At 39.3% G+C, this 144,179-nt stretch overlaps 5 protein-coding genes, 1 long non-coding RNA gene and 1 pseudogene across 7 annotated transcripts; 1 reads left to right on the forward strand and 6 right to left on the reverse strand.

Annotated features, from left to right (window-relative positions):
- Nucleotides 1-5,599: 5,599 nt before the first annotated feature.
- On the reverse strand, nucleotides 5,600-8,902 carry LOC135733235 (uncharacterized). The gene has a single exon (XM_065251617.1). It carries the CDS (start codon nucleotides 8,849-8,851, stop codon nucleotides 6,038-6,040), a length of 2,814 nt encoding a protein of 937 aa, XP_065107689.1. The 5' UTR covers nucleotides 8,852-8,902; the 3' UTR covers nucleotides 5,600-6,037.
- Nucleotides 8,903-20,363: 11,461 nt separating this feature from the next.
- Nucleotides 20,364-21,909, forward strand: LOC135782767 (uncharacterized). The gene is made up of 3 exons (XR_010545476.2): nucleotides 20,364-20,450; nucleotides 21,089-21,141; nucleotides 21,605-21,909. It is a non-coding gene; the product is annotated as an uncharacterized lncRNA (long non-coding RNA).
- An 8,926-nt stretch (nucleotides 21,910-30,835) lies between these two features.
- On the reverse strand, nucleotides 30,836-35,057 carry LOC135733041 (uncharacterized). The gene is made up of 2 exons (XM_065251357.2): nucleotides 32,328-35,057; nucleotides 30,836-30,988 (listed from the first exon to the last, which is right to left on the reverse strand). Exons 1-2 carry the CDS (start codon nucleotides 35,042-35,044, stop codon nucleotides 30,883-30,885), a joined length of 2,823 nt encoding a protein of 940 aa, XP_065107429.1. The 5' UTR covers nucleotides 35,045-35,057; the 3' UTR covers nucleotides 30,836-30,882.
- Nucleotides 35,058-37,637: 2,580 nt separating this feature from the next.
- Nucleotides 37,638-41,238, reverse strand: LOC135782313 (uncharacterized; annotated as a pseudogene).
- Nucleotides 41,239-45,088: 3,850 nt separating this feature from the next.
- On the reverse strand, nucleotides 45,089-47,944 carry LOC135782769 (uncharacterized). Its single transcript, XM_065293276.2, has one exon. The coding sequence runs from the start codon at nucleotides 47,924-47,926 to the stop codon at nucleotides 45,089-45,091; it is 2,838 nt and encodes a 945-aa protein (XP_065149348.2). The 5' UTR covers nucleotides 47,927-47,944.
- A 457-nt stretch (nucleotides 47,945-48,401) lies between these two features.
- On the reverse strand, nucleotides 48,402-53,904 carry slc10a2 (solute carrier family 10 member 2). Its single transcript, XM_065251354.2, has 6 exons — nucleotides 53,168-53,904; nucleotides 52,159-52,277; nucleotides 51,503-51,591; nucleotides 51,236-51,411; nucleotides 50,092-50,249; nucleotides 48,402-49,346 (listed from the first exon to the last, which is right to left on the reverse strand). The coding sequence occupies exons 1-6, from the start codon at nucleotides 53,545-53,547 to the stop codon at nucleotides 49,171-49,173; spliced, it is 1,098 nt and encodes a 365-aa protein (XP_065107426.1). The 5' UTR covers nucleotides 53,548-53,904; the 3' UTR covers nucleotides 48,402-49,170.
- A 6,120-nt stretch (nucleotides 53,905-60,024) lies between these two features.
- Nucleotides 60,025-64,245, reverse strand: gtpbp8 (GTP binding protein 8). 2 transcript variants are annotated; one of them, XM_073812019.1, is made up of 6 exons: nucleotides 63,502-64,245; nucleotides 63,044-63,142; nucleotides 62,755-62,846; nucleotides 62,450-62,549; nucleotides 61,187-61,305; nucleotides 60,025-60,356 (listed from the first exon to the last, which is right to left on the reverse strand). In XM_073812019.1, exons 1-6 carry the CDS (start codon nucleotides 63,814-63,816, stop codon nucleotides 60,269-60,271), a joined length of 813 nt encoding a protein of 270 aa, XP_073668120.1. In that variant the 5' UTR covers nucleotides 63,817-64,245; the 3' UTR covers nucleotides 60,025-60,268. The 2 variants fall into 2 exon arrangements, with proteins under 2 accessions (XP_073668120.1, XP_065107688.1); XM_065251616.1 differs by having other exon boundaries at nucleotides 62,755-62,885.
- Between the last annotated feature and the right edge of the window lie 79,934 nt (nucleotides 64,246-144,179).

Consider the following 144,179-nt stretch of genomic DNA (forward strand, 5'->3'; position numbering starts at 1 on the left):
TTGGAGGATCAGGCCTCAAGGAATACAGCTCATTTCAGTAGACTACAATATAAGGATTACATGTAGACTAACGTATAAAACACAGACAAACAGAGGAACACTGCTTTTTGCCAAACAATGAAAATAGGCTCCCATACAAAGGCTGGTAAAAATTTTAAACAGTGATGTTTAAATGTACTATTTAAAAAAACATGTTTAAGTCTACATTAATGTTATGTAGTAGTTTAGGTTGCTGTTTGTAATAAAACTGTAGATAGCATAGGAATAGCCTAGCAATCTATCATGTATATGGACTGTAACCATAGCAACGTTAGCTTACCTTGTCAATGCTGGTGTGGTGAAATGGATTTTACTGGCAAGATTTCTAAAAGTCTCTTTACTTTTGAGGTTCACGCAGCACAGGAGACCGATAGAAACTTTCTGTTGCTTTTACTTAGTGCTCTCATTCGCAGAATTTTGCGTGTGCGGCGCTACCGGACCTGATTGCGACCACTTTAGTCAATGCTGATGTCACAAGGTGACGATCTTTTTTTAGGGGCGGAACCAAAGTTAGGAAAGTTTGGTTCCGCCCGGAAGGTTTCCCACTGGGCCGGAAAAGAGGAACACCGGACTTCCGGTAGCGCCGCGAGAGGGAAAGAAACAAATCGAGCGCAGCTGTGTCTAGTGAGCAGGAGCAATCAATGATTGGAGGACACGCTAAATTAAAGCACGATTGACACGAGAAGGGTGGGACGGGGAAAGCTCCTCTGCCAAAGGCAGAAAGATGCCGCACACCTTTTGAAGAGCCCGTAGGCTCTGTTGATCCGGGCTGCGCTGGAAAGCGCGCGGAGAGAGGACAGGAGCAGCAAGAGGCGAAAGAAAGGCAGGACGTGCATGGATTAAATGAACACCCCGAAGAGAGCAGTGTGCTTGTGTGCCGTGAGAAGTGCTGCTGTTGGCGTTTTTCAGTAAGTTGGCCGTAGGCCGTTTATCTCTCTCTCTCGCTGGAGCTTACATGAGTGTGTGGATACTGGAGACCTTAAAGGTTGAAGCAAGATTGAACCCATTGTATGCTGAGGCGAAAGACTGAAGAGGAAGTAAAGAAGGCGTGAGTGTAATTCTACATGGAGAACCTGGAGATGTATATTGTTGTTGTGTAACTCTTGCTAGGAAGAAAGACGCCCTGTGTGTATGATCAAAGCGAAGGCTAAGGAAACAAGAACAAAGGACAGCTGGAGCTACGAGTAATAAGTCGCCGTGAGTATCATATACTGAGTTGCTTACACATTGTGTGGATTATTGTTTTGAAGCATTTAACCCCTGAGTGAAGAAGAAAGGCCCTACCCCTAGATTAGCGTGGTAGGAGAGCCTAAAGTACATTTAGCTGGGGCCAGCCACGGCGACGTATCTGCTGACTGAGCTACAAGTACCATCATCGAACCAGCTCGACGAAGTGGAGGAAGGCGGGCATTCTGAGTGTACACTGATCGTGGTGGGTGAATCTTTGTGCTGTGGAACTTTCACTTTTGATGTGGTGCTGTGCATTGCTGTGTATTGCTGTGTGTCCTGTCTGCTAACAAAACCCCCCGCCTTCGTACGCCTCGTTGAGGTGAGAACAAACCAAGTCCAAGTAACTGTGCCTCTTAAATCCCAGCTGCCGCCTGTGGAAAGAGAAGAGAGAGAAAGTGAGTGAGCGCCACGGAAAGGAACCGTGTGGAACCCGTACTTACTGTACGCTGTGCCCAGCAGAGAGGTGAGAGCAAACCAAGTCCAAGTAACTGTGCCTCTTGAATACCAGCTGCCGCCTGTGGAAAGAGAAGAGAGAGAAAGCGAGTGAGCGCCACGGGAAGGAACCGTGTGGAACCCGTACTTATTGTACGCTGTGCCCAGCAGAGAGGTGAGAGCAAACCAAGTCCAAGTAACCGTGCCTCTTGAATCCCAGCAGAGAGCTGTTGCCTGTGGAAAGAGAAGAGAGAAGAGAGAGAAAGCGAGTGAGCGCCACGGGAAGGAACCGTGTGGAACCCGTACTTATTGTACGCTGTGCCCAGCAGAGAGGTGAGAGCAAACCAAGTCCAAGTAACTGTGCCTCTTGAATCCCAGCAGAGAGCTGTTGGCTGTGGAAAGAGAAGAGAGAAAGAGAGTGAGCGACATGAAAAGGAACTGTGTGAAATCCAGTCTGGAAGATAACGAGAGCCTGAAGAGGCCGTTATTTTAAGTTCCCCTGCCTCCCTCCCTTATTTATTTATTTTAAGTAATTTAAATAAAGTGTATTTTAAATATTATGCTTACCGTGTGTGTCTGGTCATTGGGGTGGCTTTGGGTACCTCCTCGAGGTGGAAAAAGGGGCGCGACCTTATTAACATCTGGGTCCACCCCTACCTGTGACACTTATACAGCCGCGGACTTCCCAGATTCGGCTTTTTAAGAAACGCGTCAAATACAAAATTAAAGTAAAAATGAACATGCTGCATAAAGCACCTGGAAACAGACATAGGCTGCGTCCCAAACCACCTACTTCCATACTATATAGTAGGCAAAGAGTACGAGAAGTAGTGCTTTTCGCCTACTATATAGTATGGAAGTATGCTGTTTGGGACGCAGCCATTACTATTTTACCCGCAGCTTTTTCCTGTGTGGATGCTGGTCGCGCGCATTGGTCAAAAAAAAAAAAAAAAAATAACACGTCTATTTTTTAAATGCATTGTTGTAACGCACTCGTTACTAAGACTGTAACGAGTAAAATATTACCAAAATTTTATTAGTAATGCATATTACTGCGTTACAGCAAAAACTAATATATTACTGTAATATATTATATTTTGTAATTCCGGTAGCGCCGCGAGAGGGAAAGAAACAAATCGAGCGCAGCTGTGTCTAGTGAGCAGGAGCAATCAATGATTGGAGGACACGCTAAATTAAAGCACGATTGACACGAGAAGGGTGGGACGGGGAAAGCTCCTCTGCCAAAGGCAGAAAGATGCCGCACACCTTTTGAAGAGCCCGTAGGCTCTGTTGATCCGGGCTGCGCTGGAAAGCGCGCGGAGAGAGGACAGGAGCAGCAAGAGGCGAAAGAAAGGCAGGACGTGCATGGATTAAATGAACACCCCGAAGAGAGCAGTGTGCTTGTGTGCCGTGAGAAGCGCTGCTGTTGGCGTTTTTCAGTAAGTTGGCCGTAGGCCGTTTATCTCTCTCTCTCGCTGGAGCTTACATGAGTGTGTGGATACTGGAGACCTTAAAGGTTGAAGCAAGATTGAACCCATTGTATGCTGAGGCGAAAGACTGAAGAGGAAGTAAAGAAGGCGTGAGTGTAATTCTACATGGAGAACCTGGAGATGTATATTGTTGTTGTGTAACTCTTGCTAGGAAGAAAGACGCCCTGTGTGTATGATCAAAGCGATCGCTAAGGAAACAAGAACAAAGGACAGCTGGAGCTACGAGTAATAAGTCGCCGTGAGTATCATATACTGAGTTGCTTACACATTGTGTGGATTATTGTTTTGAAGCATTTAACTCTGCATTTAAGCAGAGAGGTGAGAGCAAACCAAGTCCAAGTAACTGTGCCTCTTGAATCCCAGCAGAGAGCTGTTGCCTGTGGAAAGAGAAGAGAGAAAGAGAGTGAGCGACATGAAAAGGAACTGTGTGAAATCCAGTCTGGAAGATAACGAGAGCCTGAAGAGGCCGTTATTTTAAGTTCCCCTGCCTCCCTCCATTATTTATTTATTTTAAGTAATTTAAATAAAGTGTATTTTAAATATTATGCTTACCGTGTGTGTCTGGTCATTGGGGTGGCTTTGGGTACCTCCTCGAGGTGGAAAAAGGGGCGCGACCTTATTAACATCTGGGTCCACCCCTACCTGTGACACTTATACAGCCGCGGACTTCCCAGATTCGGCTTTTTAAGAAACGCGTCAAATACAAAATTAAAGTAAAAATGAACATGCTGCATAAAGCACCTGGAAACAGACATAGGCTGCGTCCCAAACCACCTACTTCCATACTATATAGTAGGCAAAGAGTACGAGAAGTAGTGCTTTTCGCCTACTATATAGTATGGAAGTATGCTGTTTGGGACGCAGCCATTACTATTTTACCCGCAGCTTTTTCCTGTGTGGATGCTGGTCGCGCGCATTGGTCAAAAAAAAAAAAAAAAATAACACGTCTATTTTTTAAATGCATTGTTGTAACGCACTCGTTACTAAGACTGTAACGAGTAAAATATTACCAAAATTTTATTAGTAATGCATATTACTGCGTTACAGCAAAAACTAATATATTACTGTAATATATTATATTTTGTAATTCCGGTAGCGCCGCGAGAGGGAAAGAAACAAATCGAGCGCAGCTGTGTCTAGTGAGCAGGAGCAATCAATGATTGGAGGACACGCTAAATTAAAGCACGATTGACACGAGAAGGGTGGGACGGGGAAAGCTCCTCTGCCAAAGGCAGAAAGATGCCGCACACCTTTTGAAGAGCCCGTAGGCTCTGTTGATCCGGGCTGCGCTGGAAAGCGCGCGGAGAGAGGACAGGAGCAGCAAGAGGCGAAAGAAAGGCAGGACGTGCATGGATTAAATGAACACCCCGAAGAGAGCAGTGTGCTTGTGTGCCGTGAGAAGTGCTGCTGTTGGCGTTTTTCAGTAAGTTGGCCGTAGGCCGTTTATCTCTCTCTCTCGCTGGAGCTTACATGAGTGTGTGGATACTGGAGACCTTAAAGGTTGAAGCAAGATTGAACCCATTGTATGCTGAGGCGAAAGACTTTTTGGGTTTAGAGTAGGGGTTAGTGTTAGTTAGAAAAATAGGGGTTAGTTAGAAAAATGAAAACAACTAACTGGGCCTACATGTGGGCCCGTGCCCTTTTTGAAACTGACTATCACTACGTCATTTTTTTCTCAAAATGGTGGTGATATATGACAATAACACTCTTAGAGCTTTCCAATGATATATAGTTTGTCAAAATTGTTTAGGTTTTGAATAGGGTTTTAGTTCTATATATATGTAAAAACAAATTGGGGTCACCTATGGCCCTGTGACATTTTAGAAACTGATTCTGACTACGTCATATTTTCCCAAAATCCTGATGATAAATGGAATTTACACCCTTAGAGCTTTCAAATGATATATAGTTTGTCAGGATTGGATAAGAATTCACATGCAAAACACTGATGTAAACGTAGCCGTCCCGCTGGCAGGACAGTGAGATTTAGCAGGATATAAATGTTTTGAGGCAAACTCTCTTTATAAATGAATCAAATACTCTCCCTACATAATTTATTTTATAAAACACTATTCTAGACCTTTCCAACGATATATAGTTTGTAGTGATAGATTAAAATTTACATCAACAATATTGAAGTAAACTTAGGTGTCCCGTATACAGGATGGCAACACTTAACAGGTGTAATGTTTGTTAATTTTTTAAGCCATCGCTTGTCGCTTGGAGTTGGGGTTAGATTTGGAATTTGGGTTAGGATATCATTTTATGTAACAAAAACTTACTCTAACCCCAAACCCAACAACAACAAGGTAAAAACACTGAAAAAAAGAGAAACCAATAAATAAAACGACCCGAAAAGATGAGCCGTATACCTGAACAGGAAGGACTGTCATATGCACGCAAAATTTTATTAAAAATTATTAAAGACAACTTCAAAATAAAAGTAATGACAACATCAGTACGCTCAGATGTGGGTCATAGAGGTTCAGGGCATGGAGTGAGTTGTGGACATGTCATGTGCTCTGGAGGATCAGGACATGACATAAGTTGTAGACTTGGCAAAAATCTACACCGGCTTTGGTGGCATCGCTCTTGGCTTTGCTGATGATGCACTTAGCATACAAGCTGGGAGCGTCCTCTGCCTTACTGGGGGCTCCTCGCCCACTCTGTTTCAGTGCCGGCATCCTCTGTAAACTCCTCCTTACTCCTTAAATAATTTATTAAATTATTTAAGTGTCTGACCACTTAAGAGAACTCTAGGGTGACTGACATGACGTAAAAGGGCTCTGTAGCGGCGGCCATGACATGACAGCACTCTTGGGTAGTGGCTGTGACATGATGTCTTGTTACTCAGAGCTCAATTTACACCACAGCTTTTCCCAGAATGCCTCAACCATTTTAGGGTCCATTGGCAAGTCCATATAGGTCCTAGTTTTAACCAGACGGGCCAACCTGTGATGGTGAGATAGCAGGCAAGATGGGATTTTTTCTAAGAAGACCAGGATAAGAACGTCCCTCTGTTCTACCTGGAGCCGGTAGGTTCCCAAACGCATCTCCAAAGAACACCAGGTGCTGCTGAGGTAGTTACGGCTGACAAGGCAAAGAGTTCGGCGGCTTGCATAAATGCTGTTTGTGATGTTTTCAACAATGTCTTGCCCCAACTGAAAGTCACGACTGTGCAAACAGAGACGCAAGAATGGAGGTCCACGTTGCTCTAAGTTGGGGAGAAGTTTTTCCATGACCCAGCGCTCATCCTTACTGCTGTAGGAGACAAAAACATCGTAGCTGTACTGTCGCTTGGCATCCATATGCAAAGCCTCTCTGAACCATCCACTGGCAATGTGATAGAACGGCATTATGTATTGTCCCACAGACTGATATGAAAACACTACAAAAATAAACAAATATAAAAAAGCAGAAGTTGAGGCAAAGAGCACAAATTCAATATCAAATGAACAGTTGTCCTGGGTGTAATGAATAAAGTTCAGACGGTCAACTCCATTATCAGTTAAACACTGCAGTTCCTCCATGGTGGGCATTTCCACAACAACCTCTATCTGCCTGTTGGTCTTCACCCATGAGATCAGCCAAGCATCATCACAACTGCAGTGCAATAGCAACCTCTTGAGATAGAGCAATTTTAAACTAGTGAGATGTTCAACAAAGTTTTGAAGAATTGTCACATCATTTTGTGGCATAAACATTAAACCGGTCAGTGCCTTTAGGTCCTTTGTCAGACTCCCATCCAAAAAGAAAATTATGCACTTCATCAAGATCAGTTTTTGTAATTTTGTCAAATTGTGAAACATTATTGGCACATTTGGCTGTTTTGACAAATCAATGCATTCCAGCCTTAAGGTTTTTAAATGAACAAGCTGATTTATTACTGATAAGTCACCGATGTTGTCTGAAAACTGTGATATGAATTCCAAATGAACAACTGATTTAACATATTTCCCAATAAACTCCTTTCCACAGATGATATATTCTGCATTAATTTGAAGTGTGACTACAGATGTCAAGAGTGGACTGTCACAATCCTCAACTGTCACATATTGACCTTTGATTTGGAGATCAAGACTCTGATTCAGTGTAGCATTTCCAATGATCAACTGCATTGGTCTCAAGCCTGAACTAATAAACACATTACTCAGATTATACGGGATGCGTCCAAATATATCAGAGAAATGCAGCGTGACCTGTGAACTATTTGGTGAAAATTTTAGATCTCCCAGAAGAAGTGTGTGAAGGTTAATAAGATGTCCAAATGAATTTGATTGAATTTGAATTATTGGGTTTTCTTGAAGATTTAGGACCATCAGATCATATAGACCACTGAATGTGTCTTGATAAATGTAAGATAACTTGTTGCCATATAGGTTTAAATCTTTCAGTTTGTCTAATCCAACGAAACCAAAAGCTTCTATGCTAGAAATTCTTGAAAAGTTTAAGTGCAAATGTTCAAGATTTGTGAAACACATAAACTGCTGTGAAATGATCTTTCCCATGTCATTAAAATTTAGAATCATATTAGACAGCTGTTTGACTAACTGTGGATTGGACAAACAAAGAGATTTAAAATCATTTGATCTGAGCTCATGTCTACGTAGATAAAATCTTAAGAGTTTGCTAAATATCTGAAAGATCAAATCTACATCTAAAGGTTTTACAGATTTAGAAAATTCATTTTTTAGAGTAAGGTCTACAATCCCCTTGCAGTCTTCAGAGATATTTGTAGGCAAGTTTATAGTGCGGTAATGAACTGTTAAAGTTTTAATAGAATGTGACTTTACTGCGTAACACAACTCATCAACGTTAAGCACACCCACAGAAAAACTCAAATTATTGATTTTATTTACTCCAATCAAAGAAAGATCTCTGGGGAAATCTGATCTGAAACCAAAGTCTAGTTCAGACAAATTTCCTAGAATCTCCAAAGCCCCTTTATCTATGTGCTCTACTGATCCCAAAATCAAATGTACCTCTTCAATATTGTACACAGTAGATATGTTACTGTTAGAGGAGTTGTAAATGGAGCAGTTTAGAAACTCTAGACTATTTAAATCAACTCTGAGATAAAACACCTTTAGAGAGTTAAAATTTCTCAGTCGACACAAAATCTCAGATAAATCTTTTAAACACACATTGTTTATGTCTAAATTCTCTAATTGAGGAATTGTATCAAAAACATTTGGTGCCATTACTGACAAATTATATTGTGAAAGATGCAAATTTTTAAGTGAAGGAAGGCCTATGAAATCAACAGCTGCATCACAACAGCTTTCTTTCGATGCCATATACAACTGCAGTGTCATTAAATTTAGCAATCCGGAAAAAGCTTCTGGAGAGAACATCAAACATCCTTGAATTCCAAGGTATTGCAGAGAAGAGAAGCGTGAAAATAAGCCTGAAGCCAAGACACCAATATATTTCATATCATGATCCATCTCAATGCTGAGGCTCAGTAAATTCGACGGAAGTCCACGGAGGTCCTCTTTAATATCAGTGACATGACTGCAGAAGGCAAGGTTTGTTTTTCCATTCCATGATAAGTCATCTGGAAATTCTTTCACCTCATTGATTAAGTTACATTTCCCAACAAGCCGAGGACATACACATGAAGTCTTTAGGAACAATAGGAAGAATGTGAGCAGAAGCATCTTCTATTCTTGAGTGATTTTATCCAGCTGTATCTTTGTTGTCTCGTCTCAATGTTGCTTCTCTGTCTCTGGAGGTGACAGTTAGAATATTTATATCTACAAGAAATTAACTTCCTGTATTTTTCTGAGAAGACACAACAGATGTGTTTTTTTTCAGTTGCCTTAATTGTCTTGAACATAATGTGAAATGCTCTTGCCTGCTAAATGAATATATGTAAAGGTGGTGCTGGGGTGCACTTACTGATGTTGCTGTTCTCTATGCTTTTAACACTGCTGTTCATGGTATTGCAAATTCTTTAGGTAATATCACACACCTGCTCTTATATATTTTTCCTTGTGTTAAGTCTCCCAAAAATGAAAATTCTCTCATTATTTAATCACTCTCATGTTGTTAGAAACCTGTATAAATGGATCTGTACTGATAAGGAAGAAATGTTGAGGAATGCCCGTTCACTTCCAAAGTATTCTTTTCTCCTAATATGGAAGTGAATGTGGCTCATGATTATGGAGCCAGAATGATCTAAAAAAAAAAAGAAAAAAACACGATGCACACATGCATAGCCAAATTCACACATAACACCTAATTCACGTGCATGAAATTGGCTGAGATACATCTGGTCTGCACAGGAAGACGTTTTTATTCACTTTAACTGTGTTAAGAATCTGGTGGATTCAGGTGGCAGGTTACACTCGCTGTTTACAAGAGATTTCCGCGATTAACGTGAATGATGAAAACTGTGTGTTCATCAGAACAAATACATTTATACAGGTTTGTTGCAACATGAGGATGAGTAAATGATGACAGAATTTTCCTTTCTGGGTGAACTATCCCTTTAAGGGCCATAAAGGCATGTCTAATATGACGCCTGTTATTTATTATGTTAATTGATGTAATGTCCAATAGTAGAAGAAAAAGTATATTCAATTTTAATAGATAATAAACTATTTATGGAGGGCAGTTAAATAATAATAATAATACCATTATATTCTAATCTATATACTGTGTATTTTTTATTTTCCTGTTTTCGTTGGTTTCTTTTTTCTTCTTCTTTCATGTAAGCTGCTTTGAAACAATGCAACATTGTAAAAACCACTGAATTTATATTTTTGACTTGTCTTAATAATTTATGGTAAACAAACTTGGCTTGCTGTTTTCAAAAGGAGCTCTGAACCTTAGGAGAGACTGAACCTGAGGCTGAACCCCCCTGTAACAGAACTGCACAGAGGAAGTAAAAGAGCAGTGAAGTAAGGGACGGGGAAGAGGAGTGATGCCTGGAGAATTTTTATGTAAGGGAAAAATAATATATCCATCTAAAATGGTCCTTGCGTTCTGTCTTTTCCGGCACATTACGTAATATAGGTTGTATTATCTGACTCCAAAAGATAAAATTTTGTTGTTCGTACTATTAATCAAAAAGATAATTGTGGAATTTGGATAAGGATTTGATCATTCTATTTAACTCATATTTATATTGAACTCATTCATTCGATGTCGCATCCGCCCACACTGGCTGTTAAGGGGCTGCAATTGTGAAAACATAATACACCATAGACTGTAAAAAAAGATGTACGAAGCGACGTCGCCTCCCTCCATTGTAATAAATTTGAGCTAAAAATGTCCGACCATGGTCGCCGCCTTGTTACGTAAAAACGTCATTTTGGAGCCAAGGCATGCGCAGAAGGAATCATCCGTAGAGCCAGAGGCGGAGCCGCAATATAAAGCTTCCGCCAAAACGCTGGCGCCCAATTCAACCACGCCAATCATAACGACATGCCCTGTTTCTGCATCAAATTACTAGCTTAAATTAACAAAAATGAACACTTGAACATATATCAGCATGATATCAACAACCTGAAAGGACCAAAACCATTTTCAGAAACTTTTATTGATGTGTAAATAATTTTTTTATTTAGAGCAGAGTCCCATTCGTTTGAATGGAGAGTGCGGGGTTTATGACTTGTACTGCAGCCAGCCACCAAGGTGCGATCAAAGAGCCAGAGGCTTCACTTTTCAAGACTTATGAGGCACACCTGGCATACACTGCTTAAAATTTTACCACTGTAACAGTAAAATTAACTTTGTCCAGCAGTGTTGAAATCAACTTAGAGTTCTTATGTATATTCAAGGTCAGTATATACTTCATTTAGGTCATTTTTTTACACAAACAATGTCTCCTAAACATTGTAAGCATAGAGCGCAGTGCTAAATGTTGTAACATGACCAGATTAAAGAAAGTAGTTTAATGAAGTGACTATTGAAACCTTATTTTCTAAACATCTCAAACTATTTCTAAATGTGTTGATTAGATCTGTGCAGAAGTAAATGTGTGCTTTGGCCCATGTCTCTATAAACATCTGATACACTTATCTCTGGATGAAAGAAGAACTTCCTCTTAACTATGGTTTCAGTTTATAAAGAACAACAGCTTTTTGTTGAAACTGTGAATGTACTTGTACAGATCAAACAACATGATTTCATGTGTGTTTTACATGAAGTGTGGTTGTACCACACAAACATTTACTTTTGTTTTCATACACACTCAAACGTATAATATTGACGTGTCGACAGGACTAATACATACGTTATTTAAGTATTAACAGCTTTACAGACATACAGATTTGAACGTATTCGTGCTTATAATTATTAAAATAGCAGCCATTGGCGTTTCTTAATCATATTAATGGCATGTTTTCATTTTCTGACAAGGAAACATTTTCTGACCTATTTTAATTTGATTCCCATGACACACAAAATGTGTTTTCTCCTATGCAACAACATTTACATCAAAACACAATATAAATTCACAAAAAAGATGTTAATTTTATTCATTCACTGTTATCCACATCTTACAAATTCATATGATTGCAAGGATCAGGTCCAAATTCAGCTCTTTATCCAGCGATCTTGATTCCAGTTCTCAGCAGGGACCGCATTTGTTATGAATTCAAATATAGCACCACAAGAGGCTTTACGACACATTGCTTTGTGGCAGTGATATCAAAAGCTCATTGGCAGGGTGCGATAATTGAAAAAGTCTTTTAAATCTTTTTATTTATGAAAATAAATTATGAACCACAGGCTTGTATTGATTATTCAGGGTATTAAGCTATTTCTTGTATCTGTTGAAATAAAATATGTATAGAAATGTAACCAGTCCTACTCGCACCTGCCATCAGCAAGATTCAAACCGCTCCAGTCCAGCATGAGAGTCGGATGCTCTAAGGCAGGGGTGTCCAATCCTGCTTCTGGAGGGCGGGTGTCTCAGCAGAGTTTTATTCCAACCCTTATCAAACACACCTGATCCAGCTAATCAAGGGCTGTTTCTCAATGTCAAGGATACTTCCTTGGCAGGACTACACTGTAAAAAAAATCCGTAGAAATTACAATGGTATTGCAGCTGGGTTGCCGGTAAATTACCGTATATTTAAATTTATGTTATTTACTGGCAAGAGTTTGTTCAAAGTTGAATAAATTTTAAATATTCTTTATCTTTACAGAATAAAACTATACAATAACAGCCTCATGCAAAGCATTCTGGGAACCAGAAATCATCATAAAACTTTTTCTGTTTTTTGCTTCAGATTTTGTTTCCCAGAATGTTTTGCTTGATGCTGTTTTTCTAGTTTTATTCTGTAAAGACAAAGACTTGTAAATGTTTAATGTTCATTTAACTTTGAACAAAATGTTGCCAGTAATAACATAAATTTCAATCTACGGTAAGTTACCGGCAACCCAGCTGCAAATTTCTACGGATTTTTTTTACAGTGTAGTCCTTCCAAGTCACTTCCTTCAGAGGCTAGGCGAGGCTTCTCTTAAGCATTCGGAGAACACAGTAAATGGAACAGGTTAGCAAGTGCACGTCGATGCGTCAATGAAAGTTGTGCTTTCGTTGCTGTGCGCATAGGATTGTGGGTGATTTCAGCTCGCGAAAAGCGTGAAGGATACACATATGCATCCTTTCCTGTATATGGGATATGTCTCGAACGAAGGACTCAGTCCTTGGCTGAAATTCCGAGGATCCTCGACATTGGAACAGTCCTTCGATGGACGTCGATGATGTAAAAATTCTGGCTTCCGAGGATCCTTCCTTGACATTGAGAAACAGCTATGGTCTTACTAGGCAGACTAGATACTTTGAGACAGGACCTGCCCTCCAGGACCGACTTTGGACACCCCTGATCATTTTGGATGACTCATAACTGCGGGTGACCGTTGGTGAGATGGAATAAGAATGCTATGCTGACATTGGCTACAGTACAATCACAGTTGCACAGATGTGTAGTGCTGTGACGGATCAGAACTCTTGATGTGTAAACTTTAGAGAGAGTTGCGCTACTATGCCTTATACTGTAGTACATTAACATACATTTAGAATAATGAAAAACAACGTATGTGGGGCGACTGTTTATGTGTGCAGTTTGGAATTCTCCCTCCATCTGTGTGTGCGCGTACGCTGGTTTAAGGGCACTCGATAGTGCACATACGAAGAGACGCCTTCCAAAAAGCAAGCATAGACTAAATAAAATCTTTCTGTTCTTGACAGGGCACATATAAACAAAATGATCTTCACAATATTTTTTTTTTCTTATAAAAACATTTATTTATGTCTTATGTCTTAAGTGAATGTATAGATTAGAGTCAAAAACCAGTCTGTGCTCATTTGGTCTTAAAGAGACAGTAACCTCAATTAATATACTCAAGAGTATGTCATTATTGTTAATCAAACAACCTAAGACAAAGACAAAATCACTTTTGTAGCTCTAAATTTTTTTTATATTTAATTCATAAAATAAAGACAGTGTTATCACTATTCAGGCAAAAAAAAAAAAACTGGCTGGTAAAAAGTCACTGATTTCTAAATTTCTAAAACTTCTTGCCACAGTGGCTGGTGGTCAAAAAAGTTAACTTCAGGCCCTGTCTGTATGACTAAATATTTTACTAGCATGTGATAATTAATCATTATTTCTCCAAATATGCGTACCATTGTAGTAATAGCCCTGGTGGATTCTGTATATTTTATGTATTTGAACATGTCACAAGCCAGGGGCTGGCTGCTAGTGGTTAAGCCACGCCCCTTCTAAATTCCCACCTCGAGGAGGTCCCCAAAACCAACCCAATGACCAAACAACAACGAGGAACAGGTAAGTATAAAAACAGTATTCTTTATTTGTTTAAATATTTAAAAGATTCTGGGGATTGGGGAAAGGGAAATTAAAACTAATGTCTGAATCTGTCCTCCAAGGGGCCACGAGCAAGTGAGTGACAGGGGGATAAAGTTGCGTCGGGGAACGGGCTCCCGCCTCTGGTTCCCTCTGCCCGTGGCGCGCTCCTCTTCCTTCCTGGAGGCAGAATAAAATCACAATGAATATGGGCATGTACTGTTTCCCGTCCGTGTACCTGCGTGTAGTTCGCGGCACTCCGCCGTCTTCCCACGCAGCTCCTTGGTTGTCGACTCACTCTCCTTTCCTGTTCCTCTTTCTCTCCACAGACTACCGCTGGGACCCGAAGACACAGTGGATCGTTCTCCCGAGAGTCTCCTCACCTCTCCACCGACTACAGCTGCTGGGTAAGTATGAATTTTCCTCCTCGACTCGTTACTTTGGTGCTCACACTTGTACTCTCTCTTCTCCCACAGATGACAGCTCGTCGCTGATTACAGCTTCTGGTACGTATGGTTCTCCTTCACAACGGGTCTCCTTGGAGCCCACACTGGTTCTCTCTCTCTTCCTCCACGGACAACAGCTCTTCGCTGATTACAGCTTCTGGTACGTATGGTTCTCCTTCACAACGGGTCTCCTTGGAGCTCACACTGGTTCTCTCTCTCTTCCTCCACAGACAACAGCTGGGACACAAAGGCACAGTGAATCGTTCTCAGTTAGTTCTCTCACCTCTTCGCTGATTACAGCTTCTGGTACATATGGTTCTCCTTCACAACGGGTCTCCTTGGAGCTCACACTGGTTCTCTCTCTCTTCCTCCACAGACAACAGCTGGGACACAAAGGCACAGTGAATCGTTCTCATTTAGTTCTCTCACCTCTTCGCTGATTACAGCTTCTGGTACGTATGGTTCTCCTTCACAACGGGTCTCCTTGGAGCTCACACTGGTTCTCTCTCTCTTCCTCCACAGACAACAGCTGGGACACAAAGGCACAGTGAATCGTTCTCAGTTAGTTCTCTCACCTCTTCGCTGATTACAGCTTCTGGTACGTATGGTTCTCCTTCACAACGGGTCTCCTTGGAGCTCACACTGGTTCTCTCTCTCTTCCTCCACAGACAACAGCTGGGACACAAAGGCACAGTGAATCGTTCTCAGTTAGTTCTCTCACCTCTTCGCTGATTACAGCTTCTGGTACGTATGGTTCTCCTTCACAACGGGTCTCCTTGGAGCTCACACTGGTTCTCTCTCTCTTCCTCCACAGACAACAGCTGGGACACAAAGGCACAGTGAATCGTTCTCAGTTAGTTCTCTCACCTCTTCGCTGATTACAGCTTCTGGTACGTATGGTTCTCCTTCACAACGGGTCTCCTTGGAGCTCACACTGGTTCTCTCTCTCTTCCTCCACAGACAACAGCTGGGACACAAAGGCACAGTGAATCGTTCTCAGTTAGTTCTCTCACCTCTTTGCTGATTACAGCTTCTGGTACGTATGGTTCTCCTTCACAACGGGTCTCCTTGGAGCTCACACTGGTTCCCTCTCTCTTCCTCCACAGACGACAGCTTTCTTCCCTATTGATGGACAGACTGAACAGGTTATGCTCTACTTCTCGGGGTGGCGGACTTACGATCACGGCTAGGCGTACTGCATCGACCGACAGTGGTTTCCAAGATAGCGCCGGGGACCAAACCCTCTCGGCTGACTCGTTGGTTCCCCAGAGGGGCGGGAGTGTCACGCCGTCACACCGGGTCGAGCGCTGCCCTTTCCTCGACGCCCGTTGGCAATCGAACACCGGACCGGGGCGCCCCTTTGTAGAGACCTCGGGGCAGCGGATCTCCTTCGCCTCTGTCTCTGTGATGATAAACGGCACACGGGTAAAGTAGCAATGAGACTGGTAATACTCACACCGCCTGTCGTACAGGTCTTCACCGCCACTCCTAACACAAGTCCGCCAAGCGTCTGGCTACGAAAGTACTTCAGGAACTACTCCATGGTTTTCTAAGGCTGAAACACACTCACAGCATAATCGTACACAGGTTTATTCTAGGATCCGTTTTCCTCTTCAGCGCCCCTAGCGAGTGACTGGAGGCGGGGTACGTCAGACACGACACAGCAATCTCACTGCAATATACACAGCACCACTTCAAAGTGAAATTTCTACATCCAAGACTCACCCACCACGCTCAGTGCACACAATAGACGCCCGTCTTCCTTCGCCTCGCTCTGGGCAAGAATGTGGAGATGGTAACACGGCCTAGCAGTTGTTTTCCGTCACTGTGGCTGTCTCACACAAAGATCCGGTGGCTCACCCACCACGCTAACTCAGGGGCAGGGCCACCCACTCTTGCTGGAAAGCGCTTAAAAGATATCCAGGTCAAGTATATACAAGGTACACTCAATGAATGAATTCGTTTACTCACAACTGTGGTGCTTCGGTTATCTCACGTTTCCTTAGGTTAACTCCTCCGTATGATAATTCCAGCTACACAGATAACGTTTTCTCCAGTCGTCAATACCACCGCTACACAGATGGGTACTCACGATAGCACATTCCGTCTTCTTTCACTTCATTCCTACAAGGTCAGTCTCCGTTTACTTTCCAACCCGTAAGGTCTTCAATATCTGCATCAGCCGAAATCCCACGATGCACAAAGAGAGAGAGAGCGAGTCCAGCAATCCGACTGGCGTAACCGGTGAGTTTAACTCAGCGCTGCAGCACACACCAACACTGCTCCTAACAACAACAACAGGAAAAATAAGCACGGTGCAGTGTCCCTTTAACTCCCTCACAGCTCCGTCCTCTTTCGCCTCTCTCGGCTGCCGTACTCTCTCCTCTCGCTTTAAGCGCTCTGTGGATCAACGGCGTCCTCCGGCTCCTCCGAGGACGGAGCGTGTGGTTTGGGTCTGCCCTAGGCAGTAGTGGCACTCGTGCCCGAAACAACAACTCCAATTTGGGCTTTCCTTAGACCTTTATGGGTCTTGCCACTCTTCTCCTCCAATCACGAGTTGCCTGCTTAATTTGTCCCACCTGTTTCTCATCTGCCCGTGATTTGTGTTGCCAGGGAGACCAGGAAGTGAAGGGTGCGTTTAAAAAATCTGCCCGGGCGGAACCTCTCCTCTCCATTTTTGGTTCCGCCCTAAGTCACCTTGTGACAAACACAAATAAACCGGAGAAGCGAGAATGAATGTTTTATGAGTGATGATTTCTATTCAAAATAACGAGCATTACAGATTAATTATTTTGCACTCCTGGCATAAATTAAGAAATTAATGTCACTACAAACCAGTATAATCATAAACAGTGGTCAAATATCGAAGCTGGAGTTTTAAACCTGTCTCGTGATGCTGAGTTTGTCCAGATCAAGTAAGAGTGTGATGTTTTGATGAGTAATTAATTTTGAACAACAATAATCCGGGATCACCAGTGATCCCTGGCGCTCAAGGGGTTGAATTTTTGTAGGCGGTGATGAAGTTTTGTTTTGGTAAACACAGCAAACACTTGAAGCGAAAAATATCATTACCTTGTTCAGAAAATTGAAATAGACTGGCGAGGTTGGGCCACGGGTTGGCACATTCCAGGGATGGACCTGCTGCATCTTCATCCATTGTTTCGTCCATGGTTTCGTCTCTTATCTATCTCTGACCATGGTGACTTTGGCAAAAAGCTGAAGGCGATTGCTGATAGGCTGTCCCAATCAGTGGCGCCTGCACAAATCAAATCACGTTTGAGAGAGGGAAACACGAATTGAGGGTCTCTGAGATTTTTTTTTCTTTTTTAAGAAGAAGTAACGGGCACTTACGGTTATGGATAGAAATGTAGTGGAGTAAAGAGTACAATATTTGCCCCTCAAATGTACTTGAGTAAAGTCATGAGTGCTCCCCAAAAATGATACTCGAGTAAAGTACAGATCCCTCAAAATTGTACTTAAGTACCGCACTCAAGTAAATGTACTCCATTACTGTCTGGCTACGTATTTACAGTGAGACCAGGCTGGATCAAAACAATAACTTGTATAGCACACAAAAGCTTTTTCTATTTCCTACTTCAATAAAATAACTACATTTTTTTTATATTGAAGCATTATATTGAAGTACCGGGTCGTGGACAAGTTGCCACCGGTTCGCAAGAACATCCTGAAAATAATATAGCTACGTAATTATGGGGTCAGAATTGTTTCATTATTCTGAATAAATATACAATGATCCACAAATAAATATAGAGTTTCACAAATATTTTTTAAATCCACAAATGCACAATAAGCGAACCACAAATATATTTTAGACGTTTCATAAAAAGGAAGGAAATTCACAAATAAATAAAATGGGATTTGCAAATGAAAAAAATATTTATAAATATATTTTTTATTTTATTTATATGTGAATGGCTTCCTGCGCATTTGTGGATCGCTGTCTGTGCATTTGTGAATCGCTGCACACATTTGTTGATCGCTTTCTGTGCATTTGTGGATTTGAAACATTTCTAACGTCAAGACGTGCACAAGAATCCACAAATAGGTGGACTCCGCCCACCGTCTACTCCAGCCAATCAGACAACAAGCATACTGAGCTAACCAATCGTGGCAAGATCTCCCTCCAACCAATCACAGAGTCTTTTCTAGAATCATTGTGCAAAAGACCCAGACGGAGGAGGACTTTTATTATGACAGCGAGTATCGCTTACTCAGAGCAATGGCGGAAGAGCGCTAGTTTTGTATAAGGCCCTGTCCCAATTACGCACTTCTGCCTTTGTTCCCCTCAATGCGCGCTCACGCTAACGGGTGCAAGACCGTAGGGTGTCCCGATTCTCTAATGGTGCTCTCCAGGGGTGATCATAAGTGCACTTAATGCACCCCTTTCGCAAGTGCGCATCAGACCGCACTTTGCTATGGGCTATTACCCTGAATCCTTGTAGTGTCCTGACATTTCGAACAGCTAACCAATGAGGGAGCAAAACGGTTGCTATGGTCGGACGCCGGCAAAACTCAGAGGGAAAACATTTAAAATGTTTACTTCACAAATATTAGTTTAATGAGGAATTTCCTAATTTCAAAAATAATAGTTTAATGGCTTACTTCAGTTAATGTATCACAAAACACATAAGTATTAGTGATAATATTAGCTAACATTTTACTTTATAGTACATTTATTGTGAAATTACTAACAGCTGGAAAACGCTCTGAGCGGGAGTCAAACCAGCAATCGATCCGCCATGTGAGTCGAACGCTCCGAAAGCCCGGGCAAACTTCACCACCCTCTGGGTCCATCTCTGTCATGCGGACGTGTGGGAGATAGAACCGGGCACGTAGAGTGAAGCACCCGCAGGATGGACCGATTGGTAGATTAGGGAATGATATTTACTCACTGCACCACCTTCATACAGTAGCTGGTCTCTGTTGCAACAACAAATTACATCTTCTATAGTCTTAACACATCACTCATTTATGTAGTATATAATGCGTTTATGATTACAAGGTGGTAAAAAGATGAATGGACGGATAACCTCATAAGCAGGGTAGAATAATTAATTTCAAAGCGTGTCATTTTACTCTTAAGACAAACATTTAAGATATTCTTATGTAAATATTTGAGAATATTAAGAAGCGTTTGAGAATTGGACTTAGAAACATTCTTACGAACTTCTTATAATTAATCTAAACTACTTTCCTATTTTTTTGTCTTAAGAATGTTTTCGTGAATCCAGCCCCAGATCACGACAGAAGTGACGTAGATAGTGACGTGTGCCAAACTGTCCCAATTCTGCTCTTCACCGCTTCGGGCCCTTGCGCACTTACTCTGCTACAGGGCCGTGCACAGACATTTTGAGTGGCAGTGGCCCAAACCAAAAAGGGTGCACTGGGGGGGCACAATTTATATGGTTTTAACAATATGATGTGTTATAGATTAGTATAAAATAAGAGAAGTGATTAAAATGGAAAATATACTTAATAACAAGAATTAAAGTGTGACAAAACTTCTTAATATTCTATATGATTTATGTGCTGAAGCTTTGAATCCATGTTTGCAATTTTGAAGCTTTTGCATCCTCCCTTTCAACTCTGTAATTTTTTTTTTGTGAAAAGATATTTTTTTATTTTTTTATTTTTTGTCTACAAAGCGGAGCGGGCGGGAAACACGAAGTGGATTACCAGAAACAGTGGATCTTTAGACGAGCGGTAACAGAACACTTTGACTGGGGTTGGCGAGAGGGGCACCTCAGCCGATTGGGGCAGAAGGGCAGTTGCTCTAGCCACCGGGCCACCCCCCTGTGCACGGCCCTGCTCTGCTAAGTGCACTTTCAACAAGTGTCCACTTCGAGGAAGACCTTAGGGCTTAGTGTGAATATTGGGACAGGGCCTAAGTGTCTCGCTGGACGCATGAATCGTGTTGTTGTGGGGACAATAGCACCAGATTGTTACGCGGTGTGTTCATGTGCGTCATTAGAGTGAGTACAGTTAGATTTGTATATGTTTTTATGACAAAATGTCCGTTATTAAAAGCACTAACATGTTATCAGCTAAACTGTGAATCTAAGCTGTATATACATCACTTTCTATTGCTGTTCATCAATGTGTTTATCCTGTAATAATGTCAGTTATATTGTCAGATATATTGCGTTGTGTAAACACTGCTAATGGTGTAAAATGTGTCATTTGAGACACGTCTGTTTATGTTGTGATAATGTATGAGGGGAGAAGCTGTTAATGTTATGTATGTTTATGTGCATTAGTGTTACTTTGGGAATCCTGTTGTTATCTGTTGCAGGGAAACCACATCTCCACCTGCCACATCTCTGGCTAAGCTCTCAAATATAGCCAGGCACTCATGCATCTCCATTCACATGTCATGCAACCAAGCTCATAAATACAGCTATGGCCTATCTCTCTTAAAGGAGCATACCCTCATCCTGTGCACAGCTTCATTAAAGGACTACTACCAATATTCACCATTACCTTCATCAACGCCTGCTCTGCTCTCCACTATGTTGTGCCTCTCATTTAAAGTTCTGTGCTGTGTGTGCTACCTCATAAATACTGAATGCTGGCTCTCCCCTATCTAATGTATGTTCTCTTGTGTGCCTAGTAAACGGCTCAAGTTGATTCAACGCTCTCTATTGTTTTCTGACAGACACCCTGGTACACTGCTATATTCATTCATAACCAGCCCCCTACACTTCAGAGTAGCCTTCGCTATTCAGAGTAGCCTTCGCTACCATTATAGTTATGTAGTGACATTTGCTTACAGATAGTTTGTATCTATTGTGGCACATTTTATTATGACATGACAAAACAACTCTGTTTTACTTCGTTCTCAGACTACAGAACTAATCATTTAATTACACATTATGCATTATGGTATGTTTTAAATGAACAAGAAATTCCTGTGGTGTCTACATCTTAATGGTAAGAAGGTTTAATTTGTCAAAGCTGTTAGATAGTCTTACAGTGTTGTTTTTTATTTTCCCTTTATGCTTTGAACAAGCTTATGCTCTTACTGTCATTAACAGTAAAATTCATAGACGTAAGCTGGATTTTTTCACAAGTATGCAATCAAACAATTGGTATGTTATTTGTTTTTAATTTTGTGTGAGTTTTTTAGGAGGAGGTGCAAATGAGTGGGGGTGCATTCAGCTGATGGAGATGTTTGCCTAAAAGGGATATGACAGACTCTACATAAATCATTTCATGTGATTTTTATATTTTTTTACAAGTCCTTACTTGACCAGGTGCTACAGATGATCAAAAAATGCCCTCTGGAAGGTCCTGAGTGGAATTCTATGGAGTAAAGGATGAATTTGTGTTCATATTTCAGGTTCAAGAGGAACTTGATTTTTTTGTCATACTGTGTTAATGAACAAAGCCTGAATGTCAATGCCATGTTTCTCAATCAGCAATTGCAGTAGACAGGAGTGAATGAATGAAAAGTGTAATGAACTCATTTATTTATTTATGAATCAATAAACTGAATTAATAAATAAATAACCTAATCCTTTGTGTAAGCTTAGATGCAGACATTTGTTAGAGTGTGCTGAAATAAGTAGTACAGATTTATATAGAACACACTATCTTAAGTAAATTAACTATTAAATGTAAACAAAAACACACAAACACACACACTTCTACAAATCTGTAATTTCTAAATGGGGTGTAAATTAATTTTTATTTTAAGTCAAGCCAAGCCAGATTTATTTATCTAGTGCTTTTTACAAAGTTGCATTGCTTCAAAACAGCTTTACAAGAAAGAAGAAAAACAGGGCAAATACTAAATTAATAGTAAATATAATAGGTTATATAGTATTATTCCTAACGTCTTTAACATTGTAGCTGGATTATTTCAAGAAAAGCTATATGCTATATTAACAGAATTTACAAAACGATAAACTTAGTTAATGTCAGCCAGGAAACAAACCAACACGGCAACAGAAAGAACCAAAACGCCACGTCTGGAGTAAACTACTGCTAAAAACTGACTTTAATCAATTTCATTTGACAAATATTAACCTTGACGTACCTTACCACAAAGTGTATTAAGAGCATCCCTAGTAAAGAATTATTGACAACTGTCAACAGTGCCCGTTCCCAGGGATGGGCAGTATTTCAAATACATGTATTTAAAATACGTATTTGAAATACAAAATAGTATTTTGTATTTTGTATTTTAAAGCCTTTGAAAAAAATGAAATGTAATTTGTATTTAAATACATTTAAGATGAGTATTTTTGTATTTTTAAAATACTTTGAGCCAGTCAGGGTGCTGTTTTCATGCATCAACTAGTTCAACAGAGTTCAGGTAAGCAAATATATCTGTGCAGCTTTAAGTGGGCAATAATTAAAATGTTGGAGTGGGAAAAAAGCAAGGGCGATTGCGTTATTGGGTGTGATGTGATTTGTGTTGTTATAGGCTAACTGTCGCAAAAGGAAATTCAAATTCACACTTGCACGTTGGCAGGCAGTTTAATGCACGACTGAGAGAGTGTGAAACGCTGACAAATAGGCCTACACTTTTGACTTAAAGGAAAAACAAAATTTTTCAATATTTTACTATGTTCTTACCTCAACTTAGACAAATGAATACATAACTATCTATTTTCAAAGCATGGAGGAAGTGCACTTAGTTTGACGCATTTCGACCTCATACAATATAGTTCTCATTTTTCATCCACTTAAAAATCCACACGTTTTATTTTGTGCCACCATACTTACTCGTGTAACTACTCATGTAACAGTCTTTAAATAGGGAAAACATGGAAGTGTTTGGTGGCTTCTAAATTCTTCCCTGTTTGGATCCTAAGGAATAAATGGGACTAGGCTAAATGCTAACACATTCATGACATGCTGTGCAAAGATAAAGTGCACGTATTGAAAAAAAGATAGGTATGTATTCATTCAGTTGAGGTAAGAAAATAGTAAAATACTGAAAAACGGTGGTGTTTTACTATAAAGGCCCTTTCACACGTGATGCGGCAAGTGGTGGAATCAGCACACAGTTGCTGATTTCTTTTTAGCTTTGTGCAGTTGAAGCCTCTCTACGGCGTGAACCTGCTGAACCTGCAGGCTCCTCAGTAAACCTACAAGACTTTTATGCTTGATGTGCTCTCTGTTGTATAATTCTGTGAAATGACAGAGGGCGACTCGTGAATTGTTCTCAAAACCATCAAAAAGCAGCGATGAGAGGAAGTAGTTTGCCGAATAATTTGTCAAACACTCGTCTCGTGAGAAGTTTGTAAATACGTGGATTTCTTCACATATAAACTGATTAGGTTGTGGGTCATTTTGACGACACATGAAAAAGTTTTTATGATGTTTTTATAAAACATCACTTTAATTGAATGGGTGTTTATAAGGCTGACATGACACCTTCATTACCATGACATGACACGTTTCATAAATATGAAGGAGATTTTATTGACGTTTATGACTACTGTCATTAAGTGTCATTTGTTCAATTATGTCATTTTTATTGCAAAGATGACATTGTTTAAGATGTCTTTGTTATGACAACTTGACATTAACCAAGACAACATAACTGACCACTTTTTGCCAGTGATACAAATCGAATTTGTCATTAAAATGTCATTAAGTGTTAATACTCTGTAAAATAGTTTTATAACAGAATCATGAATATTTTTCTTGACCTCAACTACAGTGGTACAAATATAATTTGTCATTAAGTGTTAATACTCTGTAAAATAGTTTTATAACAGCATCATGAATATTTTTCTTGACCTCAACTACAGTGGTACAAATATAATTTGTCATTAAGTGTTAATACTCTGTTAAATAGTTTTATAACAGCATCATGAATATTCTTCAGTTCATAATGTTTATTTGACCGAGTATTAATAATATTTGACATAGTATTAACACTTAATGACATTTAAATCACAGTTTAATGTAATGTTAACCCACAAAGCTAGGTAGTTTCTTAAGTTTGATAATTATTGTTTATGATTTAAAATTTTATGATGTATAATTATAATTATAAGTTGTGTTGTATTGGTTTATGTCAAGTTGTCATAACAAAGATATCTCAAACAATAAGGTATGTTAAATAAAATGAAAGTTTCTAAGCAGTTGCACACATCTAAATGCTTTTTGGCATTCAGAAATAGACCCAGATAGATTTCAGCATAATAGGGATACTTGCACTGAATCACCAGTTTCACATGTATTTTGTGTATTTTCAAAATACAAAATACTGTGTTTGTATTTAAATACATTTTTCGACACAGTATTTTGTATTTGTATTTAAATACATTTTTCGACACAGTATTTTGTATTTGTATTTGAAATACATTTCCATGTATTTATGCCCATCTCTGCCCGTTTCTCAATCGGAAGGCTGCAGCCTCAGGAGGTCGCATATACAGGTCCCATAAATCATCAAGTCTGGTTAATTTAAGTTAACTGAGCATAACATTCGCAAACCATAGGCATATTACAACAATTAACGACTAACTAAGAATAATAGTCAACTTTATAATAGTTAATTTTCTTAGTCTTGATGATGTATGCAGCTTACAAAAGATTGCCTGATGAAATTCAACTTTGTTCCCGCCCTAACAGTAAAAATGTGTCCCTTGAAATCACGATCTGTTTCTTTTGTACGCTCTGCTCCTTGGTACAATGATGAGCTGCGTTCAATGAAGGCTATGTGTCGCAAAATGGAGCGGAGATGGCGTATATCTGGTTTAACTGTTCATCACCAGGCTTGGAAAGACAGCTTACTCGATTATAAGACTGAAATGATGTCAGCTAGATCTGTTTACTTCTCCCAGATAATTGTCAATAATCAGAGTAACCCTAAACAACTGTTTTGTTCAATTAATAAGTTGCTTAAAAATCACAGCCATTCCACTGTGCCTGCCTCTACTCATCTATGTAATATGTTTTTGGAGTTTTTTAGCACAAAAATTGATAATATATACGTAGGCATATTGTCAACACACATTCTTCTGCTACCTCCTCCTTAAATATGTCTGCATTCTCTGGTACCTCTTTATCTAATTTTGCTGTTTATGACTCCCAATCACTATGCAATGTGGTTTCAAAACTGAAAGCCTCGACTTCCAGAGTTGACCCAATACCATCTTGTCTTTTTAAATCATGTTTTGACTCCCTCTCTCCTGTTGTTTTGACAATCATCAGTGGCTCACTGTGTACTGGTGCTGTGCCAGCAGCACTTAAAATTGCTGCTGTCACCCCAGTACCTAAAACTAACAACATGAACTTTGATAATCCTAATAATTTTCGTCCCATTTCTAATCTGCCATTCCTAGCCAAAATTTTAGAACAAACAGTGGCTTCCCAATTGCTTTCTCATCTTTCCACTAACAATCTTTTTGAGCCACTTCAGTCTGGATTCCGTAAACTCCACAGTACGGAAACAGCGTTAGTTAAGGTTACTAATGACTTGTTGATGGCTTCTGATTCTGGCTGTTTATCTATTCTGATTCTTCTTGATCTTAGTGCCGCTTTTGACACTTTAGATCATTCTATTTTAATCACACGGTTAGAGACTATATTTGGCATTTGTGATTTGGCATTGAACTGGTTTAAGTCCTACCTTTCTGATCGAAAGCAGTTTGTTGTGATGGGTGACTGTAAGTCTGAGGTTCGTATGGTGCAATCGGGTGTTCCTCAAGGATCAGTCTTGGGCCCATTGCTTTTTAATATTTACATTTTTCCACTTGGCCAGCTTTTAAAGTCACTTGGTCTTAACTATCACTTTTATGCCGATGATACTCAGATTTATATACATTCAAAACCTGATACCACTATGACTGTGTCTTTTCTTTCTCAATGTCTTATTGATATTAAGAAATGGATGTCTGACAATTTTCTGTGTCTGAATAGTGACAAGACAGAAGTGATGCTTGTTGGTTCACCTCATCAGTTGCGCAAAGCAGAGTCCATAACATTATGTGTTGATGGCTCTGCTTTGCAATTCCAAACTAAATTAAAAAATTTGGGGGTGATTTTTGATGCCAATTTAACATTTGATGCTCATGTTCGTAATACTGTTAAAACATCATTTTTCCATCTTAGAAACATTGCCAAACTGCGTCCTATGCTGACTTTCCCTGTGGCTGAAAAGTTAATCAACACTTTTGTCTTTTCACGTATTGACTACTGTAATGCCTTGCTGGCTGGAGTTCCTAAAGCTACCCTAAACAAACTACAGTTGGTACAAAATTCTGCTGCTAGAATTCTGACTGGGACCAGTACAAGGGAGCACATTACACCTACCCTAGAGGAATTGCACTGGCTCCCTGTCAGTTTTCGTATTGATTTTAAAATCCTTTTGCTTACCTATAAGGCCCTAAATAATCTGGCTCCCCAATATCTGCGTGAGCTTTTAATCCCTTACACTCCTACACGTGCGCTACGCTCTTCTGAAGCTGGTCTTTTAACTGTCAAAACAACACGCCTAAAAACTATGGGTGATCGGGCTTTTACTTGTGTGGCTCCTAAATTGTGGAATTCTTTGCCCTCAGAGATTAGGAATGCAGAATCCCTGGGTATTTTTAAATCCCACCTTAAAACGTACTTTTTTAGAGTAGCTTTTCGGTGATAACTTTGTTTGTTGTTATTTGGCTTTTACCTTTGTATGTTAAGTTTTAATACCTGTCATGTTATGTGCTCCTTTTAATTTCTTCTCTTTTTATGTGAAGCGCTTTGAGATGCTGCTTTTAAAGGCGCTATATAAAATAAAGTTATTATTATTATTATTAAAACAAAATATGATTGGTTGGAGGGAAATCTTGCCATGATTGGTCAGCACAGTGTGCTTGTTGTCTGATTGGCTGGAGTAGACGGTGGGCGGAGTCCACCTATTTGTGGATTCTTGTGCACGTCTTGACGTTAGAAATGTTTCAAATCCACAAATGCACAGAAAGCGATCCACAAATGTGTGCAGCAATTTACAAATGCACAGAAAGCGATCCACAAATGCGCAGTAAGCCATTCACATATAAATAAAATAAAAAATATATTTATAAATATTTTTTTTCATTTGCAAATCCCATTTTATTTATTTGTGAATTTCCTTCCTTTTTATGAAACGTCTAAAATATATTTGTGGTTCGCTTATTGTGCATTTGTGGATTTAAAAAATATTTGTGAAACTCTCTATATTTATTTGTGGATCATTGTATATTTTTTCACAGGTGTAAAGTACTTGAGTAAATGTACTTCGTTACTGTACTTAAGTATTTTTTGGGCTAATTTGTACTTGTACTGAGTATCAAAAATATAGGCAACTTTTACTCTCTACTCAATTACATTTTTGATTGGGTATTTGTACTCTTTACTCCACTACATTTGAAATGACACTTAAAGGTATTGCGGAGGATTTTCTATTTCCGGGTGGATCATCAACACTATTGGTCCTACTAGTTGTCAATCAGGAGTGTTGTGCAATTGCATTTTTTTTAAACGTGGAGAAGGCGGTTCTTTTCTAAAATTCGACCTTTAACGTTACTCGCTACATTGTTTATTCGTCAAATAAAAACGAGACGAAAGTGTCAGAGGGTGATGATGGATAGAATCTGTGGTCGCGAGGTTACACGCACACACACAACTGAGTGACTTAATTTGGCGCTGCGCAGAACAATCATATGAAATCAAAGTACTGCGAGAGCGAATCAAATGCATATGGAAAAGTCTGGTCTCGCGGTACTTTGATGTCAAACGCTGAATGGCTTGCGTTGAGCCACCGTAGCGGGACATCTGCGTGCTGCGTATGTCATAAACTGTAGAGAAAAGTTTGCGTCTGGTCTGAGAGAAGAGATAAAGAGCAAACATATGGATGCATATCACATTTGCTTCAGTCAAGGGACCCTTTGTTAAACATGTGATGCTACAATCAAAACAAAAGGGATGCGCGATTGCAGGAGGGTCATCCCGCAACTCAAAGGCAAGCACAAATTTGTATATACTCTGATGCTACTTTATCAGCTAACCTACATAACTTGATATAACTTACTATATAAGCCAAAATAAACCAGCGAGGTCCTGTACTGATTGCCCGAGTAACTTAAGTACATTATAAGATTGATAATAAGTGTACAATTTCACTGTCTTCACATTTAATCAAGTATGCTGTAATGTATTTACTGTAAAGAGGGATGCATGACGGAAGAAATGTAGTGCACTTAATGTGAGATAGTGGTGTTACGTACTACATGTGTTTACAATTAATCTTTCAAATGAACAACTTCACGTTTTTAATATGCATTATCATATATCTGTTTTTAAATATTTTTAAATATTAAATTTTTTTAATATTAAAATTATATCTTTTTTAGGATAGGCCTATATAAGAATATTTGGTAACACTTTACAATAAGGTTCATTAGTTAACAGTAGTTAATGTATTAACCAACTTGAACAAACCATGAGCAATACATTTGTTACATTATTTATTCATCTTTGTTAATGTTAGTTAATAAAAATGTAAGCTTTAATTGTTTGTTCATGTTAGTTCAGAGTGAATTAACTAATGTTAACAAGATTTTGATAAAGTATTAGTAATTGTTGAAATTAACATTAACAAAGATGAATAAATGCTGTATAAGTGCAGTTCATTATTAGTTCATGTTAACTAATGTAGCTAACTAATAATGTTAACTAATGAACCTTATTGTAAAGTGTTACCATATATTTATATCACAAAGTTAGGCTATATATTTTTCAGCATGGCAAATTCAAGTACACAATGACACTAGACTAAAATTAAATGGGTTTAAATTACATTTAATGTAGATTTCTAGACTAAAATCTCATGGCATTTAGTGGAATAAAATTAGACTAAAACTAAATCAATTCAGATGACAAAAATATGACTAAAACTAAATAAAATTTTAGTCAAAAGACTATGACTATGTTTAATCTGTGTTTGTTCTGCCAGGTCAAAATTTTGAAGTGTTTGATTTCTTTTCTATATTAGGAAATAAAACCTCATAAATAAACTTTCTTAGTTTTCACTGCCCAGACCTACAATGTCTCTTTGTGTTGAGGACTAGTGCATCTTTGAGCCAACATTCAGTACGAGTAAAAATACTTGAGTACTTTTAAATTGGGTTACTTTAATACTTTTATTCAAGTCGTATTTAAATTGGTGACTTCTAACTTGTAGTGGAGTAATTTTTACAGTAAGGAATTTGTACTTTTACTCAAGTATGGCTTTCAGCTAACCTCTGTTTATTCAGAATAATGAAACAATTCTGACCCCATACGTAATAGCTTAATTGAGTATTTTGACCTTTAAGAGTTCAAATAACACCAATATTTTTCACTTTTGTACAGGGTCGTGGTCTCTCTTTTTCTCTATCTCTCTTTTTATCTCTACCACCGCATCAGCGATCACATTGCTGACATTAGAGTTTGACTTTATGAATAATTTGCAAAAGTACCTCGGAAATCATGTAAATACGTGAAAACTTTCAACTCTGTGATATGGCAAATGAAAAGTAATTGCAGGCTTCTGTAAAACAACTTCAAAATTATCCAGCGATCGTTGCACCATGATCAAATTAAACTCTTCCTGCAGTAATAATATTTAATCGGGTACTAATTTTAACGTAGGTTTGAAAGGAACCTAATAGTCCCATGTCAGTCGTCATTAAACACATGGTAAAAGATTACAATGCCTCCGTGCCCAGCCGCAATTCTTTTGGCATTTCTCCTCCTCATCTGCTCATTTACTGCCTTGGAATTTTTTTAAGCTGAAACCAGTCCGTGCAGTTTCTGTTGCAGGGGATAGAACTTGAGACTCGATCCCCGGCCTTAGGTTCGCTCTCTCTGAAGCTGTTTGTAGTCGATGTACACACTTGTGAAAATAAGACACTTGCCTTTGGTGTGAGAGACCCGGGTTCGAATACACTGTGACACACAATGTGTCCCTGAGCAAGACACTTAACCTCTAGTTGCTCCAGAGGCGTGCTACCTCTGACATATATAGCAATTGTAAGTCGCTTTGGATAAAAGCGTCAACTAAATGTAAATGTGTGCTATTTTTACGCATTTCATGAAAATGGGCTTATATATGGGCTTATTTATATATTGTAATACAATTAACTTTGTAAAGATTAATATGAAATAGCCAGCTCGTAAAATATGTATGAAATATCTACAAAATGCAAGTTTAAAGAACCCATGTGGATTTTATTAACAAACAAATAACCATAAACAAAGATTTTGCTAAACTTGTCTTTGCCATAAAACTCAGCCAAAAGAAAGGCATGAAAAATGTTATACCAAAGACTTAAGCCTTAAGAGAACTCTTGAGGGTGACTGCCATGACGTAAAAGGGCTCTGTAGCGGCGGCCATGATGTGACAGCACTCTTGGGTAGTGGCTGTGACATGATGTCTTGTTACTCAGAGCTCAATTTACACCACAGCTTGTCCCAGAATGCCTCATAATTCTCAGGGTCCATTGGCCAGTCCAGATAGGTTCTAGTTTTAACCAGACGGGCCAACCTGTCAGGGGCGTCAGTTTGTGTTGAAAAGTGGTGGGGACAAAATAACAGATGAAAAAACATTACAGAAGGACGGGAATAATATTGAATAATGGTGCATCAAAAATGGGCATAGTGTAGGCTGGTCAACAACACAAAAATACTCAGCATAAACCCAACAAAGTCGACTGCACATGTAACAGTCCCTACAACACCAGCTCAACCGAACAGTGCCAAAGCACCATACTGTAGAAAACAGCAGCACGTTAAGTCAATGATTAATGAAATTCATTATATATGTAAAAGAAAACACACCATAAGCATACAATGCAACATATGTGACCCTGTACAACAAAACCAGTCGTACACTGCAAAAAATGATTTTCAAGAAAAAATGTTCTTAGTATTTTTGTCTTGTTTTCAGTAAAAATATAAAAAAATTCTTAAATTAAGATGCTTTTTCTTGATGAGCAAAATGACCTAAGAAAATAAGTCTAGTTTTTAGGGCAAAAATCTTAAATTTAAGTGATTTTGTGCATAAAACAAGCAAAAAAATCTGCTAATGGGGTAAGCAAGAAATCTTAAAATTTTTTCTTGAACATCAAATTCAAAATAAAATTGCTTACCCCATTGGCAGATTTTTTTGCTTGTTTTATGAACGAAGTCACTTAAATTTGATATTTTTGATCTAAAAACTAGATCAAGAAAAATCATATTAATTTAATAATTTTTAGATATTTTTAATGTAAACAGGACAAAAATACTAAGAATTTCTTTCTTGAAAATCTGACTTTCTTACTTAGTAGTTTTGTCTTGTTTTCAGTAGAAATATCAAAAAATTCTTAAATCAAGATGTATTTTCTTGAATAGCAAAATGATATAAGAAAATAAGTCTAGTTTTGAGACAAAAACTATACAATTTAAGTGAATTTGTGCTCAAAAACAAGAAAAAATATCTGCCAAAGGGGTGAGAAATTTTTGCTTAAATTAAGTGTTTAAGAAAAAAGAAATCTATTTTTAGATTTTTTTTGCTCACCCCATTGGCAGATATTTTTGCTTGTTTTAATTACAAAATCACTTAAATTGTATATTGTCTAAAACTAGGCTTATTTTCTTAGGTCATTTTGCTCATCAAGAAAAATCATCTTGATTTAAGAATTTTTAGAGATTTCTTCTGAAAACAAGAAAAGAATACTAAGTAAGAAAGTTATTTTTGCAATGTAAGTCGCACAGGTATTGTTTGATTTTTCATAACATTTAAACCAAATGCTTTCAAAAAGTGGTGGGGACAAAATCAGCCATTTCAAAAAGTGGTGGGGACATGTCCCCAGCGTCCCCAGTGTAAATGACACCTATGCAACCTGTGATGGTAGGATAGCAAGCGAGATGGGATTTTTTCTAAGAAGACCAAGATAAGAATGTCCCTCTGTTCTACCTGGAGCCGGTAGGTTCCCAAACGCATCTCCAAAGAACACCAGGTGCTGCGGAGGTAGTTACGACTGACAAGACAAAGAGTTCGGCGGCTTGAATAAATGCTGTCTGTGATGTTTTCCACAATGTCTTGCCCCAACTGAAAGTCACGACTGTGCAAACAGAGACGCAAGAATGGAGGGCCACGCTGCTCTAAGTTGGGAAGAAGTTTTTCCAAGACCCAGCGCTCATCCTTACTGCTGAAGGAGACAAAAACATCGTAGCGGTAATGGCGTTTGGCATCCATATGCAAAGCCTCTTTGAACCAACCGCTGGCAATGTGATAGAACGGCATTATGTATTGTCCTGCAAACTGATATGAAAACACTACAAAAATAAACAAATATAAAAAAGCAGAAGTTGAGATGAAGAGCACAAATTCAATATCAAATGAACAGTTCTCCTGGGTGTAATAAACAAAGTTCAGATGATCAACTCCATTATGAGTTAAACACTGCAGTTCCTCCATAGTGGGCATCTCCATATGAACCTGGACCTGCCTGTTGCTCTTCACCCATGAGACCAGCCAGGCGTCATCACAACTGCATTGAACTTGCAACCCCATGAGATAGAGCAACTTTAAACTAGTGAGATGTTCAACAAAGTTTTGAAGAATTGTCACATCATTTTGTGGCATAAACATTAAACCGTTCAGTGCCTTTAGGTCCTTTGTCAGACTTCCATCCAAAAAGAAAATTCTGCAGTTTATCAAGGTCAGGGTTTGTAATTTTGTCAAATTGTGAAACATTATTGGCACATTTGGCTGTTTTGACAAATCAATGTTTTCCAGCTTTAAGGTTTTTAAATGAACAAGCTGATTTATTACTGATAAGTCACCGATGTTGTCTGAAAACCATGATATGAACTCCAGATTAACAACTGATTTAACATATTTCCCAATAAACTCCTTTCCACAGATGATATATTCTGCATTTATTTGAAGTGTGACTACAGATGTCAGGAGTGGACTGTCACAATCCTCAACTGTCACATATTGACCTTTGATTTGGAGATCAAGACTCTGATTCAGTGTAGCATTTCCAATAATCAACTGCATTGGTCTCAAGCCTGAACTAATAAACACATTACTCAGATTAAACGGGATGTGTCCAAATATATCAGAGAAATTCAGCGTCACCTGTAAAATATTTGGTGAAACTTTTAGATTTCCCAGAAGAAGTGTGTGAAGGTTAATAAGATGTCCAAATGAATTTGGTTGAATTTGAATTATTGAGTTTTCTTGAAGATCTAGGACCATCAGATCATATAGACCACTGAATGTGTCTTGATAAATGTAAGATAACTTGTTGCCCAATAGGTTTAAATCTTTCAGTTTGTCTAATCCAATAAAAGCAAATTCTTCTATTCTATAAATTCTTGAAAATTGTAATTGCAAATGTTCAAGATTTATGAAACACATAAACTGCTGAGAAATAATCTTTCCTATGTCATTGAATTTTAGAATCATCCTAGACAGCTGTTTGACTAACTGTGGATTGGACAAACAAAGAGATTTAAAATCATTTGATCTGAGCTCATGTCTACTTACATCAATTCTTAAGAGGTTGCTAAAAATCTGAAAGATCAAATCTACATCTAAAGGCTTTACATTCTTAAAAAATAGATGGAGAGTAATGTCTACAATCCCCTTACAGTTTTTAGAGATATTTGTTTGCATAGCTGGCAAGTTAATATTCTCGTAATAAGCAGTTAAAGATTTAATAGAATATATCTTTGCTGCGTAACACAACTCATCAATGTTAAGTACATCCACAGTAAAACTCAACCTATCGGTTTTATTTACTCCAATCATAGAAAGATCTTTTAGGAAATCTAATGTAAAACCAAATTCTAGTTCAGACAAATTTCCTAAAACCTCCAAAGCCCCTTTATCTATGTGCTCTACTGATCCCAAAATCAAATGTACCTCTTCAATATTGTATACAGAAGATATGTTACTGTTAGAGGAGTTGTAAATGGAGCAGTTTGGAAACTGAAGACTCTTTAACCCCTGATCACTGATTTTAAACACCTTTAGAGAGTTTAAATTTTCCAGTCGACACAAAATCTCAGATACATCTTTTAAACACACATTGTTTATGTCTAATATCTCTAACTGAGGAATTGTATCAAAAACATTTGGTGCCATTAATGGCAATCTATATTGTGAAAGATGCAAATTTTTAAGTAAAGGAAGGCCAATGAAGTCCACAACTGCATCACAACAGCTTTTTTCCAATGCAAAAGACAAATGCAGTGTCATTAAATTGAATAATCCAGTAAAAGCTTTTGGAGTGATCTCGGTAAAACATCCAGCAATTTTAAGGTATTCCAGAGAAGAGAAGCGTGAAAATGAACCTGGAGCCAAGACACCAATATACTTTGTATTATAATCCATGAAAATGTAGAGGTTCAGTAAATTTGATGGAAGTCCGTGGAGGTCCTCTTTAATATCAGTGACAAGACTGCAGAAGGCAGTGTTTGTTCTGCCTCTACATGAGTTAACAGGAAGTCCTTCCACAATATTGCACACAAGACATTTCCCATCAAGCCAAGGACATACACATGAAGTCTTTAGAAACAATAGGAAGAATGTGAGCAGAAGCATCTTCTATTCTTGAGTGATTTTATCCAGCTGTATCTTCTGTTATCTCAGTGTTGCTCCGGAGGTGACAGTAAGAATATTTATATCTACATGAAGTTAACTTCCTATTATTTTCTGACAAGACACCATAGATGTGTTTTTCAGTTGCCTTATTTGTCTTACATAATGTGAAATGCTCTTGCCTGCTTAATGAATATATGTAAAGGTTGTGGTGGGGTGCACTTACTGATGTTGCTGTAATTTCTTTTAATTTTACACTTCTGTTCATGATATTGCAAAATCTTTAGTTAATGTCACACACCTGGGGCCTCATTTATAAAATGCTGCGTAGAAACCATCCTACATTTGATCTTACGATCATTTATCAAAAATGCGTATGTGTGATCCATAAACCGAACTTACGCACAAAAAATGCGTGTACCCCTTTCTTTCAGATGTGAAATTTATAAATCGCAAATAATCTTGAGCTTCTGTGAAGCTGAGCAGTTTCAGACCTCCGCCTTTAAATTATGTCTAATTAATGTCATATAGCCTACATATAAAAGAGCGCTTGTTTAATCCCAATTTTGAGCAGCAAGAAACCTGCAGCAATTGGACAAGCAAAAGTGCGTATGTCTGCTTAAACCCTGACGTGGTGCTAAGCACTTTTCTGTGTCCTTCTGAGGAGATTTGGATTACAGATGGTTAACAATCCCATTTGGTGCCCCTTCAGGTCACAATAAACTAATCTGTGATTATAAGGTGGCTTGGCAATAGACTCAAGGAGGCATTCACCCAGTCAACAATTTATTGAAGTCACCATGAGCTCACAAGATCCTCATAATGTGGTAGTAATCTATCAGTGCAACCACACTGCACACTCACTGTGTGCTCAAATGAAGGTCACAATATCATGGTACACTCACAGCGTACCATGAGCCTCACTCTTGCAGGAGCCCCAGGCCGCTCGCTTCCCATTAACTCCCACAGGAGTCATAAGCCATAATTTCACACAACACTAGTCTGTACAACTTTGCTTACTGCTGCAGCAGTTATTTCATCCTTGATTTCACTACCGCAGTAGTGAATCACCTGTGCTCCTGAAGAATACCCTGGCCACGCACTTCCCATTAACTCCCACAGGAGTCATACGCCGAAATTTCTCACAACATTTTTCTGTACAACTTTGCTCACTGCCGCATCAATGATTTCATCACGCTTGCACTACTGCAATAATGAATCACCTGTGCTCCCACAGGAGCCCCATGCTATGTCATTAACTTCCGCAGGAGTCACAGCCCCGAAATAATAGCCCAAGAACAATACGAGGAAGAAGAATGTTTGATAATATTCTACCCATTTCTTTTTTGGGGGGGGGATTAAAATCTTTAAACCTTACACAGCTTAATTACTCGCAGGGACCTGCCCAGCTTTCTGTCCCTCAAACATTCTTTTGGGGGGTTGAACTTGGGGCTCAAAACCCTGGCCTCAGGTTCACTCTCTCTGAAGGTTGGGGGCAGCAAGTCAAGTTAATTTACCAATAATCATTAAGATCTTATTGTGAAATGTAGTTCTAAACATATGTTTGGGATGAGCCTAAGCATTCAGGCCTGCCAATCATCATTATTGGCATGTGTAAGGCAGCCTTCAGGCCTCTGTGTCCAGCTGCAATTCTTCCGGCATTCCTCCTGCTTCCCATCTTCTCCACTGCTCTCTTTCTTCCACTGCGAAGTGGCGTTGCAGGGGGGTTGAACTTGGGGCTCGAGCCCTGGCCTCAGGTTCACTCTCTCTCTAGGTGTGCAGAGCTCCCTTCGAGGACAGCAAGCCAAGTTCGTTTACCATTAATCATTAAGATCTGAATGTGCAGGCAAACTTGTGAAACAGAGACAAAAGTGCAGAGAAAAGACAATACACGCTGATACCTTTACCCATGCCATTGGATACTGTTGTTGGGCTGATGGGTGGCTCCTTACATTGCTCTTTAAAGAAGCTCTGAACCTGAGCTCCGAACCTTCAGAGAGACCGGGGCTTGAGGCCCAAGTTCAACACACCTGTAACAGAACTGCACAGAGGAAGAAAAAGAGCATAAAGGAAGGAATGGGGGAAGCCCAAATAATTGCCGCTGGGTTAGGAGGTCCAGAAACTACCGCTTATACAGGTATAGATGGTTTCAGCAGCAACAACATAAACAAACAAATGGCTTTTATGGACTAAACTTAAATTCCAGTGGACTTCCACATATATTCAATAACAACAGAGTCCTTTTACAGTAATTTATTTCTGATATGAAGGAAAATAAATGAAATGTAAATTGACTTGATTCATTTATGTTATCTTATGCATATCAACTATTACACTGAGCCAACGTTACTGTGTAAAATTAATGTATACAATGTTAGCTACAGGTCCTTGAATTTTTGCCTGGCTGCTAAAACTCTCTGCACAGTTGTGAACCATGCTCATCATCTCCCCTTTGTCTTTAGCAAACCAAAACATTTTATTTTCAACTAGGTATTTGACTAGAGATGGGACTACTGTATGCTTAATGGGAAAGCAGAAATCCCCAGGTGCAAAAGCAGAAATAATAAAACATTAAACGAGTCCCATTGCATCCCTGTGCATCCCATTCCTATAGAAGATTTTGTTTAATTAAAATACTTTCAAAATTGTTTTCATCAAATGCTTCAAAATAAAAAATAGTAATTTTTAAATAGGAAAAGCTTTTGTGTGCAAGTTCTTGTTTTGATCTGTACAGTACATGCAGTTTCAAAAAAGCTGTTTTTTATAAACTGAGACCATCTAAATGAAGAAGTAGTTTTTTTATTCAGAGGGAAGTGAAACTTTATAGTATATTTTCTCTCTATAAAGTGAGATCTTTATAGAGACATGGGCCAAAGTACATCTTTATTTCTGCACAGATCTGATCAACACATTCAGAAATAGTTTGAGGTTTAGATGTTCAGAAAAGAAGATGTCAGTAGTCACTTCATTAAACTACCCGTTTAATTAATCTGGTCACACATTATAACATTTACAACAATGCGTTATCCTTACATAGTTAAGGAGAAATTTCACCTAAACAATAAATTAAGTATATACTATAGACTTCGAATATACATAAGAATACATATGTTTATATCGACACTGCTGGACAAAGTCAATTTGCAATTTTTTATATACATTGTACATTGAAGTCTAATTACTTTTATCAGAGCCCAATTTACACCAGAACCTGTCCGAGAATGCCTCATACATCCATTGGCGAGTCCGAATAGGTTCCAGTTTTTACCTGCTGGGTCAACCAGTGATGGTAAGATAGCAAACAAGATGATTTTTTCTAAGGAGACCAATAAGAATGTCCCTCTGCTGTACTTTGAGCCGGTAGGTGCCCAACCGCATCTCCAAAGAACACCAGGTGCTGCGGAAGTAGTTAAGTTGACAAGACAAAGAGTTCAGCTTGCATAGATGCTGTCTTTGATGTTTTTCACAATGTCTTGCCCCAACTGAAAGTCTCAAACATGCAAACAGAGATGCAAGAATAGAGGGCCATGCTGCTCTAAGTTGGGAATAAGTTTTTCCAGGACCCAGCGCTCACCGTTACTGCTGTAGGAAACAAAAACATTATAGCAGTACTGCCATTTGGCATCTATACGCAAAGGCTCTCTGAACCATCAGCTGGCATTGTTGTAGAACGCCATTATGTATTTCCTGCAAACTGATATGACAACACTACAAAAATAAACAAATATAAAAAAGCAGACGTTGAGGCAAAGAGCACAAATTCAATATCAGATGAACAGTTCTCCTGGGTGTAATGAACAAAGTTCAGATAGTCATCTCCATTATGAGTTAAACACTGCAGTTCCTCCATGGTGGGCTTCTCCATATGAACCTGGACCTGCCTGTTGCTCTTCACCCATGAGATCAGCCAAGCGTTATCACAACTGCATTGCACTTGCAACTCCACGAGATAGAGCAAATTTAAACTAGTGAGATGTTCAACAAAGCTTTGAAGAATTATCACATCATCCCTTGGTTTAAACACCAGAGCTGTCAGTGCTTTTAGGTCCTTTGTCAGACTTCCATCCAAAAAGAAAATTCTGCAGTTTGCCAAGATCAGTGTTTGTAATTTTGTCAAATTTTGAAACATAATTGGCAAATTTGGCTGTTTTGACAAATCAATGTTTTCCAGCTTTAAGGTTTTTAAATGAACAAGCTGATTTATTACTGATAAGTCACCAATGTTGTCTGAAAACAGTGAAATGAACTCCAGATTAACAACTGATTTAACATATTTCCCAATAAACTCCTTTCCACAGATGATATATTCTGCATTTATTTGAAGTTTGACTACAGATGTCAGGAGTGGACTGTCACAATCCTCCACTGTCACATATTGACCTTTGATTCGGAGATCAAGACTTTGATTCAGTGTAGCATTTCCAATAATCAACTGCATTGGTCTCAAGCCTGAACTAATAAACACATTACTCAGATTATACGGGATGCGTCCAAATATATCAGAGAAATGCAGTGTGACCTGTGAAATGTTTGGAGTTAAATTTAGATCTCCCAGAAGAAGTGTGTGAAGGTTAATAAGATGTCCAAATGAATTTGATTGCATTTGAATTATAGGGTTTTCTTGAAGATTTAGGACCATCAGTTCATATAGACCACTGAATGTATTTTCATGAATGTAAGATAACTTGTTCCTAAAAAAGTTTAAATCTTTCAATTTGTCTAATCCAATGAAAGCAAAATCTTCTATGCTATAAATTTGACTGGAAATCAATTCCAAACTTTCAAGATTTATGAAACACATAAACTGCTGAGAAATAATCTTTCCTATGTCATTGAAGTTTAAAAACATACTAGACAGCTGTTTGACTAACTGTGGATTGGACAAACAAAGAGATTTAAAATCATTTGATCTTAGCACATGTTCACTGACATCAAATTCAGAGAGGTTGCTGAAAATGTGAAAAATCAAATCTACATCTAAAGGCTTTACCTTAAAAGATGTAATTTGATGGAGAGTAATGTCTACAATCACCTTACAGTTTTCAGAGATATTTGTTGACATAGCTGGCAAGTTAATAGTGTGGTAAAAAACAGTGCAAGATTTAATAGAATATAACTTTGCTGCGTAACACAACTCATCAACGTTAAGTACATCCACAGAGAACCTCAACCCAAAGATTTTATTTACTCCAATCATAGAAAGATCTCTGAAGAAATCTGATGTCAAATCAAATTCCAGCTCAGATAAATTTCCTAAAACTTTCAAAGCCCCTTTATCTATGTGCTCTACCGATGGCAAAATCAAATGTACCTCTTCAATATTGTATACAGTAGATATGTTACTGCTAGAGGAGTTGTAAATGGAGCAGTTTGGAAACTGAAGACTATTTAACTTCTGATCATTGAGTTTAAACAACTTTAGGGATTTTATATTTTCCAGTCGACACAAAATCTCAGATACATTTTTTAAACACGCATCGTTTATGACTAATCTCTCTAACTGAGGAATTGTATCAAAAACATTTGCTGCCATTAATGACAAACTATATTGTGCAAGATTCAAATTTTTCAGTGAAGGAAAGCCACTAAAATCAACAGCTGCATCACAACAGCTTTCTGTATCAGCAGTCAACTGTAATGAAGTTAAATTTAACAATCCAGTAAAAGCTTTTGGAGTGATCTTGGTAAAACATCCATCAATTTTAAGGTATTCCAGAGAAGAGAAGCGTGAAAATGACCCTGGAGCCAAGACACCAATATACTTCATATCATAATCCATGTGAATGCAGAGCTTCAGTAAATTTGAAGGAAGTCCGCGGAGGTCCTCTTTAATATCAGTGACACGACTGCAGAAGGCACACTTTGTTTTTCCGTTACATGTTGAGTCAACAGGAAATTCTTCCACATCATTGTACACAACACATTTCCCAGCAGGCCAAGAGAATACACACAAAGTCTTTGTTAACAACAGGAAGAATGAGAACACAAGAATCATCTTTTTCAATTTCTAAATGATTTTTCTTCAGCTCAAGTTTAATGGTCTGATGTGATTCTATTGTCCCGTCTTGTGGTCTCTCTGTCTCCAGTGGTAAATGACCATGTCAGAATAGTGTGAATAGAAGAATCATCTTTAATTCCTGAGTGATTTTATGCAGCTTAGGTTCCTCTGTTGTGATTTAGTTGTCTCGCTTGGTGTTGTTTTTCTGTTTCTAAAGATAAAGTAAGAGTACTCATATTTACAAGAAAGTGACTTCCCTTTTTTGTGACAAGATACCACATATGTGTAAGTTTTTTTCCAGATGCCTCATTTCTCTTAAACAAAATGTCATATTGAATGTGAGTCATATTACTCATGTAAGACTCCGGAAAACATTTTTTAATCAGAGGTTTTCCACACAACTCAACACACAACAGTGTGTATAACTTACTACTTTATCATTGTAGCGATTCAGCGGGATAAATGAAATGTTACTTAAAACACTATTGTACCTCCTACCAAAACTAATAAGGGAATTTCCAGATTTAGCTCAAAGGGAATAATAAATATAATTAACTGTAATTAACTATGCAAATTGATAAGGTTTTACCTGATTTAGCGAAAATACTATAATAATTGTGGATTAAGAAGTTAATTCCGTGGCCTTTAGAAAATAATGTTCTTACTGCTTTACAGTATTACCTCAAAAGCATGTAACCAGAGGGAGAGAGGGCCCACAGCAAGCTGCAAGTTCAGCTGAGTGACGTGGCTGTGTGTTGAACTGTGAACTGTAGGCAAAGGTGAGCTGGGGGAGAGGTCCTTTTGACCTCTCATGAGTCCAACCCACTAAGGTCGAATTAGCCAATGCAAAAGTTTGTTTATCGAGTGGGAAAACTTTGTCTTTGTTTCACCAAACTTAATTTGCATAGTTGGCTATGCCAGACATTTTGTAACAATAATAATTTGGATTAATATTGAACGAGTTTGAATACTAGTTATGATGCATGAAGCATAATATTGATTAGAAAATAAAAAGCAGATTATTTAGAGACTAATCAAGACATGGGTTGAAACACACATCAAATAATAGTTTTATAAATGTGAATTATAAGACATACTAAGGTAAAGCAAACATCACCATAGTGTTAAAACACAGTGATACAGCACTATATATGATAATGCAGTAAAGGATATATAATATATTTAATTTAAACCAGCTTATGTGATCTTTAGCTACAGACACATCTCTGTGTCATGCTTGCTCCGTCTCTTAAAATTCTCACTTTAACTCTCAAATCTTTTAAATCTTCTGGAATTCATTTTAAGCTTGCTTGAAGTGTGAATTTAATTAGATTGTTGCCTAGTATACGACCTACCAGACGACTCGGAAAGAGATTAAGATTTTTGATGAAAGCGTTATGAGCAGACCCTTGCCCCCCCTCCTGTTGGTGACATTAAGACACTCTCCTACTTTAGACATTCTACTAAATATAAATAACTTTGCAGTTACATGTCAACTAACTTTCATTCATTTGCAGCCATACGTCAACTAATTATCATTAGAGAATAAGTAGACTGTAAGGGTCAGGGGAGAGGTTTGGGTTAGTGGAATAAGTTGACATGCACCTGCAAAGATACTTATAGACAGTTGAATGTCTTGAGATATTATTACAATAAAGTGTTAGTAGATATTAAGCAGACAGTCTACTAATTCTCTAAAGATTGGTAGTTGATAAGTAGTTGCAAAGATACTCAAAATTAGTAAAATGTCTAAAGTGGACTATCAAATTAAAGTGTTACTGCACTCTGTAGTCAGATCTTCCAGCCCAGTCTCCTGAAGATGTGTATAAATAGCACGAAGTGTAAAACTCGTGCAACACATGCGCCAAATTCCACTTTGGCGTGCATATGATACGCCAGTCCTTCCCATTCACTTAAACGGTGCATCTTTTTTGTCGTTTTATTTATTGGTTTCTCAATGTTTTTCTTATTTTTTACCATTTTCGCTTGGGTTTAAAGTTAGAACAACTTTTTGTTATATAAAAATGACATCCTAACCCAAACCCCAACTCTAACCCCAACTCCAAGCGACCATGGCTTAAATATGGACAAAAACATGGAGAAACCTGTATATTAAATAACCTCATTAAGCAAATCTAAAATCTAACCCTAAACCCAAGCGAAAATGGTTTAAAAAACAAAAAAATTGAGAAACCAATAAATAAAACGACAAAAAAGATGCACTGTTTAAGTGAATGGGAAGGACTGGCATATCATATGCACGCCAAAGTGGAATTTGGCGTATGTATTGCACGAGTTTTACACTTTGTGCTATTTATACGCATCTTCAGGAGACTGTATTTGATCTTCCCATTCCACTTGGTGTGTATTATAGTCATTATGGTCATTAAGTACCTGTAGCCAGAGTGTCTATTGTCAGGTACTGTATGATTTTGTAACTTTTGCAATTGTTAATCAATAATTGGAATTAAAACATATTCTGTTGTGTCTATTTCAATTGATGTTTAAAGCTTAAACCAACCTGAAATAATAAATTGTAACACAAGACATATTCTGAATGTGTCAGTAATCTTATAGATTCACGATAAAGACTAAAATTAGAGGTTGGTGCTTACACTTAAATTGAAATGGAGAATACTGTACCTCAGCTTTCAGGGGGGTTTAAACTTGGAGCTCGAGCCCCAGAACTAGTGAATTAGATTTTTATTTTTTTATGTGGGAGACAAACATGATGACCAAATATCTATGATTTAAAACTTTTGATGTTTTTAGCAATGAAATACGTGCACTTTACTTATAGTATACTGTAAAAATGTCTTGCATTTTTTAGTTAAATCAAAATGGCTGTGCAAGTCTTTTCAATAACAACAAAAAAACCTTAAAAAACGTATTAAAAATTAAGTAGCATTACATTTACATTTACATGTAGCAAAAATATTTTAAGGCACAGAGACCATCTAAGTGACTTAAATGTCATGTCCTTTTGTATAGGATCGATGATGATGTTGCATTAATTTTTAGGGTGTTAAAAAAACCTTGATAGAGGATTCTAAGGCCACCAGTGTATTTATTTTGTCACATGCCTTCAGGGCCAAGCGATTTGAGCTTGCCTTCTCTCTTACATCCACTCGCAATTTTTATTCGAGCTGTATAATTTTAATTGCAGCCGTTTAGATATATCAATAATCTCATGTAATCTCATGCTCTTAAATCCAAACAACTGCCTTTATGTTTCTTTGCACATTTTTTATATACAGCCTCGGGGATGCAGAGCACATAAATAAAGCCACTGTATGCAGAGCAGAGACGAAGTGTATCTGTATGCAGAGTAAGGAAAGTGTGTCTTGCCCTCATGTGCTAATTATTTCAAATTAACCACAAATTACTTATGCCTTATTTGGTCTATTTAATTTCCAACAAATTCAAAAGTAACAGTTATCCTTTCTGATGTTACATTTTAATATATATAATTTAGTACAGTTTACCTTTAAATAACCTCTGGCTTGTGTTTAGGATTTCGATTTTTAGATTGACAGTTCAAGCATATAATTTCTTTATTGTTTTTTATAAGATGAAATAACTTGTAAAGATGAATGTTACATCATGCAGTTCTACATGAATTTTACAAATTTGAACTCTGTCATTTACTGAACATCCCTGAACAGTGTTCCTTTGTATACTGCAGAAACTGATGAACTCATTTCCTTCTGTTCTGTCACGTGCTGTGACCGGTGGTAATGGACCAGGGTCTAGTTGGGTCTGAGGGGACTATGGGCAGCTGGTGTGGCCATGGATCATGGGGGTGAATTCAGAAAATGGGCTCAGACGTGGGTCATAGAGGATCAGAGCATGGGGTCAGTTGTTGACATGGCATGTGCTCTGGATGGTCAGGCCATGACATAAATTCTAGACTTGGTATGGATTCAACAGAAATTACATCCCAAAAATCTGAAATAACTTCGGTGGCATTGCCCCAAAAAATATTTAAGTTAAGGACTCTAGCATGGGTGCCATGATGTAAAAGGACTCTGGCGTGAGGTCTAGTTACCTTAATCAGAGCTTAGTTTGCACCACAACCTGTCCCAGAATTCCTCATGCATCTCAGGGTCCATTGGCCAGTCCAGATAGGTTCTAGTTTTGACCAGCCTGGCCAACCTGTGATGGTAGGATAGCAAGCGAGATGGGATTTTTTCTAAGAAGACCAGGATAAGAATGTCCCTCTGTTCTACCTGGAGTCGGTAGGTGCCCAACCGCATCTCCAAAGAACACCAGGTGCTGCGGAGGTAGTTACGACTGACAAGGCAAAGAGTTCGGCGGCTTGCATAAATGCTGTCTGTGATGTTTTCCACAATGTCTTGACCCAACTGAAAGTCACGACCGTGCAAACAGAGACGCAAGAATGGAGGTCCACGCTGCTCTAAGTTAGGAAGAAGTTTTTCCATGACCCAGCGCTCATCCTTACTGCTGTAGGAAACAAAAACATCGTAGCGGTACTGGCGCTTGGCATCCATACGCAAAGCCTCTCTGAACCATCCACTGGCAATGTAATAGAACGGCATTATGTATTGTCCTGCAAGCTGATATGACAACACTACAAAAATAAACAAATATAAAAAAACTGAAGTTGAGATGAAGAGCACGAATTCAATATCAAATGAACAGTTCTCCTCGGTGTAATGAACAAAGTTCAGATGGTCAACTCCATTATCAGTTGAACACTGCAGTTCCTCCATGATGGGCATTTTCATAACAACCTGTACCTGCCTGTTGCCCTTCACCCATGAGATCAGCCAGGCGTCATCACAACTGCATTGCAATCCCAACCCAGCGAGATAGAGCAACTCTAAACTAGTGAGATGTTCAACAAAGCTTTGAAGAATTATCACATTATTTTGTGGCATAAACACTAAACCGGTCAGTGCCTTTAGGTCCTTTGTCAGACTTCCATCCAAAAAGAAAACTTTGCAGTTTATCAACATCAGGGTTTGTAATTTGGTCAAATTGTGAAACATTATTGGCACATTTGGCTGTTTTGACAAATCAATGTTTTCCAGCCTTAAGGTTTTTAAATGAACAAGCTGATTTATTACTGATAAGTCACCGATGTTGTCTGAAAACCATGATATGAACTCCAGATTAACAACTGATTTAACATATTTCCCAATAAACTCCTTTCCACAGATGATATATTCTGCATTTATTTGAAGTTTGACTACAGATGTCAAGAGTGGACTGTCACAATCCTCCACTGTCACATATTGACCTTTGATTCGGAGATCAAGACTCTGATTCAGTGTAGCATTTCCAATAATCAACTGCATTGGTCTCAAGCCTGAACTAATAAACACATTACTCAGATTATACGGGATGCGTCCAAATATATCAGAGAAATGCAGTGTGACCTTTGAAATGTTTGGTGTTAAATTTAGATCTCCCAGAAGAAGTGTGTAAAGGTTAATAAGATGTCCAAATGAATTTGATTGAATTTGAATTATTGGGTTTTCTTGAAGATTTAGGACCATCAGTTCATATAGACCACTGAATGTGTCTTGATATATGTACGATAACTTGTTGCCAAAGAGATTTAAATCTTTCAGATTGTCTAATCCAATAAAAGCAAAATCTTCTATGCTGGAAATATTGCATTTAATTAATTCAAAACTTTCAAGATTTATGAAACACATAAACTGCTGAAAAATTATCTTACCTATGTCATTTGAGTTTAGCATCATAATAGACAGCTGTTTGACTAACTGTGGATTGGACAAACAAAGAGATTTAAAATCATTTGATCTGAACACATTTTGAATTGCACTAAATATTGAGAGGTTGCTAAAAATCTGAAAAATCAAATCTACATCTAAAGGGTTTACCATTTTAGATATTGTCTCTCGTTTTAGAGTAATGTCTACAATCTCCTTACAGCCTTCAGAGATATTTGTCGACATAGCTGTCAAGTTAACAGTCCGGTAATGAACAGATACAGATTTAATAGAATATAACTTTGCTGCGTAACACAACTCATGAATGTTCAGTACATCCACATAGAAATTCAACCAATAGATTTTATTTACTCCAATCATAGAAAGATCTCTGAGGATATCTGATGTAAAATCATTAAACCATGTCAGTTCATATAAGCTTCCAAAAACGTTCAAAGCCCCTTCATCTATGTGCTCTACTAATGCCAAACGCAAATGTACCTCTTCAATATTGTATACAGTAGATATGTTACTGTTAGAGGAGTTGTAAATGGAGCAGTTTGGAAACTGAAGACTCTTTAAATATTCATCAATGAGGAAAAACACACTTAGCGATTTTAAATGATTCAGACGACACAAAACCTCAGATAAATCTTTCAAACACATATTATTCATGTTCAATCTCTCTAACTGAGGAATTGTATCAAAAACATTTGGTGCCATTAATGACAAACTATATTTTGAAAGACGCAAACTTTTCAGTGAAGGAAGGCCACTAAAATCAACAGCTGCATCACAACAGCTTTCTGCAAAGAAAGACAAATTTAATGAAGTTAAATTTAAAAATCCGGTTAAACTTTCAAAAGAGATCTTGGTAAAACATCCATAGATTTCAAGGTATTCCAGAGAAGAGAAGCGTGAAAATGAGCCTGGAGCCAAGACACCAATATACTTCTTATCATGATCCATCTGAATGCAGAGGTTCAGTAAATTTGATGGAAGTCCGCGGAGGTCCTCTTTAATATCAGTGACAAGACTGCAGAAGGCAGTGTTTGTTTTTCCTTCACAGTATGTAGGAGGGTTCAATTCTTCCACATCATTGAACACGACACATTTCCCAGCAAGCCAAGAAAATACACACAAAGTCTTAATAAGCAATAGGAAGAAGGAAAACAGAAGAATCATCTTTTTCAATTTCTTAATAATTTTTCTACAGCTCAAGTTTAAACTTCTTCTGTTGTTATTCTATTGTTCCACCTTTGATGTTGTCTCTCTGTCTCTGGTGGTAAATGACCATGCCAGCATACATATATAGAAATGAACTTCCCTTTTGTGAGATAAAACAGGGGGTTAAGAAACCGTGCTCTAAAGCCAAACAAAAACGTGTATGTTTTAACTCAATATTTAGCAATGATTTTTTGTGTGTAGTCAGTCTGACACAGCTTTAGCATATTTCTCCAATCATGGCTGTTCTCACACCAAACATACAAATAAGAAAGCAAAATACGGGTTTAGGAATGCACAGTTTGAAAAGTCAGATTATGAAAACCCAGGTTTATCTTTTAATCGCTGGTAAGGTATGTACAGTACAGTGTGAAACTCGATAATTCTTCTTACCCAGGGTTTAGAATAACCCCATGCACAGTATAAAAGCCCCATTGAGTCATAAACAGCATTATAATACAGGCTCAATAAAATAGACTTTGGGTAATTATCTAAGACTATTTTATGATATATAAAAAGCTCAAAGTCTGCTAGTTCAAAACGTGGCATCATGTACTTGAGATATTAGTTTATTCACATGCATATAAATATTAATAAGATACAAATAAATACTTGAAATCTAAATTTTGGAATGCTGTAAAACAATACTTTGAAAAGGAATCTCCTTTTGTGTTTTTGATAAAAAAGATTTTAATACATAAATAATATAGAAAGCAAAACATTTATAAAAGTTCCATTATGATTTTATGTATACAAAGCACAATAACAATTGAATAATTAACTTAATTCAACCAGCTGGTATGTTTTCTTAATTTAAGGATCTTTTGTACAACATGTACAGAGTAATTAGAAGTTATGTTCATGCTTTGGAATCACCAATATTATCTCTGAAATACAATTGAGTTATTAAAAGATACTTGAGAAAAAGCTTTATATACTGTATGGTCATTTACACAGTATATTGTCACAAATAAAAGTATTTTACAGTAAGCAATAAACAGGCAGCATACTTAACTGTTCACATACTTGTGGGTAGAGTTATCATAAAAACAAGTTTTAGGACTTTTATGGTCAAGGGTTGACATTTTACTTTGGTTGTGCAAGATTATCAATACTTCAATAGCTTGCATGAAGATAAATTAAATTATGTGAACTCGAAGTTCATTCTGTCTGACAAGAGACAGTCAATATTTCCTCTGTGTAGCTCACAACTGTGTACCTTTGCCTTTTCCCTCAGTGTTGCCATTGTCATCACACTGAAAGACACCATTGTCCAAAGCCAAATCCTGCTTCTTTAAAGATCCAGAACCATTACTGCTCAGTGCACTTTCCCCATCAGTCTCCACTGACTTCTTCGTGTAATGCTTAATTGAGTAATAAGCTAAAAACAGATACAGAGGTTCCCAATGAGTTACCAAGACTTTGTTTAATTCAAATGAACCATTAAAAATCACACGCATGCACAAAAGCGTGCACACGTACCCTTTTCACTTGTGTGAGACTATTAATCATTTAATTGGGAGTGTCCCAAAACTTTTTTAGATAGAGCTCAGTATTACTTACAAAGAGAAGTTATGAAGCCTGTTAACTTTGAAGAAATTGATGTTATGCTAAAATGTTTTTTGATAATAATATTCTGTTTATGCTTGATTTAATTATTATAATTGCCCGTTATTATATTCATAAAGTCAAATGGAATGAAAAAATGCCAAATTTTGAAGAATTTAAAATAGATATTAAAATATATTTAGAGACAATATTCAATGGCAAATACTTGAAAGCAAGAAAGACTATACGGTTGTCTAAGATATACAATTTTTCAAGTAAATTGCATTTCCTTTTTCTTTTTTTTTCTTCCTCCCTTGATTTTTCTTTTCATCTTACCCCTGACGTATATGGTTATATGCACTCTTGTTTGTAAACTATATTGTGTTCTTGTTAATTTTCAATTAAAAAAATAAGTTAAATAAGATTAAAAAAAACAATTTTCACTTGTCCTTTCCAGCAATGTTCTACTTCATTGCTCAAACGTTTCTAGCATGTAACAGTCGTCACAGACACTACAGTAGCACACAATGGCTATAGTACCCCATGCTTAAATGTAGTGGACACAAGTTTCATACTACCTCCAACCGCAAACCCGGCCACGACCAGCTGGAAGATACTGTAGATTAAGGGGAAGGCGAACATGAGGTCAAGCTCAGCCTGAGAGAAGGACAGCTGAGTTATTGTGCTGCACAGCTGGGAATTCTGCATTCCAGTTTCTAATGCGATGGTGCGACACCTGTGATCACGAGCATAAGAAATAAAATAAAATAAAATAAAATAGATAGGACTGTATCATCTGCTGCATTCATTTTGTGAAAAAGTCCATTCATTTTATAAAAAAAATTGATTTCACTCATGGATTTCATTTTAATGATAATCTTTGACATTGTCTTACTCAGTCAGAATTAAAGATATCAAGGATGTATTTTCACAGAATGTTCTTTACATTATGTATGATGATTTTAACAACAATAAATCGCAAAATATGACTTTATCTCAGTTTTCACATGCAGACAGAACCTGCATCCAAAACCGCTCCCTCGTTCACTCATTCACTATTCCCTATATACTTTAGTAAATGACAATTGAGTCCACTATATGGGGAAGAAGGGAACGAAAATGAGTGAGTGATTTCAGACACTGACGTAAATACGATGCGTCGGAGAGCTGTCGCAGAGATTCGTCATAAACCCTTACACCTGTGTGGCTTTACTGATTGTACTGTGAAACGGGTTACTTGCTTACTGTTTGTCACATCATTTGTCATGTTTATTGTATTAGTTAATAAGTAAGAGAACAAAACAACTGGTTGTTATATTTATTTATTAATTAATAAAATGTGTATTATATTTTAAATAAAAGATATCGCAATTATTTCGAATTTGTTTATTTTAAAAAAAGTAGAAATTAACTGACAACAATAATATAAAATTGTGTGTAAACGTAAATTTTTGGGTTTACTGTCAGTATCCTTTAGCTGATTCCACTTATGCGTTTGTGTCCCATTGCATCACGGGAAATATGAGTGAGCGAGTGTACAGCGAATGTACCCTCAAAATCAGAGTGCATTGTGGGTAAAAAGTAGTGAACGAATGTAGGGAATGAAGTTGTTCACTCAGGTTTCGGACACCACGATATAGTGCACTATATAGTGGATAGGGAGCGGTTTCGGACACAGCAAGAGTCACAAATGTCACAAATACTTTACTGTAGTGTTCTTACCTGTACCAAGGTTGTCCAACAAAGCGAGCCAGCAGAAATCCCAGACCAAATCCGATAAGGGGATAAATGGTACCAATGATCCAAAGAGAAGGAGCAATGACCCACGAGGACTGATACAGCACACCACCTATGACTGCAATGACGACGATGAGGATGATCCCTACCAGTGATCCAACCTGAACGCACACAAAACATCACACATGAAACAGCACCGTGTGTGTAAGAATGTGAAATCTGAATTCTAAACATAAAGAAACAAAAACTCACTTTGAGAATCTTTTTTGCTATTTCTGGCCACTTGCTTTTCACTAACATTCCCAAACCGACTGGCACAAGTAAGCTCACGAGTGTGATGCCTAGAAAGAGGATAATAAAACATTTTAAAAAACAACACCCCATCGCTGTTGATCTGTTAATTTGTGAGAAACTCCACCATACACTCTAAAACATTATGCTAAATAGTACAAAAAAAATGTAATCATAGGGGAACCATTTTTAATGCTACAGGGCACTTATATAGCACCTCTGTAGAACCATAAGTGGTGCTAAAGCATGTCTATAGCACAACTTATGGTTCACCATACAGTGAAAAAAATTATTCATTCAATTTACTCAATTTTTTAAGGTAAGTGGTTGCAGTCAATTTATTTAAGCTACATTTATACAAAAAAGATTAGTAAAGTAAAATAAAATAAAAAAAAATTTGTTTAAACGTAGCTTAAATAAATTGATTGCAACCACTTACCTTAAAAAAATTGAGTAAATTGAATGAATATTTTTTTTCAGTGCAGTAAAATATGGTTCTGTTTAGCACTAAAAATGGTTTGCCTATGATTAAGAGCCAGTGAACCACTTTTAGTACTATTAAGCACCATTTTTTTTAGAGTGTACACTTAACTAATATTAGAACAAGTGAGTTTTACCAATGCTTTCATAAGGGATTTGGAGAGAATCAGCTGACGTCCAGATTGAGGTGTAGACCAACAAACAAAGAGGCATCATGCCCAGCGCCAGGATTGAAGAACATGCGGTCATGCTGATACTGCAAGCAGTGGGCATCATAAGTGCATTGTGTTAGTAGGGTTTTATTTATGATTATGACCCTTTTACCGTTCTTCATGTGTAAGACAACCATCTAAACCAGTCAATGGTACTAAGATGTTGATTTAATTTAGTTAAACCCTTAAAACAGAAATTACAACTTTAAAATAAAAATATTACGGCTAGTTGATTTAATTTAGTTAAACCCAACAGAAATTAGAATTTTAAAATAAAAATATTAGGGCTGTCTAAATCAGGGGTGGGGAACCCTGGTCCTGGAGGGCCACTGTCCTGCAGAGTTTAGTTCCAACCCTAATTAAACACACCTGAAAAATCTAATTAAAGTTTTCAGGATTACTTGAAAATTTAATTCAGGTGTGTTTGTTTAGGGTTGGAACAAAACTCTGTAGGACAGTGGCCCTCCAGGCCCCAGGGTTCCCCACTCCTGGTCTAAATGGTCCAATGTGAAATCCAAGCTTAAGTTTTATAAGATTAGCATAATTGATTTCACTCTTTATTTCAGTTTTTGACATGACGTTACTCAGTCAATATTAAAGATATCTACATTATTTTTCACAGAATGTTCTTTACATTATGTATAAAAAAGTTAATCACAAAAACTGCTTTAGCTTTCAAAAGTTTTCAAAGGCAGTGTCCAGGCAAGTTTAGTGTTAATAAAGCACAACCAAATACTGTGATATTCTCAAACATTGAACAAATAACAACAACAACAACAATTTTTTTATCTCTAACTGAACGTGTTAAACTAATATGTGAGTTTAATTCAATCAATTTGTGTAGATGAGTAAATGCATATAGACAGACTGATTTCTACAGCAGTCATATTCCCTGAATGAAAAAAGAATGATGCACGACTTATGATGGTCTCACCTTAGGTCCATATCCCCATCGAGCCAGTAGCAGATAATATTCGAGCTGGAACCTCCAGGACAACATCCCATAATAACAATGACTACAGCCTGAATGGGAAGCACATTGAATGCCAGAGAGAGTGCGAAGGCTGTAAAAGGCATGATGCCGAACTGGCACAAGAATCCGATGAAAATGCCCCAAGGTCTGCGAATGTGTCCCCAAAGTTTTTTGGCTTCAACAGTGCAACCCATTGAAAACATCACCATGGCGAGCATGACGGTCATCACGATGCTCATTACAACCCCAAGGACTTCATTGAATTTATTAGGGGGCATGAGGCAGGATTTGCCCGAGCATATGGTGGCATTGGCAGGGCAGACGGGCTGTGGCGTGCACATGTTGATTAAAATGAGTTCGAATGAAACGCTGAAGAATTAAACGTACCGTGTGCTCCGCAGGGTTGTCAGTCAGAAAACTGAAGATGTAGATTCCAGTCACAAGGTTGAGAAGATGACGGTCCTGTTTTCTGAGAGGTCAATTTGAAGAAAGTGCTATAAAATCCCAGATTTTCTTTGCTTCAGGTCTGATACATTTTCTGAAATACTCCTCGCAAACCCTTCTCTCTATGTGACAAGCAACTTGGACTTTTACACTCCCTGCACACCTTTAATATCTGCCAGGTGCCTATAAAATTTAAAAGCCAAAAGTTGCAAAATAAAAAATTAACTAGCTGCAAATGTTTTATGGGGTCAGTGTCCAAATGCAAACACATAAAAGAAGAGAGTGTAAAAACGAAGTTAAATTTGATCACAATAAATGTGATTGCACCATCTTGCGTTTTTATAACATTGTGGCCCTTAAATTTTATTGTTTATCTCCAGATATAGCCCTGTATCATCAACAATCCTGAGTGCAGAAGAAAGGATGCCTGCCTGTCATGATGCTTTACAGTATGTGCGTCACAGAATAAAGAACCATAAACTTTACAATTATTTTTAATTAGATCCATTAGAATATGTGACCCTGTGAAATCCCAGCTAAAGTGTCAATCTTATTATGAGTTTAATATGTTTAATATTTAATCTTTATTCAGTCAATATTAAATATATTAAGGTTATATTTTTACAGAATGCTAATTAGATTATGTAGAATGAATTTGAACAGTAAACGGTAATCACAAAAAATACTTCAGTGGGTTTTCACAGGCAGAGTCACATGTAGCACATAGTTTTTTCCATTCAATAACCAATATATCTACACAAACCATTGACCACAAAGTTAAATTTTAAAAAACAAATCTCATTTATACAGTTAGAGCTTGCAGGGGCAATTCAGCACAAAGTTCGACTGAATACTTACGCAGTGTCCTCGTGAGGTATGTAAAAATATAAAGGCATAAACAAGGTAATGATAACACTGTTAAAATGTTTCACCCAATAATTAAATAATAAATTACTCTGTATCATGTCGTTTCAAACCTATGTGGCCTTGATCTACTTTCTTCCATAAAATACAAAGGGTACATTTTTTTCAGTAAACGAATGTCATATAGCCACTTTTTCTATTAAATGAATGTGATGGCAGAACCATTAAAGTATCATAAAAGTTGGACAAATGACATCTGAAGTCTTTGATTAGTTTTGTGCCAAGACCAGACAGAACGGAGATTGCTGCCTGTTGCGTGCTGTGTACTGTTGACTTTGTACTGTATACATGCAAATAAGAGAATTAACACAGGGATTACCCATCTTGAGACCAGGCTCCCCAAAATCAATTAATAACCCTGGGCAAAGTTACATTTTAAAGGTGCCAAAGAATGCATTGATACAATATGTTACATTTTTCTCTGATATCTACATAGAATGTATGTGGCTTTAATTAGTGCAAAAATGATCCAGAAATGGTTTTACAAGTCCATTTATAAACATTTGCTCCCGCAATGAAATGGTCTATTGTTATTTAAAAAGGTTCTTGAATAATAATTTTGGCTGTTTCTATGAGCAACTAATTCCCATAGCTCTCTGTAGGTTTAAGCAAACCTTATGTTTGAGCCTTTATTAGACAGAGATAAAAAAATTGAGGAACAATCGATTATTCAGAGATTAGAAATGGACAATTCGGAGTGGTAAGTAATTGTAACATCAATAGTAGAACTAGCGCTAACTCAGCCGTCACAACATTATTTTTAGCATTGTAACAAAATTGAATGTGTAATAAAATGTTCTGTTTAACTGTCACAGTCAGTGTTATGTTGAGATTGTCTTCATTTTTATCTGTCTTTTGAATGCACAAAGTTTACAATCGTGTTTGAGGCTCACGATGTCATTAGGGGAGAGCAGGGGCGAAAGTAACATTTATTCAGAAAAACTGAATTTTAAAAGATTATGTTTTGGACAGAGATATATTTTTGCTGTGGTCAATAACAACTGCTGTGTTGTCTATCAATACCAGTTGGAATTTTGATCAAATATTAAACGACTACAATATAATTTCACTTTGATCATAAGTAGCGCATTGTTACTTTTGACCCTGTCAGCCGGGATGAAAGTAACACACAGGTGCGTTGAAAGTAACACAACAAAACAAGATAGATTTTTGTGTTACACTTGTTTTTAGTAAATATTCATGACTATGACCTTGTAAGTATGTAACTGCAAACATATTTTGTTGCTTATCTTTACAAAAAAATATGAAATTACATTTTCATTTTAAATTTCAGTTTTATCAAATGTTTCAAAGGCAACCTGACAGTACAAATTTAAATTGTTTAGAAAAAAGTTAGAATTATATACATTTTCAACATAATGCAACAGTATTAGCAGCTGGACAAAAATAACAAGTGTAACTTTTGTCCCACCAGGAACTCCTGACATTTAAACCTGATTTACTTTTTTTTTTAAACTCTGAGACGTCAAACTTTAAAAAGTGTTAGAGCACTAAATAACCTGTAGATTGATCAGTACTATAACACATGAAACCAGAAACACAACGCGTTATAAGAAAAAAATTGACTGCTTTAGGATTTTACTTATCATGGTTGAAAACAGCTCTCCGGATCTAGACACTCAAAAAGGTGAGGAAATAATGCAATATTTGTCAGCTCTGTCAAGGGTAGTGTGCTAGATGCTGTCAGGGACGATTCTAGAATTTTCATTTTAGGTGGGCTCAGCCCCCCAATAAGGGTATAATAAAAAGATTAAATAAATAAAATAAAAAAGTTTGAATACACTGTAAGGTTAGGTTTATATACAAACAGTGGCAGAGGGCGGTGGACAAGGCTAATTTATGGGGTCCATAGTCCATGAAAGAAAAGGATGTGTAGAAAATATTCCTATAGGCTACTGCACTGACTGCATGGATTACTGGCACAGATGTAAACATAATGCAAGGCTGAATTTTAAAGTTTTTCTATTTCTCACATCTGATTTACAGTCTGTTAATGAAACAAAAGATCTCATGTTAACTGCAGTAACTTTTGTAAAAGATGTTCAGGAAATTTTAACTCCACCATAAACCTTAAACTTAACAATAAGGATATTTGGCAAAAAAGTAATTTGGTCTATTTAAAATAAATATGGATTCATCTTTGTTACAAATATGCAGTTAGCCAGTCATAGCAGTAAGTGGTTTTCTCTTCCTCTTTTCTTTAGTTCTACTTTAAAGGGATGGTTAACCAAGAAAGAAAAATTCTCACTCTCATGTTGTTGCAAAACATGTATTCATTTCTTTGTTCTGGTGAACACAAAGTAAGATATTTTGAGGAAAGTTTGAAACCAAATCTTTCATGAGCCCTATTCACTTCCATAGTATTCTTTTCTCCTACTGTGGAAGTGAATGGGGCTTTTGATCGGTTTAGTTACAAACATTCCTCAAAATATCTATCTTTGTGTTCTTTAGAACAAAGACATTTATACAGGTTTGTAACAACATAAAAGTGAATTTTTATTTTTGGGTGAACTATCACTTTAAACTTCAACATGCCTGCCTATGAGACCGAATGAAATAAAATGTTTACATTCGTTTAAAAATGTCATAGTTGTTTACTATGACACTCACTTAGACAGCTATTTTGAGACATGTTTATGTGAATTTGTCCACTAATTCACACTCTAAAAACGTTGGGTTGTGCCAGTTGGGTTAATTTGTTGGGTTGTTTTATCAGTGTTGGGTAGTTTTTTGTGTAACCCAACTCGATGATAAACAAAGGTCTTCTGAGGGTAATCCGCACCATTTTGTTGTATAAATATCAATATTTAAAGGAACAGTATGTAGGATTGTGGCCAAAACTGGTATTGCAATCACAAAACGTGTGGCTAAAAATGCTGCAATCACACAGCTGGTGGCCAATACACAAAATGACAACATAAACATCAGTTGAGGGCTGCAACTCCACTTTTTAAATGACAATATCCTGGCCGGACTGCTGTTGTCAGTGATATAAGTATTTGAAATGAAAATGATTTCTTAATGTCTAGTGACATTTCAGGGCCATTTAATGATTAATTTATATACATTTCTTACATACTGTTCCTTTAAAACTTTATAAATGAAAAAAAAAACTAGCTTCCGGTAAGGCCACCTGTTTTCAGATGAAGCACCATTTACTACACACAGCTGTAGTTCACTGACAAGCTAGGCCACATAGCGTTCATTATCGCATAAATTAACATTGAAGTTTTATAGAAAATTAATGCATGATTTGTCATTTTCAGAGTTCAAAAGACTTCTCTGTGTTATTCCCTGACCATGCCGAACATGGGCATTGCATTTTACATTTACATTTATACAACAGAATCCTGCAACTTCCCAGCCAGGAACATCAACAAATCACCTCCAGGTACACTTGGGAATACAATAGTTGTTTGCTGAGTATTATGACAATAAAGTTACTAATTTAAACTAAACATTAATTTCTACAGAACCCCATGATGATATTCCAATTCTGTCTACAAAAGTGGGAAGAAAATCTTAAGTCTACATGTAAGCAATGGAAGTATTACACACTTTGCTTTGCAAGCAACCTAAAACATTTAATATTTTGTTGGTGAACTAGCAAGTAGACATAGAGTTAAAACTCAGACAAGTAAAATTGTCTTTCACTCGCACATCCAAAACATTAACTTTAGGGACAAACGTTAACGGCCAGCCCTGTATTCATTACATAATATATGCTAATAAAGTGTTGGCTATATTAAGTAATAAGGGCAAGTATTCAGGTTGTTGCGAAATCTGAAAATTGGTCTTACTGCCAGGTAAAGCGACGTGGCAGAATCTGAAATTACTGTGAATCTGAGGTATTGGCATGAACAAAGGGTATATTGCAAGGTTATTGAAATAAAACAGAAATGTATAAATATCATGACAATTAGATGGTATATTTGTGTGTATGAACTATAAATTGTTTGGTTTTCTATAATAATGCTTCTTCATGCATTTTGCTTGCATTCTAACAAGTGTTTTGTCTGTTTCAACAGGTTGGGACCAACATGGTTGCATTCTTCTGAGAGGCTGAGGTGACAAAACCATTTCCTTTTGTTCTTGGCTTGTAAGATGGCAATCTCTGCCATCAAGCCTTTGTGCCTTAGCACACGGGCTATTGTTGAGTAACACGACTGCGCGTCACTTTTTTAAGTTCAGTCCAAACGAACACAATCTCATCATACAGTAAATAGATCACTTCAAGAATAAACACACGTTGTTGAGTTTGGTTGGAGTATTATTGGAGTATTTCACTGTATTGCATAGATGGCTGAACGCGCTAAAAGTCGTTGACTAGAGAGGGAGAAGAGCTGAAGTCTGCCCTGCTGTCGTTTTTATATACAATTTTAATGGGACTGAAGCGATCACGGATCCGTGTACAGTTTACGGAGCTAACATAGAAAAAAAATGGCCTATTGATGCCCATGGATGCCGTCATAGTTTGGAATGCAAATGTTATCAGGGCTCGGGGAAAATCGCTTTGTTACTTTCGTCCCACACTACTTTTGCCCCAGTTAACCCTTACTACAGTTTTTCATACTACGGCACCTTTAATTTTATTTTCATGGTTTACTCATGCTGCTTAATTTTGGTTTAAAGCTTTAAGGAACAGAATTAAACTTGAAAAATTAGCATTTTTGTCACTTTATTTGGAAGAACACTCATCAGCATACAAGATGAAATTCCAGGTTCCTAACTAATCAGCCCATCCTCACCCCATGGCGTCAATATTTGACGCCACTTGACCATCCGTCAATATGTTACGCGGAGGGTATACCCTTCGCGTCATTTTTTGACTAACTGGGGACTTCAATACTATTGAGTCCGTTGCATTCTCTTTCCTATTTTCGTACCATTTTCTTACCATTTTCGCGTCGGTTTAGGGTTAGATTTACATAATGACATCCCTACCCAAACCTATCCCTAACCCCAATGTCAGGCGACAACTGTTTAATTTCGCGTACCTAATAGTATTGAAGTCCCCAGTTCGTCAAAAAATGACGCGAAGGGTATACCCTCCGCGTAACATATTGACGCATGGTCAAGTGGCGTCAAATATTGATGCCATGGGATGAGGATGTGTTGAACTAATTCCTCAAAATGTGTTGTTAAATCTGTATGGGGCGGTTTCCCAGACATGGCTTATCCTAGATCCAGACTTAAATGCATGTTGGAGCTGCTTTAATTTCAAAACAGCTTGCCCTGACATATTTTAACATAAATCAGTAACATTGTTTTGTCTTAAGATGCACACCAATATTGTTTTTTGTGAGGTACGTTTGTAAGAAACTACCTAAATGTCCTAAAATAACTAAGACCTAGTCCTGGATTAATCTAAACCTTGTCTGGAAATCCGCCTCATGTGACATGAATTAATTTAATTCTACACATTCATGGACAATTCAGGGAGTTTATTCTGTGCTGCTGGTACAGTATATGAAAAGGTGTTACGATTATTGCCAATGAAAATTATGTACATCAAAACATCTAAAAAAATTAAAGAACAATGATGGACATTTGCATAATCAAGAAACATTTCAGATATCATTTACAGATGTTAAACTGCTTTTATCTGAAATAAGTTATCCTCATCTTACAGTATATACATCTGTGTGGCATCAGAGACGGCATTACCATCGGTCATGTCCGTTTAGGAGTAAGTTGAAGATTTCCTGTTACATGTGCAATGAAACACCTGAGCAGGTACATTCCAGAAAACTGTATTGAACTGTAGGTCACAGGGAGGAACAAGAGGTAAGGATAGAGAAAAACAAAGTTACATACATAAATATACACATATTTATTTATGTGTATATTTATTTATTGTATTGTACTATATATTTTATGTATACTAATGAATGCGTTCATACAGCTCAATTGGTAAATCATTTCGTTAGCAGTGAAAAGGTCATTGGTTCAAACCCAGTGAAAAATATCCTGTTAAAATGTTCAACTTGAGGTACTGTAAGTTGCTTTAAATAAAAGCATCAGCCAAATGCAACATTTTTAATGTAATGCACAACGAATTGTATGTTCCTTATTATCTTATCAGTGAAAATCTGACTTCCTGTATTGACACAAAGATAGAGACTTCATAACTCTGAACTCTGACAAACTGCTGCAGATGAGGTGTGCGAGCTTCTAATGTTCTGGCCTTATCTTATCAGTAACTAAAGGAAAGTAATCTTTCTTATTCTTATAAAACTAAAGATCAGATGCCAGGGAACTGCCATATTTGAAGGACAGGACTTATCTAGTCAACGATGACCAAGCATTTATAATATGTACCATGGACATAACACCAAATGAGGTGATTAAGAGTATACGCACATCATTTACTCATCATTGACACATCATTATCTGAGGCAGATCTCATAAAGAATGTGCAGGCTCATAAACACATCAGCACCAGAACACTGGTGAAATATATGTGTTTAATAGTTTTAAACCTTCTTGAATGATCATTATTACACTGTTAAAGGAAAAAAATACAAAAGAGCTGTGTGCAAGACATTAAACAGAAATAAATTTGACTTTAAATGTGTCTAAGTATCTCACCTCACTAAAAAGGGCTGTGGAAAACATGTGCTGGTTTGATTCTTGATAAAGTCTCGCAGCTGTACCATCAAGGCCAACAAAGCGCCCCGTCTGGTTCTGTCTATTTTAGTCACCACCAGCTAAATTATGACAGAAAGACAAAAAATTGTTATTTTAATTTCAGCCTTATTAGTATATATTAAATATTGCGGGATGTTAATTTTATGAATTTAAAGAAATAAATTAATGCTATGCCTTTAATGAGTGGAAAGAATTACTTTTAGGGGTTCACACTGTGTGCAAATATGATTTGTTTGGTCCACTAACTACCTGTCCATACTGAAATCACATCCATTTGTTCATTGTAGTCAATGTGCATTGGTTGCTATCGTAATTGTAAAAATAGCAGTAAAAGGAGCTTTTTTTTCTAGCACAACTGAACTTGTTGTCACTGTGGAAAGAGGAACTGCTAAAATATTTACATTGAATGCACTTTGGAAAAAAGTGTCTGAAAACATTGTAAATATTACTTTGCATTGCATATGAAATTATATTCACATTGTATAAAGTATAATCAAATATTGATAAAAAATAAACAAGGGTGGTTTCCAGGGCTTAAGTCTAGTCCAAGACTAAAATGTTTGTTTGAGCTGTCTTAACTAAAGGCAGCTTGTACTGCCATATCTTAAAATATATCAGTGCCATTGTCTCAAGATGCACACCAGTAATGATTTTTGTAAGGTATGTTTATAAAGATTACGTAAATGTCTTAATATAACTAAGGCCTTGCCCTGGCTTAATCTAAACCCTGTCTGGGACACCACCCCAAAGTGTAGTACTGTATAGTATAGTATAGTGTAGTATTAGTATAATATAGTATCCAATCTAGCTGCTCAAACTCAAATGCTATACCTAAAAAACACAAATATGAATGGGTTTGTAAAAATATTTTTAAAATTGTATTTTTGCTGATAAAATTCCAGTGTACCATAGGAGGAACACTGTATTAATTGACAGAAAACTTCATCAAATACAACAACTCAAAAACAAAAAGCTAAACATGTCACATATATTTGGAAAGCTGAAATTCGAATGATGTTAACCCTTTTAAGATACAATCAACACAGCAGGTACAATTTGTGTCATTTTAAAGCATTTTTTAAAAACATTTTTCAGGAATTTTAAGGGGTTAATTAAACTATCCCCAACACTTAGATAACTACAACATAGTATTATAATGACCCCTGCTGGTCAGTCACAGTAAAGGCATACAAAAATACTCACCACATAAGGCAAACTAAACTCCTCTAACATCTCCACAGCAACTAAATCTGCCCTCTGCAGACCTACACCACTATCCACCAGCAAGAATGTCCTCACCAGACTAGAGACACATAATACAATAAAGGAATAATCATAGTAATGAAGGACTCAATGTAAAACCATAAACATTCATCTTTCATCAACAGCAGACATAGCACACCATGTCCACAAAGTTTCTTGCATAAACTTTAACATCTTTTACTACTACTGAACAAAAGCACACAAAAAGAAACATACTTTTGAAAAAAATCACAACAGCATCATACTTCTGACGTTCTTGAAGGTATGGTTCCACCATCTCCACAAAGTCCTGTGGGGCCCTGTGTCCGTACCCCGGCATGTCCACTAAAGTAAATGCCTTTCCCACAGTGAAGAAATTCAACTTTTTAGTGTGGCCCTGTTTAAAATGTAAGATAACTGAGAATGAGAATTTAGGAGAAAGTAGAAAAACTTAAAACTAAAAATCTCACAAACAATGAATGAACGACATTTGAGCAATATAAAATTACACAATGAAAAAGAAAACTAACAAGTTTAATCCCAATACGAGCTCACCGGAGTTTTAGAGATGCGCACATCTACCTCTGGAGCAAGAGAAAACAAGGCTCGGATGAGAGATGACTTTCCCACATTACTTCTGCCTATAAAACATACCTGTAGAAACATGAACACAGAGGACACTGAAACAAAGTGAGGAATGTCTAGTAGTCCAAAAAGAATTTTGACATTTAATCCATGCATGGATTAGTACTACCCCCCCACTGGGATAGATGAAGTAGCCGAGAATGAGGCAATGGGGTTAAGGAGGGATGCTGCCACGGGACAGAGGTGAGGGATGGCTATATACTGTATAGACACCTCTTCACACTGATAAGTTGGATCACATGACCATGGTCCTCCCGAACTTAGTTACATAAACTTAATTTTGTAACTAGAAATAAAACCTTTTTTTATTTCAATGAAATTCTTACAATGATCTAACAGCATAACACTATGATGAATAAACATCTTACCTCTGGCTGTTTAAGCACAGGTACATGGTCCATCCGGACTGCAGAAGAGAAAAAGTCAATGTGGTTTCTATGGGAGGGAGTGAATAGCGTCTCTGCCTGGTGGAGGTCATCCAAGCTGGGATGGAAGATCTTGAATTCTGCCTGATCGACTTGGGGATCCAGGTGCTCCTCCAGACCACTGAAGGGATACAGAAGACCCTGGCGTCTCCTCTCTGAGAGAAGACATGCATGTTTGACGGAGGCCAGTTGATGGACTCTCTTCAGGACCAAAGACCAACATGATATATGTGGCTGTAGAGCTCTTATCCGCAGCATTGTGTTACTTATACATTCACGTGGATAAGTGTTGTTGTTTTGTGATGTTTTTCAGTGAAAGCTTACAAATCTATCTGTTGGGAACCAGCACCGTATCTCTTAAAAGGCCATTTTAAATAGATTTCAAACTATTTTGCAAATAGAAATGTCTAAGTATGCATAAACCTTAGGTAAGTATTTGTAATTATAATACAAAACACTTAAACACATCTTACTCTCAACTCGAGGTCTGCCTTAAATTTATTCATAAAATAAACGTGAAATGTTATGGGGTCAAGGAAAACTGAAATAGATCCGCTAGCCGAAAAGCAACATTTATAAACGTATTATCTTCTTCTTGGGAGATTTTTAAATTACTACTACAAAAGGAGAGTACGAAATGTAAATTTATTGATTTCTAAAGCTGCCATGTTTATCGCGTGTGTTTGGTTAGTATCATACCGAAAGAAACAAACTCTCGCACTAAAGTTCCGCCTTATGTGTGTGATGGTGAAGACCACTGATCAGTGGTGAGGAAGTATTTTAATTACTTCATCATAAATATCAGTTTTAATGGAATATGAAACTAGATATATATTTACTGTTTTAAAATAAGTAAGTTATTCGCAAATTTTATTTAGCCTGTAGCATATCCTGTTGAGCACATTTTGCACGATGACGAGTAAGTTGCTTTGACATCTGCCATAATATTCGTTTATTCATTCAAAACACGTTTGTGCTTTAAAATATGTACACGCTTTTTTGTTTTAAACCTTAACAAGTTACGTTTTGGGCCAAATGATAAACAAAGATTATATGACTAACACACTTTTTACAGAAGGGGGCAGCAAAGTCCGCAATTTCTAAAACATGAGACGTGCAAACAAATGCGTTTGTTTGCCTTCAAACAGCACTCAATGAAGTCGAATAAAAAGAGTGATTTCTATATGTTTTTTAAACTGGTGGTATTTCTTTGGTTATTTATTTGAAGAAAACAAACTCGTAATTTGTATAGTTTTACAGTTTTTGGTTAAGTCACAGAAATACATATATGTTGATACATTCCTAATAAAAATAATCGATATGTTAAAAAAACAGGTTTTTCTGAATTTATGCATGGTAATAATACGTATCGGACTTTAATTCAATATAATGCTGATGTAGGCTTAGACTATTTACCAAAATCCTGTTTATAGAGCGACAGGAGCAGGAAGTTAGCACTGATTCTGAAACAGCCACCCCTACACTGTCAGGTATAAAGTTATAAAGGCTGTGGCTGTACCTAAAGGGTGCATATTACTACCAGAGGTAGATATTAGTACCTCTAAGGTACATATTATCACTATCCTATAAATCAATATTATTGGTCACTCTTTATTTTTATCAGTGACTTTTGCAAATATTTAACCAATAAAACGTGTTAAAAAGTCCTGGTCAACTTACACTGTGTCCTAATTAAACTTGATGCTGTGACATACGATAAAAGGTATCTCTTGTCCTAACCAGCCACAACGAGCGACAGTGAATTTTGTCTTAGAAATGGTTTCTTTAGAATGCCGCAAAGATGATGTATTTTTGTAGGCCAACCTGGACGTTACAGTACACTGTTCCCTTGCCAAAAAGCTCATTCATTTTTCCCATAGACTTTTGGATTATCGCAAAACATAAGCTCTGTGTTTAACAAAGTTTATGACACTTACAAGTTTTGTCCAACAAGATCTTCACAGATGAACACAACTTTTCTCTCGACATCAATGTCATCACCACCAAGACCAAACTTCTTTCAAACAGTATAAAACACATTTAAAAACATGTTTTTCAATATGGCGGAATGACATGGAAGTCTTCTTGGACTTACCCGTTCAATGTAAATAAAGAGAAAAAAATCCTAAGCTTACAAAGAAAAGTCAGATCATTGGCAGAAGTCATTTGACACCAATGAGGACATATTTATGAATAAAGACATTGATTTTAACTAATGAAATACTTGAAAAACTACACATTTTCCCTTTAACATTAAACACAATGGACTGACATACAGATTACAGTAACAGAGATGAAAAGAAAAATTGGTAAATGTCAAGTTTAACAGAAGTAGAATAAATGACAAGTACTGTTGTCAAGACTCTGGAATTAAGCACTGGAGTGAATAATCATAGTGCAACACAAAAGAATAAAAAAAAATAAAAAAAAGAATAAAATGACTTGGATGGATGCATATAAATAAATAGAGAGGTCCAGAGTAAACTACAGTAATATATAATACAATGGGCTACATTCAGAATAGAATAGCTATATTAAGATAAATCTGTCAGCAGTATGCTACATTGCTGTCACATTACCTTCTTACCATTTTTTCAAGGCAATGATATATAAAGGAGAGGCAGCTGCCGTCCTCTCACACACACATACACATACACATTGTTTAATACCCCATAATGGGACAAGCACTCGTTAATGTGACACTGAGTGATGTTCACCCTGACCTCTCCTCCTCTGTCATCTCATTTGCATGTTAACCATCCTGCCTGCTTTCACATTGCATTGTGACCGACACACAAAAGGGCGTCTGCCACTCCGAATGGCTCCGCCTCACCCCTATTCTGTTTGTGCGTGTGCGTTTAAAGAATCAAGCCATATTCTTCCTAGATGACTTGACACAAAAAGAAAGGTCAATCGTTCAAACAGCTTAAGAGACTCATGGAATGTAACTTACATCTGGCACACAGTTTTATATGTCACAATCTCAAGTGAAAATGACACAGGTCAATGGGATGAATACATGCACTTTATCTAACACGTATGCACACATAGCACACACACACACAAAGGATGACTTCTGCTCTTGCCACACACTCCAGGTGGTGTCTGCTTATCCTTTGTGTGTTTTTTATAAGAAGGGAGGAAACACGCAGGGCATGATACTGCAGTCTGGTTCAGTGTTCAGTGACCTCAGTACATTTCATGTCAGCAGTGCTGTCCATTTATCGATAAAATAATATTTGTGACCACTGCAGGCAAAATTAGTGCATGTGAAAGAAAGTATAAATTTCAATTTTGGTCAAAATTGAGGTTTTTATAAAACCTAAGTAGCCCTTGTGTAGCGATCCCAATGCTTTAAATTCCCATAAAACATCTAAAATGATCTTTATTTGTACATTTCTGAGAGGTGTACAGCATTAATACAATGATGCATGCATCTAAAATAAAAGCGTCAGCTAAATAAATAAGTTATCTATATGTGCGGCTGACATTTTAGTTTCAGATTTAAAACATGCAAATATTAGAAAATATAGGGCAGGATTGCTTGGTGTAAAAAAAGTTATTAAGAGAGATAAAGTTTGAAGCATGCGCACATATGCGCAAGCCCTATATATACACATATACACAGAATTACAGTTAAAAAATATATCTGTATGCAAGAATTCGCCAAGCTATAATCTGTAATGTTCTAAGTGAATGTTTGGTCAACTGTTTGTTTTATAAATGTATTCATAAAGTCCTATTCATTTAAAAGAATGTTAGGGAATGACAATATGGTGGTGCGGTGGCTAATTGTGTCATGTGCAGTAGATTTATATTGATCAGTAACACAGAATAATGTTCTGTTTGGAGACATATGCCATTATATTAACAATGACTGACTAACATACAATATAAATTATACTTTAGAAAATAGCAAGAGTATAGCAGTACGCAAAATTGAGCATGTGTCCTGTTTTAAGCTCTTTTTGAAGAAAATGGAAGCCTGAACTGGTAGAAATAAACTAAACTACAATATCAGCAAAATAGCTACAAAAGGAAGGTTCATCATCTCTCTCTCTCTGTGTGTCTTTTTAAGACATGGTCCCATAAATATTTTGGCAGGTGGTGTTTAGAGGGTATTAGAGCTCAGTGTCTAGGATATCGATCAGAATATGTGTGCCAGGATCTGCTGAGAGGATGGGATGAGGAAGGAAAGGCTGACCTTGAGTCCGAAGGATGACTGATAAATAAACCGCGGAAAGTTAATACTCAGGAAAACAAATTATTTGGCTGTACCGATCAGAATAATTTTTTATGTATTTATTTATTTACACCACTTCAGAAAAAAACATTGCAACATAATTACTTTGTATTTTTAGAAGTAACATAATAACATATATAGTGACAAGTTACCTGTGCAAGAAACGTTCCCCATTATACATTTTTAAAATGTTTAATGAATTTGCCCCTTAATATTTTCTAAAAGTTATTCCAGAAGTTAAGTTGAGACTTAATTTTATATAGAGGACAGCATTCTGGTGGGAGAGGTTTCCATTCATTTTCAGCTAGAGTTACAGTCGGACTGGGATCTTTGGGAGTCTGGATAATATTGTGTACTGCAGTATATCATCACACACATACACGCTGTTTGTGTGAAGTGCTCCAGGTCCCGCTAAAGCTCTTCAGGGACGTGCTTGAAAGGCTGTTTATCCCCATCTAGACTTCTAGTGCTTTCATAGTCCAGTACAAGAACACATTGCAAGTAATCTGTATCTGTCCTTTACAGATGGACCAAAGGAGGCTGCAGGAAATACTGTACACACAGAGAGTAAAGAGACGCACAAGGTATTGGTGTACCAGTATGAGTTTTTCAATTGCCAAAGCTGATGGCAGCATGATCAATAACGTCTGTTTACACAGAATGATGTAGTTTATAATATAATAGTGGATGTTTAGAAATACTTACAAATATATTTAAAACCGTAAACGTGTATCAACCTAATGTGCATCTCAAATGACATCCAATAAATTGGCCTGGCTGATAATCATCAATGAGTAAATAGGGTCTGTAGAGAGATAAAGAGAGAGATAGAGAGATGCAGTAATAACAACATAGGTTTTGTGTATAAGGGATGTGGACTGGAAGGAGCCCAAGTCAAAGCTCAGGAATACAGAGGACCTGTAATTACTGCTTTCAGAGAATAGCCTACAGTCACAAATGACTGTACCAATACCAAAGTCACCCTCACTCACACACTTGCACACAATAGTGAGTGATGGAGTTACAGAAAGACAGATGGAAGTTGCTTTGTGTCCTTCTATTCTGTGACAAGGCTTGAGTTTAAAAAGTATGCATACATAGACCTTGTATTTCCACACAAACATACACGGCAAGGGCAATTCAAAGGACAAAAACCTTGCCGCACCAACAGCAATGTCCATTTCTGATATTTAGAAGGCTGTGGGCCCCGGTACTTTGTTGGAGGTGACATTAGATGAGATGTGAACCCACACTGATGTCCATTGTGCTGTTGTGGAGTTTGACAACACACAGAATACTAACAATGTGTTTAATGAACATGTGGTGCCCCAACCCTGCTGCAGGTGTCAGCGTGAGTTTTAGGGGTTTAAGGGCATGTGTGTGAGCTTAAGTCATCTGGGGTCTCAATTATAAAACTGTGCGTAGGATTCTTCTGACTAAAAGTCTACATACGCACAAAAGCTGTTAATGGCATACGACAACAAATATTAAGACTCATAAAACAAAGCAATGTTTCCTTTATAAATCACAGATCACCTGCAAGTGTGCGTACATGAATCATCCTCAGATCCCACCCTGCATGCCCATTCTCCCGTCAAGTTAGTTTTTGTAAAGATCACAACCTTTGCGTGGGTGTACGCGTTTCCAGCCCCATTTTGTGCGTACGCAAGCTTTATAAATAAGGCCCCTGGACTCCAAAAAAGATGCTTTTGTGTTAAATGGAGACTAAAGTGTATGGAAAAAGTTCCCTTAAGAAATTTAACTCTGGTTTTATTATTGTGAAAGTGTAGTAAATTTGTTTTGTTGGCATATTGAGAATTATTTGTAAACTGTGGTTACTTTAGTAAAACTGTGGTTAATTTTTGGAAGGGTTATGTGTTGCTTTTGTAAATAAATAAATAATAATAAAAATAATAATTTTACAGATGACAAATACTACTTAGTATAGACAACTACTGTATAAGTAAGCCATTGGCATTCTGAGTTGACTTCCTGAATAGTGTAGTGACGCAACAGTATAAACACTGTGGTTTGGTACTGCTTTCTAAACATTGCTGTTTGTTACAGAAATCAAATCTATGTAAGTTTCTGGCACAGCCTTTCACATTTATTTTGGGACTAGACTACTTGTTTGTGCACACTTCAGTTCAAATCTACTTATTAAACAAATACAATTAAGACAAAAATTAGACAACATGGGGTAGAAGAGATAATTAACAGCACAAAAGAAACAAAGTTGAGTCAATTTAATGGCAAATGTTGCTAATAACATTGACCATTACTATTGTGTGAGTGTGCATGCTTCTAAATTAACTACTTTTTTCAATCTGTGTCAAACTTCATTTTATTGCCCTTCCCCTGGGATTTTGCTTGTTTCTCACTTTGCAAAAGAAAGGGTGTAAAACTGTGTGTGAATTTACCCCATGATGTTTCTTTTGCCCCTATTATTCCCACATCTGTCCCCCAGACATGATGAGACGCTCGCTGTGTCTGCTGTCTTGTTAAGAGCCCTGATTGATTAAGGTGGCTTGGCAATGCTGTGACACTTTTTTACTTCCTGACCCATCTGCCCACCATCATCCTCTCTTTTCACTCTATTTCTCCTGTATGCTCCATGTGGGAGGGTCATTCATCTCTTGAGTTATGATCTGTTTTTTTGTTGTAATACCCCCCACACAACAATCTGAGGTTTCAATCAACACACACCAATGATTTGTGGGTACTCTCCATCTGCAAGTTTTGCCATTATTTATGTCTCTGCAGCTGTGTGTGTGATGTAGTCGTGTGCTTCAGATATACAAGAATAAATGAAAAGACCTGTTATAAACACAAACAGGTTGCCTGTGAACTCAAATAGAGGAATGATTATACAGCCAAGATATAAAATGGGGAAACCAATTCTCTGCAGATCAAGAACATATACAGCACTGGAATATGGCACTAACAGGGAGGGAGATCAAACCAGTTATCTGTATGGACAATGGTATTGTGGTGTTATTCCGATATCTGGGCAGTGATATAGTTTAAAAAATTACATTTATAGAAATAACAAACACTCGTGCAAATTCGGAATTTGATTATCACAAGTGTTTTAAATATATTTGAAAGATAATACTGTTTCCATTACTATATATATATATATATATTCATAGCCAACAGGAGGCAGTAGAACTCCATATGTGCTCGCTTTAAGCACCTCTTCTCATGATTTAAATCCATAAAGCAGACACTAATGGCATTTCCCAAGCCAGCCTTCTCTTTATCACATCATCACTGTGTGAAGATACTCCCAGCAGGGGGCAGTAGAGGTTCATGAATCTCAAGGGATACACACGTCTTTGTTTCCTCAGTCACCCTGAGTTGAGTTTTGGCGGCGCTGCATGTGGTCCTCCGAGATTTGAGCCTCTAAAGCCTCCTTCTAAATCACATCTCTGTATCCCTCCTTAACCCCAGCATGCTCCCAGAACAAGGCCTTGCTTTTCCAATTTGGAGAACGCCACAAAGCAAGCACGTGGGAGAGGAGAGCTAAGCTAACCTTTCGCTGTAGATTAGGGCACTGTCTGAATGTCAGAGGGCCAACGTGGGGACAGACAGAACATATTTCCTAAAAACGATGAATGGGATAGATTTCACATAATGGCCGCCATCCAGGATAGCCATGGTGGGCGGCGCTGGATGAGGGAAACGTGGGAATAAAATCTGAAGATACTGAGAGTGGTTGAAATTGTGCAGTGTAGAGTCATGTACAAAATCTGCGAATGCCACGGACGAGTGCACGCCAAACATCTGGAGAAGGCGGCGGCTGGCGATGATTTTTTGCATTCGGTTACAATCTAAACATTGATCTGTGTGCCACATAGATTATGCTTTGATTTTTTTCCAGAAAAAAATATAGACAGATTCCAGAAACTGTACGCAACTCCTAGAAACGCACCTCTCCACTTTTAGCACATAGCTTTAGCACATTTTTGAAGTGAAGTAGCTCTCTTTAACCCCCTGGGGAGTTATTGCTATATTTAACTTATCAAATGAGTTTAGAACATCAACATCTGCTCGAGCTAATTAATATTAATGAGCTTTACCTTCTCCATTGTTCACTATGTAGTGATGTCACAACCCACCCACCTAAGCTCCTCCCACACTCTAAACTCCTTTTTGCACGGCCGCTGACACAGCTGGCTGCTTTAGAATCTGTGTACACTGTAGAAGTGTCTCAAGAGAGCGGAAAATGTGAGGCAAGGTTTTGATTAATGAGATCACGGCAAGAGCGATGAAATACTGATGGGAATGGATGAGAGTGCTATTAAACACTGCGTCTCTGGAGTCGAACAGTCATAGCTCCACAGAGCCAACACAAAAGAGATCGGGTCAGGGTGGATGCATGTGAGGAAATCCCACACTGCGCCTTTGGGGATGTTAAGTGGAAAACTGGGCTGGAGATACATGATGAACCTGGGTGCCTGGGTATGTCCTACACTTTGCCCTTCTCTTTCCCCTCGATCAGTCTGCCTCACTGGGGATGAGGATGGACAGGGGCTGGAGAACAGATGCAAACAAGAGTCCTGGCCCATGGGAGGCACAGTCACGAAGGAGTAAATCTCCTCTGATCCAGGGGCTGTGTAGCTACAACCTTGATCTTTTGAGTCAAGTCCAAAGAGAGTGAAGAGGGACAAGATTGAAAGAGAGAGAGGGAGAGAGAGAGGTTGTCTCGGAGAGAGTGACATAGATTAGTTGGTACTTAGCTCTGAATTCAAATCAGTCTGGCATGTGTGAGACCCAGATGACGTGAGAACAGTGAGCATGAGGCTGAGCTGATGGATACTGTATCTCAATGTGCATTACCCAGCACACACTTTAGTCTCTGTGCACAGTTCCTCCATCAATCTACAATAAATCACCATGCCATCTAAATGAATTCCAGTTGAGAGATTGTACCTCCGTAAATGAATAGCATATTACCAATCAACAGTTTAGATATGTCTGACTGAATGTATGATATGTAATGACCCTAAAACATTTTGATTTGAAGGCTTGTGCTAAAATGCTTGGAAATAGATTTAGAGGCCAAATATAAGTTGAGTCTATGTTTGAATTTGGTTAAAAAAGAAAAATTCTACTGATCTTCCCATGATGAAAGAATTAAACTCTTTGTCAAGCTGGGTGGCCAAACCAGTTTAAACCAGCAAAGACCAGAAAACCAGCTGGTTTAAAGAGTTTTTCCTGCAGGTTCTTTTAATTGAATATGTTGAGCTATTAAAAATATCCCATGTGGCACTTCATAAAGCTGGTTTAGAGAAAATTAAGAGCTGTAAGGGTGCTGCTTTAAATCTAAAATATAATACTATAATTTCTGAACATTGTTATTCACTGCATAATTGCAATGCCTCCACTTGTGTTATTGTATTGACTATTATTTGACATTGTTGGACTTTTGCTTTATAATATAGACAGCCTATATGGATTTACAATAAAGATTTAATTGGTACTCTAAAGAGGTTCACTGTTGTATCCATTGAGAAAAATTACTAATTCATGCAAGGCTATTATATTAAACATTTAATGGATTAGTAATACTTTGTAATGTTGACTGACATGCCAACTTTGAATTACAAAGTGAAAAGAGACAGTCCTCTATGTGTGCGATCGGAGTGGGATATGGCTAACTAACACTGGTTCTCAAATTTGTTTATGAATGCTTAACTTAAACCATAGTATTAACGCTGTCTATCAGCCCAACCATAACACGCAGTCATAAACGTCTACATTAACCAAGGCAATATTGCAATAAATCTGCCAAAAACGTCATTGCCTGTTCCCCCAAGTGCGACCGCTGTGGTCTTTGAAACCTGTCCCAGGCTAAACACTCTCCAGGATTACATCTGGAGGTTTAAGCCATGCTTTCAGGTCTTGGCTAGACTTTGTGCGCAAGTTAGGGTGCTAGGTCGTCCGTTGGCGGACCACAAGGGCCACTGGCTCCAATGGGAAGCTGACTCACATGGCTGGCAAAGTCCCGGGTCTTCTCTAGCAGATCTTCAGAATTCGAGCCAGTGGAAAGAGCTAAACCCTCTTCAAGCCTCCCATGCTTTCAAGAGGAAACAAATGCTTTGAAAACACAGCCAACTCGATTTGTAGCTTTTCGGCCAGATGTCACAAGCCAAGACAATGACATGACAGACTTTTGGAAATTTGGAAGCAGAAAATTAAATGGCGGTTTTGCGGTCACTGGAGACTCACGATTTTAAAAGATTTTTGGACTGAACTCTGGACAATTACTAAGAAGAATTGGCAAATGGTGTTCTAAAAACGCATTACTTTATAAAACTTAAAATGATGGAATAATATGCATCATGTGGCATTTATGTCAGTTCATTACCAACAGCTCCTCTTCCCTCCTGGTTTAGTTTTTACAGTTTCACCTCAAATGACAGATTCTCATAATCATATGAGCTCATCAACTCAGGTAACTGCCCAGAAACATCATGATGGGTCTACATTTATATCATTAAATTTAGAAGAGGCCATTTTAAAATGGCAAAATATTACACTCTATAACACATTGTAGCCTTAGAGACAGAACTGACTCTAGTGAGCTATTGCAATGCCAATTGTAACATTTTAACAAAAGCACTAGTATTGAGACAAATGATTTGCAAGAATTATACACAGGCACACAGACCAAATTATTTTTGATGGATTTCTGGTACAACTAAATAAATAGAGAAAAGACTAAATACAAAATAAATTTAAAGAGCACCTATTGTTCAATTCACATTTTTACATTTCCTTTGGTGTGTGAGTGTTTATTAGTACATGTTAACAATATGCAAAAGGTACATACCCCAAAGCACATTTAGTCATTTATCAGACGCTTTTGTCCAAAGTAAACAATGACGCGAGTTATCGTCTCCAAAGTAAATCTCTTTTTTTTTCAATCCATGCGATTCAGAAAGAGAGTGAAATCTGGAGCTACAAAAATGTACGTTATGTGGAAAATAATGTGTTTTTTTAACCATAAACCACGCAAACACATTGTATTATACAAAAACACAAAACAACAACGTTTTTTAGCAATGAAATAGGTGCACTTTAATAAAAGTTAAAGGGATAGTGCAACCAAATATTAAAATTTTCTTTCATCATTTACTCACCCTTATGTTGTTCTAAACCTCTTTGATTTTCATTATTCTGTTGACCACAAAAGAAGAGATTTTGATAAATGAAAGTAAGTACACAGTGAACGTATCTATTTACTTCCATATTATTAGTTTTTTTCTACAATGGACGTAAATGGGGTTCAGTCAACAGTGCAGTTTCCATAATGTATCAAATTATATTCATTTGTCTTCAACAGAAGAAAGAAACTCATACAGGTTTAGAAAAACATGGGGGATACAGAATTTTCATTTTTGGGTGAACTATCGCTTTAACATTATAAACAGTGGTGGAAATGGCCGAAATTGGGGTAACCCTAGTTGGGGGGATTTTTTTATATTTTTAAACTAAAGATACAGCTCATCCCACTTTATTTATGAATACAATTTGCATAGTGATTAGAGGCTTTTACATGGATAGAAGATGCAAGTCCATTTTTTATGATATCTCCGTCCCCTCTTAAAGGGACACTCCACTTGCTTTTTAAATAGGAAAAAAAGGAAAAATATCGAAACTCTTTGGTTATTTTTTAGGCGAAATACTAATGGTGTAATCAGATTCAATGAATTGTGCTAAGCTATGCTAAAAGTGGTACCACCAGACCCGGAGATCGGCTGAATGGATTCCAAAACTGTAATAATCAAATGTAAAAATTGGAGTCCCTTTAAAATTAACTCTAATATACCGGAGGGTGGTTGCTTTTTTCCCCTCTTAATTTTATGTTAAAAAATGTTTGAATTACATTTTTATGCACTAAAAGGAAGTTTTCCGTTTTTTTACAATAAAGCACTGCCTCTCATCCCTTATATAATAACAAAAGTACCATTTATCAGGAGCACAAGGCTAAGGCTTTTGTTTCGCCACATTTCAATGTGATGATAATGAAGGAGTGTTTCACCCCTCCCTCCTTTGTTAATATTATTCATAACATTTTCTACAAGTTTCAAGTCTTCTTCAACAAATAATTTCCCTGCAGATCTGTCCACATTAACTTAATTTCATCACAATACAGAGACACAACTGAAAGTCGTTTGTTAAGATGAGTTCGCACAACATTTAAATTTGAGTTTGGGAATAAATAGTTTCTTGAAAGTTTAACAGAACCCCCCAGGCTGGAGTTGTGAGTGGTTTGCTCTAGGGGAAGCTCAGTCATGAGTGAATGACAAGGCCTGGACAGCTCCATTAGGAAAACAGATGGTGGGGGAGTGGAAAAGGGGCTATAAAACAAATGTAATATTGTCTGAACGCAGGAGGCAGAAGGACCTGCTCACAGCTTGAGCAATTGGCTGAAACTCAAACCGTTCGGCTTGGCCAGCAAGCAGGCGGTGGACAGTCGGTAACCAGCCGAGCTGCAGGTTGACTCGCATCACTTTTCCGTCACGTATCAGGTAGTTAGAGAGAAAAGCTGTGCTCGGCCAGCTGTCTTTGAGGCCACACAAAAAAGTACGTTAGCAGGAGGAGAAAGCTTCCTTCAGGCACTGCCTTCATTTAAATGAGTCTGTCAGAGATGACAACTGGTGGAGGTTAGACCACCTCCCATTTCCCTTGTGTCCTCTTTCATCTCTGTATCAGGAAATATAGATTTCAGCCCCTAACATTCTTCTTGTCCTGAGGCAATATACCTTAAGTGATGTCTTATGGCAATATTCAATTTTCTAACATGTCAGACTAGCTAAGAGGCAAATTATGATTTCACTTATATCTAAAATATTGAGGCTTTGAGGTCAATACTAAGTAAAAACCACCCCCTTTTGATTCTGAAGTTAAAAATACTTTCCCTTGACCCATCTTATAAGTAGCTGGTTTTCATAGGTTGATAGGTTGACACTGCAACTCTATAAAAAACATTGTTCTGGTTGTCTGAGCTTGGCACAACTAATAGTGTCATTTGGAGGCAGCATTTTACTGTAATTTTGTCCATTCTATGGCTGTTTTAAAATAATGGTAAATTCATCTATTATGGTTGTGTTGTTGGGATCAGTGTTCAAATTGGGGGTCTGGGGTGGTCCTGAACCTCCTATAGGCATTGAGGGACCCCATAAAGCACAAAAATATAAATTAAGGGTCTCACTGTTTTTATTAAAATTAAAATACTCTCAAGTGTTTTCTGAAGGAATTGACAGATGAGTCAATAGCCTCTTTCACACAGTAATTCTGGTAAATTACCATGAATTTACCAGAATGAATTTACCAGTAAATAAAAAAATGTGCTGTTGCGCAATGACGTTCTGTCTTTTTACCAGTAAGATATCATTCACACATCAGTATCAAAGTACCTATAAATTTGGTAAGAAAGCGGAAGTGGCGCACGGAAAGATCAGTGTTGTATTTGTAGACCATCCAAGATTCATATTTAGTTTTTTTATGTCTGTGGTAAACGCGAAGTTGATCGTGACCAAACAAGATCACATTAGGCGACGTCAAACTGAAACTGCATCTTAATTCTGTTTACACATTAGGCTTTACACAGGGTGTGCTAAGGACGTCTGCGATTTTAAACAACTTTGGTGAACAAATGTGGACGTGGTTAACTTTAGGTGTGCTCGACTTTTGAGCCGCGTGTGTTTGAAAATGTCCGTAAACAGTGCAGGGGTAAACGCGTCATATGTATTAAAACGTTATGATTGGCCCGAAGCTGTCAGCGCAGTCTGAGGTTGTCCATTCTAAATGCCGGTAATTTATATATTTTTTCATACATAGCGCTTACTGGTAAATTACTGGTAAATTACTGGTAATCTTACAACCTCTCTTACTGGTAAATTGACAGCACTGATTTAACAGGAAAGGTTCTGTTCACACATGTTAACTGCAATTTACAGGTAAATTACCAGTAAAGACTGTATGTGTGAAAGGGACTAATGTCTCTGCGGTTGGATTATTTCCACCTTGCTGAAGATAAGAATTATTATCTTTAATAATCTTTAGGGTTAGAGGCTTTTAATTAATTTTTCTCACACTATTATTTCACACTCATTTAAGGGGTAAAACGGTTAGGGTTTGAGTTAAGTTAATTTTTTAAGTGCACCTATTTCATTGCTAAAAAACAATGTTATTTTGTGTATTTGATATAATAAAATGTGTTTGTGTGGTTTATAGTTTAAAAGCAGATTATTTTCCACATACCGTACATTTTTTGTAGCTCCAGATATCCTATCTTTCTAAAACGCACTGATTTTGTACAAACGCATTGATTTGAAAAGCTCAGTGTCCCTGATTGGCCAGCTACAGTAATCTGTACATTGTGATTGGCCTGAATACCTCGGACGTCAGCCAAAAATGTGACGCTCCTTACCATGTTTGAAAAATTTGCTCACAATGCAATGCTGACAGGGGTTAACTTACAGGTTGTGAGTCCGAAGTGGGATGAATTATGATAATGTCGGTCTTGTCTACGTCAACAAGCCCAGGAAGTAAACTGCTGCCTACAATCCGTGTGTTAGTGCCGCTAGTGCCATAGACATTATACATCTCAGCTTTACATGCAAATTAGAGGTCTTCACAGGTACACTTAGATCTGAAAACCCGAGGTCCGACCTGGGTCTAAAAGTTTCACATGTGCCTTGGACACGAGTTAGGTACAATAATAGTGGCATAGAGTCTCGGGTAATTTAAAATGAATGTGTTTTGGACAACGGACCTGAGAAGACCTGTACTTTCTCATGTGTGTGCGTCAATGTCCTTTTCAAACCTCTCCTCTGTTTGCCAAGAGTGCTTGCGACATTGTGGCTGGCGGTAGGTTAATTTTCGTTGAGTGAGACATTTCAGTCAATTTTAAATGTAAATTTTAGCGGTTGCCTTGGTGTCGTCGTCAGATAACAAATGAAAACAAATGGAGCAGGGAGCTAAATTGGTTGGGCGACCAGCAGGGTTTCTTTCTGGCTGGCTGGTGCGTGCAGGGATGCAGATTATACACATGTCGGTGCCATTTACATTTGGGTCCAGTCGGGTTAAAAAAAAAATTGCCACTGGTTTGGGTCGGACTTGGGTCTATTTTTTCAGGTTTGTCTAGGGTCGGGTCTTTCTTTTAAAAAAGTAATATTTATGCACGTCGGGTTCAGAAAAAAGTGATTCGGGTCATTTCAAGTTGGGTACATTTCTTTGGACCCGAGAAAACCTCTAATATAAAGCACACTTCCAAATAATCCTTTAGTGTACTCTTGCTCCTAGTAAGGTATATTTTTTATTATATCAAACATCATCCAACAACAGTGAATGTGCCCACACCCGTGACTAATTTGTCAAAATGAAGTGCGACATCACACTACATAAGCATATACACACTGCATGATTAATAATAAAAAGTGTTTGAATGTGAGGCATGGTATAAAGAGAGAGACACTTACACAGCCTTAGTCAACAAAGTCTGAAAGACTAAAATGGTTATATTTGTGGTTTTAAACACAAGACTGAGGCATTATCTTGGCTCTCATTAGATACTCTTACTGTGTGAAGGAGATTGAGGACTATGTAACAATGCCAAAAGAAATCCAGCCAAGTTATTCAAATCAGGCCTATCACGCATAAGGCACCTCGCTGGCTCATGAGATCCAAAAGATGTCTGCGCATTTGTATTTAATCATTTTCTACACGGATCCCTAAGGAAACATCGTCTGACATTTAACGCATCATCAAAAACAATTAAGATGCAGAACATTCATATTGATTCTGAGGATAAAAACTTGCCAATAAGTCACTCGATAGTGCTGCTTTTGGGATCTTTCGATTTGCTCCTACTACTATTAGTTTTAAGAACAACGTTAAAAGTCTGAAAAGTGTGTTTACTTGGGTAAATGCTGTAGTGTCCAATTCTTAAGTCACTGTCCAAGCTAATCCTTTCTTGGACCTATGGAGGTTTTTCGTTCGTTATAACGTGCTTTAACATAAACCAACCCCAATTGTGGTTTCAGCTGAGCTGTGTCGATTTCATACGTCATGTTACACTGCACTTTCACTTGGGGCTTTGGGGAAAAAATCTTGAGACTCCAATCTGAAAAATCTATAAAAGAAAAATAAAGGCACTGCATTTTAAATGAAAAGCATACAGACACAAAACTCACACCTATCTTCCTTCTTTTCTCAGTGGTCAGACTGTGGGTGAAATGTTACTGTATGTGCCATCTAAAAAAGCAGAGTCATATTCCAGGTGGCATGTTACATCATGGCTTGGCTCCCTGTGTCGAGAGAAGGAGGGTGATTAAAGAGGTAATCACCATAAGTCTTAATTCAAGGAAAGAAAATTGTGTACAGTATCCGTATAAATAGTATAAAGAATCAGTATAAATAGTATTATAAAATAGTATAATTACTCTTCAGTTAGATGAATGTCCAAGCTGTGCTCTTATAAAGAGTTTGTCATTTAGGGATGCACAATTAAATAAATAAAAAAACATATTGTAATTAGTTTGACGAAATTTTCTATTGCAATTTGTGCTTTAAACATGCAACATCTTATACGGCTGCTTAGATAATTAAGGCAATTAAGAACAAGAAATAAAATCACATTGAAACAGCAACCAGCAACTCTCTTAACAGTTTTACAAGTAAGAAAGTACAATGTAATTTGTTTCCTGTCATATCTTGCCATTTAACATTGCAGTAATGGAAATAGTTTTAAAGGATGTTGAAATAGTGAACTGAATGAAAAACAATACAGTTTTCTTTGGATTCACATTGTACCCACACTTCAAAGTGGATTCGGATCTATTTTCGGTCCACTTTAGTTTTAGTTTTCACAAGTTCTTGGTCCATTTTCTTTTATTAAAAGCATAAACATTGGACAAATTATAACTACAAAGTAAAACTATTATTATTTACTATTAGAATTTTATTGTATAATAACAGGGTAATTTTCCACAGTTTGTACATTTCTACAGTATGTAATAACATTCAACCTTCAAGCCTTTGGAAAGGCATTTCAGTTTCTGTGAATGTAAAATTAAAGTGAATCAGTTGCCGTTTGTTATAGGTTTATTTTGTGTTTTATATATACAAACGTAATGTTCATTGCTAAACAATGGCCAGCAAGCAAATATAAGCAATCTCTGCATGGCATTATTTTTTAGCCATGCTTACAGCCCTACGTTCAGTGACTTTAACTAAGCATCTCACCTTGTTTTGTTTGCCTCTAGCAACATCTCACATTGGAAAGAAACTCCTGTTCACAAACACACCAACGTGTTAATGAGTTCTTAAAATCACTGGCTCAGACCCGAGGCTGGGATTGAAAAGGCTGACAGGTACATTGATGGAAACCAGGTGTGTGTGTGTGTGTGTGTGTGTGTGTGTGTGTGTGTGCGTGCGTGCGTGCGTGCGTGCGTGAGTGTGTGTGTGTGTGTGTGTGTGTGTGTGTGTGTGTGTGTGTGTGTGTGTGTGAAGGTCTTACAGAATCAACCTGCTATGAATTCACTGCTCACAAAGAACATACTTCTTTATACAGCAGGTACAACTTTTATTATACATTATTTATCTGTAGTGTGAAACAATGAATATTCATGTAGACTTAGTAATAACAGACTTTTATCAGAGAGAGATGGGTAGTGGGTAGAAGCCTTTGGTTGTATAGCTGTAGAGTGGTGAAGGCCATATGCATTATTTTGACCTCTGTCCTGTCGTACCTACAGCATGGCTATTCTTGAACTAACTGGGCTGGAAGATATTCATTTGTCTTTCTCCAGAGAAATTGGATAGAAAATAATACATATAGGCTGGTAGGAAGAGAGAGAGAGAGAGAGAGAGAGAGAGAGAGAGAGAGAGAGAGAGAGAGAAGGGCAAAATGTTATTGCATCAGTAATTTTACTTACATTATACATTACATTTCTGTAATCAAGCCTGCATTAATTCTGAGATGTCTGTGTGGTCACTGCTGCAAGCTGTCTGACCTCTTACACTCTCTTACTGTTTATCATTGACTCATCTCATTGCTCTTGACCTTTTTTGTTCAAGAGAGCATGTTGACAATCAGGAGAATCTCACTATCAATATAGTGCAACAATGTCCAGCAATTTTGAGGACAGCAAAGCTCAATTTATATTACAGGCCACTCTATATAGTAGTTTCAAAACCTTGTAGGTGTTCTCACAATGCGAAGACAAAATTGAAAGCAGCTATAAAGACCATTTATGTAGTCCTTTCTTATAGCTAATATAATGTATATACTATTGACATTGCTTTATCCCATACAGTGCATAGTGGCTGAAGCTGCCAGTGACTGAAGTCACCTAACATCCCTTTTAATAAATATATAATACTTTATATAATATCAAATATATAATACTTTAAGAAGCTGCTTTAAAATATGAGACTGTCCTCCAAAAATAACGACCTCATAGTTTTTGCAAATAGCTTATTACGACATACAGTAACGTTTGAGGGATAAATGCCCTCTAGCAACCAGCAGGTTATTACAACTTATTACACGGCTCTCTGGAATGCTTGATTCTGATTGGTCAGTTGAGACATTTGCAGGTTCGTTCTTTTCAAATAATAACCGCTCCAAAATAATAACGCATAGCCGGACTACTTTCACGAGTAAAATCGATCCGCGCCAATAAAGATCAATAAAGATTACTGTCTGTTTGGCGCCATCTTGTGACAAACACTCGACAACCACGACAAGACACAGAGAGCTTACTGAGGCTGAACTTGACAAAATAGAGCATGACAGCTACGAAGCCAACACACAAAAAAATACAGAATGGGCATTAAAACTTCTCAAAGACTGGCTAAAAGAGAAAAAATGGAGACAAGTATGAAGCAGAGGATCTTAATAAGGTATTACGATCATTTTATGCATCTTTGCAAAGTTTCGCGGAAGGATAAAAATGTTAATTTAAAACAAATATGCCAATAAAATGTTTCAAATTCATATTCATGTCCAGTTTTTTTTCTTATGTGGCAAGTAGCCGTGTAATAAGCGGGATAATGTAGAGGCAGCCGGTAGTTATTGGGAAATAAGCCCCTTCAGTGTGATACAAGACCCTCCGCTACGCGTCGGGTCCTGATCACACTGTCGGGGCTTATTTCCCAATAACTACCGGCTGCCTCTACATTATCCCTTACTTACATTTATGTTTCAATATTTTTTCTTTATGTGTCAGATTAGACGCATTTTATTTTCTGCATTTGTAAAATTGAAAATGGTTTAATACACATTTATTGTTTTAAAGATATTTTCGAGCATCTTAACCCACCTGTCCCCCCAACCAATTCTCAACTATAACACAACACGCATGTAAAAGTAGTCACAATTACATATTGCATAAATTGACCAATAATCAACAGTGTAAACGTATTATAAACAGCTTGCGTTGCAAACCTTGCAAACTGAAGCCATTAGATCACTTTAAATGAAGAAATTCATTAATGCAGTCCAGTCTCGTTCAAACGTAAACCAGAACATTAGCTCAGTAGAGCGATCAGTCACAAGAGCCAATGACGTTTCATATTCCAACCCGACGTTATGATGCAATCGGTCACGAGACACATAAGAGCCAATGCTATTTCACAACCAAATATGACATATTGCTTTTTCTCGTGGTAGTATTTGAACGAGTGCATACTAGATCTAAGATTTTCAGCCGATAGTGATCTCTTTTGTGTCTTCTCCTATAAATCGATCGCTTTACCTGTATTTGAATGATAGTTTGATATTTCTATAAACATAAATTACCCCATTATCATCATTTTTGAAACCCTAACTACAGTCCTTCACTCTGGTCCACTGATCTATAGCAGGAACAACATAAGCGGCTTTCGTGGAACACACACAACTTCCGGTAAACTCCGCTAAGAATAAATAACAACAAAGTCCTTTTAAAGTAGTTTATTTACATAACAAGCTAAATAAACTATACGTATATTACCTAGGAAACCAAACACTTGTTATTTTCGATGAGGTATTTGTTCAAAGTTCAGTTTAGCAACTAGTCAGAGCAATAAACAAACAGAAACAGGAAGGAAAGTTCCGACCTGACGTGTAATCGCGTCCGATGAAACTGTCTATATAAATAACTGGATTGCACATAGAACGCTTAACGTAACAGCAAGTTCAAGCCGCCATCTTGCTATGCCCAACCGGCAGAGGGCGTCATTGACTTACATTCATAACCGTGATCTAAATTCACCTGGTTTACAGCGTATCAGTCACACAAGATAAATTTTTAGGATATGTGTACGTAAATTAATTGTTACTTCTGATGTTGTTTGCAATGTTTATGTTTTAATCGGGCGGGATAAGGGATTTATAGAAAATGTTAAGTTGAGTTTGTCTCAGCATTCTGTTGTAATGACACATGTGCAAATAAAGTTTTTTGACATTAAGGTACACAGTCAGCATGATTTCTCTGAATAAGTTTAAGTTGTAAAGTAAAGAAAACGTATATTCTGTAAGCTTTTTAGGTAACACTTTATTTCAATAGTCCACTTTTTACTAACTATAAGTAACTTTGTAACTACTTATCAACTACCAATCTTTAGAGAATTAGTAGAATGTCTGCTTAATATCTACTTTTTGGTGATGATATCTCAAAAGACATTCAACTGTCTATAAGTAGCTTTGCAGTAGGGCTGGACCAGAAAATTCGAATATTCGAATATTCGTTCGGTGGGTTGACATTCGATTTTCAGTTTTGAGATTCGAATATATATATATAAATATTTTTCAGCGTTAATGCAGAGCTTTTGCCAAGCAGGAAGTGCGCTTCACACTCCCGCTCTGTAGGTGGCGCAGAGAGACCAACATCCATAGCCAACAGCCATCAAACTCCACCAGTAGAAGAAGAGATCGCCTCGAACGGAAAGCGCGCTTCCTGCTTTGGCATTCACGCTAATAGTGTTGTAAATAACGTTCAGTTTCTTGCAAAAACTGATTGATTTGCTTCACAAGACGTCAATATGTCACACGGAGATATGGGGGATTACTTTTGTATTGGATATATATGCTTTAGCTCTTAAAGTGTGCGGATCGGTTGACTTGCATGACGGAGCACTGGGGTTTCTGCAAAATATCTTCATTATTTTTCTGATGAAAAAAACATATTGGATGGTGTAAGTGTTATAATAAATAAACTTGATTTTGAAAGTATGCTACCGTTTTATTACAGTTTGTTGAACTTCGTTCATTTATTTTCGTTGTTTTATTTAAATAGCCTACCCTACGTTGTCAGTAATTACTGTGCTGCTAATTTCTGATACGGGAATGTTTGTTTGTTAGACAAATGTTGGAAAATAGGCTACCTTATTAAAAGTATTGGTCTTGTGTTTTGTTTCACTAATGCTGTTCTCGCATGACGCATGACAGGCACGCCGCTTCCGGCTTGCGCTGTTCTGTAGTATTTTTTAAGTTTATTAATTCTAGAAGTGTCACATGTCCATATTGCACGAAAAAAATGCACTACACTCCCTTGAGTTCGCAGCAACACATCCGCCACATAATAAAACTGTGGATAGACAGACACACACATACACACACACACACACAGATTCCTGCCTTTATTAAAGAGAAAAAATATGTTCAGCCCCTCCTTCCGAAGCTTCGAATATTCGATTTTATTTCTACTAGAGCTTCGAAGCTCAAAAAATGGTATTCGGAACAGCCCTACTTTGCAGGTGCATGTCAACTTATTCCACTAACCCAAACCTCTTTCCTAACCCCAACCCTTACAGTCTACTAATACACTAATGACAGTTAGTTGACGTATAGTTGCAAAATATTGAAAGTTAGTTGACATGTAGTTGCAAAGTTATTTATAGTTAGTAGAATGTCTAAACTGGACTATCAAAATAAAGTGTAACCGCTTTTTATAAGCACAGCAGCATTGAAATTGGGTGTTGTTTTTATATTGCTGAATCAAATGTTAGTTTAAGCATGGTTTAAAACGTTATCTTAACTGTTTCAAAATACATGCCCATTAACATCGTTAACGCATTTTACTGTACGAACAAAAACAATACTGTATAAAATAATTACAAAACCAACAAATTATTGCATGCACATGAGGTACTTTAAGCATGATTATTTATTTAGATTTCAGAATGAGCACGTTTGTGATTAATAATGCTGCATTCTGTCCGCTGATCTGATACCGTAATAAAGATGAATGTATACTAACTCACTGTATAAAAACAGAGACTGATAAAGTACTGTTTTATTATTGAAATCTGATAATGTCCTATTAATTTAATAGACTGTTTCGGCATACCAATATGTTGGCGCGGTGGCTTCACAATTGTGACGTCATGCGCAATCCAGTCATTTTTATAGATCTGTGCTCTGGTCTCTTTTCATTTTGGTTTGTGTTTGGTTTCCAGCATCCCATATAACTCTCTGAACCACCAGAGTTGTGCTGCAGGAATGCCTGAGGAACCTGAACTCATAGAACGGCAAATCAATTTCATTTTCGATGCCCAGGTGAGACGAGCTTACAGCGTAATTGCTAGGCCTGAGAGAGAATGAGGAGAATGAGAGAGGAAACTTGAGAAACAGAAAGAGAGAAAGAGAGAGGTAACAAACAACTGGGAAATAAACATGACGGCTGTAGAGAGAAAAGGTGTATAAAATAGGATTGAAAAAGGGAGTGAAAGAAATGGATTTTTGGGAAAAGACAGTAATAGAAAAGGGTTGCTTTGTGAGCTAATCCACTGCTCTCCTCCTGCTCTTGCGCTGATGGGAAACCAATAGCCTAGTGTTATCTGAGGAGATGCACCATAGCATAAAAGACACACACATGCTTTAAAGGTATAGCTGAGACAGCGGAACTGATTCGAATACCACAGTTTAATCAGATTCTTAATATACCGACTGCACCGACCGATTTTGGTGAATTATTTGGCATTGGGTCGCTGTCCCTGGACTGTGTGTGTATGTGTATGAGAGTGAAATATGCTGTTTAAGCCACTAAGGCCAGTACATAGCACATCACCACACATTTTCCTCAGCAGATAAAACAACAAAAAAAACTGGAACATGAGGCACATAAAATCAATTTCTACGACACTCAGTTAATTGCTTTACATTCCTCTGTGATCTACCTATTTCAATATCCCATTCTCTTTTATCGGCATTCCACCCCACTTTTTCCACAAGCATTTCTCCCAGGGGGCTTTTAGGCTTTGCCTGGTTGGGGTGGCGACGTACTTTTGTGTGTGTCTGAGAATACAATGTGGGTTTAACATCTCTGAACTCAGGAGCGAATCCTGGATGCCGCCAACAAACCCAATTAACTGAGAGTCAATAGAGAGCAAATTAAAAGGCCTCTGGGCTTTAAATGGTGCCAGAAACTGACGGTTGTATCAAGATGGTCAAGGCCATGAACAAAGAAGGAGACGGCCTCGATTTCTCCATCCCCGCCGCAGAACCATGATTAGACGAGAGGGCTTTAGTGCTCTCTTTCACAGGGCAAAACGAGAAGGGAGTTCATTCATACAGGTCTATGGGTCGAATAAAATGGCAGCCATGGGGGCGAAAGGCATTGAGCTTGCTCAGCGAGGTGTGAATGACCACCTCTCAAGAGCGACAATAAAGAACAAATAGTGATTGAGAAGAAAACCTCTGAGGAACTTTGACATGGATTTAGAGAAAGGATAAGAACAAAGATGGTGGTTAGTGCCACTCAACGAGGATAGATGGTCTTTTTCCAGAATAGACAGTTGTGGGTGAGACAGAGGTTTGTTTCATTAAATATAAAACATGTATTGATATGTGTCGACCGATAGATTTCGTTGCTACTTTCAAAGCTTATTTTGAGGGATAGCTAAAGACTGACTGACTTCAAATTTGCCCTTTTGGAGTTTTGCTAGATCTGTTCCAAAACAAAATGCATACCTACATATGAGGAGCTCAGTCACATAAGCCACTAAACCCCACCTCCATCAAAAATGAGTTAATGATATTGACAGAATGCTTTTGGCATGTATTATATGTTAATCATAATCAAATACCTTTGCTTCAAATGTGCATAATCCTGGCCCCGTGCCATTCGGAAATACAGCTTTGTTATCAGAATCTGCTAAACACCACATACAACCCAGTATCACGAAATTATGTACCTATAGTCTTTTCTGTGACACTGACACGCTTTTCCACCTGTTTGCGTGAACTTGTCACCCATTTCTGTTTACGTGTCACTGTCGCGTATTTGTTATTCAACTGTTTTGTCCTATTTAACCCCAATGCCATTGCTTCGGTTTAGGGTTTGATTGACATAAAATTACATCCTTACCCAAACCCAACTCTAACCCCAATGCCATGAGACAATGGTTTAAAAATCATAAAATATAAAAAATAAATCATGAAAAGTTTTAGACCAATACTTAAAGTGACTTCCTAACACAAACACCAAATCTGACCCTTAACCGAACTGTCAATGGTTTGAAAATAGGACAAAACAGTTGAGTAACAAATACGTGACAGTGTCACGTAAACAGAAATGTGTGACATGTTCACGCAAAAAGGCATTTTGCATATTAACGTCCGCGAAATGTACATTGTCATCTAAAGAAAAATTGGTAAAGTTTCCTATTTTTGGTTAAAAGCGTTGTGTAAGCAGCTGCTTAAAGTGCCTACAAAAACAACTCTCTGGGTTTTGGCCTAGTTAACCTCAATTACTTAAATTGCATTCAGCGTTTTATACTCTTAGCATCCATTGTTCAAAACCAAGCATCTTCTCTACCTCACTAATGCAGCATCTAATTCCCTCGGTCCTTTGATGAAGCCCTCAATGTTCTCACTCAAGAGAAGTGGTGGTAGGTTCTTGCCTCCTAACCTCTCTCAATGGGTTTGGAATTGATTCTATAGCTTTTACCCTATCTTTTACCCCTGCAGGATTAACCCCCCTCCCACATACACTAGTGGCATGAGAACCATGTAAAGGCAGTGTGCTTTCCTCGGCTAAAGATCCTCTCCTGGCGCGAGGTGAAGCGAAGAGGTTTAAACTAATTACCAGACCAGCTTCTCTAAGCCTGAAGCTCTCGGAACACAATAGAAGCTTCTGCTTTCCCTTCAACTTCTTCTCTTCCCCACACGCTGCCATCACCACAGCTAACAAAAGAACGCCATTAGTGTAATTAACAGCTAAATGAAATGCACTCTTATTTTGTGTGTTCAACAAATTTTTTTCACCCAACAACCCCCTCCTTTCCAACCTTATTTTTTCTTAAGAAAGAAGACCTTTCAGTTTTTGTTTTGGGTTATTCAACACTTTGAAAGCCGCCAAGAACACAAACGCTATCCTGTGAGGGATTTCTCCCCTCTCGGCGCCATCCTATGGCACGCTACATTATGTATTTGTATTATGTATTTGTTATGTTGTCTCTCGGCAACAGAAAAGTAAATACGGTAAATCAGATTGTTAGTCAAGTCTTATTGATGAGTTAAGGGCTGGAGCTTTAGTTTGGATTTGGACTGTGTCCGAATGATCGGTTTTTCCATGCTGATACAGTTTATAATTAATAAGAGGGTGACACTGAATCACCAACCTCTCTGACTACAAAAACAACCAGAGAAAAGAAGAACTAGAAGAGAATAAAAAATGGGCTCAGGAGGGAGTTTATTCAGTGTTGTCCAAAAAAGACTTTGCTAACTTTGGAAATGTTTTGACTGTTGTGTCAGACCTTCGGTAAAGGGGAACAAAGTCATATTTATTTGATCGACTGATATCTTACTGTTGTTATCTGATCTTAAACTTTTCACAGTATAAATAATTCCCCAGGTACTTATTCTTCAAACCCGTTTGTTTGAATTAAAATCTGTAAAGACAACCATACCACTTACCCCAAATTATAATTAATTGTTCATGAAGAACTGTCGTTAATCTACACTATAATTTTTGGGGTGCTTTAACCCATGGATGGGTAAATATTGGATAGAACTGACTGTTGGGTTATAAATAAATCTATAGGTTTATTAATAACCCAACGGTTGTTTTTTTCTAATAGTTACCTAAGCTGGGTTAACACAAACTAATTTCCTTTATAATGTAACGATGCATGTTCTTCTGTTGCAGATTGCAGGTTAAGGATTAGGGTGAATGTTAGGTTTAGGTTTAGGATTGGGTTAGGGGCTCCTAAAAATTCTTCTCAAATTATTATTTCACACTAAATTGTGGGGTAAAAAATGTTTAGGGCTTGAGTTCAGGGTAAGTTGGGGTTTCTTTGATTAAAACGTTGATCCAGGACCAACAAAAATGTGGATCCCGGATCAAATCTTATTTTGTGAGATTAAATAGGGTATAAAAAAATAAATGTAAATACCTGCAAGTACTGTACAAGTAGGAACATTGTTATTTTTGTGCTAAATGAAAGTGTATATTAAGTTATACATTACCAATATACTAATTAAAAGTATACTTCAACTTCAGTATTGCCTTAGTGCACTTGAAAAAAGTTTACTAAAGTATACTAGGCTTACTTAAACAGTATTAAAATCAATGGTGTCTTAAAATAGTACAGTTGAGTACACTTAGGGTGTTTTCACATATAGTTCATTTTAAAAGATCCAAACCCAGTTCACCTCAGTCCTTTTGGTGTTCACAATATAGTGTACTCAAAAGAGGACCCAGTTCTTTTTTTAGTCCTCTTCAGAACTGAAGTGATCTCAGACCCTTTCTTGTTCACATCAAAACTTCATAAGAACTCAGACCCCAGCTTTCTGTGCAGCAGTTGATTTTGATACAATGTCAAAACCACACGCAAAACGGACCGGGACCTCATTTATTTCACATATCAAAAAGAAATCGAACCACAAAAGAACCCAAAAGCGAACTGTACTTAGACCACCTCCAGACGTGGTCTGAGTTCTGTTCGCATTTTGGGTCCTTTTAGGGGGGTCTGAGATCACTTGGTTTGTTCACATATACACCCTGAACTGCTTTGAGAGCCTTTGGTGGGCTCACTAGGTGTGAAAACACCCTAACATGTTCTTAAAGAGCCTCTATTTAATTGCTAAAAACAATGTTATTTTGTATATTTGGTATAATACAAAGTGTTTGTGTGGTTTATGGATAAAAACAAATTATTTTCCACATACCTTACATTTTTGTAGCTCCCGATTTCACTTTCTTCCTTAAACGCACAGATTTGAAAAGGTCTGTGTCCCTGATTGGCCAGCTAATCTGTACTTTGTGATTGGCCTGAATACCTCTGACATCAGCTGAAAATGTGACGCTCCTTAGCATGTTTGAACGATTCAGTCACAATGCAATGCTGACAGGAGTTAATTTACAGGATGTGAGACAAAGCGGGAGAAATTATGATAATGTCGGCCTTGTCCATGTCAAAATGCCCAGGAAGTAAACTATTGCCTACAATCCGTGTGTTTGTTGTACTCCAAGAAAAGAGATTTACGTTGGAGTTGATAACTCGCATAACTGTTTACTTTGGGGTTTGTACCTTTTTCAAATCGTAAACATGTATTAATACACACTTACACACCAAAGGAAATGTAAAAACGTGAATCGGACAATAGGTGCTCTTTAAGAAATACTAGAGACTAATTGTATGTTAAGTACAGAATTATTGCATGAAAATAGTACATTAAGTGTACTTAAATGAAGTGTATTTTAGTGCACTTTTATTTACCTGGGATAAAGGGTATGCTTAAGCTTTGTGTATCATAATTTTGCAGCAACATTTTAACATTGTAAAAATATGCATCATTTTTGTAAAATCAACTTATATTTTTATGTTACTTTAACTTAACAAAATTAAGTTAACTAAAGCAAAACCAAGTTGTTTTAACATAATGCTGCTTATTTTTTACAGTGTTTGATATGCTTAATAAGAAATCTTTAACTTGTGATCCAGAAGTTCAGGTTTAAGCCAAAACAAATATGGCTGTGATATCTACTGCAGGACTTAAATAATTCATAAATTAATGTACATTATGTTTATTTTTTAATCCACTGCTGCGTAAACTATATGTCTCACTATGTCACAGTGATCCCAGACGCAAACACAGCAGGTGCTGAGAGCTTCACAGACGTACGATTTGACAGCTACACACCCTCCAATCAGGAGAGAACGGTGGGAGTGTGTCAGCATATGTGCTTGTGCACGTTATTAGGTGCAGGTGTGAACTGGTTCGGCTTTCAGGAGAGATATAGTGAGACTGGTTAATACTCACTGGCCCTCTGCGGTTGGTGTTGTTTTACAAATGGGATTTGGTGAACTGCACACTTTTCCTTGATAATGCACAATACACTGTCAGCACTTCAATGTCTTACGTCTCTGTGAAAAAAAAAACACAGGTCAACTGTACATAAGCCCCATGCATGTGGATTACCTAATACTTGCTTGGTATTTATTCAAAGATGAATTTAATAATATGATCTCTGGAATTGCATGTTTTGATCACAGTTTTGCTATGGAGCATAATTTGACTCTGGAGGTTTCTAGAATGTTGAATTCTTCCAGAAGTGTGCTCTGTTTAGTCTGATGTATTGGCTCCTAAGGGGCCTGCGGAAGCCCCTGACAGCAATGATGTGGAGTGAATACACACCTGCGTGTCCATCGGCGAAATACCCTTATCCTATACACTCCTCCAAACTGCTGTCATACACAAATCTTCACCCACTCCCTTTTCTTCTCTCTTGCACACACGTGCACGTGTATGCACACACACACACACACACACACACACACACACACACACACACACACACACACACACACACACACACACACACACACACACACACACACACACACACACACACACACACACACACACACACACACACACACACACACACACACACACACACACACACATACACACACAATGTCCTTTGTTTTTAGAGTTTTGCCTTGATGTTAATGAAACAGCAGTGGGGGTAGGCCATATTAAATTACTTAGTATTTTCCTGGATACCAGTAGTATGGTAAGACAAAGAAAATCTTATTTCAGATCAGAATGTGAAACCAAAACAAAATAGTAAAGGCATGGAGTAATTAAAAACGGCAAGAAAGACTATTTACCCATAATGCTTTGTCTATAATTGTTTGTCCAAACAGCCTGCGGTAGCAAGCATGCATTTATCTTTATTGCTTTACTAAGGCTGTCTTGTTGTACCTGTTGTTTTAATTTGCCAAGTATTTATATTCTAACCTGGGTAAGCATTTTACTATAGAGTTGCTGTTTGGACTTGTTATTTGTGTGAATGCAGATAGGGGACGATTTAGGGCCTTTAATCTCCGCCATGGTAGACTGAAATCCCAGCAAGACTTCCTCTGATAGCACCGGTTTAAAACAACGCACTCTATCAGAGTCAGGCTGTGGTAATCACCCATGCTCTCTGAGACAGCCCACATTAACTCACATTCTGTCTCTCTCAATGCTCGAATCTTCTCCTTCTGTTGTAGCATCCCAATTCTCATTCTTAAAAGTATGAGTAAAACTACCATAGACCCTCACATGGTCTGCACTATAGACCATCAATCACGTAGAATGTACTGTTTTCCCTACACCAGTTCTGACAAAATACATTTATTATTTATTATATACACAGTTATGTCCATGCTGATCTGAAGCTTGTATAGTTGGTTGACCAGCACAGTGAAAACTGATTAAGATACCTGCACACCAGAATCCCATACTAGAGACCAGTTTCAAAAGCACGACATGTTTACTGGTCTATAAGCAGTGTTAACATTAAAAACGTCCCCAGGCTGACATTTTCAAGTGTAATCGAAGTTTAAAGTAATAATTCTCCCAAAAATGTGCTGCATAGAGGGCAATGGCAGTGAATAATGACTTTAATTTTGGTTTGCTTATCAAACAAATGAACCGTATGGCTTCATAAAAGTTGGATTATAACGTATGAGTCATATGTTATGCTGCTTTTTGGATTTTGACAGCCCATGGAAACTAAATAATTTTGCAGTTAATCTTAATAATCTAACAACCATCTAATCATCTAATAAGCCCTTTTATGGTGTTGCTGAACAACCTAAAGATAAATAAATGCTGATAGAATTCTGATAGATTTTGTTTTATTATTAGGAGATTAGGTAGGAGAAGGATGATGTGTAAGGCAATTTTGTATTTTTGTAATTTAATTTTGTCTGTACTGTACATAAGAAGAGAAGGGAAATCAGAAAAGCCTTTTTGGAGCTCTCCGTGCTTGCAGTTACCCCAGCTGAGCTGCAAACAAAAGCTGGGAGAGCTTTTGCTTGTTTTTGATTTCTCTCCCTCTGTGTCTTATGATGTTCCTCTCTACTAATTAATTGCTAATGCAAAGAGCAGATGAAGCCCTTTTAAATGCATTCAACAGATGAAAGACATGGATTATGAAAAAAGCACAGGGATATTAAAGGATGCCTTCTTAATGAAAACTTTCATTTCCCTCTCCTGCAGTCTCTTTGTTAAACTCTTTTCATTCCTCTGTTTTTTTCTTTCTTTCTGAGAATAGAGTTTACTTGATAAGTGTGTGTGTGGTTCTGTCAGGGCTGTAATGACTGACGAGAGAGAGAGAAAGAGAGAGAGAGAGAGAGAGAGAGAGAGAGAGAGAGAGAGAGAGAGAGAGAGAGAGAGAGAGAGAGAGAGAGAGAGAGAGAGAGAGAGAGGTGAGCGCGCGCACGCACACAAACCTTTGATGATGGGCAAGTTTAAAAAATGTCCACTCTCCAGTTGCATTACTGTATCACCCTCTGCACGTCATGTTACTGTTACCATAGCAACTCCTCTGGTTGGATATGTTATTGACAGAATGACAAGGCTGAACATGTCTTGTGTGTGTGAGACACACAGACATATAACAGAACCTCAACACATTGGAAATTTAATCGCCATATGCCATTGGCTTAAGGACTCCTTTAAAAATGTAAAGCTTCACAAAAACAAAACAATGAACTTCTAAATAAGAGAAGATCATATAAGGGAAATTTGAAAAATGCTGGGTTATTTTCAACCCAGGCTGGGCTAATAAGGGACAAACCCAACCTGTTGTGTTGTAATATAATCCATGCTTCCCTCGTTGGTCCAAATTTCAACATTTTCTGGTTTAATTTAGCCCAAGGGCTTGGTTCGTCCATTTTTTACCCAACGCTAGGTTAAAATTAACCCAGCATTTTTATGGTGTAGATTTAAGAGGACAAACTATAGCCTTTTTCACACAGACGTGTTCACACAGAATGCATCTGGGATTTATCCGGGATCGTTCGATTTTTGGTTCATTCACACTGCCAATGATTTTCTGGAATCTGTGTGTGCGTTCACACTGATACCATAAAGATCCCGTATGTGACATGTTTAAAGTCCTGCACTGTAATAACTTTTTATCCGTTATTTATCTCTTCAGAAACCACACGCGTGCATTTTTGTTTATGACCATAGATGGGCGTGTGATGTGCTGTTCTGTCATGCTTGTAAATGATCTCAGATTCAGAGTGGATATTTGACGAGCTCCCTGATTTCTGCTTCATTCCAGTTTGCAGACATTTCTCATCATGAATGTAAGTGTGCGTTTAAATCCCCCATTTTAAAGAGCTGAACGATATATCTTGTTGCGATGACGTGCACGTATTTTTGTTTATTAAAAGCACACATGAGCGCGTGATGCACTATTCTTTTATGCTGCTGAATGATTTCTGCTTTAGCGCGGATTGTGACGAGCTCCCTGAAATCTGCAGTTTGCTGACATTTTTCGTCTTGAATATTAATCTGCATGTAAACCCCTCGTTTTAAAGAGCTGAACTATAACCTTATGTTGTCATGACATGTGCGCCCTCACTACAGCACGCCCCTTACGGCTTTGTTTCTGTGCCGGGTATCGGCAAAGTTACTAGGTCCTCTTTTCGGGAGCGATCCCAGAACATTTACGGGACCTGTTTGCGTTCACACAGAAGCGTGTCTGCCAATTTTATGGGTATTTTCTGGGAACAAAGTGCTGTGTGAATGAGGTTTATATCACCCGATCTACCCAGGAAACTGAACAACTCTCTTCTCTCTTTATTTCTATCTCTATGGTCTTTGTGACAGGCAATTTCAATTTAAAATGTTCCAGATTTTATGACCATTTACTGGCTGTATTTTTAATTCTTCCTTTAGCAGCTCTTGCAAGTTGTTTTGATTATAAATGTTAAATTCACCGTCTAGATTGGTTAAGCTCCAGTAATTAAACATTGAGTGGCAGCAGTAAAGCAACAGTACTGCACGCAGTTCAGTCTAATCATTCTCATTTTTTCAGCTTATGCAGGCATAGGGACAAGAACATAACATCTAATTAAACAATACAGATACATTTAGTTAATTACAGCATATAAATCCTTATCATCCCTGTAACTATATAATTTACATTCTAAATAAAAAAACATCATAGACTCCTAGACCTAGTGTGTGTGTGTGTCTATGTCACAGGAGTGACGATCTGTTAGGCGGAACCAAAAATCAGGAAAGTTTGGTTCCGCCCGGATGTTTCCGTCCAGACCGGTAAGAGAAAACACCGGACATCCGGTAGCGTCGCGGACGCTGAAATCAGCCAAATTACACACAGCTGGGAGTTATTAACAGGAGCGCCGGGTGATTGGACGAAAGGGACATCAGGAGAGTATTTTAGGACGATGTAAATCATAGTCTTGGTTGTTGGTTTACGGTGTGTTGTTGTGTATCGTAGTGCCGAGTTGGGCTCGCCAGATACGCTGTTTGGATCGCTGCATTGCTCTCTCTCTCGCTTGGATCATTGATTTATACGAAGGAAGATATCGACGACCTTATAGGTGGAATATTAGACAGACACTGACGTTGGATGAGAGAAACGGAGGAAGAGGAAACCTTACTGTTGTGAGTACACACCTGTGGAAAAGTGGTGTTGGTGGCTGGAAAACGCCTCGTTTATGCAACTGGAGTCATTACAGCGTGAAGTCCACCTAGGACGAAGGGAGACCGAAGTTGTGAGTAAATACATCAATTGAAGTCGGTGTTTTATATGCAGTTGATTTCTACAATCGTTTTGGAGTGTTTTCAAGAGAGAACGAGTGGCCCTACCCCTGTATCAGCGTGGTGGGTGAGCCGAAGGGTTTTTGTGTAAACAGCTACAGTGACGTCAATAAACAAATACTAGGCCGTTTACCATCTCCCTATTCCCGCCCAGAGCAAAGTGGAAGAAGGCGGGTGTCATTGTGTGCACTGAGCGTGGTGGGTGAATCTTTTGGATGTAGACATTTTCACTTGAAGTGGTGCTGTGTAATGCTGTGTTTTGCAGTGAGAGTGCTGTGTCTTGTCTGACGTAACCCTGCCTTCAGTCACTTGTCCCGGGACGACGAAGAGGAAAAACGGCGCTAGAGAACATCTGTGAAATTATGCTGTAGCGTGTTTCAGTCTGACAGTATTACAGAGTGGCGGTGAAGAATTGTGCGATTGGCGGTGTGTGTGAGTATTACATTACGGTGGTTGCTTTACCTGTGCTTTTCTTTGCATCACTACAGAGTAGAGGCGAACGAGATCCGCCGGCCCGAGGTCTCGACGAAAGGGCGCCCCGGTCCAGTTTTCGATTGACCAACGGGTCTCGAGGAAAGGGCAGCGTTCGACCCGGTGTGCCGGCGTGACGTTCTCGCCCCTCTGTCAACCAACCCGAACGCCGAGTGGGCTTTGGTCTCCAGCGTCCCATTGTAAACCACCGTCCAATCGACGCTTCGCATAGCCAGCCAGCATTAAGCCCGCCACCCGTAGCCGTCTGTGAGATATTAAGCTGTGGAAAGAGAGTTATACCTACCGAGAAGCTGTAATCAGCACAGAGGTGAGAGTAAACCTTAAAGTCGATTCACTGTGTCCTTATATCCCAGCAGCCGCCTGTGGAGAGAAAGAGAGCCAGCGTGAGCACTGAGATATTGAGCTGTGGAAAGAGAGCTATACCTACCTAGAAGCTGTAATCAGCATAGAGGTGAGAGAAAACCTTGAAGTCGATTCACTGTGTCCTTGTATCCCAGCAGTCGCCTGTGGAAGAAAGAGAGCCAGCGTGAGCACTGAGATGTTGAGCTGTGGAAAGAGAGCTATACCTACCTAGAAGCTGTAATCAGCATAGAGGTGAGAGCAAACCTTGAAGTCGATTCACTGTGTCCTTATATCCCAGCAGTCGCCTGTGGAGAGAAAGAGAGCCAGCGTGAGCACTGAGATATTGAGCTGTGGAAAGAGAGCTATACCTACCGAGAAGCTGTAACCAGCACAGAGGTGAGAGCAAACCTTGAAGTCGATTCACTGTGTCCTTATATCCCAGCAGCCGCCTGTGGAGAGAAAGAGAGCCAGCGTGAGCACTGAGATATTGAGCTGTGGAAAGAGGGCTATACCTACCCAGAAGCTGTAATCAGCATAGAGGTGAGAGAAAACCTTGAAGTCGATTCACTGTGTCCTTGTATCCCAGCAGTCGCCTGTGGAAGGAAAGAGAGCCAGAGTGAGCACAGGGATATTGAGCTGTGGAGAGAGCCATACCTACCTAGAAGCTGTAACTCGCATAGAGGTGAGAGAAAACCTTGGAAACGATCCACTGTGCCCCTGTGTCCCAGCAGAGTCTGTGGAGAGAGAGAGAATAAAGAAGAAGAGTGAGTCAACGAGCAAGGAGCTGTGGGAGATAGGCGGCGAAACGCCGTGCGCTGTTAAAGGTACACCGACCGGAAAAGCCCATACCAACACTCATCGTGATTTTATTCTGCCTCCAGGGAGGAAGAGGAGCGCGCCACGGGCAGAGGGAACCAGAGGCGGGAGCCCGTTCCCCGACGCAAACCCCCCCCCCCCCCCTGGAGGACAGATCCTGATTTTAGTTTTAATTTCCCTTTCCCCAAGCCCCCATATATTTTAACTATTTAAATAAATAAAGGATATTTTTATACTTACCTGTACTCGCTGTTGTCTGGTCATTGGGTTGGTTTTGGGGACCTCCTCGAGGTGGAAGTTTAGAAGGGGCGTGGCTTAAACACTAGCAGCCAGCCCCTGGCCTGTGACAGATTTTGGCGTAGTCGGCAGGGCTTCCACCTCGAGTTGAGTAACCAGACTAGCTCAATGACCGACAACGCGGGGCCCGCAGCCCAACCCCGTGCGGTGCCTGTTTTTATGGGCAGCCCTTGGGTCCAAAAGTATGGAGGGACAGAGTCGGGAGTACGACTTACAGAATGGAAGGCCCAGTTGGAGTATCTAGCCGACCTGCAAGGCCTTAGTGTAGCCCAGCGGCTCCAGTTCGTGCTGAACTCCCTAGAGGGAGAAGCGCGGCGAGAAGTACAGGCCGCCCCTGAAGCCGTCCGAACCAGCGCCCAAACTATATTCCAGTTCCTCACCGAGCAATATGGTGATCACACCCCCGTAGCCGTCCTCCGTTCCCAATTTTTTAATAGTAAACAAGGCCCCCGACAACCCATTAGAGCTTTTGCCCTGAGACTGCGAGAGCAGTTTACCCGGCTACAGGCCCGCCGTGACCATGGATTGGGAGATGGAGAGACTTTGTTGCGCGACCAATTCCTTCTGGGGATGAAAGAGGGCCCCGTGAGACAGAGTCTGAGGGTCCAGTTTCGAAGAGACCCCGACCTCACATTTGAAGATCTAAGGAAGGAGGCGCTAGCGTTAGAGGGTGATGAAGTCGAGGTGAGTGAGACCCCAGTATGTGCGGCTGTAAATGAAAGCGTGCCACCACCCCCTGAGCGCACGGATTGGAAGCAGGCTCTGAAGGCGGAACTTTTGAAGGACGTCCGGGAACAGATGTCAGAAATATCTAAGACCCTTCTGGGAGAGCTACGCCAAGGTAGGGCGTGGGAGGAACCAAGGCCGGCACCCCGAGAGCGAGTATACTCGGAGAGGAGCCGAGAGCCGCCCGGACGCCCAAGCCGCTATAATCGGCCCCGGTTCGAGTGGGACGACCAAGGGCGGCCGATTTGCAACCGTTGTGGTGAGCCAGGACATTATAGCCGTCAGTGTGGGCCCCGCAGGGCATCGGAAGGGGGTTTTTAGGACGACCGGCCACAGTGGGTCGTGTGGCCGGGACCCCTCGAGAAGACCCGGGGAGAAGGGACAGATCAAGGCAACAGATGATCGGGCATAGCCCGGTGGCAGAAGTAAAAGTGTGTGGCAAGTGGATTCAGTGCCTGGTAGATACGGGCTCACAGGTAACGATGTTTGCAGAAAGCCTCTCCAAGGAGATATTCGGACGAGGGGGAACACAAGGAGCGGAGGCCCCCTGGCTGACGTTGAAGGGCGCTAACGGCCTGGAAATCCCCTACATTGGCTATCGCCTGGCGGATCTGGAAGTGCATGGAGTAGTTGTCCCCCAAAAAGGTGTGATTATTGTTGAAGATAAGTGTTTGGGCGTCCACAGGGCCCTGTTGGGCATGAATGTCCTCTCTGAGTGCTGGGAGGAGATATTCCGGGCTAGGCCTGGTCCAAGGATCTCACCTACCGAGAGGCCCAAGTGGGAGCGTGTAGTGGCCGACTGCCGCCGAGTCCAGATGAACCAGGTTCGTAGAGATCGGGAGGAAGTGGGAAGAGTAATGTGTCGTTTTGCTTTGTCTATTCCCCCTAGGAGTGAGGCTATCGTATGGACAAGAGTGCCCCTTCGGGAAGCGAGCCCTGAGGAGTGGGTGTTGGTAGAGCCACACACCGATTGTACACAAGTGGAAGTAGCACGAGGATTAGCTGCGGTCCACCGGGGGAGGATCCCTGTGAGGGTACGAAACGAGCACCCCTATGCAGTACAATTGTACCGACATCAACGACTGGCCCGGCTGACGATGATCGCACCCCACCAGGTGAAAGAGGAAAGGGACGTCAGTTTCCGTCAGGTGTGCCCCACTGTGATCGAGGTGGCCCTGACTCAGATGGATGCCCCGGCGAGTAGCCAGGGGGGAGGTGTGCCAAGACATCTGGCGGGTGAGTCACTGCAAGGGGATGACCTAGGACAGGTACAGACACAGAAACTACAGACACTCCTTCGGAAGTGGCAACATGTGTTTGCGAGGCACGATGAGGACTATGGGTGCACCCGGGTGGTGGAACATCACATCCCCACTGGGGATGCAGGGCCCAGTAGGGAGAGGTACCGGCCGATTCCACCTACCTTGTACGCAGAAGTGCGTACACTTCTGCAGGGCCTGTTGGGCCGGGGCATCGTCAGAGAGAGTAGTAGCCCCTGGGCAGCCCCCATCGTGCTCGTACAAAAGAAGACGGGAGCCTGGAGGTTCTGTGTGGACTATCGCAAGCTGAACCTAGTAACAAAGAAAGATGCTTTCCCCTTGCCACGAATTGAAGACTCCCTCGCTAGCCTCACGCAGTCAGCCTGGTATTCCACCCTAGATCTGGCCAGTGGATATTGGCAGGTGGAAGTAGCCGAGGTAGACCGGGAGAAGACTGCCTTTACGACCCCGTTCGGACTATTCGAATGGGACCGGATGCCTTTCGGGCTTTGCAACTCTCCGGCCACCTTCCAACGCCTGATGCAACGCTGCCTTGGAGGTCAGTTGATGGAGTCAGTACTGGTATACTTGGATGATGTGATTGTGTATTCCCCAGATTTCGACTCTCACCTCCGGCACCTAGAGGAAGTTTTTCGAGCCATGGAGAGGTACGGGCTGAAGCTGCAGCCAGACAAATGCCACCTGCTGCGGCGAGAGGTCAAATTTCTGGGCCATGTTGTCAGCGCAACAGGGGTGGCCGTGGACCCCGAGAAAGTCTCTGCAGTGAAGGATTGGAATGCGCCTAAAACTGTGAGGCAAGTACGATCCATTCTGGGGTTCGTGGGATATTACAGACGTTTTATTAAGGATTTCTCGAAGATTGCCAAGCCCCTTAACCAGTTGCTGGTTGGTACGGGACGAAGCCGGGGCCGTGGATCGCCCTCTATTAATTGGGGTAGTGAGTGCGAGATGGCCTTTCAGAGGCTGAAGCAGGAGTTGTTACAGGCCCCCATCTTGGCGTATGCTGATTTTTCTAAACCTTTTGTCTTATATACAGACGCGAGCAACCTGGGATTGGGGGCAGTATTGGCCCAACGACAAGAGGGAACAGAGCGAGTGATCGCTTATGCGAGCCGGAGCCTTCATCCGGCAGAGAGGAACGACGCAAATTACAGCTCCTTCAAGCTGGAACTGCTGGCCCTGAAGTGGGCCCTGAGCGAAAAGTTCAAGGACTACCTTTGGGGAGCTAAGGTAACAGTCATCACAGATAACAACCCTTTAGTACATTTACAGACGGCGAAGCTGGGGGCCGTGGAGCAGCGATGGGTGGCTCAGCTGGCCAACTTTGATTACAAGTTGCAGTATCGGCCCGGGCGAGAGCATACGAACGCGGACGTCCTCTCAAGACTGCCAGAGGTAAAAAGCCCCAGATACCAGGAGCATCGAAGGGAGGATAGTCAAGAGGAGGGTTACATGATAGGGGCTGTAGAGGCGCCAGGAGGCCAGCAGGAAGCCGCACCAGGGAACTGGGGGTGGGACCCCCGCCGTTGGATGGAAAGGCAGGCCCAGGACCGGGACGTGCGTCAGGTGAAGACATGGGTGGAGCAGGGCCAACGGCCCACGTCGGCGGAAAGGCTCGCCCAGACAGAGACTGGGAAGAAGTTGCTGGGACAATGGGAGAAGCTGGAGCTACAGGAGGGGGTACTTTGCAGGAAGACCCGTGATCCGAAAGTGGGCGAAGAGGTGTGCCAGATCGTAGTGCCCGCCGACCAGGTAAACGCATTGGTCTCAGCCTATCATGACCAGTTGGGACATCAGGGACAGGAGAGGACTGTATCTCTACTGCGTAGATTCTTCTACTGGCCGGGACTGGAGGCATCTGTGCACAACTTAATTCAAGCTTGCCCCCGGTGCATGTTGTTTAAATCTAGACGAGAGGCCCGAGCACCGATGGTACCCATTCACGCGAAAGCCCCCCTCCATATAATGGCAATGGACTTCCTGACGCTGGGTCGGCCTCGGGACCGTTATCAAAACATTCTGGTGATTACTGACCTATTTACCAAATACGCCTGGGCAGTGCCGACGCTCGATCAAACCGCCAACACCACCGCCACAGCTCTATGGCGAAATGTGTTCCAGACATTTGGATGCCCCGAGTTTCTGCACTCTGACCAAGGGGCAAATTTCGAATCCAAGGTAATCCGTGAGTTATGCCAGCTGTATGGTTGTACCAAGACCCACACGACGTCGTATCATCCCCAGGGGAACGGAAGCTGTGAGAGATTTAATCAGACCCTATTGGGGCTACTGGGGACTTTAGACCAACGACAGCAGAGCGATTGGGTGAGTGCCTTACCAAACCTTTTGCAAGCCTATAACAACAGTGTTCATAGCACGACGGGGTATGCCCCTACTTACCTGATGTTCGGCAGGCACGTACGGATGCCCACTGACCTGGTCTTGGGAGTAGCAGCAGACCGGGAAGAAGTGAGCGTGACGGAGTGGGTGGGGCGCCATCACCAGCGCTTACACTTTGCGTACGAACAGGCAGCAGACAAGCAGCAGAGGCCGGGACAACCAGTGTACACCATCCGGCCGGAGGGAAAACCCGGCCCCGAACGTGTGGTGCATCGAAATATGCTTCGCCCCTGTCCGAACTACCCTGAGACCGTGATGGAGGGGCCCACCGAGCCAGTACCGGAGGCCCCCTGGATGGAAGGATGGGCTATGGTACCAGGTCGACCCGTGATAGCGCCACCCCCGGCCGCCCAGAGGCAGCCCGAGATAGCACCCGAGCCGGCTGAACCCCCTTTGGCCCAGATGCAGCCTGAGCTGGCACCTGAGCCGGTTGAACCCCCGGCGGCCCAGCTGCAACCAGAGGCAGTACCCGAGCCAGCCGAGCCTGATTCACCCGTGAGACGCTCCCAACGGGAGAGCCGAGGACGCCCCCCTGCCCGGTACGGTGAGTGGACAACGCCGAGGCATTCCAGGGACTAGAATGCATTGGCGGGGGAGGATGTCACAGGAGTGACGATCTGTTAGGCGGAACCAAAAATCAGGAAAGTTTGGTTCCGCCCGGATGTTTCCGTCCAGACCGGTAAGAGAAAACACCGGACATCCGGTAGCGTCGCGGACGCTGAAATCAGCCAAATTACACACAGCTGGGAGTTATTAACAGGAGCGCCGGGTGATTGGACGAAAGGGACATCAGGAGAGTATTTTAGGACGATGTAAATCATAGTCTTGGTTGTTGGTTTACGGTGTGTTGTTGTGTATCGTAGTGCCGAGTTGGGCTCGCCAGATACGCTGTTTGGATCGCTGCATTGCTCTTCTCTCGCTTGGATCATTGATTTATACGAAGGAAGATATCGACGACCTTATAGGTGGAATATTAGACAGACACTGACGTTGGATGAGAGAAACGGAGGAAGAGGAAACCTTACTGTTGTGAGTACACACCTGTGGAAAAGTGGTGTTGGTGGCTGGAAAACGCCTCGTTTATGCAACTGGAGTCATTACAGCGTGAAGTCCACCTAGGACGAAGGGAGACCGAAGTTGTGAGTAAATACATCAATTGAAGTCGGTGTTTTATATGCAGTTGATTTCTACAATCGTTTTGGAGTGTTTTCAAGAGAGAACGAGTGGCCCTACCCCTGTATCAGCGTGGTGGGTGAGCCGAAGGGTTTTTGTGTAAACAGCTACAGTGACGTCAATAAACAAATACTAGGCCGTTTACCATCTCCCTATTCCCGCCCAGAGCAAAGTGGAAGAAGGCGGGTGTCATTGTGTGCACTGAGCGTGGTGGGTGAATCTTTTGGATGTAGACATTTTCACTTGAAGTGGTGCTGTGTAATGCTGTGTTTTGCAGTGAGAGTGCTGTGTCTTGTCTGACGTAACCCTGCCTTCAGTCACTTGTCCCGGGATGACGAAGAGGAAAAACGGCGCTAGAGAACATCTGTGAAATTATGCTGTAGCGTGTTTCAGTCTGACAGTATTACAGAGTGGCGGTGAAGAATTGTGCGATTGGCGGTGTGTGTGAGTATTACATTACGGTGGTTGCTTTACCTGTGCTTTTCTTTGCATCACTACAGAGTAGAGGCGAACGAGATCCGCCGGCCCGAGGTCTCGACGAAAGGGCGCCCCGGTCCAGTTTTCGATTGACCAACGGGTCTCGAGGAAAGGGCAGCGTTCGACCCGGTGTGCCGGCGTGACGTTCTCGCCCCTCTGTCAACCAACCCGAACGCCGAGTGGGCTTTGGTCTCCAGCGTCCCATTGTAAACCACCGTCCAATCGACGCTTCGCATAGCCAGCCAGCGTTAAGCCCGCCACCCGTAGCCGTCTGTGAGATATTGAGCTGTGGAAAGAGAGTTATACCTACCGAGAAGCTGTAATCAGCACAGAGGTGAGAGTAAACCTTAAAGTCGATTCACTGTGTCCTTATATCCCAGCAGCCGCCTGTGGAGAGAAAGAGAGCCAGCGTGAGCACTGAGATATTGAGCTGTGGAAAGAGAGCTATACCTACCTAGAAGCTGTAATCAGCATAGAGGTGAGAGAAAACCTTGAAGTCGATTCACTGTGTCCTTGTATCCCAGCAGTCGCCTGTGGAAGAAAGAGAGCCAGCGTGAGCACTGAGATGTTGAGCTGTGGAAAGAGAGCTATACCTACCGAGAAGCTGTAACCAGCACAGAGGTGAGAGCAAACCTTGAAGTCGATTCACTGTGTCCTTATATCCCAGCAGCCGCCTGTGGAGAGAAAGAGAGCCAGCGTGAGCACTGAGATATTGAGCTGTGGAAAGAGGGCTATACCTACCCAGAAGCTGTAATCAGCATAGAGGTGAGAGAAAACCTTGAAGTCGATTCACTGTGTCCTTGTATCCCAGCAGTCGCCTGTGGAAGGAAAGAGAGCCAGCGTGAGCACAGGGATATTGAGCTGTGGAGAGAGCCATACCTACCTAGAAGCTGTAACTCGCATAGAGGTGAGAGAAAACCTTGGATACGATCCACTGTGCCCCTGTGTCCCAGCAGAGTCTGTGGAGAGAGAGAGAATAAAGAAGAAGAGTGAGTCAACGAGCAAAGAGCTGTGGGAGATAGGCGGCGAAACGCCGTGCGCTGTTAAAGGTACACCGACCGGAAAAGCCCATACCAACACTCATCGTGATTTTATTCTGCCTCCAGGGAGGAAGAGGAGCACGCCACGGGCAGAGGGAACCAGAGGCGGGAGCCCGTTCCCCGACGCAAACCCCCCCCCCCTTGGAGGACAGATCCTGACTTTAGTTTTAATTTCCCTTTCCCCAAGCCCCCATATATTTTAACTATTTAAATAAATAAAGGATATTTTTATACTTACCTGTACTCGCTGTTGTCTGGTCATTGGGTTGGTTTTGGGGACCTCCTCGAGGTGGAAGTTTAGAAGGGGCGTGGCTTAAACACTAGCAGCCAGCCCCTGGCCTGTGACATCTACAACTGCTAAAGGTGGTCTGTCCATTCAGAGTAAGACACAAATCAGATTTTTGTTGGGTTTCAAAGACTTGGTTTGGAGTGGATTTGTATTTTTGCAAACAAACAAAAAGCTTTGTGTACAACCCATTTTCCATTTACCTGCACAATATTTCATGTGCGTTTGGCAGCCACACAACCCCACAACACAACAGATTCACCCTCATGCTTTAAATTTGGCAAGGCGTTCTTTTCTTGAAATGGTTTGTAATTCATTAAGCCACTTAGCTTGTTAAAACGCTTCTGGCGTATCTACATGTGGCATTGCATCTCAAAACAACACAAGTTGTGCTACACTCATTTTTATTTTATTTGAGTGCTTAAATATTACAACCAGCTGTTATATGGGTCATACACGTGGGCGTCGGAAGCAAAAACAGTGGGTGTGTCCAAAACATTTACTGGGGCAGATTTTACAGTTTACATTTGACAGATTCTTGCCAGAATGTTACAATTACATTTTAATCTGTTCATTAAAAACTACTTTACTACTCTATTTCCTGGTGTATAGCAGCATTAGCAGCATTGCTATGCTAAGCTTGCAGGTTTCCCTGAAGAGGGTCTTTGCCTAACCGTATTTGCATTTTCTGTATTGGACCCTGTCAGGTCCACTGCGGATGCCATTTCGTTGCATTGGCAGGCAGCCAGCCTCGCATAACATTAAAAAGCTCAGGTGTGTGTTTGGCATCAAGCATCGTTGTGATAATGGCTAGTTTAACTTCTTCGCGCTCGCTTAATTTTTTTCTCAGGCTGTATGTGTTTTGCACAGGCGCCGCACACACGTGCATGATCTTGCTTATTCGACAATCGTTAAGATTTAATTCTTATTGACAATTAATCAAAGGTCCCTAGTCCAAACTTTAACTCACTGTGCAGACTAGCTTATTATATTTACTACAATGAAATTAAACTGTAGTCTTAAGCCATAAGACCAAGACACAGAGTGAGACACAACCTTGTGTGTACCATATGCCTAAATACTGAGTAACAGACAGTTAAATATAGCATACAATGTACTGTACTAAATCACATTTTTCCCCTCTTTAGCCACAAAACTATGAGTGAATGATGAATAAGTGGGTGTCCTGTGTCCGGGTGAAGAAAGGGTAAGACAGAACCATGAAACCATTATTAAAGGAAGTACCGAAGTAGATGGATGAGTAACAGAGCTTTTCCCGTTAATCATGGCTAGATCTACCCAGGGTGGGGTGAACAGTGGAGGATTCACCACATCAGATGTCAAACCTTGACTTTTGGACACTGGCTGGACCCCCAGGGGGCCAAAGCAGACCAGAGAGGAAGACCATCTGGATGAACGCAGAAAGACCCCAGATGTGAAACTGGACATGGCTGACAGACGTCCTCCCTTACGCAAGTACATACATGTACGGTAAATATATGGCATGATCTATTCAGCTGCAAAATACACACATGGATAACATTTTCTGCTGTCTGCTTCTCTTCAAATGTGTATCTGCGTGCCACAACATAGGAGTGTGTCATTTTCCCACCACTTTCAATGATATCCATCATATGAAAAATCACTAAGGAGATCTCATATATTTTGTAATTTGAATAAAGTGGGCAGGAAATGGAGACTTTTGCTTGCAAATCGCCTGGTTCTCAGAGAAAAAGACCCCAATAACTTCACATTTGACTTTCAGAAGAAATCTCAACAATGTCTGATATCTATGCTTTGATTTGTCAAGATGCCAAAGTCTGCAACAAAATACCAAGTGCTTATTGCAATCTCCGCACATTAAACTGATGAAAGGAGAAATGTTAAGGGAGAAAAAATTACACACATTAGCTTTACAAATATGAGAGTATGTAAGCAGATGACAAGGAAAAATTACTTACAAGTTCCAGGACTCTATTAGAGTGTATTAGGCCCACATTATCTCCAAATGAGGCTGAATAATTTCTTGGTGATGTACAAGAACCAAAAGTCCTGACTGGACTGGACAACAGGAATTGTTGAAAGTATAGGGACTCTTTGTACTAAGACTTGTTCGTCTCAACTCATTTAGAGTGACACTTTAAAGAGGCGTGTAATTCAGGTTAAGTGCCAGAGAATGAAAGCGATTTACCTTGATTAGTCAGCACTGAACCATTCATTTAACAGAGCACACGGCGCATGCTAAAATGCAACTACTGTTTTAAACAAAGACCACACATTTTTTTCACCCTAAAACTCATTTATGTCAAAACAGGGTCAACGTGTGTCCAAAGGTACCCACGTAAATGCAATTATGTTTTTTTACTTGCAAAGACAGAAGTTGTCAAAATCGTTTTTACACTTTTTCATTCTCCCATTCTGTGTTCTCTCCAGAGAGGGCTAATTTATCATAATGTAGAGGCATGAGCTGAATGCCTTCATCCTTTGTCTACCAGTTTCTCTCTGCACTTCTCAGTGCTCTGAGAAATGGGGTAAGGGGAGCATGTGGAGTGAGTGAGAGAGAAAGAAGGGGAGCGGAAAGGTCAATGTTTTCTTCGCCTCTGCAGGCAATACATGCAGGTGAACTAATCCCAATGAGGAGAAGTTAACGTGTGTGTGAATGCATGTAAATGTAAACATGAGTGCGAGTTATTCTGAGAGAGTGTGTGTGTGCCATTGTAAAAAGCTTTTTTACAACTTTTGAGGGAAAAGGAGGGCCTGGCAGCACTCTTCCCATCATTTCTCACACTAATAACTCCTGCCAGTGCTGCTGCCAAGAGAAAGACAGAGAGAGAAGAAGGGTTAAAGAGACAGAAAAAGAAAAAGAGAGGAGAGCGGGAGAGAAAGAGAAAGCGAAAGAGAGAAAGAGAGAGGGGGGTAGGGAAGGGAATTAGGCAGGAGAAGGAAGTGGATAGAGTATCCATAATTTATGGATAAATTGTTGTCTACCTCTTTTTAACATCATTTGAGGGTTAAATAATGTCTTTTGAATGTCTTTATTTCAAGTTAGACAATTTATAATTATAATACATTTATAAAGAAAGCTCATACACTCTCAGAAGTTGCCACAGTAATATCTCCCATTTAGGTACAGATGTTTACCTTTGAGGTACACTCTAAATTCTGCTGGGTAATTTTTAACCCATGTTGGGTAATACATAAACCTATGTTGGGTTGTGGTTACCCCAATCATGAGTTAACACAACCCAGCATTACATTAAAACAACCCAGCATAGGTTTATTTGTTAACCCAACATGTGTTCTGTCCCATATTTACCCAACATTGGTTTCAAAAAAAAACAACAGAATTAAGAGTGTACCAGTATGTACCTCTTAAGTACACTTTAGAGGTACCAATATGTCAGGCTTGTGCACAATTCAGAATTTCAGAATTGGGCTCCATTCAATTCATGAATTGGAATTTGAATTGAATTGACTCCGCCTTACAGGAAGTTTGAATTGGAATAACAGGAAGTGGAATTAAATTCATGGCAATTCAGAGAAATTCCACAGTCACACAACAGAAAGAATCTCACATACATTCAGTGTTAGGAAAGTTACTTTGGAAAATGGTTTGGCAACCATTTTAAATGCTTGGTTAAAGTAAAGCATTCTGGGAAATAAAGTCATGTTTGATCGTGTTCCATAAAATTACAATTACAAAAAATCTAACTTAATTATTTGTTATGTGACTAGAGTTTTTAACATTACTTGCTGGGGGAAAACATTTCCTGTTAATGTAACATTTCTCATCAATGTACAATGTAATTTGTTCAAGTAGTTCAAACGAATATAATTTAAAGAATATGTAATGCAATCATATATGACATATACTGTAAAGCTTTCAGATTTCAGATTCAAATTTCTTTGAATTTCTATTGAATTGCAACTCTGCTTCCTTTAATTCAAATTCGAATTGACATCAATTCAAATTCAATTCAAATTCAACAATTGAATTGGAATTCAGGAGTCATTCTCAATTCAATTATGAATTGTGCACAAGCCTGCAATATGTACCCTTTAGTTTAAAAGTGTACATTTTGAAAAGGTACTTTTGTACATCATACACTCTTTCTGATAAAGTGTAATATACATAAAAAAGTATAATCATGCCAAATCATTGTATTGAGTACTAACCAGTTGCCAAAACTATCACACTACAGTATGTAATGGGGTGTAAATTGGACAGTTCATTATGATTCGATACTAAATTGATTTTCTCCGCCATCAATGCGATTTACAACATTTCCAACAACAAACTGACAATATTGATATCACCTGCAGTGCTAAACACATGCTCGTCTTTGTCTCTTTTGCTGTGTTTTCGCTGCTACAACTGCTTTGTTGCTGCATCGCATTCACTAGCTGAAGCTAGCGGATGAAAATAAACAGAAATGCTTAGATGGACATTAAGTCAAGGAATGAGGACATCGATAGTGTCAAAATGAAGGTACTTCAAATCGATTTTTTACGTGTGGCATCGATGCATCATATCAAAATAAAACTGATGTATCGATCCATATCGATGTATTTGTTACACCCCTAGTATGTAACCTCTGCCATATGCCAATAGTATGAAATTCATAAATATAAATATGGATATATAAATGTGAATTATAAACGTTATCTTGTGTGCCAACTTTCTATGCACCCAATTGTGACTACATTTGGAGATTTCCTCATAAAAGCGACAAGTATTGAGAGAACAATCCATCAGTTTCAAATATTTTTTTCCAAAAAAAATACAAATAAAATTTGCACTTGACAACAAACTATGAACGAAATGTCAGATCAAGTGTGAAATTGGCACCTTTTGTAAGTTTTGCTTTATGCTAGTTCTTGGAATCAGTTGGAAAGACCCTGAAAAGTGTTTCCCATTCCTACTAAAACTCTTCTCTGCACGCCAGTAGAAAAAAAGATTGATGCTTCTCTGTCCTCCTTTCTGGACAATTTGCTCTCAATTGATGTGCAACACCATCTTTTCTCAGCCTACTGGCCTCCTCTTCTTTCTCCTCCACTCAAGGAGCTCATTTATCTGTCTTTTTCTCTGCTTCTCCCCTCAGCCTTTCTTTTATATTTCACAGCTCTTTTGAAAAGTACATTAGAAGGTAGTTGAAAAGGCCCTCACGTTGACATGCACCAAGCCTCATCGAGTTTGACACTTTGCCCATATCGCCGATGTAGCTTTAATTGCGCGCTTTGAGATTGGATCGATACAGTGTTTGGAGTAAGGCTGAGACTGCTGCCATCTGCAGATAAGTGTGGGTCGAATCTTGGATGGGACAAGATAGAACCTGTCTGTATACACAGTCACCTGTCATCAGTGTTCAAAGACAAAGACTAAACTCACTGTGATCTGTACTAACACAATAGGACTGATACAGCGACAAAATGGTACTTGGTGGTTAGATAGCAGTACAATCAGATATGAGTCAAAAGCAAACACCATATTACCTGCTAAATGTTTTGGGCTACCCAGTCTCATTTAGATGTGTATAAATAGCACAATGTACAGTTACATTAAAAAAATGGCTGCACCAGATTTAGCATAAAGCTACTTTCCATCTGTAGTCTACTTAAACGGCGCATCTTTTTTGTCGTTTTATTTATTGGTTTCTCATTTTTTTTGTTTTTTAAACCATTTTCGCTTGGGTTTAGGGTTAGATTTCAGATTTGCTTAAGGACGTTATTTAATATACAGGTTTCTCCATGTTTTTGTCTATATTTAAGCCATGGTCGCTTGGAGTTGGGGTTAGAATTGAGGTTTGGGTTAAGATGTCATTTTTATATAACGAAAAGTTGTTCTAACCCTAAACCCAAGCGAAAATGGTAAAAAATAGGGAAAACACTGAGAAACCAATAAATAAAATGACAAAAAAGATGCGTTGGAATTTGGTGTATATATTGCACGATTTTCACACTTCGTGCTATTTATATGCAACTCCGTGAGACTGGGTTTGTTTTGGGAAAAGCTGGTTTCTAGATGTCATTAGGTGGTCCTCTGTGTTAATCAACTTGACCACCTTACACTCTTAAAAAACAAGGGTTCTTGACAGAGACGGCATTCAAGTAATCCTAATTTTTTTAAATGTCCTAATATATCTAAAGCCCAGTCCGGGGCTTAATCTAAACCATTGCTATTTAACTTTTAATTATATACTACATATTTTAACATTTTACTTTTATTTGCTACTACAAAGCCCTGCAAATGTTTTGGCAATACAAATGTACAATTTTCGTTATGCCAATAACACACTAAAATTGAAAACTGACATTGAATCGTACAGTCTGACAATTAACACTTTTGTAACCTTTATTTTAAAAGAAATATTCCACTTTCATACAAAAATCTGATCATTTACTCACCCACATGTTATCCAAGATGTTTCTTTTTTTGTTTACTCGAACAGAAATTGAGCTTTTTGAGGAAAACATTTCAGGATTTTTCCATGTAGTGGAATAATATCTGCCAATGGGGTGAGGAAAAAAGCTTCAAATAAGATTTCTTTTTTCTTAAACACTTAATTCAAGCAACATTTTCTCACCCCATCGGCAATTTTTTTATTGTTTTAAGCACAAATTAAATTTTATATTTTTTGACTAAGAACTAGACTTATTTTCTTAATAAATGTGCTAATTTTGCTCATCAAGAAAACATCTTTATTTAAGATTTTTTTGATATTTCTACTGAAAACAAGACAAAAATACTAAGTAAGAAAGTCATTTTTCCGCTGTGTCATCGCGGGTCAAAAACATGCAAGTTAGGCAAATTGGAGATACCAAATTGTCCCTCCCCCAACCTGTGTACAATAATTTAATTTGGAATGAGATGAGGGTAAAAAAGTGATGACAGAAGTTTCATTTCTGTGTGAACTTCCCCCTTTTAGATTGATCTTCCAAAGAGGAAAGCTTTAACCCAGCATGGTTATAACGATCTTTATTTTAGTCTTTTTTTAAACCATGAGCTTATACAATATTTATTATAGTAATAATTCTGAGGGGAAACCGGTGTTACTGCAGGTCATACAAAACCCTGTATCACTTCAAATAATAAAATGGGTAAATATTGTAAAACATGATTAATTACAGCACTGTTTGGAATAATAGTTCATCATAAAACATAATATCCCTCTTTAGAAAAAAAGGAAAAAATGAATACCACTAACTGTATTCGTAGCTATAGACTTTTGCTTCTAGTACTTCTTTGGCTTAGATCTTGTTCCATGTAAACATCGAGAAAACCTACTTCCTTTAAGTTTCTTTCTTCCTCTCTTCCCACTTCTCTTCCTATCCACACATTCCCACTCAATTAAATTTCAGGGCCCCTGATTCCCACGGCTGCCGTTAGTCCTGTACAAACAGCAGATCCTGTTACGGAATGTCAGGATATACGTGAGCCAGCCAAGGTGTTTTACATCTTCCTGCTCTGCCTGAGACACCAACTGTATTTTATATACAGACATTGAGTCAGATAACTGGGTTTTAGTAGACGTGCAAGGGACATGTTCGACTGTTTCTGAGGTTTCAGCGGTGGCCTGGACAGAGTAGAATCGGAAAAGCATCCCTACTAAGTATGAACTGCCGTCAAGGAAACATTTAACAAATGTTCGAGTTGGACCTGTTCAATTCAGCTGGATATATTTGACCCCAGACTGCTGTTTGTCCTTCAAGTGCCTAATTCGATCCTATCTCTGCGCTTTGCTAAAAGTCTGTTTATTCTCTCAAGGGTCTAATGACTCCAGCAATAACTGCAAGCGTAACTGAGCGGGCATCCATGCAGTGCCAGAGTAAAGACATTTACCACATGTCACAGTAAGAGTGGTCATAAGTAATAGTATTTTATACCTCTCTTGAGGTGTGCCTGTGTGTTGTGAAAAGGTTACACATTGTTTCATGAACCTGTTTTATTCCAGACAGGCTCATTGCATTAAATGCCTGCTTGTCCTCTAAAGCCCTCCGTCGTTTTTGCTTTAATACTTTCTACTTCATTTGAGCTCAAATGCCTTCATGTCCTTAATTGTGGGTAATAACCCAAATGCACTTCCAACATTAGTGAACCATTTACCATTAAGACAAAATAGATTCATTTATCACGTATGATGTGTGCGGAGCCTTTGAAGAGCTATTTTTCAGCATGCCGTGGCGGTTTAATGTGAGATTCACAGAGATGTGTTGAGGTAATTAATCCAAAATAAAGGCTGATGTATCGCTTTAACCTACCTCCCCGTGGACATGTTACCGGGTTGGCTTTCTGTTATTTATCAGGAAGGAAATAGTCAGACTGGCCTGTGGTTGGTGCTTGAACAATGGTGATGTCAACCAAATATTTCCCTTTGGTTTTAGAGGTAGTTAATGGTTAAGTTTAGGCATGGAGTGGAGATTAGCACTGTTGTTTCTGGACCAACAATAGATGTTGATATAGGAACACATCCTGTTTAAAGAAGATACATCAGGCATTTAAACATTTTCCTTAAATTAACCTTTCATGTCTCCTTTTTGTTCCCTTTGCACCATCATTTGTAATTTTGGTCACATTGTCAGAAACAAATTCAGCTGACTCCAACGAATTTACAAAGTCATAACAGTGAATGCCATTCAAACTGTTTTCTATTCTTAACAAGATCTCAGGTGTGAAAACAGCCACGTTGATGCATTTCCTTTCAGTACACTAATCAACACTTTCAATTCCCATAACCGCTGTACCACCTCAGATCTCATAACATTTTACAGATTCTGAATGATATGCTGACAGTCACCTTTTTAAGCAGCATTTTTTGCCTCTGCTAGTTTGACAGCATGATGTTCCCAACATCGCAGGGGAAGTCAGACAGCAGACCTGTAATCGGAGAGAGGCGCGAGACGTTTATAAGCTCACACTGTGGAGGTGAGAAAGAACGAGTGTTGAACCTCAGTGGAGCATCTCTGAGATGAGTACGAGCCTTCGGGACTGACTTTCTTATTTAGCAGAGAAAAACTTTACACCGATAAATCAAATAAACAATAGTCCCACACGTGAATAGCAAAAATAGTTTAAACCTGCTTAAAGTGGTTTAACAAGGCTTAACAGGAATTTTGGAGGTTTTGTCAGCCGGTCAGACTGGGAGATGAGCTGGCTTGAAACGAACTAGACTAGCAAACTATCTTAATGCTGATTTATACTCACGCCTTACTCAGACCGAGGCATTTACACTTGAAGCGGCCACTGTGGCACTATTATGTGGGACAGGACAGGGGGCAACTCGGAGGAATCTAAACCAACACAAAGTAGCGCATAGAAGAATTAGTTTGCTAAATATATAAACACGAGAACAGGAATGAAACAACATTCACCTAAATCTTTCTTTCTTAAAATTTTTTGTTAAACATACAATTTGTAAGATATTTGCATGAAAAAAATATCCAAAAACCACTAGTCCAGCATTATATATTTTGTTCAGCTGATTACTTACAATATCTCTAATGTTTTCAACTACTTGCAAATCGTGAGAAAATTGCCATTCTAAACACTGACATGGGGCAGTGGAGTCGCCTGTCAATGACGTTGATATCCACTTTACCCTTTGTTACGCCTTTACTGACGTGTAACATCTATGACTAACAATTTAGTTTTGAACATTACATGAAACCTTACATAATGAAATAAAATGACGTCATCAAATGCATCATTTATAAAAGTTGATTACTTTAGCTCATCCGTTAACATGATATCTATTTCCCATCTGATTGATGGCCATCAGCGGTTGAGTTAAAGACAACAAATCCCATCATTCCACGCTTCTTCAGAGCGTCGTTAGTCTACGTCATTGTTATTGTTTTAATTTGTGCGCCCTCAAGCAGTGGATTATACTAGTTGTACCTTTAAACAAACAAAAACATAAAAGTGTCAGATAAACAATATATGCATTGTTTCACTTTGATTGATTATAAAGTCACATGACTGCCGGACCAGAATCGCCTCAAGGACGATCATTTTCGGATGCATTTTTCAAAAGTTACAGAAATGGCATGCACACCACCATGTGAAATAGAGCCTTGAATGTACTCAATGTATATTTCCGCCCACTTCGTAATGACGTCATATTTAACGCATGCACCAACAAACTCATGCGGACGCTGCCTTTAGGCTGTAAGCCTGTTTTAGTGGAGAGTGAATTGAGGATTTTTTTATTTTTAACTGATTTTTACAAATTTTTATTTACTTTCATGTTGTACCAAACATCAATTTGTTTCCTAAGACCACAAGTTTGAGCTTTTCTGCTGGGTTGTACTGTATCAATTTGTCTATATTTGACATAACTATTGGCTGAAATGACACAGCACTTTTTTAGTGTGTAGGTAATTTGTAACAAATTAGTTTTTTAACATAGCCTGGCTAAAACCAGACCAGTCTCATAGAGAATGAGACGTGGTCTGGGAACCACATGCTCATTTTCTCGTATTTGAGGCGTAGTTTACAAATGCCCAGAGCCGTGTATTGGGCGTTACGAATGTCTATCAAATCCATCTGTACATAGCTCATAGCCAATCTGTTCAATTATACCAGATGACTTATGTAGAGCGACAAAAATTCAAGCCTCAACAACTTTTATTGGGTGTGCACACAGCTGAAAGCTATGCAACTAATCCGGTATCTGTATATTGATTTTAAAAAGCAACACAACTTAGTGGCACTGTGACAACCACAGTAGATAGGCTACAGGCATAATGACAAAACTGCTTTGGTGTGTCGCATAGATGTCGTCGTCGTCTTGCTGCCCCCTCCCCGTTCTGTGATTGGTTCCCTATTTCAGGGGAAAAACTGGTCCATGGTTTCCATGCTAGACTTGCAGCGTTTATAAATTTAGAAATGGGGAAACCCAGGTTACTTTTAACACATTTCCCTACATATTTTCTTTCTAATCAGCCCCACAACATTCTCCCGTTGTTAATGTCACTTGTATGAAGTGTATCATCATATATAAATGTTTAATAGCAAAAAATAGATTAGTCATCATGCTGAATTTTGCAGAATGATATGATAAGTTATTGCTTTAGGCACCACATGCTTCTCTTGTGAATTCGAATTTTGCTAAATAACTTGTGTTGGACTGTAGAGAAAAAAGTGACCCAATTCAGTGTTCCAGTTCTAATCACTATTCCCATCTGAAGAGAGAAGCAAGAGAGAAGATTAAGAGGCAAACCTGTGTCCACTTTTACTCTTGCTGAGATGTGTCGTTATTGAAATGACCTACAGAGCAGACTGCATCATGGGAGATACATTTCATTTAAATACCAGTGTCACCTACATTAAATATAGACAGCATCGTCAAAAACTACTCAATTTTTGAGAGGCTTATGAATTTTAACCTCTTAATGTGACACAGTAAATGTACGGTTTAAAATGTAAGCAGGACATGCCCAAGTTCATGTGGACTTGATTTAGATGTGGTCATTTTGAAAAGCTTAAAGGGACACTCCACTTTTTTTAAATATTCTCATTTTCAATCTCCCCTAGAGTTAAACATTTGATTTTTACTGTTTTGGAATCCATTCAGCCGATCTCTGGGTCTGGCACTACCACTTTTAGCATAGCTTAGCATAATCCATTGAATCTAATTAGACCATTAGCATCATGCTAAAAAATCACCAAAGAGTTTGGATATTTTTCCTATTTAAAACTTGATTCTTCTGTAGTTACATTGTGTACTACGACAGGCAGAAAATCAAAAGTTGTGATTTTCTAGGCAGATATGGTTAAGAACTATAGGCCTACTCTCATTCTGGAATAATAATTAAGGACTTGCTGCTGTAACATGGCTGCAGGAGGCACAATGATTTTTGGATGTCTATCTTGTCAAGAGGGCTACCAGGGGTTGGACAAACTTTTACAGTACATAGCATTTACTTATGTAAGACATTTAATGCAAGACTCTTCTGTTATTGAGGTAAACATAATGTAGAATATAAACTCTATTTGTCTGTCACCACCCACGACCAGGGTTTAAAATGATGCGTGTTATACGGCTGTCAAAATGTCTCCCTGATGTGTAGCACGTTTATTTCCCTCAACATCATTCAAGGGTGCATCATTAAGAGAAACCTCGAAAGACCATTCAATTTTGAAAGACAGTAGCTGAAGCTCTATAAAATAGAGATTAATAATAATAAATAGCAGATTTTATTAAACAGGCTTGATTTATAAAATGACAATCATCTGAGTCTATATTTTAATAAATAAGAAAACTTTCAGGTTATTTTCATTGTCATAGTAGACAAAATTCTGCTAGACTGCTTTTATAACCTGATAAGAAAGAAAATAATACAAAATGACTGAACAATAAATGCACCAAAGTCTATAATACAATACAATCCACAATGCTTTTGACCAGCACTTGCAGTATAGACATTTGGAGAACAATCTCCTGTCACTCAAACCACTGAACAAAGACACACTAACTCACAGAGACCCAAACACATTTCTAACATCTTTGGGGAGCATCGCTGACTTGGTGCCTGGAAAGTAACCATACCTCCCCTCCTTCAAGCCAACACCAAACACAGAATCTGCAAATGTATATACATAAAAAGTCACTCTAGCTTGTGAAGCTTATGCTAGCACATGATTTCAGAGCCTCAAACCAGGACACATTACTTAATAATTTATCCCCTCTTATACTGCATAATGTATGAATCAGGTATTTATATAGAAACGCCTACTAGTCAGAACTTTACAAGCTAGCTTAGGAATATGTTGATGTGTAACTGTGAATTGAAACACGAGGGGTTTGGGCAAGGTGCTGTGATCTTTACAGCACCACAAATAATATCTATAATTTAATTTCAAGGGACAAATACCATGCAAACTCACTTTCCTCTGCCCTCATTTAAAACACAGCTAACCAACTTAGAGTTTAGAGATGAAGAAGGTTCAGCTAAGTGTGCGGTGTGCACGATTCAGTGGTGTGTTATTAAGTACATGCTGTTAAAAAGTACTGTACTGTATGTCATGCTATCGGCTATTCACTTTTGACAGAGAGATATTATTAAAGCAGCTATTAAAAGGCAATACATTTGACTGTAGGTGGCAGAAACTGCATGAAAATTGCCTTCAAGCACCACTGTGACCTGTGGCTCAAGGTTTATAAACACAAAGCTGTTCCCTTTCAGTCGGTCACTACGACGTCACGTCGTGACCGACGAATTGGGAACTCGCTTAGAGAGACCAATCTGCTTCGAATACTACTAAAACGCCAATGAACTTGGCATTGAGATATTTGCATAATGCTGGCGCCGCCCCGCCAGGTGCGTATATAAGCAGCAGGTGCAAATAGGGAAATTAGCTTTTATTCGCTTCGAAAGCCTGCAGTATCTGCTACTGAGAAGCTACTCTACTCTGTTGGGATCTGATTGCTGAAGTTGGTTGTACTAGCAGTACCACAGCGGACGCTTCGCTTATTCCACGGCTCTACATCTGTTTATTGTTTTGAGTTTAGTGTGTGCGTTGCCTTCCTGTGCGCTCATCAACTAAGCATCTGAGTGAATTTCCCTAAAAGAGTGATACGAGAGAGCTTTGTGCCTTGTTAAAGGCAGCCACTCTCTCGTATATTTCCGGACATCAGCGTCCTTTTCAGGATGGCTTTTCGTCCGTGCGATCTTGGGTGCGGCAAATACATGGGTCCGAAGGACGGTCACGAGCGTTGTCTTTCGTGTTTGGGCATCGAGCACGCAGAGGCAGCGTTCGCTGGGGGTAAGTGTTCTCACTGCGAGAGCATGTCCCTTGTGGATTTGCGGAGACGGTTGTCTTTCCTCCGGGAAAAGCGCAACCCTCGTCATGCGAGTGCTGAACGCCGCCACGGTGCGGCTGTGAAGCTCTCAAAGGACGACCTCCGCATCACTGTGCTGAGCCGGTCGGGGGATTCGTCCTCATGCTCTCAGCCTCCTCATCCACAGCCGGTTGATGTGCCTATGGAGACTTCAGCGTCGTGTTCTACGATGTCTCTAGAATCCATTGTGCCTCCCTCCGGGTCCACCGACGCCGCAGCATCCGAGGGTGGGCCTCCTCCCCCTGACGTGGACCCCGACGCCCTTCCTCCCTCTGGTCGGGTTGGGACGCCGGAGTTCGATCCAGAGATGGTGGCCGTGCTCGCTCGAGCGGCGGAGACCGTAGGGTTAGAGTGGGTTCCCCCCCCTCAGCCCGAGCCGTCCCGCCTGGATGATTGGTTCTTTGGAGCTGCCCGGGTGTCACAACCCTCTCCACCGGTGCCTTTCTTCCCCGAGGTGCACGAGGAGCTGACTAGAACCTGGAAGTCGCCGTTTTCCATGAGATTACGGCCGTTTCAGCCCTCCCCCCTCACCTCCCTCACCAGCGGAGCCGCTAAGGGTTACACGGGGATCCCTCCCGTGGAGCGTGCTGTCGCGATGCAACTGTGTCCGGCTCACGCTCCCTCTTGGAAGGACCGCCCAACCCTCCCCTCTCGTGCCTGCAGACAGTCCTCCGGTTTAACGGGCGCTGCCCACCAGGCATGTGGAGAGGCGGCTTCAGCCCTGCACGCAATGGCGTTGCTGCAGGTTCATCAAGCGAAGGCCTTGAGGGATCTGCACGAGGGAGGACATGACTCGCCTGTCCTTTCGGAGCTCCGGGCTGCCACTGATCTGGCTCTTCGCGCTACGAAGGTGACAGCGCAGGCGATTGGTCGTGCCATGTCCACTATGGTGGTCCAGGAACGCCACTTATGGCTATGTCTGGCGGACATGTCGGATGCGGAGAAGAACAAGTTCTTAGACGCTCCCGTGTCCCAGGCTGGTCTCTTCGGTGAGTCGGTGGAGTCTTTTGCCCAGCAGTTCTCCGCCGCCCAGAAGCAGACGGAGGCGATCGCTCAGATCATGCCCCGGCGCAAGCGACCTGCATCTCGCCCTCCAGCGCCGGCGGCCCCGTCTGCTCCTCGCCGAGGGCGCCCTGCGGCGGCTGCCTCCACCCCCCCCACTAGAACATCTTCCAGGCCACGGAGGGGGAACAGCCGTCGGCAGCCCGCCCCGCCCGCCCCACCCGCTTCCCGTGGTAAACGGAAATCGAAGCGGCCCTGAGACGGGCGACCTGGATTCGGATGGGATCACTCTACGGGAGACGGTGATGGCATCGCTCCCTCCACCGGTAGAGGGCCGGGTGGAGAATCTTTGGTTTCGTTTTTCTGTTCCGCCGGCTTCTCAGCCGGCACCCACAAAACCACAAAAAGAGTGCATTCCTATTCCTTCTCCAGGTCTCCAGAGGATCGAGAGAGATGTGAGCGGGCATTTACGTGCTCTTCCTCCCTCTCCTCTGTCGCCAGCGGGTGTCCTGAGGAGTTCCAGCTCTCCGCTGAGGAGACGGGACCACCAGCACCCTCCTCGGAGTCTGTGCTCTCCGCTGAGGAGACCAGACGACCGTCACCCTCAGCGGGCTCAGGTCAGTGTCACACACACATACTGTAGATGCTTATGCTGTCACAGCAGACGCACCGGCAGTCCCACCTGTCTCGCTTCGCTGCCCCACCGCGGGTACTTCGGTAGTGTCGTTAATTCTCCTCGTACGGTGCCTGGGTGCTTGGCTTCAGTTCCCAGCCCGTTTCGTTGGGTTTTACGCACAATCCGCCTCGGTTACAAGATCCGGCACACCCCAAAATTCTCGGGCTTTCATTTCACTGTGGTGAAAGCGCCCGATGCACATGTACTGCGTGCAAAGGTCGATGTCCTGTTGGCGAAGGATGTATCGAGCCGGTCCCTCTTACCGAGAAGATGATGATGATAGGGTTTTTCCAGCCTTTATCTCATAGTACCCAAAATACGCGGCGGGTTACGATCGATTTGGTTTACGCACCGGCTCTACAAAGGTGTTCTTTTGGACGATAACGCCGAGGCTCGTATTTCAATATTCAGATCGTTTGCAGCCTTAGACCTGTAAGACGTGTACTTTATGTGTCCATCTCCCCTCGCTTTAGACCGTTTTTCGCTCTGCGTCGTGGGGTGGGCATATTAATACTAAGTACATCATTCGAGCTGTCTCTCTCTCTCTCCGTGTCTCCATAGTCACGGCATTTAAATGTCAGAGAGAGAGCGTTGTTCGCATTCTGCTTTTAGCTACGTCGACTTATAATAGCCCGTTCTTGGCAGACGTGCGCGAACACAGAGAGTTAATGCTTCGGCATCTCGCTCGTTTATATCTTCAGGTCGACTGGGAAAGAGTCCTTTGCCCCGTGCAGAGGATCCTTTTTCTCAGTATGGAAATTAGACTCGATCGACTAAATGGCGTGTTTTACAAGAGCGCGCAACCAGTCAGTTCTGACTTGCCTCGGTTTAATTCGAGGGAAGTACGCGGTCCCTCTGAAACAATTTCAGAAGCTCCTGGACATATGACAGCATGCTGCGGCTGTGACACCGCCCGAGCTGCTTCATATGAGACCGCTTCAGCGTTGGCTTACGATCGAGTCTCGAGGAGAGCGTGGCGCACCGGCATACACCGTGTAAACATTACACCTGCGTGTCATTCCAACTTCCCCGTGGTAGACCCGGCATTTCCGATAGACAATGCCCCCTGAAGGGTCTCCTGGCATTCTGTAGCATGTATGCCCTTAGCACGGGATGATCGCCACGTATGACGGGCTTGCAGTCTCAGGGGTGTGCATAGCACCCCAACTGCCGCGAGCGGTGCGCTGTATATCTGGGACTTGTACGCTCCGCTATGGAGATGCGAGGGAAGGATGTATTAGCCGACACCAATAACATTGCGACTGTTGCGTTATTTACCGTTAAGGCGGTTTTGCGCTCTCGTCACCTGTCGCATCTCGCTCGTCATCTCCTCCTTTGGAGTCAGAAGCATCTGAGGTCCCTTCGTGCCATTCACATTCCGGGCTCGCTCAATACAGCAGCGGACGCGCTTCTCGAGCTGCGCGCCCCGGCGAATGGCGACTCCACCCCCAGACGGTCCAGCTAATTTGGAAGAAGTTCGGTTGTGCGTAGATAGATCTGTTTGCGTCGCCGGACGATACCCACTGTCGCCTATTTTATTCACTAACCGAGGGCAGCCTCGGCGTGGATGCGTTGGCACACAGCTGGCCTCGGGGGATGCGCAAATACGCATTCCTTCCAGTGAGCTTAATCGCACAGACACTGTGCAAAGTCAGGCAGGACGAGGAGAGCCTTTTATTAATCGTCCGTACTGGACGACTGGGAATTGGTTTTTCATAGTTAATGCTCCTCGCGACAGCCCTCCCTGGCGGATTCCCCTGAGGAAGGACTTTCTTTCTTAGGAAGGGGCACATTGGCACTCGCGCCCCGACCCGTGGGATCTCCATGTATGGTCGTTGAGCGCGCGCAAGGTTTAGGTGATTTATCGCAAACGGTATCTAACACCATCGACGCGGTTCGAGCACCGTCCACAAGGCGGGCTTACGCGCTTAATGAAACCTTTGTCGTCACCTGGTGCTCTTTGCAATGCGAGGACCCCAGAGAATGCCCTATTAACACCGTGCCTTTATATCTTCAACATAGGTTAGACGGTAGGCTGTCACCCTCCACCATTAAAGTTGATATCGCTGCTATTTCTGCTCATCACTCACTTATTAACGGCAGAACAGTTGGCCAGCATGATTTGGTTGTTAGATTTCTAAGAGGCGCTCGTAGGCTAAACCCCTCGCGCCCTCCTTCTATTCCTCCCTGGGACCTGTCCATGGTGCTGAAAGCCCTTCAGGCCCCCCCGTTCGAGCCTTTGCAGTCTGTGAGTCTGAAGCTTTTATCAATGAAAGCTCTGACCCTGCTAGCTTTGGCCTCAATGAAGAGAGTAGGGGATTTACATGCATTCTCTGTTGACGACTCGTGCCTTCAGTTTGGTCCTGCTGCCTCAAGCGTAACATTGAGGCCCAGACCAGGCTACGTGCCCAAAGTTCCCACGACTCCTTTCAGAGACCAAGTGGTGAGCTTGCAAGCGCTGCCCCCGGAGGACGCAGACCCAACCGTGGCTTTGTTGTGCCCCGTACGCGCACTGCGACTCTACGTGGATCGCACGCAAAGCCTCAGGACCTCAGACCAGCTCTTTGTTTGTTATGGTGGCCAGCAGAAAGGGAAAGCTGTCACTAAGCAGAGGATGTCTCATTGGATAGTTGATACTATCGCCCTGGCTTATAATCTTCAGGGTATTCCTTGCCCCTTTAATTTGAGAGCGCACTCCACACGGAGCGTTGCCTCATCTTGGGCTCTAGCTCGTGGTTCCTCGCTAACAGACATCTGTAGAGCTGCTGGTTGGGCGACACCTAATACGTTCATTAGATTTTACAGTGTTCGTATTGAGCCTGTATCCTCTCGTGTTCTTTCCTCACCAGGGGGAGCACGGAGAACAGTCTCACAGGTCGGCTTGCAGCCTCCATCTGACGCTTCATAACTGTGTCAGTATGGAAGGCCTTCAGAACAAAAATGCGTAATGGTTTGAATTGTTCTTCCTCCGCTGCCTTGGCAGCCTTTGTTGCGGAGCATTGGCTGTCAGCCTTCACTAGCTGCATCCTCGCGAACCTACGTGTTGGCTCGGGCTCCACATTGTGTCCCACCGGGTTCCTTTGTGAGTATTTTTCCGTGGGGTTAATCCTACTAGCCCACGTTTCCCTTAGCAGAGCACTGCTTTGCTTACACAGCCACGGCTGTCATTTTACCTCAACTACGGTTGACTTTCGCCCACCATTAACCCTTAAGACGGGTGGTGGCTTCCGCAGCGTTCCTATCCCGCTCAGGTAGGGCGCTTCCCAGTCGCTGGCACTTCTGTGGGGTTAAAGGAACATCTAGTGCCCGGCCTTCTGCCTTAAAACCTAATTCTCCTTATCCTTAAGTGGAACCGGAGGGCTTTACGCAGACACTGGAAGAGGTCAGCCCCTAGTGGCGTTTTGGTAGGGATTCCCAATTCGTCGGTCACGACGTGACGTCGTAGTGACCGACTGAAAGGGAACGTCTCGGTTACGGATGTAACCCTCGTTCCCTGAAGGAGGGAACGGAGACGTCACGTCCCGTCGCCACAGGTGCTGCCACCTGCTGTTACGGCCGGTCACACTTTCCGGCTTTCTCAGCGAATAAGAAGCTAATTTCCCTATTTGCACCTGCTGCTTATATACGCACCTGGCGGGGCGGCGCCAGCATTATGCAAATATCTCAATGCCAAGTTCATTGGCGTTTTAGTAGTATTCGAAGCAGATTGGTCTCTCTAAGCGAGTTCCCAATTCGTCGGTCACGACGTGACGTCTCCGTTCCCTCCTTCAGGGAACGAGGGTTACATCCGTAACCGAGACGTTCTCCAGACATCAAACACAGCCATTTGACTGGTTAAACTGTTCTTTAATGATGGTATACCATAAACAAAAGAAAACCCAAGAGGAAAACTTTACTGCTCAGAGCTAGGTTGTTTTTCATATCTTAGGAGACAGCAGTGTCACATTTTAGTATCAATTTTATCTCTAATGTATCTTCTAATATACCTAAGACAACATGCAAATAGACACGAATGCCAATTTTTTTGACATACTATTGTCATGCTACATTTCAAATGTTTTGTCCACTTTTGTTATGGGCTATAAACAAAACAGTTTTCAGATATACGCCTCAGACCAGACAGTCAGAGAGAGAGAGAGAAAGAAAAAAAGAGAGAGAGAGAAAGGTCTCAACCCAACAAAATCTCCCAACTCTAACATCCATCTCATGATGAAGAATAATGAAACCAGACTCTATATTTCTCGTTCAACTTGATCTTTTCAGTCCAAACTCATTTCTGATACATGAGACATTTGGACAGTTGATGTTCTATTGTTAAATGTAATCGGTTTTCAGTGGGCTTTTCTCAAAGCCTGGAATTTTAAGGATTTCGGTGCCATAAAGATGAAGGTTTGCACATACAAACCAAAAATGAAGGTTTCTGTGCAAAACAAGTAATCGATAAGCAATTAAATAAAAGAAAAAACTGGAATCTTCCCACAAAAACATTCTTCAATAGAGAACTAATTCCACAATACAGTCCTTCCAATAAAAACCAGTAATCTTTCTGAAATATGTATCTCTGAGGTAACTCCAAAAATGTAGTTTTTGTTGGAGTGTACCGTAGTGTTTAAAATGAATGCCACATGCCATTAATGTGATTAATAAAAAACATTAAAGCTAAGGTGTAAAATACTTGTTATTGTTAAATGGTACAGTTTAATAAAGCAGAGAGAACTGTTCGTTCAAATGTAAACATTCATATGTATAGTGTCTTTTATTTGGAAAATGACATTTTGGAGTCATTTCCAGGGAATCTCAAGAGCTCTATCAAAATATTGATAGAGGGATGCTTGTGTTTACTCTAGTTTTACTGCAATTTCTATTTCTATTTTAGCAACTCTTCAAATTTGTCTCTGATTTAGATCCAATTTGACCTACATGACAGTACCACAATAATTTCAGACTCTGTTATGTTTAATCTCTTTCTGCTTATTGTTTACCATACTGCGCAATCCTGCTGTGAACCTCAGTCAGGTTAGACATCATAATTATTTCATTAGAAGAGCCTTGTTTCATTTGCGTCAATTTAAATACGCTGTCTGTCTTGACTGGGTACAGCTGTGATGTGGTATCATGCTTCTTTAAGTCTTGGGTAATCCTAATTTACGATCACTTTAATTTCCTCACTTTCCAGCACAACAGCTATTCAGACACACTTTCCATTAGCCCTCGTTCTTAATCCGTCCGTGTCACTCTGAATGGGAATGAGTGATGGACTGAGGCTTGGAGAGGTAGATGGACATGCTCTAATGAACGACAGAGAGGAACGACAGCTTAATGGACAGATACGGGGAGAAGCAGGAACCCGGTAAATCTGTCATTTCTAAAAAAAAAAAACTGGAATAACCAATCTATTTGAAAATAACTTGTAAAAACTCATGTTGGAAAACAGACGCACTGACAGGGATGTTGTTTTTGTCCTTGTGTGTTTATCTCATCCGTGCCACATGTCTGGTTGTCTTTATGCACCTTTCAGTGTTTAAATGGGCTGTGGTTCTTTTAATGTGCCTAACACTGCTGTTTTGTTTTCTGCACACAACGGTTTTTGCGAATGGCAAATTAAAAAAGTGGACACCTGTAATTTATGGCTGCCCAATCTATAGTACAACACAGACCCAACAGCAAGGTCAGTTTTGCCTTTGTACACTTTCCCTACAGTATGTCTCTTCCACCTTCCTACCCAACGTTGTATACTGCAAATTCTTGTTATTTACATTCATTAATTTGTCCTTAAGGGGTGGGTCTAATGACATTTCATGCATTCTATTAACACAGTTAAAGAGTTGCATAAAAAAATGGATGTATGACTCAGTATTTCTGTGCCAAATGCAGTTCGGATCTGGGTTTGTATGAGTTTTTTTTTTTCAGACTACTGAATCTGTTGTGTAATGAGTGCTGAAGGTACAGTGGAAGCGTACGCACACACCAGATAAAATAAAAGACTCTTCGAAGATATGAATGATGCAATACCACTTTATAGGAACTCAAGATTAACATAAAATTAGCAGAAACATTGACATAATTAGGACTTTGGGTAATATTTAGAGTTAGGCGTATGTTCTAAATCTTTAAGTATTGATTTTGGCACATAAATTATTCTGTTTGTACCATAAACATAAATAACTTGTTTTCTTTAAAAATTGTTAACATCTAAATACTACTAGACTGAGATTAACACTAACCACAGCCCTACAACTTTTGGATTTAACAAAACTTTCTAGATAGAAATAGCATCAATAATTAGTTCTTTAATTAATGCTTGTTTCCACCTACAAGTTATTCTGACCAAGATTTGCATGCACACACCTGCTCATTAGAAGAAAGGAGCGTATGAAACCCTAACCAACAGTTCACACTCTGTGGATTTATGTCTAACAGCTGGGCATTCAAGCATGCACTATATCTGCTTCATTCCAAGTGCCATAGACACATACACAGAAGCACATACACATGAAAAGGTGAAGTGTTTTTGTTCCGATAAGAGACAATAGTGAGAATACGTGTCGGCCTGTTAATTAATATACCAATGGTGTTTGATAATACATTATATTAAAAAAACCTGTTTACGGGTAAAATTTGTCATTTCGTGTCAGTAATGGAATTACAGGCTCATTGTTTGAGAAGGATTAAATAGAAAAACATCTAATAAACTAAAATCAAAGCAAGATATAAAATTAATTTGTATAATTTAGTATAATATTTTTGCATAATTAAGGTTTTATCTTCAGTAGTTGAACCCTTTGGGCTTAACCAATGCTTTGAGTTTAGGGGTTGTTTATGCCAACAAATTAAAGAGTTAAAAATATTTTCGACTTTACGTTTACAATTTTGTGTCCAAAGTGGAACAGAAATGACACACTTAACCTTTAAGCTGTTAACCAAATGAGAACATTATGAAGTAGTATTGAATGAAAGCAAAGTGGTTTTTGGACCACCAGCCAATCAGGAAAAAGCAGGCAGCAAAAACTCTGAAAGTCAAAGTGCTGTAAAATAGAGCAGTCATACACATTGACTTGCTCTCTCTTCCAGCCTCCACACGTCCCTGGCAGCTGCATGGAGAGCGATAGCAGAGAAACACCAAAACATTTGTCAGTATTGCACTCGATGCCCAACTAATAAGAACTGTCAACAGAGAGTCCTCTTATAGCGGCCCACTCACTTTGATGAAGCCGCCAGCTGATAAGAGGAATTTCCAGAGAGGGATGGAGAGAGTTTTAAAGGACCAAAGGTGGACCTGTTGCCTTTTGATGACTCTAAACAGACTCTCATCTTTGATGCAAACAAGAGCTGAACATCTTCTCCTTTGAAGAGCCGTAATGGCATTTTCTTTTACAGACCCATGTGGACACGAGCACTCTAAGAGTGACGCTGAGTTCCTCAGGGGTTATTTTTGAGAGCGGTTTCTTGACACACTGACCTGGGATACCAGCTACGTTGTTGTCTGACTAAACTGGTTGGGTAATTAAAATAGACGTTGTATCCAGAAGTAGTAGGTCACCTGGGTACTTTTCGTCTGTTTTTCGAATACTATTCATTCGGGCATACTACTGATTTCCACCTACTATTTAGTATAAAAGCAGGCGAAAATCAGTAGTATGTCCAAATTCATAGTATTTGATATTTGATAAACAGCAGACGATAAGTACCTATATAACCTACTACTTCCAGCAAGATTTTGCATTCGAGAGCCCCCTTCCCGTGAGCCACCTGGGAGAGGAGTCACCCAATGAAGAAGAAGAAGAGGCATCATCATATTAAAAAAATGCCGGGAAATGGTGATGCTGCTCTATTCAAATGTAGCTTTTACTTTTGTAAACCAAATGCCAAAAATATAGTATCGTTTTTAGTTATTGTAAGAAATCAGTTACCCTTAAGTTCACACGTGTGCCAAAGCAGAATAAACAGTTTGCTTGTGCTTATCTTTCCATAAAATAAATGCCACTTGATTTTTTTGGTTACTAAAAGGACATTGAGACATTTTTAAGTATCCAATTACGCTCTGGGGCCGCTGTAGATTTGGCCTCTGATGTGATCTTGTGTCACAGGAAGCGCAAATGGCCACACTACTAGCATCCAATTAGGATCCCGTGTCACAGTGTTGACATATGAAGGATAAAAAAGTGTGGTTGTGTGAATGTGTGAGAGGAGAGGTTGTTAAGTGGTGAAAACTGCTGTCATGGGGCTGGCGGAAGATTCAAGGCAAATGGTACAGTGCCACTGATCTTTATGGGGCGACATAGACAGAGGTCAAAGGTCAATGGCTTCATGCCAGCATACACATCACATATGCCTGTGCACGCTCAGGAAGTCCATGCATTTAGTGGCTGTGATGAATATTACATTACACATTTAGGGGTTTCTTTATTCTTTGGAGATTTCAGCTCCACATGCCGGTAGTAAAATAAATAATGTTATTTTTAGTTTGCCAATGACAACCTAAAGATGATGATAGACAAGGTTTAATATGAAGTTGTATTTATTTATAAAAGTTGGAATACAGATAATTCTTCTGTAGGCTGTGTGTGGTTGCTGTTGCTAAGCAATATGGCAACTTTAATTGATGGATGGCTAGTGATGTGTGCACAATGGTTATTATACATCAGCTCAGAGAGTGGCTCATACAATAAGAATTTAGTTAATTATTTTTTTATTAATATTTTTTAATTAATAGTAATTTGTCATCTATATTTTGCATTTAATTGTATTTATTTTGCAAATATGGTCTACAGGTGTCATTTTTCTCTGTGATCCTACTATCACTCCAAATTTTAAAGATACCTCCAGCATCTGTTAAAATTCTGGTCACATGGAGTTGAATTCCAAAGACAGATTTAAAATGGAAAAGCACACATTTATCCTTTCTCTGGATTTTTTAGCCCCTTTAAGGCTGGTTTTGAGGTCCATATTCATTGGTTATGATTGAACAAGAGAAGAGGGTCCGAAAGTGGAAAGAAAATCTAATTTACACTTTACATAGAGCGGAAAATCAAATGGCAAAGGCATCTGAATAATAGAGGAGGGGTTTGAGTTGGAACTTAAGGACAACTAAGTCTCAAACAAACAGATAATTAAATAAAAAAATAATGTTATCTGTGCATGTGTGTGGGACTCATTTTAATGCTGCACTTTATTTCATTTTAAACCCAAGACCTGTTAAAGGTGTTAAAAAATTTTCAGGGTGTAAGTCAGTAAATGTTTTTACTGAACTGCTAAGCTTGTAAATCCATTTAAGCTTTGTTTAGACATGGAGCAAAATGTGATTGTTTTACTTTATGTGATATTAAAACATATACAGTACTGTGCAAAAGTCCATGCTATCAGTAGATTTGTTGTTTTTCAATTGTATAGTGAACATAATTATATCTCAGTCTCTTTATTAGAATACAACCAGAAAATAGAGGAAATGTGCATGTAGTGTTAAAAACAGTATAAAAGTATAAGCTGAAGTGTCAAGTATTTAGGGTAAACTGCAATAGCAGGCAGCTGCAGGATCTCTTAAACCTAAATTAAATTAAATCCTTATTTCTTATTGTAATCGAATGACTTCAGGACTTCAGTCTCTTCAAAAAAGCTCAAGATGTGTTTCGTGCCAAGAGAGGTCACACTAAATACTAAAAAGACATTTAGATCTAAAATTGTTTTGTTTTTAATTTTGTGTACATATTTCCTGTATTTTCTGTTTGTATCTTGAAAAAGAGTGAAAAATAAATATGGATGAACATTAAAACTTTGTTAAAACAACAAAGCTGGTGATGGTGGCCTTTTGACTTTTGCACAGTACTGTTTATATACAGCAGAACACAACAGGACAATGATCCAAAACACACCAGCAAGTCCACCTCTGAATGGCTGAAGGAAAACAAAAGGAAGACTTTGGAGTGACCTGAAATGCAGTGCATGACCTTAAAAAGGCGGTTCATGCTTGAAAACCCTCCAATGTGGCTAAATTACAACAATTCTGCAAAGATTAGGGGACCAAAATTCCTCCAGAGCGCTTTAACAGACTCCTTGCAAGTTATTGCAAACGCTTGATTGCAGTTGTTGCTGCTAGTGTTGTCCCAACCAGTTATTAGGTTTAGGGAGCAAACAGTTTTATCACACGGGGCCATGTAGTTTTGGATTCTGTTTTCCCTTAATAATAAAAACCTTCATTTAAAAACTTCATGTTGTTCACTTGCATGGCTTGTATTTTGCACTATGAATTAAGTGGATATAGAAAAGTAGGCGTCTCATACAGAAAGCAGCAGCAGTCTGAAAGGGTGGCAGGGTTAACGAATCCTCCCGCCCACAAGAGGGCGAAAGTACATTTTTAGATTTTGATTAAAGTTTATGAGAGCACATGAATTTTAACCCTTGTGTGATGTTCGGGTCTGTGGGACCCGTTTTGAATGTTTACTGAAAGAAAAATTATGCAATTAATTGTTGTTTCAACCTCAGATTCATTGGCCTTGGCTCATTTTCTATGAAGAACATAAAAATAAACAACTTTATAATTAATGTACACTGTACACCCCCCCTACACATTTATATTACATATGTGGTGTTCGGGTCCACTGGACCCGGGGTTAATAAAAGTGTAAAAATTGAATGTGCTATGTAACTTCACTCTGTTTTTCTCCTACCTGGGACTCCTGTGAGTGCATGAGTGTGTTTGTATACATGTCTGTACATATGTGATGGATGCATGTCAGAGTTTTCTCCTTCTGCTTTTGCTGTAATGCCGCAAGGATACAACATGTTATATGCCGTGCATGAACATTTGTCTGTACCTACTGTCCCAAACACTTTACCTTTTGTCTAACAGGAACCATTCTACATTTTACCATTATAAAAAATCCATAGTTTTATTGTAGTAAAAGAGTAGTAATCATGGTTATTTGGTATATTGATTACCATTTGTAAACCCATGGGTTTACCACAAAACCTATGGTGTGTGTACCTGCTATTTATCACGTTGTGGGGACCAAATGTCCCACAAAGATGTGTGTGTGAGAGAGAAAGAGAGAGAGAGAGTGAATAATAGAGAAAGTAAAATATTATCCACGTATTTTCATCATTCTAAAGTGTGGCCAATAGCAACACATTGTACTTCAATGTGTGTGGACCAGATGGACACAGTATATTTGTGTAAAATGCAAGAAATGCATACATAACATAGCTACACATTAAAAATTTGCTTCTTATGTGTTGTGTTGGCTGGCATGAACAGGTTATGTGTTTAGTGTGGATGATGTCTTATGTTACGGCATCTGTTCAGTTTGGGGCCTGTGCTGTGTAGACTGACACAAATGTGTACAATTTCAAAAAGTTCAAATAATTAAACATCAACAGTGATGAAAAACTTTGTTTCATTTATACTCATTTAAGATAAATATGATTTTTTCCCCCAATATCTGGATCAGAATAGAATTTCCTTCTTTTATTTCATATTACCACAAAAACGAATGGCACTTTAGTTTATAAATAGTCCTCTACCAGTGGTAAATGACCAATATTAACCATAAATTCTGTCTATATTACTTGCAATAAGGCTAAAGTTAACATCTGTAAACAATATTACATAAATTTGTATGAATGCATTGGTTTAAGATACTAATAATGCTCTGGGTCCACCAGACCCACAAACATCGTCTAAGTAACAAAAATACGAACACCACACAAGGGTTAAAATGAACTACACAGATAAATAGTTTATAATGGACACAGCAATTTTCCATTAAAAAATATGAATTGTCAGGTCTGATTTCATGGGGACTTTAATGAGAAATAAAAACCCTATTTGAGAACAATCAACATCACGTTAGGTGCTTTTACCTGTGCAAAGACACCTTTAAAATACCACAATTGTTCAGAAAAGTGTGGGCTTTTACTGGGCTCCCATCTTATCAGATCTTTCTGAACTTTCCAAATAATGTAGCATTACTTTATGGCTATGCCCTTTCATGCACTGAGGTAAAATGGTGTCTTAGATTGTTCATGTTTGAACTACAGAAGAGGAGAAGACATGGCAAATATGTATATATAAGTAATATAACATAATAAATATAATATTTACAAAATACCTCATACTTACAGAACTTTAGTAAAGGTCAAGAAGTTGTTTATCAGATTTCTGTAAATGTTCTGAAACTACGAGATATCTTTTTTCATCTGTTCTTTTCTCTCAGGTTAACAGCTCCAAACCTCTCTCCTGTCTCTTGTTTTTCTTGTTGCGTACACATAGAAACACACCCACACAAAAGCATTTGCTCAGTATCTTTTAATGAGATCGAACTTCATTAGAGTGACCCTCTTCTCCAAAGCTCCCCTGGTCTCATATATGCAAACGATCCTATTAGCAGCGCTGTCGTGGCTCTGATAGTGGCACGCTGGGTGGGTACGTTACTTGTAAAGAGGGCTAATGATTTGGAGCCTTTGTGGACACTTGACGTCAAAAAAAACCTCTTTGTATGTGGTAAGCCAACATTTTTTCATTTTAGAAGATTTTTCAAGTATTGCACATTGTAAATGTGAAGCCACATCTCGAACACCTAATTTTCGGGTATTCTGTTTTAATGATGTAGTTGTCTGTTTAAATATAAACATATGCAGGAATCAAACGCTATATTTTCTTTTGTTTTGCTTATGCTTGGAATGTGCAACATTGCTTTAATAATTCCACTTGGGGGATCATGCCATTTTTTATTTATTTTAAAATAGCAGTAGCACAATTGGTAGAACATTGCATTAGCAGTGCCAAAGGTCATAGGTTCAAATCCCATGGAACACACACTGATAACTGCAAGTCGTGTTTGATTAAAGCATCTGCCAAATGCATGAATGTAAATGTTAAAACAGAAACACACACATTTAGTCAGTTGACATTTATCTTTTAACAAACCATGTTTCATAGTATAACATTGCATTCATTTTCTCAGCACTCTGCCCTGTTTTATAATAACATCAATATGGATCGTGGCCCTTGGGCAGGTAAGACGTGCATGTTCATGTGTCTTTGTGTAAGAACCACACAGCGTATTTGTGTATTTTCTGATTGCTGTGGACAGTTATCTGATTTGAGTTTCCTGTTGCTGCTGAGCAATGGGTGCTGGGCCGCCCTAAAGTACTGTGGGCCTCAGGCAGGAATAATACTGAAACAGAAGGAAATTCAGTGTGCACTCAGGATGAATTACCATGTTATTGATAGACTGATGCTTCTGTATCATGAGGGAGTAAGTAAAGACCATTTTATCATTTTTGGACTTACTGTTTAAAAATGTACTGCTGTTCCTGTTTTTAACTTTATGCGGCATATTAATAATGAATTACATTTTATTATCTGCAGTATATTAGACCAATACCTAATTGTTACATGTGCAAAAGCTTTACCTTAATAAATCCCTTGCTTTCCACTGCCTAACATAATTAAATGTTCTTATACCGACAAGCGCTTAATCGCATCTCCTTTCTCACACTCATTTCTTAATTTCACTTTAATATAAGCTCATCACAGGCTCTTTATTTAAATCTTGACAAGACGCGCACGAATGAGTTGGAGATGAGAAGTCGCCTCAGACTGATATGGATGTGCTTTCATTGTAGAAGCCGTGCTTCTGAAGCAGACGTGAAAAGTTAAATCTGACATCCTCCATCTCTTTTCATTTTTCTGCCCATTCAACTGCAAATCCGTCAGTCTCTTGTATTTAGAGAAACGGCCGGCTGGTCATGTGGTTTTTGCGTTGAGTGGCACTCACCGTCCACTGCTTTATGCTCAAACAGGGATTCCATCAAAAAACCCAGAGGAAAAGAGAGAAGAAATCGCAGAGACCTTTGACTGAGCATTCAATTCATCTCTGACGTATCAACACGGAGAGCAAAAATTTAACAAGCCCAGATTCTCGGCTCACACTACCTCAAATGTAAAGGCATCAAATATTCATATTTCTTTGAGTGCTGAGCGAATAAAGGACCTGGATGAGAGAAAGCAAAACTTTCAAAGAGCGACTCTGAACAGCTTGTCGAGAGCCACCAACAAGCTAATCGAAAGGCTTTGCGTATCTGAAAATAACTCAGACCGAGTAGGAAAGAACTTTGTTGAGCCGCTGTTAATCACAGACGAACAACACTACAACACTCACATCATCACTGCACTGCCCCGGTGCATGCTGGGATATGAGGCCGAGGGCAGAGAGAGGGAAAATGAAAATTGCTGGTAAAAGTTAAGTGAAGTTCACTGGACACAATAATTCTTTTGACAAAATTAGTCCTTGAAAGCAGAATGTCACTGTTGTGAAGCGCTTACCATAGATTGTGCTACAGTAAAAATATTGATGAGACGGCTGAGGAACACAAACAATTTGTTGCCAGATTACTTAAAATGAGGGACAAGTATCTTTGTTAAACTCTGGGAAGGTAAAGTGGAATGTTTGGATGAAGCCTGAATGAGATTTGGTGATGAGCCAGTAAATGCATCAGAATGATGGATGGCAGCATTTAGGAGTGAAGAATGCACTTGTGCTGCTGTGGTGTGCAGAATCGGTTTACAGCAATACACATAAATAAACAAATAGCAAATAATGCAGTAAAAGAAACCAATTTTGATGCCTATTTAAATCTGACAGTATAATTTGGATGCTTTTAAGGTTATGAATAAAATCCTTCAGAATATATGATTCAAATAATTTTGATTACTTGCAGGTGCAATCAATTTTGATCTCATAGTCCAATATTAAATACATTTCATTTTCATTTCCCTAAAAGTGCACAATATGCATCTTGTTTAAAGGAATAATATAACATAACATATTTATATCAGTCAGAATTGAGTAATGTTTCCTGGTCAGGTGTGTGTGTGTGTGGATTTCTCTATGTAAAGAAAAAAGAGAAAGTGCAGCGTAAGCAAGCATGTGCAGAGTGGGCTGGCTGTGGTTTCTCAAGCCATGTCGTCCACCTGACTTTGATTTGCAAACATGCATTTATGTATCTACATGGGACAATTGCTTTCTTGTTGCAATGTGGTGAATGTGAATACTAATGCATAGTTATTTCAGACCTCCTTACCTTAGTCAGCTAAATAAAAAATCTGAATATAGAAAATGATGAATGCCCATAACTAAAGACAATTTGTGTTTGATATCAAAAGCTAATATGTCTGGCAGTTATAGTGGATATGTTAGTTCTTATGTTGTTATAAGCTAGAAATAAAACATCATGTCTAAAAAGCGTTTATGTTTGTGATGAATACGCATTAATAACTCACTAAAATGAATGTATATTTGCTGTAACATGTATATTATGTACAATAATAAAAGTAATAAACTGCCTATTTAAAAAAAACACACACACATAAAATCTACCCAGTCTCATGTAGATGCGTATAAATAGCATGAACTGTAAAAATATATGCAATACATACGCTAAATTCCAATTTTGTGTGCATATGATACGCCAGCGCATATTTTTATGTCATTTTATGTATTGGTTTCACCATTTTTTAAACCATTTACGCTTGGGTTTGTGGTTAGATTTGGGATTTACTTTAGGATGTTATTTAAAGGGGACATTTCACAAGACTTTTTTAAGATGTCAAATAAATCTTTGGTGTCCCCAGAGTACATATGTGAAGTTTTAGCTCAAACTATCTTATAGATAATTTATTATAGCATGTTAAAATTGTCACTTTGTAGGTGTGTGCAAAACCGTTTTGGGTGTGTCCTTTAACATGCAAATGAGATGATCTCTGTACTAAATGGCAGTGGTGTGGTTGGATAATGCAGATTAAGGGGCGGTATTATCCCCTTCTGACATCACCAGGGGAGCCAAATTTCAATGACCTATTTTTCACATGCTTGTGGAGAATGGTTTATCAAAACAAAGTTACAGGGTTGATCTGATTCACATTTTCTAGGTGAAAAAGCACTGGGGACCCAATTATAGCACTTAAACATGGAAAAACTCAAATTTTCATGGTATGTTAATATATAGGTTTCTGCATGTTTTTGTCTATTTTTAAGTCATGGTCGCTTGGAGTTGGGGTTGGAATGGGGTTTGGGTTAGGATGTGATTTTATGTAACAGAATGCTGTTCTAACCCCAAACCCAAGCGACAATGGTAAAAAATTAAATGATACAAAAAGATTAAGTGTACTGTAAGCGTATCATATGCATGCAAAATTGAAATTTAGCGTATGTTTGCACAAGTTTTCACACTTCATGCTATTTATATGCATCTCCATGAGACTGGGTTGCATAAAATACAGTCAAAAAAAAGTCAAAACATGGTCCCTAGCTGTCACTGGGGCAGTACTCTTTAAAAAGTTTCTAATATTTGCTGTGTACCAATACAGTATGTACCTCTAAGGTACTATTATTAGGTTCAAGGATATACTTTTTGAAATGGTTTTGCCTCAGTGACAGCTGAGTGACATTTTTTTTCTGACAGTGTATATACTGCAGTATATCCCATACATTCATTTATTTGTGCCGGGCCGACACATATCAAAACTGACCGTCACAAATAGATTTTTGCACAACAGGTTTTTCACTACCTCTTATTTACACGACAGGTCCTGACTCCTGTGCACAAACTCATGGCATCAGTTGACTGACCTAACCGCACATTAGTTACCCATTATTCACCTACCTGGCACATGGGCAGACACAAAAATCTGTAAGTCTGTGGGAAACACTGTACTGTATATCACACTGACATCTCAAAGCATTATGTACACTGAAAAATTGACCTTAGACCTTAGAAAATTTCCTTTACAAAAAGTTCTTGACCTTTTACATTACTGGAAGTGATGTTATGAAGAGAGATTGAGGATGAGAGAAATACTTTTTAGCTCCTAAATACCAGCACTGATTTATGTTTAGTGAGTTTTTTAGGAATGTATAATAGGTAAGGCGGATTTGGCATGCTGTCTATTCTGAAGGGACTAAAGCACATAACTCTGGAGACAATGGGGAGTGGGATAGAGGACAAATGCTGGAAACACTGTCGAAAGAGTGATTATCACTGTGAATGTTCGGATTATATGAACACGCTACTCCCAAAATATCATTAATATTCCATTAACTAGAAGACTGTTTCGGGAAAGATTCATAAGTGTACCGGGACTCTGTGTGGCGATATGGAAAATAGTTTGCGAGATATCTTAGATTGTTTTTTTAAGAGGGAATTCACACTTTTTGGTGCTGAAGTCTGAACCTATACCAACACAACGTCTGCTGTCATAAGCAATTTAGATTCAACAGCTGCCAAACCCAACGTCTGCACAAGAGCATCTGCCAAGAATTTGACACTTACCAATTCATTTCACTTTAAATGCTGTGTGTCCTGACATTACCCTTAATGATAAATATCTTCCCGTTTAGCCAAAGGACAAGAAAGATCACGTTGCAAACCGATAATTTCATTCCCCTGCCAGCAATGCAACGGCCATTTCTATGAACGTTCACCCATGATCACTCTCGAAACCACAAGCAGATAAATCCAGTCCCTGGCGGAGGGAAGATATTTTTGCCTGACAGTTCAGGTTTAAGAGTAAACTGGGGAGATAAAACTGATTTAAATGCATTTAAGATACTTTATCATAGTTGTTTGTTGGGATTTGACTACACATGCACCCTGGGGATGAACGAGGCAAACAATGTTGTTCCCTTTAGAAAGATAAAAAAGGTCAAATATAATCTCTTGTATGACATCCGTCTAAACCTTGCTGCATAAACACATTAAGAATATGTGCATGCCTGTATAATGGGCACAGGAGTGACTCAGCCATCACAAGATGGAGGTCATGCTTGCTCTCTTGGACATGTGGTACCATGGTAACAGATAAATCATAACAATTATGAGCATCATTGTGGGCTTTAGTGATGGATAGTTGATGAAGGGCACTCAGTGAGAGATGAATAGTGTGTTTATGCAAGGTTATAGAGCAGAGCAGCTCAAGTCCTGGTTAAAGCAAATGTTCTTACAGTTTACTGCTTAATATGCTATAGTTAAATATGTTCTTCTGGGAAATTCAATATGAATAGTATAATGAATCCACAGAGAGAATAGAGACTACAGTGTTTAAGTGTTATTCATTTGAGCAGCAAATGGCAGTGATTTAACTAGCACATACTCAAAGTATTGATTTCCCATGCATTTTGTATCAAAGTAGGACATGTTGCTTTTAAGCCACGTTGGGTAAATATTGGGCAGAATACACCGCTGGGTTAAAATTGACCCAATGATGGGTTGTTTTAACCCAACTGCCGGGTTATTAGAACCTTTGGTTGCATAACAATAACCTAACATTGGGTAGATATGATAGTTTAGTCAACATGAATAAATAATAAAATAATAAAAGTTTAGGGATATACATTATTAATGGCAGAACCATAGTCTGTAAAGAAGATAGACGTAGTGTCTGTGAAGTCACCCATAGGTTTCTGAAGATCGTTTTTGAAGCTTAAAGTAGGCAGTGCTTGCCGTCGCCATGCACGTAATTTGCACAGGGGTTACGGGGGTCATGACCCCCGCAAAAATCAAATCCAGCTAATATAACCCCCCCAATGTCATCACATCATTCAGATTAAAATAAGTATGAAATTTTCCGAATGAACACTTTTGTTTGTTTTCTTTATTAATTTCATTTGCCAGCAATAAATATAGTATTAAATTTCAGATTATCTGTAATGTACCCCCCTGCCCACCGCACGGACTACTTGGTATTACCCAACCTGCTTTCTCTACCAAGTTTAGTCACTATTTTGCGCATGCGCAGTGGCTGGGATGAATGGTTGGAGAAAGCTGACGGTGCATGATGAAAAGGACACTGAAAGGCAGCCAGTCGAGCCAGACAACGATTTTTCAAAAGAGGAAAAATCCTGACCAAACGGAGGTACACACGCGCAAACACACGATGAACAGCGCTATTTTTAGCCTTTCATTGATAACACTAAAGGTGATCTCCGTAGTTTCATTTTGAAAGCATATGAAAGTTGCGCAATCCTATTTCATCAATTGAGCTGAAAATTCAGAAAAAGCTCTAACCTATACACGGAAAAAACACTGTGCAGCATGTTTACTTGCTAAACAAGCAGTGGACTTTATATTAGTTTGCGTCCATATAAACTCATAATTACTCCCGCTCGCGTTTCAATGACAGCAAAGAGACTCGCCCACTGTCTCACAGTATTCAGGACAGAAGCGGCCAAAAGTGCACAAAAGAGACGGATTTAAATACCAGGTGTAAACATGATGTGTCTCTCTCGTCCACTTGTGATCCGATCGATGAAAACACATCTTAATACCAAGTTTAAACAGCCCCCAGGTTACGTACAACTATGACACAGCAGAGGCTGAACCATGTTGCAGTTTGTCACATTCATCAGGACAAATTGGACCTCTTAACTAAAGTCAGTGTGTGCACAGTTCATTTCTTTTACACCGAGACGTAAACAGGTGTTTGGTGTTTTTATCTGAATGGTATGTGTGTTAAGTTGCAGCCTAATATGTTGTCACATACAGTACCTTAAATGTGATTTACAGATAGGCCTTCTTTTGTATTTACATGCTTTTGTTTAGATTTTGTTAGTGGATTGTGAGTTTTGGTGATGCCCACCAATATGTGAAATCTGTTCTGAATAAAGGTGCAAGCTACACTTCAGTGTGCCCCCTGTATTGTGTAATGTATTGAGAGTTGAATTGTTCAGTGATTCAATTGATTCATCTTTAAGTTGTTGTTTCTTTTTTGATAAAATATTGAACATGCACAAAAAATCAATTAAGTGGAAGCTGCCACTGCTGGCTAGTGCTTAAACACTTAATTTAACTACTGTGTCATTATGGCTTAAATAGTCAAGTGAACAGCTGCATTTACGTTAAGTAATCTAAATCAGTAAAGGTATCACAATGTATTTCTAATACAGGAACGGCAAATTAGCGTGTTACCTACACAAGAAAATGATTCAATAAATAAATAAATATGCCACGGGTTTAACCCCCCCAATGGTAGAAACCAGACATTACGGCTTACTTAATCTGACTCTCTGAAAAATTACAATAAATTATTGTTTAAATAAATGATCTGGCATCAGCGCTGGAGCACTCTACCGTTTCCAGCCTCACTCTACACCATACAGAGGTCAAATGTCTGCTGTCGTGGGATCTGGTCCTGCTGCCCCGCATACCTGAGGGTCTCCAGCAAAGTCTGTTCCTGCTGGAACAGTACTGTCACGAATGGCTCATGACAGTCAATCTGGACAAAACCAGAAAAATCGTGTTCCAGAAAAAAAGCCAGATCTCAAGGAAACAAACACCAGTTCACTTATAATGGCCAAATCATACAGCATAGCACCAGCTACTGTCATCTGGGCATTGACATCAACACTTCGGGAAGCTTCAGTCTGGCAGTCAAAACACTGAGCGAAAAGGCTCTGAGGGGTTTTTGTGCTATAAAGTCATTGCGGTCAATTAAAATGACCTATTAAAACTCGGATCAAATTGTATAATTCAATAACAAAACCAATTCTTTTAAATGGATGTGAAATTTGGGGACCAGTACAAAATTTTAATAATGGGATAAAACTTCAGTAGTGAAACTACAATTGGAAATTGCCAAAAGCATTTTAGGTGTTCACAGAACCACATCCAACAATGCTTGCAGGGCTGAATTAGGTTTGTATCCACTGAACAATTAGATCCAAAAGAGATGTGTTCAGTTCTGGCATCCCCTCCATCAGTCTGATCCTGATTCAGTCCAATATATAGTCCTCCTCGCTAGTGGAAACTCAGCAGAATCTCATCCTCCAAACACACTCGGTCTTCAACTGGTCCATGAAACTCAATTCCCAATTGACCACAGCTACAACCCCAAAACTATTATTAAAGAAATTGACAAAAATCTAAAAGATACTCATGATGAATCATTAAAAGCACATTTTGAACTCCAAAAATAAACTCCAATGTTACTCGACCCTAAATGGAACCACTAAATTGGCAAACTATCTATTAATTAAACTATTTAAAGAAATACAAATCCTCTCCAAAAACAAATTAAGTGACCATGATCTAGAAATAGAAAGAGGAAAACGTAGACAAACATGGACAGTGAGAGAGCAGAGAAGAGAGAGAGAGAGAGAGAAAGAGAGAGAGAGTTTTGGTTGTATCATACTGTATATAATGTATATAACAAACAGAAAGACAGCTACATTAATTGAAATTGAGATGGGGTTAGCCATCTCTCTATGAGTGCATTTACATGCAAATGTAAGCTGATAACTTTCAAAAATCTGCTTATTAAAGAAACCTTTTTCATGTGTTTACATACAAATCAATAAACCGTTGTTTATGTTGAAAACTGCATTTACACAGGATTTGGAGATTTATCAGGTTTCTCGCAGGCTGTGACGTCAATGCCTATAGTACGTGTGGTCATTCAAAAAGCAGGTGGGAAATGTGTCTTAAGTTATACTATTGTCTTTCTTCTCATGTCTGCAGAAAGTGTAAATGCAACATGAGCTTAACATTTCGCGTTTCTTTGCCAAATGCAAACTTTTATGCATTACTTTACAATTACTTCCATTTGTGACATTTATCTTTTAAACACACAGACATGCGTACATCAACAAGACAAGTACATGGGGGTCTGTTAATGTGTTTACATGCAACAGGAAATAAGGGGGAACTAATTTTGCTTGTATTTTGCTTTAGCCATTTATGACCTTTCCACGAATAAAAGGGGATGTTTACATGACCTTACGTTATCAGTTTATTAAGCTTAATCGGACTGTGCATGTAAACACACTCTGTCTCACTGTCATTATTGTAAATGGACAGCAATAGTGAGTCATCAAAATACAAATAAAAATTGAATTTTCAGAATTTAGGATTTTATTCTGTAATCATCTGTAATGAAAATAGTGCTTATGTATATTATACACTGTCAAAATGTACCCTTTTAAAAAAAGCACATATTATGGTACATATTAGGGTATTGCCTCAGTGACAGGTGGGGTGCATATTTTGACCAATTTGTCTAACAGTGCACAACCAGCTTTTAGCATTTTGATATATAAGATATTGTTTAAAACTGATAAGATGAGAAGCACTCAAAAAAAATAGATGTCCGCACTCCTGCAATGGCTGCTAGGTGATAGAAGCAAAAGCATGGCATTATGTAAATAAAAGTGATGAATCTCCAGTAACTTTAACTGAATAAACAACCCTGAGGCCACAACATCTGTCGAGCAAGTAAAAATGTTGTAAAAGTTTTTATATGCACAAACAGATGTTCCACGCCAGGCATCTAGACAGTGGCCATTTTGCCTGAACATGTGTCTTCACTATGCTCTGTTACCTCTTAACCATTATGCACACCAGAGGAGCCTACTTAAAGATCAAAACAATGTCAAACTCTTAAACAGAAAAAACTATAAAT

Source organism: Paramisgurnus dabryanus, chromosome 15, assembly GCF_030506205.2.
Source record: "Paramisgurnus dabryanus chromosome 15, PD_genome_1.1, whole genome shotgun sequence".
In the NCBI taxonomy this organism is placed as follows: Eukaryota; Metazoa; Chordata; class Actinopteri; order Cypriniformes; family Cobitidae; genus Paramisgurnus; species Paramisgurnus dabryanus.

What these genes read in the sequence shown, in the direction of transcription:
- LOC135733235 (XM_065251617.1), bottom strand. Translation starts at nt 8,851, where the DNA reads ATGCTTCTGCTCACATTCTTCCTATTGTTCCTAAAGACTTCATGTGTA.
- LOC135733041 (XM_065251357.2), bottom strand. Translation starts at nt 35,044, where the DNA reads ATGCTTCTGCTCACATTCTTCCTATTGTTTCTAAAGACTTCATGTGTA. An exon ending in TTGCTATCCTACCATCACAG is followed by an intron (nt 30,989 to 32,327) that starts GTTGCATAGGTG and finishes CGCCCCTGACAG; the next exon opens with GTTGGCCCGTCTGGTTAAAA.
- LOC135782769 (XM_065293276.2), bottom strand. Translation starts at nt 47,926, where the DNA reads ATGATTCTTCTGTTTTCCTTCTTCCTATTGCTTATTAAGACTTTGTGT.
- slc10a2 (XM_065251354.2), bottom strand. Translation starts at nt 53,547, where the DNA reads ATGTGCACGCCACAGCCCGTCTGCCCTGCCAATGCCACCATATGCTCG. An exon ending in GATGGGGATATGGACCTAAG is followed by an intron (nt 52,278 to 53,167) that starts GTGAGACCATCA and finishes CACTGCTTGCAG; the next exon opens with TATCAGCATGACCGCATGTT. An exon ending in TAGCAAAAAAGATTCTCAAA is followed by an intron (nt 51,412 to 51,502) that starts GTGAGTTTTTGT and finishes GTGTGCGTTCAG; the next exon opens with GTTGGATCACTGGTAGGGAT.
- gtpbp8 (XM_065251616.1), bottom strand. Translation starts at nt 63,816, where the DNA reads ATGCTGCGGATAAGAGCTCTACAGCCACATATATCATGTTGGTCTTTG. An exon ending in TGCGCATCTCTAAAACTCCG is followed by an intron (nt 62,886 to 63,043) that starts GTGAGCTCGTAT and finishes CATTTTAAACAG; the next exon opens with GGCCACACTAAAAAGTTGAA. An exon ending in TACCTTCAAGAACGTCAGAA is followed by an intron (nt 62,550 to 62,754) that starts GTATGATGCTGT and finishes ATGTGTCTCTAG; the next exon opens with TCTGGTGAGGACATTCTTGC.